Genomic DNA, 121,896 nt, shown 5'->3' on the forward strand with positions numbered 1-121,896 from the left:
CGTAACTACAGCTTTTACTATGCCACCAAGACAGATATTTGGCTGTTAAATTTTTAATAGACCAGGCAAAGATGAAGCTTGGAGTTTCTCGTAGAAGCGTCACTATGCCTAAGGTGTACTCCAGCGACACTGCTCTATTTTCCATTTCGTATCCACGCTGCAATGCAATTGCAAATACAAAAAAAAAAAAAAAAGCTTGCAAAATGTAAAAATAGCAAGCTTACGGGGCTCCATCATTGATGTATAAGTAGACCGTCCGATTTCACTATGATATTGCTACACCACAGGATATAGCAGTCAGCAAAACTATTTAGCAAATGCACCACTCAATTCAAGTTTATGATGCAGTAATAATGGACCATTTTTTCTAAATTTAGCTCCAAGATTTTGTTCAACATCCTATTAGCAGAGCTCACACGTGATATCTAAAAGTCAAAAACCATGAATTAAAACAATGGCCCACAAAAATTGGTGCCCACGTCACAAATTACTAAGCAATCACCTACCCTAAAAGTTCTATAATCCGCATCTCTTTTATGATGAAGTATGCATGTCACAAGCCATATTGAAGTCAATCCAACGTAGTTTCACCTTCGGGAAGTGCGCAGCAATGCCCGGGGCACCTGGTGGTATGTTCAGTGCCAATTTCCCCCCCATGTCAAATAAACACACCTCGCATAAGATCAGCAACCCACGTCACTGTTCTAATTCCACATAACTACATGCTTTGCATACCATTACACCCAGTTGGGTGAGCCAAGCCTACTTGCCCTTCCTAGAATACAGTGAAGTTACTAGCAATCGTAACTCAAGCAAAGCTTGTCATGTAACGAGATATTTATTTAATGAAGGTGCGCAATGTGCATTTTTACTATATTCGAGCAAGCAAGACTGCCATAGCCTATGAAATGCCACAGAAAATGCTGCATCAGTTGCCAAGAGAAGAACATCCAGCCCAGTGAAGGTTTCAAGTTTTTATTACCCAATTTACACAATGCCATAGTATGCAGAGATATAAAGTAGTACATGCGTCCTAGCACACGAGGGGCGGTGGAAACAGGAAGGCAGATGAAGGAGCAATGACTACGTCCAGTTACCTCTCAGTCAGACGGACACAGACTGTCTCCAAAACAGAGAGAAACGCAAAATATCACTCCACAGACTTTGGTGCACACACTGTTCTCATGCCAATGGTGAAGACACAAAGACACACCACAAAAAGAGAAAAGAACGCACACAAACAAGTCCTTTCCTTACAACGCAACTGTCCAAAAACAACCACACGTTGGGGAAGAACCGAGAAAGTGGGCTTTCCCCAGCCCAAGGAATGGGTTGTCCCTCCGAGAAAAACAAGAAATGTCACCTGGCAGCAACATCTTCCAAGCACGGCCAACATGACCAAACCCCGCCCCTCTCCCGGAAAAGAAAAACACATAAAGTGTGTTTCTCCTCTCGGCCCAACCCGATGAAAGCGTGCCCGGACACCAGGCCGGTGACGCAAGCCAAATTGAAGAACAGGGCGGAATGTTAGCAAACTGAGCCAAGAGACTATTTTTCCCGCACGTTTTCAAAGAAACGACTGGTGTAAATTAATTCAAAATAGCCACAAAAAAAATCTTGCGTAAAACAATTACAGTATTGACGAGAAAACAAAACGAGCTAGAATTCCCCCTCGCCGTCGGCGACCAACCTCTCCCACTTTGCTCACCGACCCAGCTTCCAGACTTCAAAAATCGGAAGACAAGACGTGACAAGGAATGATCCGTTTCCCCAAAAAAATCATACCTACAATAAAAAAAATTAAAAAAAAACATTGGGGGAAGGCATCCACAACAGTAAAAATGAAAAAGGAACACATGCACGCACACACACACACACACGTCCACACACGGCACTGACTGTTCTCAAAAACGTTTACGGGAGCAGAGAAAGATGTGCACTACCAACTCAGGATCGAGCGAATGGAGGTCAACCGCTCCCATTGAAAGGAGTCTGCTACGGCAGAGACGACGGGGGGGAGGGGGCCAGAAAAAAAAAGAGTTGTGAGGATAAAGTGGGGCGACACGTAAAACAGGAGCTTCGGGGAACAGCCTGCGGGCATGTCTAGACAGAACGCCATCGTGTGAATGTCGCACATCCTACTGGTATTACTCCTGGCTCCAGAGAAACACCGGGGGTCAGCACCCCCTCCCCCGCCCGGTGCATGTGTCCGCGTGACAAACTGCCACCGCCCTGTACAGCGGCAGTGCAGAGGGGACAGGGGTTACTACGAATATTGCTTTCCTTTCGTGCCGCTGTAATGTTTCTTTTTTATCTTCTTCCCTGGTTACAGAGGGTTGGAATGTTTGTCCGCAAATAATCGGTCCCCAAAGGAAGGTGTTGCTCGTAAGCTTGCCAAAATCTGTCCCGAGTTCTTGCAACACCGACTCAAGTTAGTCACCTCGCGTTGCCCCTAAACAATTAAAACGGAAAAAGAAATCGAGAGAAAGAAAATATTCGGTCAACACAGGTGAACGGAGATTCGTTCAAAATGCAGTTGGCGCGAAACCCCGACGACACGTGTGGCTCCGCGATGCAATGGAAGAAAAAAAAAGGCAAGCAGCAAGTTCTTCGTGGATTACCTTCATTCGTTTTAAAACAACTGGCAAGTTGGCACACACAACGCTTCCCGCTTGTTTTCATGTCTTCTCACCCAACCTTTTGAGAGGTACAGAGAGGCAAACGAGGAATTTGCGCAAACGAGAGAACGGGGCCGAGTATGCTACTGCGACAACCGGGGGCGTGCACGACAGTTGAAACTGAGCCGCCGACAGACCCGACGCCCGAGCGACCCCGGGGGCGGAGGATTGGTCGTTTCGCGTTCTTCGATCGCTCGCACGACTGCGAGCTTCCTCGTTCTCCGTCCCCCCGGGGGGCAGTAAGTAAAACGCCGGGTGCAGAAAGTCCTTGCAGAGAGCAGAGCCGTGCAGGGAAGGGAGGTTGCGCAGCACAGTTGCTGGGGGAGAGGGCGGGGGGGGGACCACTGAAAAGTCTTTGTCCAAGGTGTGTGTGCTTTTTTTTTTTCCTGGTTTCCCTTTCAAAAAAGATTGCTGGAATTTAGATTACTAACAGACACTTACTAGCCGCAAGACAGATCGTCGTTCGGCCATTTCTTTCTTTCCCCGTCTTCTTGGAGCCTATGCGCGTCCTTACGAGACGTCTTGATCTTCCACGTCTTGCACTTGCTCTTTCTGCTCCCCCTCGCCTGAAAGGGAAAGGACGCAAGGGTGCAGTCAGCGCTCCGAGGTGGGAAAATTGCTTTCGTTTTGTAATTAAATTACATTACTCATTACTTTGCCTGGAATAGCTCAAATGTAAATTACATAACAATTACTTCTAAAAAGTAATGACATTATTTCAAATTACCTTTTTTATCTCACTATACAAAAATCAATTATTTTCTTGCTACAGATAATTTTAGTCACATATTAATTTTTCATCCACAAGCCACCGTATAAAGCCTGCCACACCAGGCTCAAGGCGTAGCAAAGCCCCCCCCCTTCCAATGCAGCAAAGTGCTTGGCGCACCGCTTACCCCACCCCCCGGGGTGGTGCTACGCTAAATGGTCACGCTGAGCCACGACATCAAACCAACAGCTCCAAACCATTGCCGAAACTTTCTCACACGGCCCTGCTACAGTGCTACCAGCATTAACGTTAGCAAGCGAAACACGCACGGGGTTACCGCTACAGCGCCAAGGATGTGTCTCCAACTGGTGCGTTTCGCGTCCCACTCCGCCCGTACAATGAAAGAGGTGTATGGGCGGCATAGAAATCTCCGACCGGCAGGAGACGCGTCCCGGGCAGGCGACTGAGCGAGAGACGCACCCTCTCCGTCGTGCTGCATGTCGGAGGTCCAGAGGGTGAGGTTGTCCCTGAGCAGCTGCATGATGAGGGTGGAGTCCTTGTAGCTCTCCTCGCTCAGGGTGTCCAACTCGGCGATGGCGTCGTCGAAGGCCGCCTTGGCCAGCCGACAGGCCCGGTCGGGTGAGTTGAGGATCTCGTAGTAGAACACCGAGAAGTTGAGGGCCAGGCCCAGCCGGATCGGGTGCGTCGGGGGCAGCTCCGTCATGGCAATGTCGCTGGCCGCCTTGTAGGCCACCAGGCTGTTCTCCGCCGCCTCCTTGCGGTCGTTGCCCGTGGCAAACTCCGCCAGGTAGCGGTGGTAGTCGCCCTTCCTGCAACGGAACACACCCGCGGGCGGGTGGGGCTCAAGAAAATGCCGTAGGGACCGCCCGCATCAGTAGCAACTCGAAAGGCTGAATGGAATTTGCGCCTCCGTGGTCGCCAACGAGACAAGAATGGCGGGTCAGCCCTCTCGCATGCCTGGCCTCCAGCACACACTCGTTCCTTTCTGCCGTGCTTTCGCCGTGCGCGCTGGCTCAAGGCTCAATGGTAGACGCCAAAGAATTGTCAAACGCAAGATGCTCGATGTGGAGCAACTGAAAGACCTCTCTCCCTGCAATTCTTATCCTGTCGGTGACTGTAGAAAAAACTTGCATGGCCTTGTTTTTTTATTTTTCCAGTTCAAAAACACTGGAGGTTTTAGGGTATCCCTCAATGTTCCAGACACTTTCTACACAAATAACTTCTTAGCATTGAGAGAAACTCTAAGTATCTCCGAGCGAACTACTGCGATTGCTGCGACCTTCGAAAGGTTGTGCCGAGAGCTTGTTGCACAAACCCTCCATCTGCAACACCTAATTTTGAAGCTGCTTGTGCCACGTGAAAACTCCCTCTTTACATACAAGATCGGCTCAACTCCATCCAGGTTAGGTAATATTGTGAACAGTTCAGCAATGCTTTGCAGACTATACTTACATGGCTCAGGTGTACCTAAGGCAAACAATTAAGGAAGAAAAAAAGCTCAGATAAGAATGTAGCCGATGCCACTTTGTGTAAAAAAAGGCAACAGAAGTAGAAAGAGAAAAGCATACCCAAGTGCTTTGGACTACTGCACTTTGTTCAAACTAATGTTGGCACGCCAGAGTAACGGGACAAGACACTTCCTTTAATACAAACCTCAAATTTGGGGGTTTCGCGTGCCAAACCAACAGAGGACATCTGGCACGCCCCAGCAAAGGTCCGTGAATTAATTTCAGTTCTGATCCCCTGGGGATCTTTAGACTAACAACCTGAATCTCGGTTACACGGAACTTTCTCCCCAATAAGTCTCAGCCGGAATGCGATCACCTCGGCCGGGATTCAAACCAGCCAATTGGAGATCTCTAGGCCAGCGCTTTGACTCGAAGTCACCGAGGCGGCTACACCAGAAGGTCATGTTACGGGGTCAGCACTCACATCTTGTAGTAGAAGACCTTTGACTCGCCAGTGGAGGCCGTTGGGATGAGGTGCTTGTCCAGAACGTCCAGGATGTCCTGACAGATCTCCCTGAGCTCAGCCTCCACCTGGTGGGAGCAAGACAACAGTCCACCTATTAAGCAATCGGATATCTCCTAGCAGTGCAGCTGATAGGAATCTGAACTTCATTCTTAATTGAGACGGGGGGCTCCCATCTTCCTCGGCTGTGTTTGTGCTTGCGCAATGAAGATTTGTGACGAGCACACTCTTTCACTATTCGATAAGGAAAAAGGATTTGCCCCCCAACAGTGCAGACACTCGCTGGGCTGCAAGTTGCGTATCAATGCATTGTGTGATCTGTGACAAGCAAGCACAACCCCTAAAAAAGCTCAAGTAACCAAGTCACGTTAGGTTGTCCCCTTTTTCAACTTTTTTTCAACATAATTTGGACGCTTTCTTTCTGAAATTCAGTAAACAGGCATACTTCAAGCACTGCAGCCATCCCATTCCCTTTCAAAGTTCTAATGTGAAGCACTCTAGAGGAGAGAAATAAGACTGCATGTTCAAAGGCAGAGAGAGGAGGGTACCTGTATCCGGTACTGGCGTATCATCTCGAGCCTGCCCTCCGAGCCCTTGTTCTCCTCCTTCTGCTCGATGGAGCTGATGATGCGCCACGAGGCACGCCGGGCCCCGATCACATTCTTGTAGGCCACAGAGAGCAGGTTGCGCTCCTCCACCGTCAGCTCCACGTCCAGGGACGCCACCCGCTTCATCGCCTCCACCATTTCTGAAATGCGCACGACGGTTCCCTTGGCACTCCGTCTTACACCGGTGGGCTTATTCCATTTACCTGCATCAGCTTACACCGGTGCACAGAAGTGCACGGCAGCGTGCTTCCAGTACATGTTTTAATATGGGCTGCACTGGTAAATCAACTACGACGGCAGGCATCCGGTGAAACTGAATCTGATGCACAAACTGTTGGCAGGCAAATCTAATGTGGCAGCAAGAGCTTAAAACCAAGCAAAAGGCATCTTCAGGCACAATTAAATAGGGTCTAACGCAACCTCCAGTTTAACTAGGTTCCAATACTGACAGTCTCAAGTAGAAAACACTCTGCTGAGTGCCTGTTGCTAACAGTAGCCATTACTAAACAAATTGTCACTTCGAGAACCGTAGTAAAGATAGTATGGCACCCTGCGAAGCGTAGCAAATCCCCCCTTTATGCGGTGAATAAAGACAATGTTTATGCGGTGAATAAAGAGGATGTTTCCAAAACTGTGTGAAGTAACAAATTCAGCAGGGAAGTGCAAAATGGCTCACTCTTGAAGAAAAAAAAATGAAAACTTGTTCTTTCTGCGGTATAATTGTTCAACACAAAGTACAGGGCACAGTTCAACATTAAGCCGGAACCGGGAGTTTTAAGTGTCCAAACTCTGCCTCAGTCTTGACAAACTCTGCTCTAACAAACAAGCTTACTCTAGTCATTAAAAAATCATTCCAACAAACCTGCTTTTTTTTTTTTCTTTGCAATGGTTTAGCTAGAGGTTGGCATTTTTGGTTGACCTTAGTCACCCTCACTGCCCCACTCACCAAGTTCTCACTCATGAACTCAAACTCTTCGAACTGATGAACAAACCGAACTCACTGAACTCACTCCCTCATCGAACTCACTCAGTAGTTCTCGCCCTCACCGTAGTTGCAGTACTGGCGCTCGTGTTACGTCACTTTTACATCTATGCCACAATCGCTGCAGTCTTCCATCGCCTGCAGTTACGTCACGAAGTGAAGAAATGTTTTGTCTTTTTGTATATTTTCCTTCGACTCCTTCCACGCGCCTTCCAAGGGCGTATCATTGCAAATTTCGTGAAGCAGTATTCTTCATGCTGTGCGCTGTTTGTTTCAAACATTCGCGACAACTTTGCGGAAGTATGAAGTGAGCGTGTGCATCGTTGTTTATACAGGTGTGAATTGATATTATTCCAACACATACCACCGTGGGTGTGTTTCTTTTTTTTCTTCTGCATAGTATATTGCAAACTTTGCGTTAATGTTAGGACGGTTTGCTCAGCAATTCATTGGAGAGCATAACTATTTCGAAACGGTCTCTTTGTAACTATCGTCGTTCCCACAAATTATTTCACCTAAAAAAACTTTGTGGTGGACGTTTTTTTTTTTGTTTGTTTTCTGAAAGAAGGAATAAGTGAACAATTTTATATGTACCATATTATTGTATATTAATTTTTTTTTTATTGCGTCTTGTTTTCAATTGCATTGCACATATCAATTAAAACTGGAACAAAGTAATCTACCGATTCTGTGCCTAGCAAAATTCTATACTTCATGGATCCTGACACAAAATCGTCACCGGTGTCAGATGTCTTCGGTATTCTTGTGGCTTAATGTGTGCCAGTGTTCAAACTTGTCAATATGTTGAATACAAAAACTACATGTAAGAAGTTGTGTTTTCTATTAAAATCATTTATTAGTTTTGGATGGATGGTAATTTTTAATTTGTCTTCACTAATTTGAATGAATACACGGCCTACTGATGTAAGTGCAAGTTCTTTTAGCTTTGATTTTTAAATCACCCAATTCCTAATTTACCTCATTCAAATTACCTAATTCAAATATCCACACTATATATTAGGAGAGGGAAAGGTGCGGTCATGGAACTTCATTAAACGGTCTACAATACTTCAATATTGTGCTAGATACGAAAAATTGGGACACTTAATTTCTTAGTGCGGGGAAGACTGCTTCCGTGTACATGCATATGTGCATGTGCACATATATATACTTGCACATGCACGTATATACATTATTTTTTTTTAAATACATAGGTTCGGATTATGCACACTTCCCTCTGCTATTTACTCGTATAAGTATAAACCACGTTGCTAAAAAGACAAATAGCGCTCCTTATAAACGACTGAGCAAGCTATACGTGTTGCTAAATAATATATAGGAATCATATTTAAATACTATTGGAGCTAGTAAGAAAACCCTTTCTCCAGCACGCAAAGCATTTCTGGGTGCAGCCAGTATTCCTACTATGCTCAATGGCCCCCACTTGAGCAACTAATGGGGTGGCTGATAGCAGGTTAGGTACATAGATTTGTTATCACCAACATTAAGTGAAAGCAAAAAGATTGTTTGATATCTTTTTGAATGTAATCTAGAAAATTATTGTCTGCAAGTGTTTTATGACAATCCACAATCAAATAAACTTTTATGCTACCAAATAGATGTAGCAGCCTTTAAAACCAATTGCAAACAAGTCCAGCGTTCCGGCCATACCTGAGCTGTTGTCTGCATATTTTTTTTTTTCTTCAGAATTCCAGGCTACAACTTGAACAAACAAGTATACAGGCGAATCGCAACAGTTCCCAGCCGGCTTTTATTTTAATATTGGCTTCAGAATCAGCAGCCGTGCATAAGAGGAGCGCACTGGGAATAGCAAAGTCTGCCTTCAGGCGTACCGGTGTAGCGCCCAGTTTTTCTCCTCCACTAAACAAAAATATGCCGCGTGTATATTGATGCTTCGCATGAGGGCAGCCGAGGCAAGCAGGAGACCTCTGCCCTCACTCGGTTCACCCTGTAACAAAGCAGCGACCAGCGGCAAATGACCACGCCAACCCCCGCGAAGCGAGCAAGAGCCAAAGAGCGCAGATATATCAGTGGGCACTTTTCCTTCTTTCTCATCACTCGTAGAGAACCAGCAATACGAGCTAACAGCACCATTGAGAAGAGAGCATCGACTCAATTTCCTTGGAAATGTATGGAGAAGTCACATGACTTGCCCTTCCTCGATGTTGCCCCACAAACCCTCACCAAACCAAGCAAAAGGCCATTCGGGTACCTTATGCCTCGCCAGAGTCATGAACTCATGCCCCCTCACCGAACTCACCAAATTCATGAGCTCACTGAAGTCACGCCCCTCACTCAACCTCAAAATCACGAGTTTTCGAGGCTTATGAATGCACTCAACCTCACCTCACGTCTGATCGGTGAGGACGAGTGTGGTGAGGGAATGCACTCATGAGTGAGTTTTGCCAAGGTATGGGCTTAGCTGGTTCACCTTGACTACATTACCTGCCATTTCAACATCAATTCTGTGCATTACTGTTTATGCACTAAAATAAAAAAATAAAAAATAAACTTCTGGAATTGTGAAAAGCTTGAAACGGTGATGCTATATTTGATACTTTGGTGTAACAGTTTGGGACACACTGAATTAAGATATTTGCTTTTGCATTTAAGGTAATTTATTTGTTATTGTTACAGAATGTCCATATTTTAACCCCCAGAACCCCTACTTTATCTTTCTGACATCCCTCTTGCAAGAACTACTGGGTGCAGCATAGTAACTGGGAACAAAATGTGTTTATTGTTTTTAGTGGTGACATGAATAGCATCATGTTAGGAAGCATAAGGTAACAAGCAGCACAGAAACAACATGAACTGCAAAGAATGCAATATTGGGTGCAGCATAATAACTATGCACAAAACTTGTTTATTTTTAAGTGGCGACACAAATATCTTCCCTATGGTTTGTAAGGCATCGCCTTAAAAAGCTTGAGGTAACAAGCAGCACAGAGACAACATGAACTGCAAAGAATGCTATATTTCACCAAGTGCCTTAAAGAATCGCAAATTGCCTAATTTCCGAGAATTAAGGTTAAGTATTGGAAAATTCAAGACAATGCCATAATAATCAAGCTGTAAATCTTCCCTTGGTCAGAAATTTTAAAATTTCTCAAAAATCTCAAATTTTTGAGATTTTTCTTTCAAAAATACAAAGAAAAACTTGGTTACAGATTTTGTTGTCTGGTGGCATAGATGCCTACAAAAACTGTTGTCTTTCCCACTTTGTAGAAAGACAAACTACAATAACACTAACAATTCAACATCTTGGTCAAGTGGTGTCGGTCCACTCCAGTGTGCACCAAGGCTCTGTACTTGGACTTCTTTTTACCTACATTAATGATCTACCATCTTGTGTCTTCTCATATTCGTTTGTTCACTGACAACTGTAGTTTTCTAGGAAGTAACTTCGGATAGCAACAACTCTCCAATCTGATCTTAACGACATCTCTGCATGGTGCAAAGTTTGGTGCATAGAACTCAACATTATCAAATGTAAATTTATGCACATGTCCAGATTAACTCACAAGCTACCCTTTTACTGTTTTAAATGGACCCTAGAAGCCATTCGTTGGTCATCACCAAACTTGGCAATAAAACACGACAGACTTTGCGAAGAGAAGGAAAAAGATAATAAATTATGTTATGAATGCAAAGTCAGCCAAAAAGAACAAATACTTTGGAAACATATAATTGACTGAGTAAGACATTCCTATAAGAAAACCTTGCTAAAAACAGTACATTTGTTATATACCAAGTAACAGGTGCCTCTGAAGAAAGTTAACACCTCAAAAAATACAACTACAGGTTATAAGATTTTTTTTTTTTTCAGGCCTCTACCTGTATTTTACGGTCAATTTTTTTTTTTTTTTTGTCTACAGAGCTGTATTCACATTTTCTAAGGTTTAGTACAGCACACAACTTGAAGGCTTCACTTGGCATGTGGAGGAATAAAGTAAAACGCGGGTATTTCCTAGGACACAGAGACAACTGACCAAGGGATGATTGTTTTCACATCATGAACAGATGGTGCAATCCTGGCTGATCAATGCATTCATTACTCTAAGTTTGGTCCGACATTTGAAGTGGGTACCGGCACGTCCTAGTAGATGTGTATGAAATCATGATTACTGTTACACATAAAAAGTATTAATTCTTATACACACACTGACTCAAGGCTCCGGAAACCGCAAAAATCTATCCACGAAAATTTTTTTTACATGTGTTCAGTAACTGCCTTTGGTAGTAGGCTTCTGTAGAACGCAAATCCCCCTTGAAAAAAAAAAAAATTCAAACTGAACACGTCACGAGACGTATACGCGCACCAATTTACTGCAGAGCGTGACACAGAAAGAATAAAACAAACTCGGAACAAGGGACATCGTACAAATCTTTCATTGAGAGCTACGTTCGTCGTCCCTTTTCCCGAGTTTGTTTTATTCTTTCTATGTCAAGTCAACGTCTACGACGCTAGCGTGATGAATGCACCCACGCAGTAGTCACACCTGCTTTCCCCCGGTCGCGCAACAGTCACACCCGCGACTGCCAACTGAAAGCTCTAGAATTCTTTCGAATGGAAAAGTACGGCTATTTCCTTTCGAGTTGGCGCGCTGGCGTTAACGACCCAAGAAGCGCGTGCGAACGTTTCAGCAGGCGCACGCGCGCCGGCGCAAGCAAGCGGTAGCTTCTGGTACACTGTAGAATAGCCGCGTACGCGAAGAGTAATGACCGCACAGCAGCCAATCGACCAAACTCTCGAGAAACGCTCGTGTCATCGGTGAGCTTATCCTTTCGGGTGACATTCCGTTATGGGCCTGATGGGGCTGAGGGAGCGACGACAAAGCAGTGCACGGCTGAACACCCCCCTTCCCCGCACTGCCGTTTTCCTCCATGCCTTTCGGGGTCAGTGCTACCCTGATGCGTACACAACCGCTTAGTCAAGGAAACAACACTGTCTGGCGCCCGTAAGACTTCAAAACCAAGGGGCTGACGGCACACAAACCATCACGTGTGCAGCCATTACCAACCCTCCTTTGCTACGGTTCAAACAATTTACTCGAGGCCAGTTAGACCGTGAATGGGAAGGAATGCACCGAGGCATTCAAGGTCACCGTGCGAGCAAACAAACCAAAAAGTGAGGACCTCAGTATTGTGCACTATCTGTCTGCATAACTGAACTTTACTTCCCCGGCACTGATTCTGCCTTATCTCATAAAATAAAGCGATCCAGCTTCTTCTCGGCAATTAAAACGACGCCATAACAGCGGCACTAGTAAAACTTTCGAACAGCTTCCTATAGCGACAAGGTTTTGACACCCGCATGTAGTTTCCAAGGGTGCCTTTTACACCACTAAAGAACAGGCTCCCAACTACAAGCATAGGACTTCCAATTGCTTTCCATCTACAACTTCCATTTACAAATACTTCAAGAGAGGTATAACACATAGATACAAAACCCCAGTTAGTCATTTCTGGCGCGTTAAAATAACACAATACTCCGCGATAAGCTGCGCTGCTTGCTCTGGTTAAGCTATGTCTGATAAGCGTGAAAGACGTTGCGGGAATCAGAGCAGCTGTCAAAATGTTTGCCTCGCCTAAGAACAAGGGTTCAGCTCGTCTGCTATTTCGATACATACGCGAATCTATGTACCACCATTTTTACCCTCCTGCATTGTTTCCTGTGAATTTATAATTTGATAATCAAAGCCGCCCGATATTGGCACCAGTGAGGCCCAGTCACAAGAGAAATTCCACGCACGAAAAAAATCGCACATCGAACTGAAGTCTGGGAAGGAAATTGCAAGGAACATATCAAATACTACGAAAGTCAGCTGATCGAAAACATGACGCAGAAGAAGTGATTGTGAGCAAATGCGACTTGTAGAAAAAGCAATGAAAAAAAAAACAAAAACCGTTTACGCCATTCACTTAAAAAATAAAACAAATCAAAGTTACGTTAACCTGCTCGAGACGTCGCACTGCGCTCATTCCCCGTCGAAAAATGCCTCAGCTAAACCAAGCAAGCGCACAATTCCCAGTTTAGCATCGCAGCAATTTCGGCGATGGGCGAAGCAGCAAAACGACTCGCTGGCACCAAGTGTCAAAATAGGGGACCCCCCCCCCACTCCCAAATGCCATACATGTTGGTCGCCATCCGCCAAATGCCTCCGCAACCGCGATTACTGCAACGCTCAAAGAATAAACGAATGGGACGTTTCAGAGCCGTTCGAAGGACACGGGAATGCGACAAAAAATGCCCTAGAGATTTCTTTCCTCCGCAAAACTGGACATTGCAAGCGTGGGTAGGGCCCGCACGAGATTGCACGGAGATTATCGCCGCACTGCAGTCAGCGATCGTCCCGAATTTTCAAGCCCGGAACCACCGCAACGTGGAGGCTACGAGTGCGTCGCTCCTCCTCGTCAATTACGGGCCAAACTCTGGGCAAAGGATTTGGCGAAACAGCAGGGATAAAAAAGACGTAGGCCTAACTGCGGTGCCAAAAAAGAATGAGCCGAAAGGGGAGCTTACCATCGTAACGTTCAGCCTGTTCCGCTAGCTTCGCCTTGTAAACGTTATCTTCTCTCTCGGCCATGGTGAACTAGGAAGGGACAAACTATACCGGCGTGAAAAAGTAATAACTTAGTTGTTTCTTTCACAAATAAAGCCGCTGCAAAAGTCTGATCCACCTCCCGGTCACAACCAGGCCTAACACTTTGCCGCCACGGAACGGTGGATCACTCCGCGCCGCCGAACAAGCCGAAGGACCGAAGGGCGCCGATGCTTTACCGGACCTCCGAGATTAAAGTAGTTCCCGCACCGCACGATTCACCCCCCTTGCGGCTGTCACTCAAATTATTAGTTATGGTTGGAGGAGCGCTATTTTGTCTTTGTGAATTGGTTGACAATGTCTCTACCAAGGTCTTTGCGAACAATTGCGCAAAGTCGTTTCCGAAGAAGTCGTCAAAACACGCCAGTAAATGCCAGTAAAACAGACGGGCCTATGAGCTTACACCCACGATTGCCTCCGTTTCCTCTTCTACATCGACAACAAACACACACGCGTTGAGGACTTCAACGGACGTTGTAGGAAACTGCCGCTCCTGCGGATCACAGACTTCCCGTCTGCAGCCTTAACGGCGTGCGATATGCATTTACGAAAACAAGGGGGAGATTAAAGGCTCTTTAAATCTAACTTTGCCGGCGCTTCTTACCACGTGGTGAGCAACGTGGTAATCATGCCACCACAGAAAGGGGTGTGGTCAAAGGCGATGACCGCAGGCGCTCGTAGTCTGTTCATACTGGTAACTTTGCCAAACAGTAATTAAACATGACGAAGATACATAGAAAGGGGGGACGGACTTTGTAAGTGTCTTCATGTTTAATTACTGTTATCAATACGTTTGTTTCGTACTTACTTTGCCAAACAGGTTTATTTTTATTTTCATATAGAAGAGATGATCTGTCTGTTGTTTTTGGGGCACGTGATCAAAACCGCATTGTTCACACCAAGGCCCACATTTTTTCTTCCCCCCCCCCCCCCCCCCCCCTTCTGGTTGATACTACCAACCCAAGCAGCTGGTTAGAGTAGCTGTTAACCTTTATTACTAGGACCTAGTTTCACTTGAGAGCAAACAGGCCCACAAAAGACAACGGCAATTTCTTCTAGGACCACTTGTTCACAAACATGCCCCATCATGGCCAGCTATGCTGTTTGTTTGCTTAGAAAATGGCCCTTGACTCCGGTGTGTTGAGACAGCCAGTTGGATGCTGGGAAAGGAATTTTACGTGATGGTTCACGCCCCCGAGAACATAAGGTGGTCAACGGGGCATGCAAAAGAGCACACGTCAAAAACCAGCAACGAAACAATATTTATGAAAGGTGTGGTGTACAATGTGTCTCAAAGACGGCGGTTTTATTCACAAGCCAATATATGTCTGCATAAATATGTATTCCAATACTTCCATATCTTGCTGTACATGGTTTGCATCTGACAACATTGCACTATCCTGGTGGTCATCCGTACCTGCTCTTGACAGGAACAAATTCGGTGGTATAAAATGTATGCTGCAGAAAGACCACCAAAAAGGCAACTGATGCAACATGAATGTAAGCCATGTATTAGTGTTTGGATTGAAGTATAACACCCAATTTATTTGACCATTAATTTTGTTCAGTCATTGCTGGCAACAAATTGAGTGGTGGCAATTTGAAACCACTTACATGTCTGAACTTTAAACGGCCACTAGTAGTGGCCAGGACTGTACAACGGGGTTCATAAAGGCTAATTTATTGGAGGATTCAGACATTCCAGGTGAACTATTGACTAGCAACTCTTAATGCAACTTTTACTCTGTGTTCAGTTCTCAAAGTCTACAAGCCAATTTCATGTTGAGCAAAACTAAAAATGCCAATGATAAGTAGGTATAAGTGTGGAAAATGCAGCATGATGAAAGAGAACCTGAGGTAAATGGTGTTGAAGTTCTAAAAGTTGTAATGAAACTGGAATTTTTCAATCAAATAAAAACAAAGCTGTTGCTTGATTATGGACAATTTCATTTGATAAGCACTCATAAAACGTCATGAAAACAAAAATCGGCACTTCAACGGCCTGAAAGCAATCTGGTCATAAAATTCAGCGTTATTCCCAAGCTAATTGATAGTGTCATCAAAACGGTGAAGCCTGTATAAGGGTGATAAAAAAAAACAAGTTGACATAAAAATAAGCCTATAGAGCAGTCCAGGTAAATAATCTCAAAATCTAAGTACTTATCCTTACTAAATCTCAAATTTTAAAACCACATCATCAGAATACCGCAGCCCATCATGAATTTTTACTGCAACGTAGTTGTAAAATCAGCGCTCACAAAGTTTCCTTTTTGTTTTTAATAGACCCGACGCTTGTGTGTATAACGTCCCCCTCTGGAGGAGTGTTTTCTCTTTCATACGAGGGTGCACTGTGGTGAAGCACGATACAAAAACTTGCAGTTTGCAGTTGTGGCTTCATTGCAGTGCACCAGTGTGCAGTGACAAGTACACTCAACGAAGTTAACTAACACACAAGATCAGACCACAAGCATTACGGGCAATTCACACACTTACGTTGAGTCCAACTCAGTGCGACTGACATCGGTTTTTAAGCCCCTTACGACCACGCCGCACAGCAGCAATGGTGGTCGTAAGCCCCTTCAAACCCCATTGCCACAGCAAACCATAAAAGGATTAACGTCTCAAGCCGTTGCCGTTGTACTCGGCCGAACGCATGCAAGTGTGTAAATCAGCCTTAAGACTTCTGAGTACTGTCAGAGTTTGATACAGACATCAATTCAAGTAGTACACCATTTGACAAACAATAATCAGAAGTTCTGAAAATTACCACCAACCTACAGTAACGATCCGGCCTGAGCAATTATATTTTCAGCATAAATAAAGTGAAATTAAGTTTTAAAACAATGTTGCCACAAATTTATCCATTTCGGTGAAATGTAGCAGGATATAGCATAGCAAGTCCTTTGGCACAAACTGTGCAGCAATCACCTGACTACATGTGCTGTTTTGACTGCTGTTTTGTCGTGAGCTCTTCTCCCTAATGGCTGTCGCCATGGCTGCCGCACATAATGCATACAGCAGCATGAGGCACCAACGTCGAAGAAAGAAGGTAGCAAGCGGCAAAAGTACTAGTTCCAGACTTCTTTTTTATTTCCTCGCTTATCCAAATGCGACATATTTACAAATATGACTGCAAAACCGCAGGCGGAGCGGGAGAGGCATGCTTACACACTAGTTCATGCACACGGGGTCTTGCGTTTCTGGCCTGCGACATACACAGTCTCCTAATCGCTTCACTTACGGACTCGCACTTAGGCTAGGGGTCCTTTAACCGTGGTCAAGCGAAGTGTTGCGAGCTACGGACGTCTTCAGGGTCTCCCTGCTGTGGCCCTGCTTGGAGCTCACCGATGCCAGTAGGATTGTGATGTCGTCTGGCTTCCCACCTGCAACCATCAAAGCATGCCACAATAATTTATTTATTTCAATGAAACCCCAGGCAGTTCTTAGTACTGCCATCCTTCATTCACCCCTCTACAACAGCTAATGTAGCATGCAGGTCAGTGCAGCTTGCACAAAGTAGAAAGGTTTGCATATTAATATGACTTACTTCTCCATGTGCAGTGATTAGGAATATTTTAAATAATTCTTACTGCAGGACACAACTTTACTGAATATTTTCAAAATCTTTCTGAGGGAAAAAATTAATGTTGATAGTTACAATTTGACACCTACTGCACAAATCCATGGGGTATGCAAAAAATGACGACGACCCTCTATTCAATTTTCTCATGCCCATGGGGATAAAGTAAACCTCTGGACGAGGCATGATAAAGAGTAAATATAATTATTGTGGCGACAGACTACTGTAATAACAAATACGCCCTGCATCATTACCAATATAAGCAAGTTCAGCCGTAACTTGCATGTAAGGAAAATAAAAAGAGCTCATTGAAATATATCCACTGCGACATATTAGGTACCAGTCAACAACCAAGACATGTTTCTCTATATCCTATACATATTTTAGTTTAAAGGTCACCCACGAGAAAAATAACTTGGTGGAACAAATGTCGCACACCTGCGGTTTGACGGAGAGATGCTACAAAACTGATTTTAGAAACAGCTGCGACACTGTGACACCTGCTCGCATGCCGCAAAATGGGATGCAGCAAGTCTTCCTTCCCACGGAGCCTAAGGGCATGAAAAGAGCCCACCCCAAGTTTCTCTATGAAGATAACTTGCACTCCCGTTTCGATAACACCATCCCATGCAGGGTTCCCAGTTGGACGTGACAACTTTGACCCTTTTTCTCTCTTACAGAACAGCCATTACCGGTGAGGCTTCGCGGCGGATCCCTGTGCGCATGGTGTAGCCCACTAAGTTTAGCGAGGAAACGCTTCCCACTAAACTCACTAGCGAATCGCAATGTCACGTGGTGCATTTCATCGATTTAGTGGAGAAACCGTTACGCCAAATTCAGCCCGAAAATTCCGACGTCTCGCGACGGCGTGACGTCACGTGACCGTGCAACGTCCCGGCGTCACGTGTCCCGGTTTCACGTGACAATACAATCTTAGCACCTATGGCAATTTTTTAACAACGGAAGAGAATGTGCAGCGTCCCGAATGCCACCTCAGTTCACTTGCGGAAAAACAATAAAGAACCATTTTTTTTTTGGCAAGTTTGGAAAAAGTGGGTGAAGGGGTCAAACGGTCGCTTGCCGATGGTGTCGATGCCGTTGTCGCGCGCCCTGAGGCTGAAGGGGGACAGGTGAGACTCGTCAAAGGCCAGCCTCCTTGCCTGCAGCGCCAGCGAATTCACCGTCTGCTGGATGCTGTCCAGGCAGGGCTCCTGCACAAGCAAAAACGCTCGGAACATCCTAATCACGCAACGGCAGCTCGCCGTGCCTGTTCATGCGAAGACGAACGGGACGCCATTCTTTTTCTTCTACGACGGCGGGTGAGAAATTGCATAGAGACAAACACGTTGACCATAACCACGAAATGCCGAGCATGCGCCCGTGTCAAGATAAGTGACCACCCCTACTTTCGAAACATTTGAAATATGGACAAAGGCCACATCAGCTCACCTTACTAAACTTCCGAGCCCGCCGAGCGATCCGGGCTGCTCGTTCGTGTCGGCCGGTTCTACGAGAAGCCAATGCAAGGCAGCGAAGATTTGTGCACGTGCACTGGTGCGAAGCAGTGAAGCTCAAGGCGAAAGCGCTGGTGCAAAGCGGGCTAGACAAGAGCGGCATGGCTGCTCTATAAATGAGGGGCTCCGCCAGACTCCTATACCGCCCCTACACCCTTCCATCAGATCGAACGGGGACCTACCCTACAACGTGCCCCCACCGCTTTACTGCTCTCAGACCTAAGAGGCACCCATTTTTTCGCGATTAACTCAAACGTTTTTGTGGATGCTCGCTCGGTATCTTATGACAATGTTACGCAAGATTTAGTCGGAAGTTGCAGTGAGATTCCGGATCAACTATTCCTTCGTGAAAACTTTGTCGTACGGCACTTGGAGCATATTAGGATTGCCGTTAGGATTGCGTGCTTTGCTCGCAAGCAATGCGTCTCAAGTTGGCATTTTTTGCTGCTTGAAGTTATGGTCGCGTTATTAGGGTCCCTTTTTTTAATGCAGTAGAAATATAGTGGCAGAGAAGCACCACTCAACCAGTTCTTTTAATGAAAGACCATTGCTGCTGACAAGACTACTAGTCAACGAAACATCACTCGGAGGAATATGTGTTATCGCATAAGATCTCAGCGTGCTTGGTAATAAAAGGCACACCAAAGCTCATACAGAAAGGATGTAAATACTTTAACCACTATAATTTCCACATTTGTGTTAGCCGTGATTTCTTGACCTAAACAAGATTATTCGTTTTAATACAGTCGAACCTCGATATAACGAACTTCAATGTAAAGAAATCCTCGATTTAACGAAGTATTTTATTTTTCATAATTTCTTGCCCATAGACCCCATGTATATTTAATCTCTATATAATGAAGTCTATTTTGCTTGCTATTTCAAAAAAACGAAGTGCCATTGCCATAGAAGGCAATAAATAAATAAACTCTAAAGAACAACTTCGCAAAAAAATTGTGGGTAAAAAAAAAAAAAATATATTATGCGCAAACGCGAGCGCTTGATAGGTTACTTCACGGGGACAGGCCTTCCAACGTTCCTAGGCTGCCCGAGGATGCGGCGCCGGTAGCGCCGGCGAAGCATGCGGCAAAGCGCATTCCGCGGGGCTGGCCAGAAAATGCCAAGCAAAAAGTTAACACGGCATAACAGCATCACCACTGACATTCACTGATCATCATAGTCCACTGTACCGCGGTTAGCGCGGGAGCCAACTTCAGCAGGGGAGCGACGTGATGGCGCGACCGCACGGGCAGTGCCATCTAGGAGAAGACCGATTATCGTCTTGCAAGCGTGATGTAAAGCAAAGGCGCAAGCACACTGTGGGCGCAAGGGGGCAAGTAAACTGTGCGGGCAAGAGTGCTGTGAAGGTTGGAAACATTGGCACCGCCTAAACAGCTTTATTTTTCAACCGGGCGGTTCACTCACGTGCTTGCTGCCATAGGGTAACGTAAAGTTCTTTCTTTGGATGAGAAAGCAAAGGTTTGGATGCCATCCTTAAGAAACTGCCGAGATCACGAGCACTCGGGAAGTGCTCGACGCAATGGACGTACTGAGGAGGTACACGGCGTCGCATGGGCAGCAAGACGGCGTGCAAGCGCTCTGGGCGCTCGAACGCCGTTTGACGCCGCTGCTACTGTTGGACAAGGCGCAAGCAAAACTCGCGGACTACTTTGCCCCTAAATAAATGTCGTTTTCGGTGAGTTTTCATACCCGTAAAATGTTTCGGAATTTTTTTTTGCATGCTAAGGCCATATTCCGATTTAGGGAAATCTCAATGTAACGAAGTAAATTGCGAATTTTACCGACTTCGTTACATCGAGGTTTAACTGTATATACAAATTTTTTCAACAGTGTCATATACAAGCCTAACAAGCAAAGAAAAGGAGATGCGAGTTACAGGGATGCCGTTTTCACCGCCTGCTTATTGGGCTTGGCAAATTTTAGACGGAAGAATAACCGTTTAAATTAGTTGGCTAATTAACAAACATATGATGATAAACTTTTCAAGTAACAGCTTTATTAAACCACGATGCAATTATGGAGCACCTCCATATCTAGTTGCAAACCAATTTACGCAATTAGCAACGAGGAAACTGGTTCCAGATATTCATTTATATTCTTATTTTAATGCTTTTCTGTCACGAATTTAACGATCAGATGCCGGAGGAGGACCACAACGGGGAAAACGACAGGGAAAACGAAGGCAATCTCCTCGGAACAAAAGCATCCCGCTATCCACGACGAAGTGCACATAAACATAAAGAATGCCGTCCACCACCAGCGCCCTTCATGGCACCCGTCGACACATTCCGTAAGGCAGCTTACGGGACCTTCTTTCGACCGGAGCTTCTCTCAGTTGGCAAGAAGCGGCTCCGATCTAGCAGAGGGCACGTGCAGGGGAGCCTTGACCACTTTCTGCAGGCACAATAAATATGTGCCTGTGACAACATGTGTTATTTTTCTTCTTCTTCTTCTTTTTTTGCATTACTTTTATTGTGTATAGATATAACAAAGAAGCGGACACAGCTAGCGATTTCAGATTCCCACTGACTTTGTTATAACCGGTCTCAGCAGTAGTGCCAGACGAGCTTTGGGGAATTGAGAAAAAAACATCTAAAAATACATCGCCCTGTGTGGGAGTCGCCGATTTTCCTCTGGACAAACTTCCTCGGCGTCGCACCAACAGCGTGCCTACTGTGAAACGAGGTTGAGACTTTGGGTCGGAGCCAAGAGGAAGGGAGTCCCGTTTTTTTTCCTCTGTCTCGCCTGTCCCAAGCTGTGCTAATTATTCATATATCTTTCGATTCTCCCCAGATAATTTCCACCAGTCTTTTAATGTCCTCTTTGTTATTAAAGTGGACTTACCATCATGTAGTCTTTCAATCTCATCTGCCAACCCCAGCGCTCCGGCCAAATCTGTCGCCCCGTCAGGGGGGTGGGAGTAAGCCCCGTGGCACTTCAATACCATCGTGTTCTATTGCCTCGTCTTCCCCGTGGCATACGGTACATCTCCTATTCATTTCTTCATTTTTTACCCCATATGTCCTAGTTCTCAATACTCCCGTTCTAGCCTCAAACAACAACTCCCTCGTGAAACATTGTACCAATGTTCTTTCCTTATTTCCTGTTTTTCTACATTTGTGCATTCCTTCCTTCAACAGTCTCCTCTCGGCCTCCCACTTCCTTTTCTATGGCAGTAGTCTGCTCAGCCTCAGCACTCGACTGTTGGTATTTGAATTTCAGCTTTTGGGTTCGGTTTGTCCATTTAGTGTTCAGACTCCTCATATATAAATGTTTATATACCTTTCTCGCCCATCGTGTATCCTCCATTGTGTCTAGTCTTTTGTTGAAATTTTGATGATCCACTGATAATAATAATAATCATTTTTATTCTTTTTTACAATACCAGTGATGGAAGTGGCGTTTGACCCTTTGGAGCGGGTTCTGTAGCAGGCAAAATATTCGTTTGGAGCAGCCACTGACGCTTTTGGAGCAGATGCCAACGTCTGTTAACATATCACTTGAAAATTAAAAAAAAAAAAAAATTGATTGCATCGCTAAATGAGTTTTTATTTGATAATGACTGAGGGTTTGTCTTTGATACTGGAGCATATTACTTATTACCTTTTGTAATAAGAAACAATAGAGAACAAAAGGTACACAGCTTTCTTTTTAGAAATAAGGCTCTGTCCAGAGTAGGTTCCATTTACAATGGGTACTAATCAAATTGATGAGAAATGGATTGCACTTCAGTTAGGATAAAGCTTCCCTCCCTTTCCACTTTTACACCCGGTAGTTTAATTAGCCAGTATGTATTGTTTCTGTAAAATGCCACCGACAACCGACATAATTGCTAACACGTCTATCAATAAAAATGCGCCTCCCAAATTTTATCGTTGCCAAACTTGACTTAAATATTATAAACTAAAAAGAAAAAAAAGAAAGAAAAAAAAAACAGCCACTCAGAAGTATTATGAAACCCTACTCTTGCGCATACATTCATTCAAATAAAGCACGACATATTGTTTTTTTTCTTTCTCGACGCAGCATTTTAAAACAAGATCATATAATTGAGATCAAAGGATGTGGACCTGCAATGGTACTGAGCATAATTTACATGTACATCGTGTTGAACCAGACGCTCACCCATGACAGCAGCTACTCCGAACACTCCGGTGCAAGGCGGTGAAGCTCGACACGCGTGGGCTGGTGAGAGGCGCCATGGAGGCATGCGGCAGACATAATAATCAACTCATCTCACCAGGGACCCTGAACTCGTCACGCACAAAGTTGGAGCCGAAAGTTCGCGGTGCGCGCCGAATGGACGTCGGCGAAAAAAGCGCGAAGTCATCGTCGTGATAGGCCAATCGGGGCGCTCCTTCGACTTCGGCCTCAACTTTGTGTTTGACGAGTTTAGAGGCCCAGGAGTATAGGAGCCTGGTTCTGACTTATCGCAGTAGCCACCATCCTACTGTGTATTTTGCAATGTTTTGTCGCCACTCTTGGCTCCTGACATCGCCGACATCGTCTGAAATTTTAGAGGTAAAGCGCAGCCGACGCTACGAGCCAATCGGTTTAACTAAACAAGGTCAAAGTGTGACATCGAGTACCATCTTACCGTACGTGTTCGTTCATCAATTAAACCAACCAAATGCAGCGAATGCCCGTGACTTGCGCTTTTACTGTGCGTTCACGGTGTATATGTTCCAGCCTTTGACTGTGCTCTGAGCTTAGATGAAACACCGTATACGGTGAGTAGAGATGCTGTAAAATACATATTTCTATCGTTTTTCTTTCTTTCTACTCCTTTGAATATTAAAATAAACCACTAAAAAAATATATCACGTTTTTTGCCCATCTCGGCGCAGGTGTGGCGCGATTTTTAGCTAAAATGGCACTTTGCCGTAAGATGTAGCAGACTTCCGCTCAAGGCGCAATTGGGCGCAGCACTTCCATCACTGCAATACAGAAAATCGGGTTCGTCAGAGCCTAGAGGCTTGTACGACGTGGCCCGGCAACCACGAATAGTTATTTATACAACGCTGCCCTTTGCGTTGAAAAAGAAACAAAAAAACAATACATCGATGACAAGTTCACTCAACTGGGAAATATACATAAAAATAAAGCAAGAAAAAAAAAAAAAGATGTCTTGTTTTATCATTATCAGAACCAAATAGTTGACATACAAAATATCACGCCCCCCGAAAAAACGGGAACATTCTCTTTTCATCAGAACCAAACAATAAAATGACAACGATTGCTTATCTAACTTCGAAAGATGTCTAGTCCATGTCTCCCTGCACTCCATTTGGTGCATCATCATGTGCCCAAAGTGCTGGTCTGCCCAAGCTACACTGTCGGGTGTCTAAACTCGACTGGATTTCGGATTTCATACTTAGTCCCGCATTGCTGAAAGACAAACCTGGTACCGTGACTCCTTTTCACATTCCCCTGACTACTGTAAAATACTGGGAAAGCGCCCAGGCAAAATTTGGAGATAATCGCGAAAAAATGGGGGATGGGTGCTTGTCCGGTCATCAATTTTACATATATATGTAGCGTGCATATTTTCTCAGATGTTACAAATTTGGGAACGGGCACTTAGTGTGGAGTAAACAAACGCGCGGTATTCTATGGTACATCATATTGATTGTAATTTATAATATTGTAGGTGCTGCCTACCTATATGGATGAAATGTATGGGCACGGATATTGGGGCTCCCAATGTGGCAGAGTTTGTGCACAGGTAAACACAGGGCGATGATGACACATGGAAGTATACTAGGTCAGTCATCCTGTTTCATCGGCGCAGTTGTGGATCATCAATAGTTTTGCGATTGCAACGCGTGTCGCGAGGGAAGAAACAAGATGTTAGTTGTAAAAAGCTAGATCGAGAGGACGACACCGTCGGACAGACCTTCAGCATATATGCTCTAAATATCCCGCAGTTTTTAAGTGTTTTGTTTTGAGAACGATTCCGCAATTTATAAACAGGCTCCTCAATGCCCTACGCTTCTTAAATTACCCGTGAGCCAGGAGTGTCACGATGCAATCTGGACTGGTATCCAGGCCGCCAGACAGGTATTGGATGTGGCAGACCATACTCCTATTCTTCGCCAGGTCTAGGCGGGCCCTTACGGCCGCCGGAAATCCGTGTTCAAACGGGGGGGCTCTTACGAAGATGAATGAGTGCAATGCAAGCAGGCGCCGACTTTATTTTCATGTAGTGCCGAAATGCGCTACTTCGTCGACAGGGCGAGTGAAATCGAAATCATGGCAGTCATCTCCATGGCCAACCAGGTCCCATTCTGCAATGCACGCAGTGTTGCGTGCAGGGATTTTTTAAAGTAGTCTACTGCTTCTTAGAGGGAGAGTGTGAATATTTCTCGGTGCAATCTCTAGCTTCAACACAAAGGAAAGAGTCGGTATGTGGTGTCTTTCCCTCGCAAAATGAAAGCCACTGATTATGCAGCTCGATTCAAACCACCATTAGCGCACTTCTGCGCTAATTCTGGTTTGGTCATTATCGACATTAAGTAATAATGCAGAATTTTAACCTTTTTTTGCTTCTTATTGGGCGGGCCCCGTCGCTTGTGTGGCATGAATTGAGGTGAACCCATAACATTGCAACCCACAAAAACCGTTCAGATAAGTGGAACGCAGTTCGTTTTTACCCTAGCTCAGTCAGCAAAGCATCACCACTTGCCCTCGCTGCGAGGATAAAATATATAGACCTCCACAAGGACAAATTTCATTACCGACGAAGAAATACACCTGGCATTTTCAGTTGACACGACAGATGGACGACCGAAATCAGGCTCGCTCGATTTACCCACACCTCCTGCTACGGGTACACTAAGCACACACTGCCATATTCCATTTAGGAGTGCGGCTTATCCTAAAACCCACACAAGTGCAGTGACGCCGGGCTTCCACTTTCCCTCCCTCGTCTACTCACCCCAAGCTGAGCCAGCTCGTTGACGATCATGTTCTCGGGCAGGTTGTCGAACAGCCCGTCCGTGGCCATTAGGATCAGGTCACCCTCTTGCACGGCAAAGCAGGATGTGTCGGCAGACTCTGGGCTGAGGGGACGCACAAATAACTACTCAAAACACTCTCCGCATAAAATGCTGTTTCACCTCTAGCCTTATGGCTAGAGTCGGAGCCTTTTGGAATGAATAGAAATGCACAGGCAAAAAACATCCTCATTTTATAAAACTTTTTTTTTTTTTCGTGCATTACTATACAGTAAATAGATGTAAGTGGAGTGACATTCCCATTAAAAAAATAAAGTAAAAGGTTTACAGAAAAAGTGTCCCTGTGACAGAGCTATTACAACGAGGGCTGTTAAAAGTCTGTTGCACTGTAATCGTAACGGAACCCTCGAGAGTAGTGTGAGGAATGTGCAAGTTCTTAGGAACCCAGTCCCAGAACTCGTGCAGGAGAAACCTGCCCAAGGGCCCACTGACACAAGCAGTATGGTGCACATACCGATGTGCATTTGACCGTGGCACTTCAAGCTTAGAAAAAAAGTATACTATGTTCTGGAGCATCATTTGCATGTTGCCCGAACACAAGATTTACCATGTTTCTCTATCGCGTTGCCCCGCTCGACCAGGAATCCTCAGAGAGCATAACGACTCATTTCAAGGTCAACCCCTCCAAAAACTAAAAGAAAATACACAAACACTACTCCCAATGAAATAAAGCAACCGTGATACCCAAATTTTTGCTAGTTTCAAAGGGGGGCCACAATGACAACAGCAATGGCACCGAGGAAGCCTTCTCTCAAATTCTTGTCCCCGTGGACAAGCTCATCCACCTCGGGAAGCGTGCTAACTGTGGCGAAGGCAGAAGAGGCGGTTACCTGTCGCTGAGCACGAACTGGCTGACGCCGGGCGGAGGCAGACACAGTTGGAACGGGGTGTTGAAGTAGTGCTGTTGCTCCTGCGACCGGTGCACCACCTGACCCCTCCTGACCACCAGGAACCCACTGTCGCCGATGTTGGCCGTGTACAGGAGGCGCTCCACACAGTTCAGCACCAGCACACATGCCGTGCTGCTTCCTGCAGACGTGTGTCAACAACCGCTGTCAGGTCTTAAGTAGCAGTAACGATAAAAACAAATCGGGGTGCAACCACTCATATATTAACACGCAAGTTCCGACACCAAATTGTCTCTTACATCGTGAGAATCTTTATTCCCTGTCTTCATCACGATTGCACTAACTTTGCACTGTCGCGTGCGAGGGCTGCGAGAGCGAATGACTCGTGCCGACAATCTCCCTCAACAGCTACTTTTTTTTTCATTCTGTCTGGGAAGGCCGTTTTCTACTCCCTAGAGAAACCAGTCGGCACAACCAGGCTGAAAGGAGTTGGCCCTTGGACTCGATAGATGAAGGCTGCGTACCGTCCATCATCTCCTGACGACGACAAGTGGCTTCTTTGGCTCTGGTCGACGGTGGTTTGGGGGCCTATGACCCACCGCTCGCTCAGTCACAGTGTGTTCAGGAAACCAGTGTTACAATAAACGCTGCTTGGGCCGGTATCATTGTCAGGTACAGCATTATCACTGGTACTCGATGCAGCCAGCGAACGACATTAGGTCTTTACATCGTAGGCATCGGGCCTTTATTGGCTCGGTCCTTTACACGTATAACTTAAACCCCACAACTTCCAAGGGATATATATGTCTTCAGAGCTGGTTCAGAACATACAGTGCAGGTTCATAAAATGCATTGCTAGGAGGACTCTGAGCACCTACAATCTGTCAATTAGGAACCCTGCTCGTTCCCACAAGCAAAAGACCCAGACACACGAGGAGCCCAAGTGTTTCTCCAGATAGAAGAGCTTTAGGGACAAACTGAGCCACCAGGGCCCGTTTTCTCGAACGCGAACCGTGGGTTAAAGTTAACTATTGTCCCTAGAAGAGGGAATTCTAGGTCACATGACTGGGAGAGCAGGGGCACTGAGGGAGGAGCAGTACCTATAAGCAAAATGGCCACGACGTCGCTTAATGTGGGATAATAGTTCTTCTTGGTCCTGCTGAACATTCATTTCGATCCGGCTGTTATATTAATGACGCACCATCAACCTATTAGCACGTCAAGCAAAGCGTAGTTCAGAGGGACTACTAAACTAACCGACGGCAGCATTCCGCAAACGCATCATTCTTCAGCAGTCTGGGATCCAAGACATATGCAGGGGTGGAACTCATGAAATGTACTTGGGTGCAGCCACGGGAGCAGCTGAAACTGCTGTTTTGGAGCAGGCTGGGAGCAGCTAAAACTACATTCTGGAGCAGGCTAGGAGCAGCTCAGATCAGTTTTCATTGCACTTCAGCTTGTGTCTTAGACAAGCACGGGAGCAGTTTAGGAGCAGCTCAGATCAGTTTTCATTGCACTTCAGCTTGTGTCTTAGACAAGCACGGGAGCAGTTTCAATTGTGCTTAGCAGCACAGATGAGTATGAGTGGTTAGGAATTTATGTAGATGGGATAACAGAGTAACAGGTGCAAAAACGTGGCCTTAGTGAAAACCAAAAACCAAAAGTACCATATGTTTCCGAAGACAGTGTCCTTGATATTTTCTGAGTGGCTTTCAGCTGCTCAAAATGCAAACCAGCACTGTTTATAGCACGACCCACACCTGCTCGACATAGTAATTATATGTGCAAACCACGTGACGTGCGTAAGCAATGGACATGCAGTTGCACGGAGGAACAGGGCAACAAATTTTGAGTCTATCCTGTTGTACAACTCAATATCGAAGCATCATACTACGATTAACGGAGTTATCATACTCGAAGCGATGAGCCAGAGCAAGATTAAAGTACGCCGAGGAAATCTACCGCTCGCGTGAGAGCTCCTGGCCGGCAATGATTCGGATCGGACAGCGTTTCAGTTCAATCAAATCCGGATTTATCTTGTAGGAATGTGGTTATAACTTCAAACGATGAAGCACTAAAATGAATCTTTTAGTGCTTCATCGTTAGGGCTGCAGACCCTCAGGCTATCTGACGCTTAACGACTCGACCTCACCTTGGCCGACTTGCTTAACCACTTATGGTTGAAGAATAACAATCCAATCGCAGGTGGTGTAGCGCTTGGAATCCGACCCCCGAGTTTTTTCGCGTGATTTTGACTCGGGATACACAGGGAAAATAAACGGAGCAAAAAATTGCAAGGCCGACCAAGCTAAACGCGCTCATTGTTGTCATTCGAGTCGACAAAAACCGAAACCAAGACAAAATAGAACTATTTTGGCGCACGTTGTGCGATTTGGAGCACAATGGCGCGAAGTATTGGCTGTGGCGCAGTTTCCGCAAAATGGTGCAGGATGGCGCAGACAAATGTGTCTGGCGCAAAATGGCGCAGATGGCGCAGCCGTTCCACCTCTGCATATGACGGTACATAAGCCTTCCAAGTGTTTTTATGGTGAGTAAAAAAATGTTTTGCGAACGAGTGTTAGTATATATTTATACTAACACATTTAACTTGTTATACTATGCATGCCAACTCGTGAGCAGCGATTACTTTGCGAACAAAGGGGGTTATCCTCGATAAAGTCTTCGTTCCGGGTGAACAGGTGCTACATTGTACTGTTGTTTTTTTTTGTTCGCAGTGCGCCGACAGTATGTTGACAGCATCGAGGTTTCCACATATCCCCGGTGGCCAGCAATTCAACGGTGACGAGAAGCTTAGCTCTTCGTCACCGGTGGATCAGTTGGGCAAAAGGAAAATGGGGCAAACAGTTGAGATCAGCAGGAATCGCAGAAACGTGCGTCACAAGGAACAAAACGAGACTACAGCACCGGCGTTGCCAGACTGGAAGGCACATGGGAAAGTTATGCGTTGTTTATGGCGAAACATATTGAAGGAAATGTTTCTTACATTTTCAAATATTCGTCGGCAAACTCTAGCATAGTAGCTAAAATTTCTTCGTACCATCTGAAGCAAATAAATTGGTCTTCAAGTACAACATTACTATATTTTGACTTAAAATACCATACTAGATCGATAACAACCAGCGGATGAAGAGGATAAACAAAATGACTGGCTTGTTTCACCGATAGATGGCGCATCTTACTGCCCAATCAAAAATGATTATTGTTGTTCTATATCCAGCCGTTTATTACAGTACCTAGGTACTTTTTCCTTCCTAGGCACCGTGGTTTACCAAAATGGGTTTACCACTGCTTCGAGAAAACCGGCCCTGAAGTGCTCTCTCAGCTGCACCAGTGGACTAAGTGCATTGGTCGAGAAGCCTCATAGAGAAGCCCAGAAAGATGCCCACACTAAACTCAAATTTGATCAAATGCTTGTAAAGGCTTGGCAGGTTTTCCAGCATTTGAACATACAGCATTGATGGCAAGCACTATCTTACTGACAAAAGTTTCTCTCTGGGTGTTGGAGCCACATCGCCCGGCTTCCAAGTCATTTTCTTCATCCGCATCACAAGATGTGGTTCTTCGTGCTAGTGCCAGAATTCTTTGTGTCAGCATTCTTAAGAACCCAGCAAGATTAATCTCTTCAATAAAAAATCTGAATGTGACGACAGTGGTTACTATGTCTGCTTTATTACTGATAGATAGTGGAAGGCCCCTGAGAAGACAATCCGGGACCCAAGGGGTAGTGAACTCTGCAGTTTCAAATACATTGTTTGGAAGGAATAAGGTTCAATCGTGAAAGATTCTGCTAGTAGTAAGCCCAGGACCAAAGACGTCACATATCGCGCGCTTTCGGTACCGCGGGTCGCCTTTGACGGTGGAGGTTTCCGTAAAATATGACGCACTGATATTTAGTTACTCTCTTCGTGCTCGCTGGCTTGCCCGAACCCCAAGAGACGTGGAAACGGAAAAAAAGGTAGATGCTTAAATATGATTGCAGGGCCCCTTTAAGATAAACTTTTTATGAATTCCCCCCCTAAACTAGGGGCATCTCAACAATGGCATCGATACCACTCCATCCTTGCGAGGAGATAGGCTCTATTCACACCTCCAAAGCGGTGTGAATAGAGAAAGAGGAAAAACAATACTATCGCAGTTCTACCCATATGAAAGAGCTCCGCATTATCACATAACCTCCACTCACTAAGTAGATAACACCGAGACGACAAAAAAGAGGGTCGCTGCCACTAGAGAGGGCAATTAAAAGACGCCTGTCAAAAGAGGCCGCATGGGAAACGTGGTCAGCGAACGAGGATTAATACAAACTTACTCGCTTCAACTGGCTGCTACGGTCTGTGTATGGTGATAGGTTCGTCTACTTTTCTAGATGTGTAAAATGGCTTATTTTGACTGTAATTTGACATGTCAAAACAAATATTGTAAAGAAACAAGTAAAAAGAAATAGCAATAAAATGCATGGAAAAAAGTATCATGGAGTGGATGGGGAAAATGTGACACTCAACCCGATATTCTGGACCTGTCTACAAGTCTCCAATAACAATGGTATAGGCTGAAAAGCTTTAGCGGACTAAAGTCACCCCTAAAAGCAGTCGGAACAAGCAAGAATAAAAATCTTAAATTAGTCACAAAAAAAAAAGGATATAATGCATTATGATTATAAAATGGGCCAGTCGACAGGAGCTCAGGTCAAAGAGTTTGCACCAATCCGCAAAGAGCATTGTTGAGCAATCTATTAGCTCACTCTACCAGGTGTATACACGTGTCTATACATTGGCAATCAGTTTTATGTGGTGTTAGTTTTTTTGGAAACGAAAGAACTTAACTTTTAACAACAAATGTACACAGAGCTATTGACTGGGTCATCCTTAGGGTACCAAACAAGAATAAACAAACAAGACAAGAGATAACCTGTGCCCCTCTTTCATGAATGAGGTGCCTGTGTCCTCCTGTGCCATTTACATCCCCTTCAGTTCGTCTGACATCTTTAGATAAATTTATGTTTCTGCCATGTAACATAATTATCTCTTATATTGTGTGCATAATTTATAAAATACTCATAAGACAGCTCGTAGCCTTTATGGTATTTAATTTTTGTTTAGTCAAGTCTACATTACCTAGATGGTGCCACCGACCATCATGTCCACCCCTGCCCCAGGGTGCAAGGCCCCCGGCTGTGGCCCTTTCAATAAACAGTGTGGCTCTAACTTTCAAGAGACTCGAACGTCTCTTGATCTCAGGCATTGGCGCATTGATCCCGACCCTCTCCCGGCTGCGGCAGTCTTCGGCATGAGATCTTCTTTGCCTTTCTGTCCAGACTTTGAAGCTTGCACATTATTGCGCAGACTTGTGGCAAGCTCCAATTATCTTGTTTACTAGTAACCTTGCGTGACCTGAGCCTTTCGACAGCCACTCTTCGGTTTTTATTAGGTATTTATTAATACATTTTACAAAAAAATATAAAAACATGTTTTTTTCCCGAAGCCCATACTTCTTTTCATTCCCAAAGCCCACAAGCTCTTTGGTAACCTTCATTTGATTAACTAAATAGCGTCTTTTGTTGTCACTACCTAGTTCGATGCGAACAGATGGTACTGCCGAACGAGTACTGTAAAGGTTCGCGGCCCGGTAGCGTCATAAAGACACGCGCTAGCGCACTTCCGCTCTCAAGCAACGTTGCACCAAGTGACGAAAATAAACAAAAACGCGGATTTCGTCGCTCGCTCACCGATGATATGGCGCTTGTTTTCTAGCAGCTCGTAGTAACTGGACGCGATGATGTTCGCCGGCGAGTTTGGCTTGAACCTCCCCGAGTTGACGACTCGCTCGCAGTTCCGCATCAGCGCCGTCGAAAACAACGACGGGTCCACGCCGTACGTTCTCCATCCACCGACGCCATCCGCAACCCCTGCACCGAAGAAGCAACGCGGTGTGAAGACGGTCGCGCTTCGCGACAGAACCTCAGCACGATTTGCATTTCTCGCCGTGACCCGAACCATTTGCAGCATCGGTTACTATGCGGAGAAGTAGGGGCACTTCAACCCGTCGACTCTGACACACTTTGAAGTTGGAAACGTCATAGACGCGGAGACGTCCTAGGAGGTGCGAAGATGTCCTAGAAGTGATAGAAACAGCGCTGAGACGTCCCCAAGACAGCGCGGAGATTCTGGTTTAAGATAGAGAGTTTAGGCCTAGGCTGCTTACCTAGGACGTCGAAGGACTTGTATTTAGCGGCGAAGCAGGCGTCATCGCCGAAGCGTCCCCGGCCGAGTCCGATCGAGAAGCGATTCCGTTCTTTGGGAAAACCACAGGTAGCCGTCTGAAGGCCCAGGTCGCCCTTGGTCCACGCATACCTGGCGTCGCTCGTCGAGGTGCATGTTGTGTAACTAAAGACGCTGTTGGCGAGGGCGCGCGTCAACAGACGTCCATACATGAGTACGGACTGCATGGCAGTGCTTGAGACTGGTCCGCACTACATGATCGGCAATCGGGGCTCGTAAAACTGCCGCGGATCTCGAATTTAAAGATAAACAGCGACCTTATACAAACACTAAACCATGCTCGATAAAAACAGCGCCCCTGGGCGACCTTCACTTTCTATGGTTACACAGTGGTCAGACTGAACGACGTGGGGGAGCAAACGCGCGTCAAAACAAGCCGTCGTGGCACAGCACGGCGTTTGTTTGAAACCTTTCAAACCCTAAAGAAAATAGTGCTTTGCTAATTTATAATAAAAAATATCATATTTACGCAAAAGATACCGTTTATCAACGTCCTCAAACAAAATAAAAAAATGATTCCGGATTTCGCCCACATTTCAATCCAATCCAATCTCATCCGATCGGAATAACTTCTTTTCATCTTTATTTTTGTATTTTTATCATTCGGCTTCGTGTTCTTCGCACGCGAGCGATGCTGTGAACACAGCAGCAGGGGCCAGCTCGCGGCGTTCTTTTTTTCCTCGTGTAGTACTCTACCTGCGTGTCCCCTTTCCCGTGGCACTCCTCGTCCCGGGCTTGTCTAATGTTCGAAAGGTGCAAACCCGTGTTAGGCGACGACAGCCCCTGCTTTCCGGCCTTTTAAAACAAGATCCCCGAACGCCACAACCGTCCATCCCCGCTTGCGCTCCAGACCAGCCCCCCACATCACAACCACCCCATTATGTTTGCCTCCTCGGCCGTGCCCCTCTTCCTCGCGCTATGTATCCTTCACCTGTGCGACTCTACCCACAGCCTAGGCGACGTGATTTACGCAATTAATGCGGGCGGCGAAGAGCATGTGGATGTGCACGGGATCCACTACAAGCGGGACCCCCTGTTCGGCAAGACCGGCACGGCGTCGGACTACGGCAAGCTTCTAGTCATTGGCCGAGTGCCGAAGAGTGACCACATTCTCTACCAAACGGAACGCTACCACACGGCCACCTTCGGCTACGACATTCCCGTGAACAAGGACGGAAACTACGTGCTCGTTCTCAAATTTAGCGAAGTGTACTTCGACTCGCCCGGCAGAAAGGTGAGATCACAGTGGGTGAGATCGCCATCGAACGCAGAAAGCCTCCCCAAAAGAATTCATTGCAGACGTACAGTATACCTCTCTCGGTGCTTCATTTTCAAAAATTTTTTTAATGTCGAAGTACATAACGTTGGTAAGAAAAAAAAAAAATTATAAATGTCCGGCGTTTCGGCCTTTCATGCGTGATCCCGCTATCATATAGCAGAGGAATGCTATTCTGTTTTACCTCGTATTCCTCGCTCGCAAAATGAGGCTACGGCGCTCTAATTCTGATTCCTTGTTTTAGTCCAGCCGGTTTTCTCTTAACGCAATTATACGCAATCGTGGCAAATGGAGAGCGCTGAAACTACGCTCAATTTTTTATTGTTTCGCCGGCAGTGTTACTGCTTCGACCACCTGCCGTATTCGTGGTTATATTCTGGCCTTTACCCTTCTCAATCAAAGACGTGGCAAAAAAAAAAGAATTCGAGTATTGCGTGACGTGGAAACTCTTCCGGTTTTTTAACTTCAGAGCCGGCAACAGCTGGCGTGTCAAGGGTCGTGCTGTGGAAACCGCCGATTGTTTGCCTTCATGTTTCGGCGTTTCTTAATTTTTATGCTGTTTCTAGCAGGAATGCTTCTAACACGCATATATAAGTATATACTATATATGTGTGTGTGTGTTTTATTCTATTAGTACATATTTACAGAAGCCATCTGTTCCCTTACATAGCTAGAGCAGGAGTTCTCAAACTGTGTTCCTGGCTACTGGGGATTTCACAGAATAATTAAACCTCAGTGGTTCCTCGAACTCCCAGATTTGCAGTCCTTACCCCCCAAGAAGTGTTCTTTTGGATGAAGCGCTATTTAGATGATCTCAGTCTGCTATACTGGTGCATAACTATTTGCTGAACGCTCCCTTGTATGTGCACCACTGTTTATAAGGTCTGCAGCCTTCCGTGCCACATTATTCAAAGCGCAAGTTTGTCTACTTCTTGCGCAGGGGAGGGTTGTGGGGACGTTAGAACGCCGCACTCTGATTGGCTCTGACTGGAAGGACAGTGGGTAGACCTCAATGCTAGCTGCCTTGAGGTCTACCTACTATCCTTCAATTGGAGCTCAGCGTTCTGACATCACCACAACCCCTGCACATGAAACAGACAAACTTGCGCTTGGCATTTCATCAATGCCAAGACCAGGAGAGATTTCTCTGCTATCAATCCGGAGAGACTGGCGTTCCTCGAGATCGAAAAGTTTGACGACCCCTGACATAGAACATGCTGTTTCCACAACACGAGAAAACCTAACACTTGAAATTATAGTAGTGGGCAGATTAAAAACCCGAGACAAAGGATGACACGAAGTACAGCCCCCGCCATTTTGACGTGTTACAATGGCAACGTGGGCAGAGGGGTTGAAAAGTAAATAAGGTAGAGGGTGGGGAGAGGACGTGGCAATTTGAGGCAATTATGAGCTGAATTGAACAAAACAGTTTCTTTTCTGGTACTGCCGGAGTAGAAATGATGACACCGAGCTCTGGACAGCTACCGCCATCTATGAGCGACGGCGGCAACCAGTTGTCTGGTTGCTGCCTTCGCTTGTAGATGGCAGCAACCTTTCTTCGGAGGAAGAAGAGCGGAACGAGCGGGGATGTGCGCAGCAGCGCAATTGCTTCCGCTACCGCCGCGAAGCTGCTATTGCCTAAAGTTTCACTGCGTCGAGCACTTCAGATTCCCTTGTGAAAGAAGAGCAGATTGCACGCCTGGAAAGCCACCGCCGAGAACAGAAGCTACAGCTCCACTGCTTTTCCTTCTTCACCAAAAAAAAAGACTGCAAGTTTTTTTTTATTTTTTTTTTATATTTTATATTATAGCTATTTACATGTTCGACATAAAAAAATGAAGTGATTTTGGCTCTTTCGTCAGAAAGACAGTCAAAATTCATTGCACAGTGGACACTACAGGACTCACAGAAGGAGCGCACGTGATGAAAAAGACAGCCAGTTTAGCATATGTTTGCACCCAACCCGTTCTCTCTCTGAAAAAAATTGATTGTCCCTCATTCCCAGCACAGGAAAACTAATGCAGCGCTGCATGCGGCAAATTTTCCTTGTGGTCACTTGCTCGGCCGTTGTTGCAATTCAAGAGCGCCCTCACTGTACCTTGATTTTTCTTGTTTACTGCAGTATTGTGCGTGACTAGCTGTGTCCCCGCACTTTTACAACGAGCGTTACGGCTTTGTAATCTGTTACTGCGCATTAACTCCACTTTGTGGTGTTACACCGGCTATGCCGCTGGCTAGGATAAAGGAGGCACCCTGTTGATTGGATGAATCGATTCGAATTGGGTGGTGGCTTGCTTCTTGTATAGCTAGTATTTTTAATTTCAATACCAAGATTTGTTTAACAACAATTTAAAATCGAGCTTCTTACTGGTTCTATTTCATATAGAAGGTTTGCTACAAGGATCTATATTAATCATAGAAGGTGCGCTATGTTAATACTGACTTGTATTATTTGTACCAGCCACCTTGCAACGACTCTCATCTAGTTTGAGCGTGCCTTGCTGTTTAAGACGGGTCGAGGATCCACTAAAGACGACTTTATTCGCAGGCCTTGGCTTCTAGGTGGTATTGGCTTGACAAAAAACACGCATTCGGTGATGCCGTGCATTTTTAACAATTTCACGTCATTTTCATAAGAGCAGAGCGTGATTATGCGCATATGACGAGCTAGCACATTCTCACTGAGCGCATTCCCGCACCTCGTAACAACACGAATCACTCAAAGCCGATATGCAGTGCCCCATGTCGTCTCGGCCACACTCTCGGAGTCCGGTTTTCTGGAATTCTCGCATTCGTAAAGCACCTTCAAAGCTATGTGGCACTTTGGCTACACTACTGTGCAAGCCTGTGACCAGATGAGGAAAAAATACAGCTTTCAGAAAGGTTCTTGTGCAGGCTAGACCACGTGTTGGTAATACCCACCCATTCTAAAGTCCCCAGTTACGTCAGTCTGATATGCGAAACACTCTGCCTAGATGGGAGACCCCTTGGTAATAGGGCCGAGTTTACCTCATACGCATCTCCCTGACCAAAGCAAAAGGCCGTGAGCATGGGCTCATAGTTCTCCAAGGAGCTCCCACCTCCCCAGGCACGCTCTTGGGTGAACCTCCCAAAACTCTCGGCTCGTGCTCGCATCACTTGCGAATAGTGAGCGAGCCAGAGGTGACCCGGATGTGTGGCGTGGAGCGTGGAACACGAGTAAAAGAATGCAGTGTGAAATTTCTCCCCTTTTCTCTCCGCCGACAACAGGTGTTTGACGTCACCCTCAATGGACAACATGCAGTAATCACTGGTCTGGACATTTACAACAGAGTTGGCAGGGGAGTGGCGCATGACGAAAGAATTCCGTTTGTCATCAAGGGAAACAAGCTGTTTGTTGGCAACGACGAGTCCACGCACGACGGCAAGATCAAGGTGGAGTTCATCAAGGTACGTTCTCGGGCCTAAACGTCTCTCGGTATCTCCTGCTTTTTGCATTGATGCCTCCTTGAGGAACCCACTCTGCCAATAGCTCGTATGCCCCGGCTAAAGTACCTTACTATGGCGTGCCTTATTATTGCGTGTCATATTATAGTGTATCATACTATAGCATTATCATATCATACTATAGCACGGTGGTTCTCAACCATTGATGTTTTGTGGACCCCTTGTGGGTCGGTGGGGGTGGTGGAGGGCCCCGTCTGTGGTAAGGGGAATTGTATGATTATTCATGATAACGATTTAATATTAAAATAGCGCAAAAGAGACGGGACAAAAAGACGAAGAAGCACACAGGAAAAACGCTAGCGTTTGTCCTGTGTGCTTCTTCGTCTTTTTGTCCCGTCTCTTTTGCGCTATTTTAATATGAATGTCCACTACCAACTTGCCCAGCAGACCAAGCTTTTACAACGATTTAATAAATGAATATAACTAAGGGCTAGTGCAAAATTGACTTCTCTCATCGACGTACGCATGACGAAACTCACCCGAAAATTGGAATGTTTCTTCTTAATCTAAAAAAAAAAAAAAGAACTTTTATTTTCGGATTTGACTGATGTGACAGGGCTTCGCGGACCCCTAGAATATGCCTTTGCGAACCCCAAAGGGTCCGCAGACCCCCATTTGATAACCACTGCTATAGCATATCATACTATAGTGTGTCATTGCTTGCAGTTTGAATGTTAACTGACAGAGATTCTACCACAGTGGCGGTCAATGCTTCGTGTTTTAGAAGCTATCAAAAGAATATTTGTAACTTGTCGAAAGAAAGCCTTGCCGTTGTTGGTGCTGACTTTTTAATTAAGATGTTTTGAATACATCTGAATTGCTGTAAAGCAATTTTCTTAAAAATTACTGTCTTGTTTGTATGATTTATATGTATGGATCGATATTGCTAAATTTAATAGAACACAAATGCCCAGACCCAGGAGCTCTTTTGCTGAAGTAACACTGGCACTTACAATGTTTCTATTCCAGGGCTACAGGGACAACCCCAAAATCAATGCCATCTATGTGATCAGGGGAACAGAAAAGGGTAAGTCTTAATCAGGACCTTTCTTTGCATAGCCCTTCTGTTCCTGCTGTGTGGTAGTTCCCAAACTTCCCAACCTCGGGGAGCCTCGAGCTAAACAACTTCTCGACATTTCAACAGTAATTTGATTCTGAAGCTTGCAAACTTTGGTAATGGTGAACATATTTTGAGAGGAAGGTGGGAGTCTGGCTGGTAATGAAGAGTTCAGCTGTTCCCAAGTTGTATTCACACTGAAAAAATACTTGAAGGAGTAAAGACAGCCAAGGAGATCCAAGTTCTTAAAGCAGCCCTATAGGGTGCTTTGGAGATAACAGTTTGTATGGAAAGGGATGACGTAGGTCTTGAGCACAGACCTTGCACTTCCCATACAGGCAAACATTTGCTGTAGGTGCAATGAATGAAACAAACATACAATGCCACTAGTAATTTTCAGCAGCAGAAAACAATTAAAATTGTTAATGGAGAGTTTGGCTGCAGCTGTGTGAAAACTGGCAGCACTTGTGGAAACAACATGAGGTATGAGTCTGCATTTGTAATTCTCTATGCAGTCGTTAACTACAAGTGGCAATGCTCCGAGTTTTAGATTTTTCACTTTCGTGGATGACTTTTACCATTTTTTTCGGTCAGCAAGTAGGCACATCATTTTTATAACTCTGGCTATAACGTGTCTTGGTCAAGGGCAACAGAACAGCAAGTTCAGTTGTTTTATTCTAACAATTACAATTTGAAATTCTGCATTAACTCCGATTTGGCCTTGAGAAAAGTGAGTGAAGTGTTATCTGCTGCCAAACAATTGTAAAAAATGAAAAAAAAAAAAATCCAGCAACAAAGAAACAACAAAAAGAAAATGGAAGAAACGGGGCATGATTCCAAGATTCTCGGAGAAGGCTCCACCAGCTACATAAATTTCAAAAACAAAATGAAGAATGATAGAAAAATGTTTGTGCACAGTGTCACGTGTCTGGAAGTCTGAGTCTAGAGTTAGCATCCACTGCATTCCTCTTAAAATGCATTTGGGCATATGACAGTTTGATCGATCGATCGAAATAAAGTTGCAAATATTTGATATCCACTTTAATAAAAAAAAAACTGCCGTGCAAAACTTTTTTTTTTTTCATTGGTACATGAGATTTATTTGTCCAACACGTGTTGCTCCACCAAAACCAAATAATCTAATCCGAATAATTTTACCGCCTGAACAATAAGACAATAAACGGGGCATTCTTCGGAACGGGCATCGGTTACGTACAGAGTGTATAAGAGGTGTATTTATGGAAAATTACTAGCACCAGGTGAATCCGCTTTGCATTGTGGAAGCTGAAACTCTGCTCAAAGGTAGTACGGCACTTTAAATGAGATCTGAAAGTTCTGGAATGTGATATTACCCGAGTGAGAGTCTGAAATTATCTGAGCATCTGCCGTGTCAAGCAGATTGCCCACTTGACTTTGCCCCCCCCCCCCCCCCCCCCCCTCCCCCCCACCCAAGAGTTCCACAAATGTAATCCTCTTGTCAATGTACTTTTGAATAATTTTAACCTCAAACTTTTGATGTAGGTCACAGCCTCTTATTACCTTTGCCATAGTCACTGATAGGATGAGAACAGCAGGGAGGAGCTTCAGTTGTCCCGCTTCCAGTATGAGCTTCTCACTTTTAATATTGTTTTGGCGTCTCAAAAACCTCAGGCATGCACGCACAGCCAAAGCACGGTAAAAGGCAACAAGTGTGGGCTGGAGGCTGGATGTTGGAAAGAAACACCCTGTCATTCTTATCCTGTCAGTGACTGTAGGATGCCACCTTCAGGCAGAGTTTTGACTCTGCATTGCCCAATTCATCACAATCGGCACAAACAAACACTGTGTTGACAGATCTCCCGCCAGACCTGCCACCGATTGAGGAGGCGGAGGAGGAGCAGGAGGAGGAGCTGGAGACGGACGTCCCTGTGGAGGCCCCCAGGACCCCGCAGCAGCCGAGGAGGCCTTCGGGACCCCGCTCTCCGAACCCCTACACGAGCGACGACAGCAGTGCCCTGCTGCCCATCTTCGTGGCCATTGGCGCTTTCATCCCCCTGCTCTTCTGCCTCTGCAAACTCTGAACTGTAAACTCTGGAACTTCACGGGCTGCCCACAAAGTGCCGGGGCTGCATCCATGGACTGTGGCATAAACCTAGCTTGGCTGGTGTTGCGCTTGTTGAGCCTAACTAGGCCTAGTTGGTCTTGGTTAGGCTTAATTATACCTAGCTGTGCTTGATTAGGCTTAATGAAACCTAGCTGCTGTTGGTTAGGCCTAATTAGGCATAGCTGGGCTTGGTTAAGCCTATGTAAACCCAACTGGGCTTAGTTAGGCTGGGTTAGACCCAACTTTGATGGGTTGAACCTCTGGGGCGTACATTCATACCTGGTTCAGATATAGTTGCGTTGGTTGGGTTCAGAGTGACATAAACGGCAGCAATGACAGAATCAACAGGGCAAATGTTTCCTGCACAGAATGTGACAAGCAATGCAAGCAGTAGCTTTGTAAAGCTATCACGGTTGTCTTGGTGTCTCTGCCGTTGCTCGTTTTGGTTGGTGTGGACGCAACCGACAACAATGTCTGAACAGCCTTCAGAAAAGCGTGGGGTTTCTGGCATGCGACGAAAATTGCCATATGCAACATTGGGAGCGAGAATTCACTTAAGGAGTATCTCTGATTGTGAACATACTTATATTTTATTGATTTGTTTAAAAATGCTGAATATATAACAGTTTTTGAGGACCATTGCTTGGATTAGTGTCAATAGTTTGACGTTACAGCGCGAGGAACTATTATCTAATGGATGTAATGAGGTAGGATTGGCTAACACATCACGCAGATTTTTCAGCCAATCATTATCGAGACAGGTTTCTTGGTCCCCTTTTTCCATCTTTAAAAACCATGTTTTTAAAGAACATTTCAGCTTTATACCGCAATCAGAGAAATGTTCCGGTGACTGAAATTGTGGTACTCTTATGGAAGCAATTGTTGTGTGACCCCACACTTTTCCGAATACGACATTCTGTTACACTTTGTCAGTTTTGACTCATTTTGGCCTGATTTAGGTGAGCTGGGCAGTCTTGTGTGCCGGCCTTATGCCAATATGATGCGCAAATGAGTGTGTGGGAGAAGCAAGAAGGCCTGTGTTTTGAGTAGCGCTTAATTGTATGGTGCACTCTTTGAATGTCTAGCTGTCACGATGCCACATTGTGTACAAGTTTGGGGTGTTCACTTGTTCCATCAGGCTTTTCTTTTTCGAGGGGGAGGGGGCGAAGGTTTGTCTCGACATAGTTGGTTTAGGTTGATGCATGCATGTGTGTGTGTCTGGTGTGTGTTAGAAGACAACTCTGACATTGTTCTTGTTTTTTTTTCTTATATTTTGGGTTGTTTGTATTTGGTGAGCACATTTTTCATTACTATTTTTCTGCTTCGTTCACATGTAGGTAGGTTGGTTTACACAACCATGTTGCTGGGTAGCTTTTTTTTTTAATACCTAATCTATCCAGATTTTTTTTTTTTCATTCATGGAAGTGTTTTTTGGGTATTAACGGGTTAAAGCACTTGTCCCTATTTCTGTATGTTTAATTCTTGGTTGTAAATAGAAAGAAACTAGGGATGCAGAAGAAACTGCACTTTGCAAATAGTACTACACATTTCTTCTTTGCTACAGGCCATCACTCTGACACTCTTCCCTGGCTGTGCTTGGAAAGGGAGTGGTTTCTGAAATTCGTCTAAAGGCATTCATTTCACCCTTATCTTTGAGATGAGACTGGTATGGGTTAACATTTTATATAGTCACTGCTTCAGTCCAGTTTCTGTTAAAACAGAAACTAACCTCAGTCTGCAAGCACCAGAGTCTCCTGATCTTATTAGTACTAATCAAGTATTATTTACCTACACTCTTTCATTGTGACATTGCCACCCTTGATGCGGTAATCATACCTTACTGCCCACGTAATTGCTTTTCTCCTGGTGAATGTCTAGCTCCTACAAATTTGTTTCAATCTGCTTGGCAGAAAATCATTTTTTTTTAATGTATAAAAAAGTTGACACTAACATTTTTATTTTACCCCATTTTTCATGGTTGTGTGTGTTCAAAACATGCATTACATTATCTGGAGTGAAAGGGATACTTTCTGAACGCTGTTCCTCGTACAAATGTTGCTGGGCTCCCCTGTGCATACAAAACGCTGCATTTCCATTCTCCATGCTACCTTCAATTCGTCAATATGCTTTCCTAAACGACACGCTCGCTCGGACATCACGTAAGTCATCGTTGTGATTGCCCCATCTGTTTGAGTTCAGCTCAGCAGATGCCGACCATTGCTACTGCATGTTGTCAGTGGCATATAATATATGAGATAGTGACTTGCATTTTATCTTTTAAATGCAATAACCAAGTTTCCAGGCCATGTGAAGACAGTGTGCTATATAATAGTACCATCTAGATTGCTTTTGCAGTTTATTTATTTCAGTACAATTTCCAGGGGTTGCAAAAAAATTGATGCAGCATACAGTCAGGATTAAATATGTTTTTTTTTATGAAATCGGTATGTGATATGTGTACTTCAGTACGGAGTGGCTCAACAGTATCTGCATTTTTAGAAATAAAAAAAAAAAAAATCTGAACATGAATTGATTTGCTTGCGTCGAAATCTTTGTCCCATTTTTAAGGTACAAAACCTCATGTGTTCTGCTGTACTTATGGAATGCTTCAGTTCTTTATGTTAAGCAGGTTTAGAAAAAGGGGAAGAATATGTTTATTCAAACAAAATGTTTATACTTCTACTTTAGTGCGAGTGCAGCAGAAGCTACCAGTGCAAGCTCAAGGGCTTTCCTTGTCCCTGCCAAGTATGTGTGCTTGTTCAGTGCCAGCATTGTTCAGAGCAACATGCTTGTGCTTGTAGCATCGACTTTGCTCGCATATAAAAACTATAGTCGGAGCCTTTGGCTTTTGAGGGCACCAAGCTCAATTGGCCACTTGATCAAACCAAGTCCTTATTATCTTAAAATTGGCTTGAAAGATGCAGAAATTTTTTTCTAATTCCTAGTTTACTACTGCTAGAATGCCAAAAGCCCTAGCTATAATCAAAATCGGGTTAAGAATGCAGTGGGTGCTCTGCCTCAAGTGCAGGCTATCTAACTTTGATAGCACTTTGTCGCGTGTGCAGCCAAAGCCTTACAGAAGCCATGTGCCGGACATTGACCAGTGTTGGATAAAGTACATATGTAAAGAGTACTTGAAGTAAAGCACAAAGTAAAATAGAGCTCATGTAATTCAAGTTAAGTACTACACTGAGTGCAATGTACTTGAAGTAAAGTACTATGAATACAACATACTTTCAATTAGTACAAGTACTTTTTAACAATCTTTCATGATGCCCTTCTATTCCTCTTTAGTGTTGTTTCGTTTTTTTTAAAACGGGAATGCATTGCCTTATGGGCGCTTGGGGGTGCATCAGTTATTCGTGGAAATGGTGGCGAATGTATTGGGTAAAGTCAGGTGGCCACAAAGTAGTTGTTTTACTCTCGCTGACAAACTATTTAACACAATCAACTTATAAGGCACCTATTTGTATCGGTCTTATAGCCGCCATTACTTCATTCGAGAGAAATGACCAGATGACGTCTTGAAAGACGATAGCACATATTCGCATAGCGATATGCCATTTTTTTATTTAAAATTTGGAGAATGTACTTAAAGTCGGAAGCTATACTTTCCTCGGAAAGTATAAAAAAAAAGTACTTTAAGTAAAGTATGAGTACATACTCGGAGAGTGTACTTCAAGTGAAGTACAAGTTTTCTAAACCTAGTTGGAAGTAGTACTTTAAGGTACTGGTGCTGGGGTGGACCATATACCGAGTTCTTGACATGTTGCTGACTAGAGCTGTAAAGTCCTTCTGATAAAACATTGTCTCAATGTTCTCACACTTCATTAGCAAAGCAGTTAAGCAAAAAAAAAAGTAGCGTGCATTTGTCTCGTGCGTCTTTTTTCTTGTAGTCGTTTTTTGCACACTTCTATCATATTCAATGCAATACCATCTCGCCAAACTTTTTACCTTTTGCAACTAATATGAACTTGCTCTTGTATGTTTGTGTCACTTCTTGTCAATTGATAAAGTGTGTTTTGACTCAACAAATCAGAATGTGGGGCAAAATGAATGATCCCAAGTGCGTTTATTGATACTTTAGCTAGATTACTGCTTTAAAATATAAGTGAGCTAACTTTCAATAACATTTTTAGTATACTAATCAAACTTTCTCATTATGTATATGTTAGCTAACAACAAACATAGAACCCTCCTACCTAAAACTGCGATATCTCCACTATACTTTGCTTCACCTCAATAGAGCAAGAGCAGGGCAATGCTGTGTGGTGAGCAAGTCGTCTGCTTCTTGCGCAGGAGTTCCAATGATGTCAGAATGACACCAAGCTCTGATTGGCTTTGATTGAATGGATAGTGGGTACACCTCAATGCTATATGCTTTGAGGTCTACCCATTATCTTTAATCAGCCAATAAGAGCTCGGCGTTCTGACGTCATTGCAGCCCCTGTGCATGAAGCAGACGAACTTGAGCTCCGCATTGTGTAAGAATGTTCCCTAATAGTGCAGGAGCTTCTTTGTCGCAGTGTCATGTGAAGAATAAAAGCGCTCTAGTACTTCTTTCATGCCCTCCTTTGCAAAACTTGATGACGTCACCAAGAAGTGACTAGTCTAATGCGGCTTGCGTGAAGACTTCACTTGGGCACGTGACAACCAACGCCTCGGCGAACAATCTGGCTCGTGTATAATCGCTGCGGGGATGAGAGGAGCCAAACTTGAAGTATGCTTGAGCGATCAGCACATGTTCTGTGCTTTGCCAACCACTGGTGGCATATAATCAGCACCAGATCACGTGGACACTTGTTCTGGCTGCCAGTTGGAAAGGGTGGATGTTGCTAGTCTCCTCCAGTTTTTTCTACAATTTACCATTGCACGAAGAGAAAAACTAATAAAATGGCTAAGTGGGCTAGTTGGTAGTTGTTTATGTAAAAAAGCGCCTAAAAAATATGTGGACACGAGAAAGAAGGAACAGGATTCTTACAACTGAACGTTTATTGAAAGCATGCTCACTATTTATACACACAGTCAGGCCCCCGACAGAAAGAACAAACTCTCAGTTAAGTGCACCAATGGTGCACTTATGCAGTTATTCTCGCCCTTTACTCTTATGCGGTAGTCTTCAAATAATTCTGATGAAATTGGGAGGTGTAAAATGTTAAGGCACGTGAGCATGCCCTATCTGTCAGGAGCTCCCCATCGGGCAATCTTGCCATTTATTGTGATAGGTGCCCCTTTGCGCCTAATCTTGAAGATACGAGAATTGTTGGAAAATTAAAAAATAATGCCTGATGCGTACGAGTGAAGGGCAAGGATAGCTGTGTAAGTGCACCGTCTGTGTGCCTAACTGAGAAGGAGTTAGCTTTTTTGTGTAAGAGTGTGACTGCATGTATAAATAGCGAGTTTGTTTTCTATAAAGGTGCAGTTGTAAGTAGCGCTTGGTCCTGTTCCTTCTTTCTCGTGACCACATATTTTTTACACGCTTTTTCACATTAAGAAAAACGAATGACATGTTTCATGCATTATGAATGTCAAGGATGAATTCTAAGCTTACTAAAAATACAGGAATCGGCGCACTTCTTCTTTAACATATTTACTAAGCTAATACTAAAAGCAGGAGCTCCTTGTGCTTATCCCACCTTGGCTGCACAAACACTTGTGCAGTATGAGCACGAGTCAAGGGTACCCACCTGTGCTTGAATTGCCTTTGTGGTTAGTCTATTGTAGTGGTCTGTGAAAAACGAAGACTGCCTAACCACCCCCTGTCTGGACAGGTGTTCTCCGACGGCCTCGACACTCCCACACGGGCTGAGCCGTTCCTGGCCTGGACCATCAGCGGTCGCCTCCGCCCCGGATTGCCAGTGACACCGCGAGTGCCGGGTCTCTATCATTTTGTCGAAACTCGTTTCGTGGAATTACATTTCGTGGACAACTTTTCATGGACACACGTTTCATGAAAGCACGTTTTGTCGACACTATCGCTTCATCAACACGCGTTACGCGAATTGCACGCTGTAGGGACTAGGCACGTAGCCAGGATTTTGATTTGGGGGGGCGGGGGGCCTTCTCCCCCCTGGATACATGCCTGGTAGGGACATTTTGTCATGTGCATCTGTATCACTAGGGTGCGCGTTAACCCACCGTTCTCGTTATACCACTGCCTGCGTTCACGCCGCTGAGTTGCCGCAGAGACAGACTGCGGCAGCTCAGTACAAAAATGTCAACCCACCTGACCGACCCAAACACGCCGCTTCACCGCGACAGTCTCATGTAGCTTACTACAGAAAAAAAGCTAATCTGAGCTGTCAATGAAACAATTTGTCGATGAAACAATCTGTCAATGAAACATTGCGTGTCGATGAAACAATCTGTCGATGAAACATTGCGTGTCGATGAAACAATCTGTCGTTCGATAGCTGATTGCCACCGGTGAGTGCCCCCTACGGCCGCAATACAACATGGTGACGAGGATGGGATTTTTGCAAAGACGATTGGGTAGGTGGTCACGGTAGAGATCTCCGCACCCCAGTTATGTGGTGGTACGTACCAGTGCGCATTTCCGGTAGGCATTTTGATTTGTGATTTTGGCTTTCTCTTTAGTTTCTGCCAGTCATATTTTCTCTTGACTGGTGACGTGACATTCTGAGAGAGGTTCATCTGGTTTCTCCTAGCATTACAAGCTGTTTTTACTTGGATTTGGCTCGTACGTCGAGATGTCTCAACAAGCACCATTTGTAAATGCGACGGCGATACCTCCACCTCCTGTATTTCTTGCTGTTCCTGGCGCTCTGGTTCAGACTTGGTCATCGTTGAAGGAAGCATTCATGTCGTTTCTCGAGGGTCCCTACCATTTCGTTGAAACTCGTTTTGTGGATTTACGTTTCTTGGACAACTTTTCATCAACACGATTGTTTCATCAACATCATTACGCGAATTGCGTGCCGTAGGGACATTTCGTCACGCGTGTATCACTAAGATGCGCGTTAACCTACCCCCCCGCCCACGTTCGCGGCGGACAGTCTGCGGCGGCTCATTACAAAAATGTTAGCCCACCTGACCAACCCGTACACGCCACTTCACGGCAACAGTCTTATGCAGCTTATTACAGAAAAAAAGCAAATTCGAGCTGTCGATGAAACAATTTGTTGATAAAACAATCTGTTGGTGAAACACCGCGTGTCGTCGTTCAATGAACTGATTGCCACTGGTTTCTTGATGCTACTGGACTCGACGCAGTTGAGCCGCGACGCAAGAAACAGGTCTTGTTTTTGATATTAGGAGTTGAGGGCCAACGCATGGCTTCCGCGTTTTTGTCTAAATGAAGTGTCGGGAAGCAAGATGGTTGATGAGTTCTCCGCGTTTCTGAAAGCGTTGAAGAAACATTTAGAGTTTTCTGGTTCCATAGTGCTGAAACGTAAGAAGTTGCACCCCAGAACACAGTTGCCTGGCAAAACGGTAGCAGAGTTCTTGACTGCCCTGAGGCATCAGGGAGCATTTTGTGTGTATGGCACAACACTTGAAGAATGTTTATGCGAGGTATTCGTGGAAGGCCTGAACTCCAAAAGTGTCCAGGATCATTTTCTTTGCGAGTGTATCGGCTCCGATGTGCCAACGCTGGATCGGGCTGTTCAGTTAGCTTTACGGTTCGTAAAACTTGCTTGAACGACTGAGCAGTTTCACTTATCAGCGGCCGTCAGTTTTGATACAATGGCAGTTTCAGTTCAGCAAGTTACGGCGCGAGCGACATTTCATTCTCAGGCGCCCTTTTGGCACATCAAGATGACGGTCCATGGTCACCAGAGTTCTCAAGGCATCAAGAGGGTCCTCCCGGATCCGCACCTTGGCTCCACCATCACTACACCCTGCCACAGGCTGTTCTGAGGATGTCCCGGGGCCAGCCGGCCTCCAGTCACGTGCCGCGGTTTACGACGCGGACAAATTGTCCACAAGGCCGCAACCCATCCCCTTCACGGATGGGGACCCGAGGAGACGGTACAAAGTCGCTATGCTGGTTTTGTGCCAGACGCAACAATGCATGAGAGCTGTAGACTGAGCTGCACGTGCAGTGCTTCGCATGCGACAAGATAGGACATTTTGGATTGACCTGTCGCAGTCGTAGTCTCCTGGCAACAGCTTTTGTGTTTCACCAGCGCCAAGCATCTTTCCCTGTAAGGGGTCGAGGTCAGGGCCAAGGGTGCCAGTACGCCAACCAGTCATGGAAAAGACGTTTCGCTCCAGAAGAGACATTCGCCGCACCGGAAGGTGACTGCAGCTTTTAGTACAGCGTGGCCGGCTGCAGTTGACGATTCCTTCCCTGTCCAAGCCACACAGCGCAGCTCATTGGACCCAATTCGACTGAATGCATTCATTGCAGACGTAAAGGTAAATGGCGCACCACTGCATCTTTTAATTGACATGGGCTGGCATTTCAAAAAGTCGATCAGAAGGGAAATATTATGTTGCATCCGCCAGCAAGGAGGCTTGTATGTGCAAGGTACAATTCCGATAACTGTATGTTTCACGGGCCAGGTTACATTCAAGAACAGGTTTACACCTCTGAAGTTTTATGACATTCCTTCTGGGCACCCCTTGCTTGACATTGATACAGTGTAAGAGAATTGAAAATGAAATTGTCAGGTGCTGACTATGAATGTGCCTATATCAATGCAGCCGACTGACGTTCCCCTGCATCGCTCCTTCACCGTTTCCTCTCGTGGACAGAGCGGTTAGCAGCCACAATCGGATGTGCCTATGGCATCGATTTTTCTTCGTCTTCTTTGGGTGGCAATGTGTCCTAGCCACAACTGTCATCGACCTGGAATCAAACTATTCCTAAAGTGTTTGAAGAGCCTGTCCACATGTTTTCGGCAAGTTCAGGTGTCAATGTTTCCAAAACAAACGATAATGACACGAATAACCGTATCCATGATGAAAAGTGTCTTGAGCGCACTTCAACTTCATCAAGTTCATCTGTACGGGACACGTCTAAGCTCCCTCCTGGCTTTGAAGAGTTTGAACATATTTGTTTAGTTCGGGGTTGGGTTTGGTCTGGAACCAAACACATATACAGTCTAGGTGCGGCTCAATGTACCACCTAGTCAGTCAAGGCTTCATCGTCTTCCCATTACTTTACGTGACGCAGTATCAGAAGAAATCTTCAAGTTAGAACAGCAAGGCATTATCGAGCATATCGATGCCTCGGAGTGGGCCTCTCCCGTTGTAGTCGTAAAGAAACCAGATAGACATATCTGTATGTGTGTCAATTTTCAGGCATCAAACCAGGCTGTGGTGATCGAGTCATTTCGAGAGTAGCGTCTCACTTTTCAAAGTTAGACCTGGCGTCTGCCTACCACCTAGTTCGGCTTGAACCTGCGAGTTGCGACTTGACTGCGTTTCCCAGGCGAAAATCAGCCCACCTCCAGCTGGATTATGGAACTGGTCCCAGATAGAAATGAGGCATTCCAGCTGGATTCCAGCTGGGACCAGTTCCATAATCCAGCTGGAAGTGGACCGATTTTCGCCTGGAAAAAGTCCTTCATGGCCGGGTGATAATTATCACCCATGAAAGACTTTTTCGGCTTAAAGGGGTCTGTTTCGGATTGACGACTGGACCTGCAGCGTTTCAGAAGATTATAACCAGGGTTTGGAAGGGTGTACAGGTGTCAAGTTTTACCTATAGACTCAATATATGGGAAACCTCAGAAAGACAACGAAAATCTCCGTGGTGTCTCGTATATCCCAGGCGGGAATTAAGTTGAACCGCAAGGCAGTGTTCAATGTCCAGGAGCTCTCGTTTTTGGGGCATCGACTGTCCATGAAAAGAATACTCCAACAGATTCATCATAGCTAGCTAAAAGTATTCCTGGGACTCATAGAATATTATAGTAAGTTCATCCCCCACTGCTCTACAGTTGTGAGCCCCTTCGGCGACTACTTGTCGGTAAGGAAGTTTCGTTTGTCTGGTCGCCGGAGGCTAGTTTCAGGAAAATCAAGCAATGCATTAACAATGCCCCTATTCTGACACTGTTCGATTCAGTCCTGCCGATTTTCATAATGACAGATGCCTCTAACTACGGTTTAGGCGCTGTCTTACAGCAACAACATGGTAATAAGCTTCGTTCTGTAGTGTTCACTTCAGACTCACTCACAGATGCCGAGTGCCAGTGCTTTAGGGGAGAGAAAGAGGAATTAGCACGCCTCTGGGTGTGCAAAAAATGGCATATTTTTCTTTGGGGCCGTCTTTTTGTTATATGGACGTATCACCAAGCACTGATTACCCTCCTCTCCAACAAGGGTTCTGGAATCCGACCGTTGCTTATCATGCATTGGACTTTATGCTTGTTAAACTACAATTTTAAAATGGAATATCTCAGAGGAAGCAATACTCTGGTAGCCGACGCATTTTCAAGGCTTCCTGTGCAAGACACAGAGGACGGCACAACGTCTGAAGATGACGTGGTCCCTCTTATTACGGTTCTTTCAACCCAAGTGAATTTTCAAGTGGCTATATGGCAAACGACATGCAGTAATTCATCATACAATGTCGTCCTGGCTCGAAGGTATCTAACCGGAGCTGAGGCCATACTTCCTTGTCTAAGAACAACTATCTGTATTCGCGACTCCAGCGACCTATAGGGGGCGCCACCACTAAACAAACATGGCGGCTGAGTCCAGGTCGCGTCGGCTCGGCCGGGCCGCCTGAGTAGGTGGCGCTTTCAATTTAACAGATTTTCTTTTGTTTAATGCCCAATTTTATAGGTATTTTAACTGATACGGTTAAGTGTAGCCGGTGCACATAAACTTGCAGAGCATAGTTTTGTTTTCCAAGTGTGTTTCTTGTTCTTTTCATGTCAAACTTTCGTTTCGGAGATTTCGTTCGAAACCAAAACTATGGGCTCTGGAGAGACGGTAATATACTAATCAGTTTTGACCATGTAAGGAAAGCGGCAATGACTGCAGAATTCTCCCACCAACAGTAATTTTCAGCCAACTCGCACGCCTCGACCATGCGACTTATCTGTCCGCGAACTCGAGCTTTTGTGCGTATCCGCGTTTAAGAAACAGCTTCAGTCGTCTGCTCGGTCAACAACACAGGCCGTAGGAAAATTACGAAAATTAAGCAAGCGCTTCTTGAGCCAAGGAGCATGTTAACCCGCTGGCGCCCCACTAAGCAGCTGATACTCGTATTTCAATTCACGTTTTAGTAGCAATCGAGAAGTCATTTTGTTGAGCGGGTTATGTATTATATTACGTACTATGTCCCACTAAAGCGATATTAGTATATTCTTCGGTTTGAAATATGAGCTTAGTTAATTAGCTATTAGGTGAACTGCTCAATAAAAGTATATTTGACAGACAGAGATACTAAGTTAAACGTAGCGAAATGGTTCTAGCCGGTAGCACGGAGACGAATGCGGACAAACTGAAGAGAGTCTTCATTGGAGATTCACGCAAAACCTCTCTGCATTGAACTTGACTTTGAGTCCTGGATGGAGAAAATTAGTATTTTTTGTGGCCGGTCAACCTGAGCCATGTAGACGTATACTGCAGCTGGCTTAATTCGACGGGGGTATAATATAAATATTGGAGGCGCGATAGATCATAATGCTGTGACAGCTTCTAACGTTGCGAGACACGCCTCCGCCTTTGGAAAACAGATAATTTCCCTCATTCATCATTTGCAGCGAGCAGGTTTTCCTGAATCAAGTACTTGCGAAATAAGCCCAACTCCTTTACCGCTCATTCACACTGGAAGCGGATCCGCGTTCGCAAAGCGGTTGCAAACGCGGTTGTATAAAGATCCAGAGCAATTGCACGCGCACTTGATGTCATCGAGTGCGCGTGCAATTGTACTGGATCTTTATACAACCGCGTTCGCAACCGCTTTGCGAACGCGGATCCGCTTCCAGTGTGAATGAGCGGTTAGAGTGGTCCAGATGCTTTTTCGGCGAAAAGCAGCCAAGATGAATAGCCAATGCACCGACCGGCGTGTGTGGCTCAAACTTGAAGCTAATCGAACACAACCAAACTCAAGAAAAGCAGCTGTCTAACCTTCCCATTCACTTGGCTGCAACATTGGTGTTCCCTCCAGCGAAATGCCTCGTCTGTCGTCCTCCCACTGTTCTACGTCCTTATAAAGAAACGCCTTATCAGTTACCAAGTAGTCGTCACTTTGAATGTGATTCGAGACAGACAACAAATCAAAACGTTTTTCCGCGATTCCTCCCCATCCAAGAAATCGAAAACACGTGATGGAAGGAAATAATCTACCGAGGCTTCGCCACACTAATGAACACTCAGGCAAACTTAAGAAATTTTCGGACCTTCGTGAAATTACACTGTTCGCCATCGCGCCGACAACACGTGTCCGCGAAAGCCACCAGAGACGCGGAGGGGCGCGGAGCGACCTGGACCGGCTGGTTTCCGGTTTTCCCGCTTGGTGGCGTCCGTTTTGCTAAAGTCGTGAATATGCTGACCTGCTTTTAGAGCGCAGCTTTTAGGTGCCCGTTTGCAGCTTGAGCGGCGGCGGCGCCGTCGGCATAACCGCGCACTGCATTCTGGGAAACATCCCATAATGCACCGCGCGTGTCTTACACGTGACCCGCGCATTGCGTTATGGGATGGTTCCCCTAATGGGCACTGCATGGGAAGGAGGAGGAGGAAGGAGGAGGAGCAGGAGGATGGTGGGGAGGAGGATGAGGAAAAGAGGCGAGAGGGAGGAGACGGTACAGATAAGGAGGAGGGGCATACCCTCCCCTCTGTACCCTCCCTTCCTCCTCCTCAAGAGCTGCGCTCTAATTCGGCGTTACTGGGAGTTGTAAACGTCTTTCATCTTTCAAGGAGAAAAGATTGTGGTGGCGGAGACATTACGTGAGCATGTCGTTCAATTAGCTCATGAGACACATCAAGGGGTGACAAGAACAACGAGTGTCATCAGGGATTAGTATACCGGTGGCCTCGCATGAACCAACTAGTAAAGTTCAAGGTAGAGCATTGTACGGTCTTCCATTCAACGGACAAGCCCGTGAAGGCATCCCTGCTCCCCTGCAACGCAGCAGACGACAGAGGTGGTGCGGTACAAAGGAGTGGGATGAGAAAAGGGGCAGATCCTCTTCCCCGTGTGCTCGTCGATCGTCCGACGATTCGACAACTACTCGGCTCTGGGGTGCTTGAATGTTGTCATGGTAACTTAGCTGCGCCTGCTTGCGTATGCAACGTGGTAGCAAGAGGAAAGACGATGGGAGGGGCGTACCAAGTACTCCCATTATTCGTCGCGTGATGCGCGTGGGCTTTTAGGATTTTTGCAAAGGGTCTATTTCTGCCAGGACAAGCTGTTTGGATATTACAATTCCGCGCAAGTCACATAAGCAGATATTCAAGACCACAAATCATCCAAGCTCATATTGGACCATCCACCTACCAGTTTGCGGATGGTCAACGGTGGAATGGCGAAGTTAACCAAAACTTCAGTTCCGTACCTGAAGAAGAATGCGTTGCTTTTGACTCCGATGAGGACTTCCCTGTTCTTCAGCCGTCGAACGGAGCGAATCATCCTGTGGCACAGCACTACTTAAATGTACCAGCGTGTACTCCAACTATTCCTTCTCCGTTCCTGCCCCTGCGATGGCAAGGCCATATCACTTGCAGTTTTCAACTCTCTTCCTGACTGTGGGTCAGCTCCTGATCTCTTATTCCTGCCGCCAAATCTGTTCCTGGTCCTGTCGACACCACCGCCCGTGGACCGTTTTCTGAATCTGGAAGTGCACCTGGTCTTGCCGATGTTTTTGATGATGAACCGCTTCCTGATCGTTCGTGTTCTCCAGCTGTCCAGGATCCAGTTCGGTCTCCCCCTCCATGGGCTGAGAGCAACCTTCTGGGCACATAAACTTCTATGCCACAGCTTGAAGACAGCGATGGTGTGAGTTAGTATCAGTGCAAATAGTGCGCATCAGACGTTGAAGCAGATGTGCAACCTCCATGTCGACCTCTCCGCCAGCGGCGACCACCGGAACGCTTTAGAGACTATGTATTAACAATTGTTGACATAGGGTAAAATTTTAATCAATGCAGGTTTAACAAACTGGATGTCACAAATGATATAACAAAGAATACTATATAACAAACTAACCTGCTACTCATTACACCTGCCACCTAACCAACTGTTTTTGCAGTTTTGACTTTTTTTTTTTGTTGTCAAAGGGAGAAAAGATAGATATTTAGAAGTGCTTACTGAGAACGTGGTTGAAAAGATGAGGACATTTTGGCATTCACTTTGTCAAGTCAGATATTTCTAAATGACTTTCTTGAATTCTGAGTTGTGCATTGTCAGAACCGCGTAGTGTTTTGTCACTGCATCTCCATGTGTGCTTATTTTTTATTAATCGAAGGGAGAATGTTGTGGTCTGTAAAAGGCGAAGTGGTTAAGATAAATGCACGTGAATACGATGGTTCTTGGCACGCGTGGATAAACGCGCCAGCGCGTGGCGCCAGACTCTGCATCCCGTCAACCCCGTCTGGACAGGTGTTCTATCCTCGACAGGACAGTCCCACACGGGCTCAACCGTTCCTGGCCTGGACCACCGGCGGACGCATCCGCCCCGTACTGCCAGTGACACCGTGAGTGCACCCTACGGCCCCAATTTCTCTAAACTGAAGCCTCCGCTTTTTCTAAACCAAGCTTTGATCAAATGCACCTCTAGGTTGGTGAGAGCCGTCATCCCCAAGTACTACAGACGCTCCAGGCGCGCTCTCCTGTGGCTCTACAAAATGTTTTTCTTGTCAATTATTTAACTTTTAACTTCAATTAATTTCAGGCAAAAAGAAAAAAAAAATACAATAAAGTTCGCGCCGAATTTGAATGTAAAATGCAAAAAAAAGAAAGAAAAGAAAAAGTCAAGAAGCGACACAATTATAAAGCAAATAAGTTCAACCATTAATTTTTTTTTATTCAAGAACACAAATACATTTATTAGTTTATGCAGATAAGATGGCAAAACGGTATAAAATGCAAAATTTCTCTTCGTATTATTTTGTGTCGCGGAAGTCTTCTGGAGGTTCTCGGGGAAAAAGTGCGCCAAGAGGCTCCAGATCAATGCGCTGCGCTCAGTCGCTCAGTGGCAAAGAGGCTTGTGCTTGTGCGGTTGAATTTGTTTTCTGTTGTTTTGGACCGTCGAAGAACTTGCTGTAGGTCTTTGTGCAGTCGAGCGGTCGAGCCGCGGTTCGCGCAAGTCGTGCCTGAACCTGTTGATGAACTGCCAGGATTTGTGACTACCGCTGACATTACCAGCTTGCATTTCCGATTTCGGTGAGAATGATTCTACCGGTCTGTTTCCCATCTTGATAAGATATTAGGCGAAACTACGTGTTTGTTTTTGAGAACGCGCGTCTCTTGGAACAGGGTGATGTATTGTGTTCTTTACGCATAATTCGGCCCGAGTCACCCACACACGAACATCTGTTTGTGAAGATCATCGCGTAGTTGGAAGAGGGTATTGTCCTTCGCGGTTGCGCCACGATATCGCATTTGTGGTTCCCGCTAGTCTTCTTTGATCAACCTAGGCCTAGCGGTTTGCATGCCCCCAGTTGCTTTAATTCTCCTAATGAGCCTGCTACGGCGGAATTCGGAATTAGTTTCACTACCGCGTGTGCTGCCGCCTTCTTAGTTTCACCCGGAGTCGGTGTTCTGTTTTATTTTTAATTTTAATTCGGAACTGCATGGGAGTTGTGCCAAGACTTCGACGCACATGGCTTCGCAGGTTGACAAACAAGTGCATGCTTGTTTTTGGGCTTACGTCGGCGTTCGCATAGTGCCACGTGATTGTGCCACGCATTTTACAAAAACTTGAACAGTTCGAGGTCTACTTTCAATAAGGCGCTAAACACCTTTGCGGCTTTTCCTCGTTCTGGTGAAAACCCACTCCGTTCGGAGCTTGACACTCAGTCCAACCAAAAGCATGTTTTCTCACAAGGGTAGCGACTATCGGCGAACGTTCCCAACCCCCCTTAAACGGTCCATATTTTAATTTGACGGGTGTGGTAATCATTCAGAGATGTCCCGTGTTTGGCTGAGTGGAGTACTAAAACGAAATACCAAGAAACTCATTACTGACAAAATGTTCTCAAATTACATTTTGTCCTATAATCATTGTGCTCTCCTGTAGATTGCTAATCCTGTACCACTCGAGCTAGAGTACAGGCAGAACCCCTCTCACAATCACACACTTGGCTTTCATTGCATTGCCAAAACCGTTCATTGCATTGCCAAAACCGTTAAAAAGTTACTGCTACAGTATCATTGCTATTTTCTGGCAACTTAGATGCTTACAAATGCAAGTACAAGTTCTACGCATGAACAGTATAACTGCATTTCACCTTCTCTCGAGGATAGCAATCGCGGCAGGCATGAGCAGCTCATGCAGTTTAACTGCAGATATTGACGAAGGTTTGTACTTAAGCATTGCAGTCGTGGGGAGTAAATAACTAGGAATCATGTTCTTCTCACCCTTGAGAGCGTTTGCAAATGATTTCATTAACTAGAAAGAAATGGAGATTGCAGGTATAGAATGGAGTCTATTGGCCAACATGGGGTTCTTGAGCAACGCATAAGCACTAGTGATAAACAGTCTCGCAGTCTTTTTTTGCTGAGTATCTTCAACAATGATTTATATGCTGAGTGTACAGAAATTAGGACCTTAGTTGTTGAGGTGTTAGTGGAATGTTTGCACATGTATTTTGTATATGCTACCAAAAAATTTAGACTGCTCTTTCATGTTGAACCAGCAATTTGCATTTCTGAGCTGTGTTGCAGAGCTTCTGAAGAGAACCACTATAATTTGGTGCTTGGTTTACAAACGCCTGCCACCAGTGGTTTCTAGCACAAAAAAAAAGCTTAAAGGGGTAATATAAAGAACTTCAAAGATGTGTTTTACCAGTTCTCTGCAATTATTGATATGCAACGCCAGTAGTGGTGGCCGCAGTGCCCCATTGTTATGAGGCAGCCAATCTGTTCTTTTTGATGAACTCTGACACACACGAGGGATTGGGGAATCATTCATAGATAAATCTTTTGCTTTGAAACTAAACCAGAGGAGTGCAACTTCCTATACCGCCCATGGAACGCAAATTGGGAAACCCTGGGAGGCCGCAGCGCCATTTGAATCCCCTGGTGGCTGTACTAAAATCAACATGGCGGCACAGCGAAACCAAAACCGAAACTGCACGGCAGCGCCATTGTGCTTGGATGGATGGGCGGTAGCTTGCGCCACCTAGATTTAAAAAAATATATATATTGTAGATTTTTTTTTTTTTTTTTTTGCTTGGTTTGCACGTTGCTTTGCTAGGCTTCTGCTGCTTTGCGGCTGGTTTTCACATTTCAGTGCTGGGTAATGTGCGTTGAAACGCACACAAGCCAGCACTGAAAAGCGAGACCAGCAGCAAAGCAACGAAAGTGACACATACACAAAAAATATGCAATGCTTGTCCTTTTGCGTTTATTTTTATTCAAAAGACAGTAGAAAATACAGACGAAATTTCTCACTATTTTGCACACAAGAATCAAAGAAATGAACAACAAAACAGGATAAAACGTTAAGGTTACGTGTGACGAAGGTGATATGCGCCCATGCAAAACCACTTCGCTAAATTTACATAAAATCTCTAGGTTCGTGATCCTTTTCGAGCTTTTTGGCGTGTACTCACAAGCCTTACGCCATCCAGCCACAGGCGTGGAGCCTAGAAAAAAAAGTTGAATTGCTTAAATGGCCATTACGTGCCTGATAGGGTCATATGAAAACAGCGAGCATTTCCTGCGCCTCCCTTCGAAAAACGGTACTTGGAGTTCTACACTGCGACACTAAAAACTCTTGTCTCCTCTATTTTTCTTCTCCTTGACTTAAATGCCTCCACGCTAAATTGACAATCATTTCGAATTTGATTATATAAGTAAGCATATAAGTAAAGACCGACGACGGTGTCTTGCAACTAAAGGAAACTAATGGTGAATTCCACTCGTAGATCTGGAGCGCTTTCCAAAATCCGCGAGGGAGGCAAAATTCCGCTCCGTGGGACCCGCTCCGAATCGACGAGGGGAAGATAAACTTGCATTTTTGGAGAGACCTCCCCCACACCCCTTCTCCCTCCGCCGTGCAAAATGGCCGCTGCTTGAACTTGACCAGCCCACCAACGTCTCAGCCGGCTGATCTTTCCAACGACCAGTGACGATTGTCACTGCTTAGCTGCAGAAGTAACACGCGACACAGGCCGGGCGAAATTATACGTACCGCGGCGCCCATGTCACAAATAACGAAGACGTCCGCGTTCGGCACCGTCACATACCTTTCGGCCGCCTCGAAGCGGCGGGGCACGGACAGCGATTGCCAGCGTGGAGTTCAGATTTGTAGTACGACTTTAATAAACACAGAGGTAACAAACCATCACTTGCGCGGTCGTTGCCTAACCACTTCTTGCTTTATTTCACGGGAAAACGCCGACGGAATGCAGTGTAAAAAGGTAAACAATCACTGACTGCAGAATGAATAGGCCTAACCTTGCGTCTGCCTCCGGCTTTTCTGTCGTTCTTTTTCTCGTTCTTCCTCTCACGATCACAGACGTCAGCGCTTACGATTTGCCACGCTCCACATTCCCGGCCTTTTATCCCTGATCTACGCGAGGTAGAAGCGTTCGAGCCGTCACAATCCAGAGTAAACAACGACGCACCCGAACAGATCCAACTCCACGACCGGCCCGCCCGGCCCGCCGATCTCTCCAACCTCGCCGCGCATGCGCGCCGCCGATTTAGACGAAAGTCACGTGGGCCGCTCTGTCAGCTTTTGGAGAGATCCGTGAAATCCCGCAGAGCAAGTTCGGCGGAGTTTGGGGCGCTCCGTGGAGCGGGCGCTGCCAGAGATCTACGAGCGGAAGATGACCAACTTGAGCCAGATCTGCGAGCGGAATATGCGCGCTCCAAATGGAGCGCTTTTGGAGCGCTCGAGATCTGCGAGCGGAATTCACCATAAGCAATGAGGTCAAGAAAAACAGCTCAGCTCTTTGGTATTGAGTCTTCATCGAGAACCTGCATTCGTTTTTAATATTATCACTTAAATTTAGGAGTGCGTCACTGCTAAACGAAACTGGAAACCAGAGCGGATCGCTCCATCGCTCAGTTAATCGAAAAATATGTAGGCTCATTTTCACTCCTCGCGAACAGACGCGTGATTCGCTGACAATGCCAATAAACAGCTCACAGCAAAAAGATTCCCATCTTTTAAAGTGAGCATATGTGCTCGATCTTGATATGACAGAGAAGTCTCCAGTAATTTGACAATGACATATTTCTCGCTGCGAGTGACGAGCAACCCTGAACAATGATAGGATTTGGTTTTGTGATTGGAAACCATCGTAGCTATTGCCAAAATCGAACAATTAATACTCACTACCACTGGCGACAGTTAGGTTTTGTTGCAAACATCTAATCAGAAACTTAAGCAAGAGAAGACCAAAAGAGCGTACCGCACGTCCATTGGAAATCGAAAACATTGATATCCCGGCTTTCGACAGTCATTGTTTCCCCACTTGGCACATCAGGTGGTGTGGTGATGACGAAAATCCATGCTTGACCACATTACAAAAACGAGTTCCCACAAAGAAGAAAAGAAAGCCGCGCGCGCACGAACGCGGCACGAATCTTGCGCCGCGACGCACTCCCAGAAGCGAAACAGCTCACCAGCTCGCGTCCCTCGCGCGTTCTAACGGTCCACCGACTTCCCGGCGCCAGCGGCCAGCGCATCTCGAGGCGCGAGGCGCGGGTTCGGGGAGAGAGAAAGCGCGCCCAGACATGTTGAAAGAGTGAAAGAGAAAGTTACGATAACAAGCTTCAAAGCCATTCACACCTTCAAAACAACTTCCCCTTTATTTCGCTTCATTAAATATATGAATCATATTTATTTAAAATAAAATAATAAGTGCCAACACCCGCTGGGAGCGCGGCAATCGGAAGCAGTTTGCCGGACCGGACGAACGTCATAAGTATACGCGGCCGGACGGAAGTAACCGAGAACTTCACCCCACTGACTAAACTACAATTGCTTCTTTGGGGACCGCCTTGAGCAGGATGAGTGGTTGCACCGCTCATCGAGCTCCATCTGCCATGTTCAAATATCATATTCTTGTGCAGTTTGAGCAGCATTGGGCAAAGTACATCTACAATATGAAGATTAGTACAGAGTGTGTGGGAGGTCATGTACTTCAAGCAAAGTTGTAAGTACACGGGGCACAATGTAGTTAAAGTACTGTAAATACAATGTATTTTCAAAGTAAGGTACAAGGACTTTTTGCCACAATATTTCATGATTCCCTTTCATTCCCTTAGACTCTTTTTTCAACTGGTATGCATTATAGGGGTGGGGTAATCTGGGGTTTATTAGTTGTTATTGAAAATTACTGCATTACTGCACATATTGAATAAATTCAAGTGGTAGTTATTTTCGGAAATGGCGCCAAAATTGGAAGTCCCTCCGACTTACGAATTTTGTGCCGCTTGAGCTTGCACCTAAGGATTAACCATTCTAGGAGAGAACATGACATCAGCCCTGTAGCTTCCACAAGCAATCCTCTTGTGAAGGGGTGTTCACTCCTAATATTAATGTGAAAGCATTAACTGGTCCCATGGAGCGAACCGGCGTTGCCAGCTTTTGAAGCCACAAGAAACTGCACCTAAATTCTCCTGTCCCATGGAGCGAAGCCTGTAGTCTAGCAGCAAAACACGGAAATCGTGTTATACAGTCAAACCTGTTTATAACGAACAACGCTATGATCAGTTCGACAAAGCAAGTAATTCGATATAGCAGACACCATTTTAAACAAACTTCCGCGATATGTTTGTTGTAAGGCGAGAGCTTCTCTTTATTTCTCATCTTTTCGCTTTCACCTTAAAAAAACGCGCTAAAAAGATTTTTTTTTTTTTTTGAATGCGTGCAGGGTTTGTTATTTTGGATTATCTCCCCTTCTGAATCGCTTCTGTTCGTGGGCAACGGTTTTGGGATGAAATTTTCTTTTTCTTTGCGTGCTTGCAGAGTATATTTTTTTAGCTTTCTCTTCTTCTGAATCGCTTCTCTTCGCTCAATTTTGTTCGCAACTTGAGCTTTTAAAATTTTTATCTTTTCTAATTTTCTTCTTTATTTGGGGGGGGGGGGGGGGGGGTGATGGGTTAGAAGGTGACTGTTTGCGCGTTTTTGAAAGCCTTGCCGGGGAAAAAAGGTTCGATATAGCCAATATGTTGTTCGGTATAAAAAGTACTTTTTACATGCATTTTTATTTTAATTTTCCGTGAGTTCGATATCGGCACCAATTCGCTGTAGGTGGGTTCGTTCTGAACGGGTTTCATTGTAGTTACAAGGATTTCCACCCCACAGAGAAGCCCTCTCCATGGTGCTGCGACCTGCGCGCTGACAAAAGGGAGAGGGTGGCGCGTGTGCGGCCGCCCCTCTCCCCCTCCTCGGGTCACATGTTGTCGGGCATGGTCTAAGGCCTGGAGAGGGGTGGTGGAGGGGGAGTGAATTCCCACTCGTAACGTGTTCTATGCTCTGCTTTCAGCCATGTTGCGCCGTGGAGGAGCGGGGTGCATTTCTTGTAGGAATGTGTCGCTTCTGAGTGCTTTCACATTCCTACATGTAGTGCATTATTCATTGACGCAAAAAGTTGCAGGACACTTAAGACTGCTTATGTGTAGAAATGCTTTTGCATTCTTACATGTAAGCAGTCTTAAGTGTCCTGTAATTTTTTAAATCTCGTTTGCACTGACATGGCGAGAAGTAGCGAGATATTGAAATGCTGCAGGAAAGCCACTCCCAGAACAAATGGAGTGATGTGTCGTGTGCTCCCGTTTCTGGTGAAAGTAGAATATCCCTCCCAGTATTTCTTTGGGGTTGACAAAGCATCATTTGTGATACAAACTTAACAAGACCATATTTTGAGAATGTAATTTGAGGTCAGGAGTTGTACTTTCTTTAAAGGGATGGTGAACCGAAATTTGAATTTAAAAAAAACAATGCAGGAGACGTAGGCAGGACGCTACAATCCCTACAATACTACTTGCAAGGCGATATCTCGAATGGACGGCCGTATTTTTGGAAAAAGAGATCGAGATTGAACCAGGCCGACGAGGCGCGTGACGTCAATATACCGTGTTTCCTCCTTTCTTCGCTTCACTCCCTCAAGGTCGCGGGACGGTGAAAACGCGAGGCCGTTCCCTCTCCTTCTCGGAGAAGCATGACGTCAACATTCCTACCAATTGCGTCTCCTTTTTTGAAAAATATGGTCATCCGTTCGAGATATCGCTGTATGAGTGATGTTTTGGTGTTTGTAGCATCCCGTTGCACGCTTTTTCTGCGTGTTTTGGGAAATTCAAATTTTGGTTCAGCATCCCTTTAAAGTATGTACTTCGAGTAAAGTACAAGTTTTCTAAATCTATTTGAAGTAGTACTTGAAGTACTTCCAAAAACAAAATTTTAGCATGATGTGCATATGCAATGGCATTGGTGAATCATTCTGGTACAATTTGTTTTCCTTCAATGCATCTAATTAAAATTCCCAGTTTTCCTTTACTCGGACAAATGAGCCCATTAATCTTATATCGTATCTACAGTCAGATGAGCAACGATAAAGTGTATGCTTGTGCTTCAAAAGTAGTATTGGCTGCCTTAAAGGGGCACTGACACATCAAAATCATATTTTTTTTTATTATCCGAAACGATTGAAAACGATGCCGGGACATTACCTGCAAAATTTGAAATTTGGGAATTCAGTATTTGTGAAGTAAGAAAACAATTTCCAAATGCCGAATTCGAAGTTCCCGCGCGATCGGCGCCGGTGCCTTGACGTCAAAAATTGCGGAGACCTGAGAGTCCCCTTTCTTTCACCACTCCCTGCTGTTGCCACGGCGACCCAAAGCGAGGAGGAAAGGAGTGAGCGGCGGCGTTGCGGCGGACCGGTTTTGAGCGGTGTCGCCTGTTTTCCGTTGGAGGATACAAATCCAGGAGACGGCACCACAACGAACTCCCGATTTTTGGTATTTCAAAAAGAAGGGCCGTAGTGCGTTCGCAATTGCGTTAAAAAACATGTTTTAGGATTGCCGTAATTAAATGTTATAGAGATGTCGCCTACAAAGCTTCTAAATTTCCTGATTTTTGACGTCACCGATCAAAAGAAGCGAGGAGGCGAGAGGCGGGAAAATCAAACGGCAAAAATAAAAAGGCGCGCGCGCGCGCGCGGGAATATTTTTTTTTGCGATGCGTTTTTTTTTGCGTGTCTATGACTGCAACTTGCATCGTTTTAGACAATAAAAATAAATATGACCTTTGGGGTGTCAGTGCCCCTTTAAAGGAAACCCATTCCACAGGAATAACACAGTGATGTGATTGCTGCGCCAATTGCGCCAAGGGGCTAATCCTGCTGCATCCTGCTACATTTTACCAAAATATGGGTGTAGGGATGGCCGAAGGGGCTTAGCCGAAAGAGCTCGGGGAATTGGCGGCGCGGTCACCCGAAGCGTCCTTGGGAGGCGCCCGATGTCTTGTCTTTCCCTTTGGCGGCAAGCGGAGGCCAGCTCCCGAAAGTGGAAGCAGATTTCCCCGCGTGGGAAGTAAACAAACCTCTGTTCGCGGGTGGTCGCCCTTGCCGCCGAGGTAATTGGGGAGGCGACCTTGTCGGGGCCATGTCGGCGACTTCGGAGGAGAGAGGGAGGTCTGGCCTCCCTTCGGAATGTCGGTGCGCCTTTTTGGAAAAGTTGAGTTTCAACGAGCCCGTGCGCGGAGCAAGTCGTGATCTCCCGCGGTCCCGAGGGCTCCGCGTACTTTGTCCTGCGGGGCAGAGAACTTGCCGTGCGCGGCAAGGGATTTGGCGCCGAGGCGCTATTGTTGGCGCTGGGTTGCCGCGGCATCAGCAGCGTGACAATTGTTTTGTGTTGTAAAAAGTTGTTCATAATCTGTAAATATATATTTATTTACTGAACCAACGAGTCGTGAGCGTCACTGAAGCCACCGGAAAGAAGCCACCCTCCAGCCAGCGCAGCACCCCACGATCGACGAAGAACATTACTGGCGCAGTCGACAGGATCGTGGACGTCGTCGGCCACCTCGACAACAACGTGTGCCAGGAAGACGACGAGGCCAGTGCTGGCGCGGAGTGTGGCGGTGTCCATCGGCAGGAGCCCAGGGCCAGTCGAGACGACCAGCAGCCTGGCACAACGAGGCACGGCTATGAGTACGCCTGTGGCCGACAGCGGCGAAAGCCGAGAAGCGGACGTCGCGTGGGGCGATTGGCGCCGGTGACCTGCGGGTTCGACACCATCGACAACTGCCGTGGGCCTGGGGCCTTCGACGGCGACAACATATCCAGGCAAGCGAACGTCACCGGCTGCAATCGACGCCAGTGACCTGCGGGTTTGGCGACACCCGACGCTTGCAGCGGTGACAGCCTGGTCACACAGAACGGACTCTGCGTGCTGTGATCGACGCCGGGAACTCGCGAGTTCGACGGCTTCAACGACTTTCGTGGGCTCCACAGCACCGCCAGGTAAGTGGTCGTTTTCCCTTCCGTCGCCGGCTGACACCCGCGCACTTAGCTGCATGGCGAGGTATAACTGGCCCATTGGGGAGAGCCTCAGTGACGGAGACGACGAATGGTCGGATGGGGAAGCGGTTCCGCTGAGTGTTCAGATAGCCCTCGTGAGGAAAAGAACAAAGGAGCTAGACCTGCAGATACAACTCGCAGAGCTCCGGGCGGAGGAGCGGAGAGCAAGAGCTCGGCTCCTGGAGGAGCGCCGAGAAGGGTCGCTGATTAATGCAGCGGCGGGCGCGGAGCCCGAGGCTCACCGCGTGAGCGAAACGGAACCGGACGCACTGGGCGACCCGGAGGCTGCCATGGGGTCCGAGGCCGATTGTGCCGCACAAAAGCCGGAGATTGCCATGGAGTCCGAGGGTGATCGCGCTGTCCAGGAGCCGGAGACTGCGGTAGGCTCCGAGGCCAATCGAACCGTACAGGGACCGGAGACTGCGGTGGGGTCTGAGGCCGACCGCGGTGTCGAGGAACAGGACACTGCCGGAGGGTCCGAGGCTGACCGCGCTGTCCAGGAACCGAGCCCTGACGGGGGTTCCGAGGCTTATCGCGCTGTCCAGGAACCGGAGACTGCGGTGGGGTCTGGGGCCGACCGCACTGTCCAGGAACAGGACACTGCAGGGGGGTCCGAAGCCGGTAGCGCTGTCAGGGAGCCAAAAACGGTCCTGGGGTCCGGGGCCGATCGTGTCGTTCAGGAACCGGACACTGCGGTGGGGTTCAACGCCGATCGCGATCTCCAAGAAGTAGGGTTTGAGGCCGATCGAGCCGTACCGGGACCGCTGACTGCCGTGGGGTCCGAGGCCGACCGTCCCGTGCTAGGACTGGAGACTGCCGGGGGGCCCGACGCCGATCGCGCTCTCCAGGAACCAGACACGGTCATAGGGTTCGAGGCCGATCGTGCCGTACTGGGACCGCAGACTGCCGTGGGGTCCGACGCCGATCGCGCTCTCCAGGAACCGGACACTGTCGTAGGGTTCGAGGCCGATCGTGCCGTATTGGGACTGGAGACTGCCGGGGGGTCTGAGGGCCATCGGGCCACTTGCCAACCAGGGTCTTCCTACGTCCGGGCAGCTGGAAGGGAGGAGCTCCCGGAGAGCCAGGGGTCGGTCCCGGCACTGGGGAGGCTGGTGGATGCCGATGTCGCGAGGGGGGCCACTGCCGCTGTTCAGATTGGACTTCGGGGTCACCACGACGGGCCTTGTGTTGAGGGTGTGACACAGCGGGTGCCACCAAGCGGGCGGCGCGAGGAGGTACAGGTGCGGGAGCACGAATCGCCGTGGGGCAACAATCTTGGAAGGGGGACGGCGATGGCGCGCCATGGGCGCAAAGTTGATCCTTTCTCTGATGTCTGCGAAGCGATTGCCGAAAGCGCTTCCGTGGAGAGGCCGAGCCGAGCACGCCTTCGTGGGCCTAATGAAGCTCTGGCGAGCTACACTGTTCTCGCGACACTCGACACGGGTGCCCGAGTAAGGGTTGATTGTAGGGTGGCAAGGGAGCGCTTTGTCGCACTCATGCACGTGGTGTCAGCGGGCGTGCATGTGGGGAAGCGATCACTGCCGCGGCCCTTGTGAGGTGCCATTGAACTCTAACTTGTTGAGTAGCGTTTGCCACACTTTTTGAGTTTTGTTGTGTTTTTGTTTACGGCAACTCTCGCGGCGCTTTTGATGTCGTTGGTGCGACCAAGACAGGTCCGCGGAGTCTACAGTTAAGTGGCTGATCAAGGTTTCTGTCTCCACGAGCAGAAAGAAGTGTTCCTGTTTTTAATTTTCATTTAGCAGGTCGTAGTAGAGGAGCGTGGCTGTGTTTTATTTTGTGTAATCGAACATTTCAGCGTTGTTCAGTGTTCACCAGGCGTTTTCAGTTTACCCTTGACTGTTGGTTCGCCGTGATTTATTGATGTTTTGGTCTTTTGTTTGCGGAAGCTCTTGCGGCACCAATGGTGTCATGGTTGCGATCGATCCAGGTCCTCGAGAGGCCTGCTGAGAACTTGAGTAAAGTGAGAAGTGTTAGTCATTTTTTTTTCCTCATTTTTTATGTAGCATTCGGTGCTAAGGGGGCCTGGCTTGGTAATTTCTAGCCATGCGTTTTGTAGTTTTATTTTTCGCTTCAGTTTAAGCGGGTTGTTTTTGTGTTCTTGTTGGGTTTTCGGCCATCCTGTTTTTGTAACTGCTGGCTAGTCCAGAAGTCCTAGCGCAGTTTTCGGGGGGACGTGTAGGGATGGCCGAAGGGGCTTAGCCGAAAGAGCTCGGGGAATTGGCGGCGCGGTCACCCGAAGCGTCCTTGGGAGGCGCCCGATGTCTTGTCTTTCCCTTTGGCGGCAAGCGGAGGCCAGCTCCCGAAAGTGAAAGCAGATTTCCCCGCGTGGGAAGTAAACAAACCTCTGTTCGCGGGTGGTCGCCCTTGCCGCCGAGGTAATTGGGGAGGCGACCTTGTCGGGGCCATGTCGGCGACTTCGGAGGAGAGAGGGAGGTCTGGCCTCCCTTCGGAATGTCGGTGCGCCTTTTTGGAAAAGTTGAGTTTCAACGAGCCCGTGCGCGGAGCAAGTCGTGATCTCCCGCGGTCCCGAGGGCTCCGCGTACTTTGTCCTGCGGGGCAGAGAACTTGCCGTGCGCGGCAAGGGATTTGGCGCCGAGGCGCTATTGTTGGCGCTGGGTTGCCGCGGCATCAGCAGCGTGACAATTGTTTTGTGTTGTAAAAAGTTGTTCATAATCTGTAAATATATATTTATTTACTGAACCAACGAGTCCTGAGCATCCCTGTGAGCACCGGAAAGAAGCCACCCTCCAGCCAGCGCAGCACTCCACGATCGACGAGAAACATTACTATGGGCAATCTGCGCCAAGCCTGCGCCAAAATACCAATATCGGTCGCCTTTCAAAACCGAAACTAAGCTGAGTACCGTAATTGAGCATGCCTGTGTTATGTGGCGCAAGCGGCCGTCCGACACAAAGTACCCCGCATCAATTGGCCATCCAGTTTTGCATGGTTTTCCCTCTGTCTCGCGTTTCGCGCTCTCGTCGTTCCGTGGGTCTCGACTCGCGTCTTTTTAAAATTGGGGATTGTGATCCCTCAACATTCTGTCGCGTCAGCGTTTTGGCACGCCGTGGCGGCCGCGCCGACGTAGCGAGAGGTGGCGCTGCTTACCACTGTGAGTGGCTTCCTCCTCTCCCCCTTGGGGCGATTTCCGTGACGAACCCCCGCACAAAGGAGATCGACGTGTCGCTCCTTGATTGGCCACTTCGCCCCCGCTGTTATCTTAAAACCAGCGGACAGCAGTCTCGCTGGTCTCTTCTTCCTGGGATTCGGCGGCGGCGACAACGGGGACCCTTCCGGCGCACCGGTGAGCGTTTACCCCATACTTTGTACCTTTGTGAACGACCGTTCGGCCGTGGGCGATCTCCACACCGACGGCGTTCACCAGCTTATAGCCGCTGTGTTGTTGTTATTTTGTTTCATTGTAAATAAACAGTTTATCACCGTTACCAACGTGACTGGTGTCTGTTTGCGCACAACGAGCAGCATGCCACGCGAGTACGAACCCGCTTCGCGGTAGAGCGTCTCGCCGCGAACGTGGTACTACCAAAGGCAGTGGCCCTAAGAAGAACCACAATTTGGCGCCCAACAAAAGGGCTGACGACCAGAACCCTGGTACGTCTGTGTGTGGCGACTGCTGCCGAGTGACGAGTCCTCGCGCAACCAGCGCTTACCGTGACAATGCAGACCGACTTCTCGGATTTGCTCACGCTGGCGACCGCGGCCGACGCATTCGCGCGGCCCCCACTTCAACGGGAAGCCGAAATGCCAACCCTCCAACGAGAAGCGCCCTACGGCGCACCCCTGGAGCCGAGCGTGGTTCCGACGCCATTGCGGACGGGCGCCATCGCTCCCGGATCTTCCCTGAACGCACGTGCTCCGCTGCCGGCACAAAGCGAAGCCTACCGGTCTCCCCACGGAGGAACCGCTGCGGCGCCTCATCACACCTTGCTCGAAAACGCGGCACGTGTGATTGAGAGTCTGACAGGTGCGTTGCGAACGACAACACTCGCACCACAGGCCCAACGACCTCCGGTCCGAATTCCCGTCCCGACTTATCGGGGTTACGCAGACAGAGCGAGCGCTACGGACTTCCTTGACGATTTACGGAAGTACCAACGCGCGATGGGAATGTCCGATCGTGAAATACTTGAGCGCATTCTGCCAATCGCGCTCGTCGACGAAGCCGCCCGCTGGTTCCGACTTGTCGGTGACCAACCCGGAACGCTCGATCAGTTCCGAGAGGCGTTCCGCCGCGAATTCCTTTCCGCCGACTACGAGAGAAGGATGCGGCGGGAGCTCGAACAGCGAACCCAGCATCCGGACGAGTCCCCGCTGGAGTTCGTACGAGCCATGCAAGAGCTCTTCGAGCTCGCGGAACCCTCAGCTCCCAATGCAGAGCGAGTGGAACGCGTCATACGCCAAAGCCATCCGACTTTCGCTGCGTATCTTCGAGGCAGCCGTTTCCGCGACCTGAACGAGCTCGCCTCCGAGGCCCGGCGCCTTCAGGGAGACATTCTCGCTGCCCGTGCGTACCGGCCTCCGCCTCCAGCGTCAGCGGCCCTCGAACCGCGCTGCGCGTGGAGCGGGGACACGCCATCTCGAACACCGAGGCGCTACGATTCCGCAAACTTTGCGGAAGATCAGGGCCGAGACACGTACGCAATCTCAGATCGTGCGCTCGACCCGTACTCCTACGGTAGACGAACAAGCCGGCCGACGCCGCAGTTCAGAACCACCGACTCGCGCCCCAACGAGGCAGCGAGGCAGGAGGAAACGAGGATCCCTCAATCTCAGCGAGCCGATGCACGCTACGACAGAGCCGGCGAAAACCAAAACGCACGGCGGAAACCCCAGCGAGGCGACGACAGAAGATGTTTTCGGTGCAATCGCCCCGGTCATCTCGTTCGCCAGTGCCCGGAGCGGCCGAACACGGAATCGCACCGTGCGGGAAACGAGCAAAGCCACCGGTAAACGGCCCTTGGACGGACAGACCGGTGGCTAACAAAGAATCAGAGGGTCCCATGGCCACTCTTTTGCCGACCGCCTACAGAATAGGCTTCCCTACCGGCACGCCGGCCCCGTTCATTTCTGTAACGATCGCCGGCAAGCCATTCAAGGCACTCCTCGACACCGGAGCAAGCGCTTCGATGTTCGGCGACGACGTGTTGACTCACCTCCGACAGAATTCTGTCCGACTCCGAGAATGCAACACTGCCTTTCGCCTAGCCTGCGGAACCGCCCTTTCGGCTGGTACCGCGCGGCTGGTCGCGAGATGGGAGAATCGAGTAAGACGACAACGCTTCGTTCATCTCCCTGGCCTATCGGTGCCCATTATTTTGGGCAGAGACTTCCTTGCCAAAACAGGCATTGTAATCGACGTCAGCAGCGCAGGCTATCGGGAGGGCACTTTTGCACTCCTGAAACCCTTCTGCGAACCCCCGGCCGTACCGCCAACGCCACCATTGGCGCACGCGACGAGCCGTCGAGAGGAAGCGAGGGACTCCCTAAACCGGGTCATTGACCCCAAGACACCGAGTCCAGCGCCGATGGCAGCGAGCGCCGCCCCCATCGGGGAAATGACGCACCCACTGCTCACGCAATCATGCAGCGTGTCAGGGCGAGAAAAAGCCCGACTGTCGTCGTTGTTGCGCCGCTATGACGCAATGTTCACGGACCGACCTGGCTGCACAAATGAAGTGCGACATCGCATTGACACGGGCGACGAACTGCCAAGAAGGCAGAACGCTCGACCCGTAAGCTTGGCTAAACGAAAAGCCATCGACCGTGCCCTGGACGAAATGATCGACACCGGAGTCGTCCGGCGATCTAACAGCCCCTGGGCATTCCCCGTGGTGTTGGTCCCGAAGAAAGACGGCAGCTCACGTCTTTGCGTGGACTACCGCCGTCTGAATGACGTCACACGAAAGGACGCCTACCCGCTACCGAGTATCGACTTGATTCTGTCCAATTTGGGCAGTGCGCGGTACTTCACCACCCTGGACGCTAGCCGAGGCTACCTCCAGGTTCGGATGGAGCCAGGTGACGAGGCAAAAACAGCCTTCTGTTGTCACCGCGGGCTTTTCGAATTCACACGAATGCCCTTCGGTCTGTGCGGAGCGCCAATGACGTTCCAGCGATTGATCGACCGAGTACTGGGAGAAGCCAAATGGAAACACGCAATGGCCTATCTCGACGACATTGTCGTCTACTCCAACACCTTCGAAGATCACCTACGTCATCTTGAGGACGTACTCGACCGGCTAAAAGCCGCAGGAATGACCCTGAACCCCGAAAAGGCTCAAATAGCCGAAACCCGCATCGCCTTGCTCGGGTTCGAACTGGATCGCGGGCGCCTTGCGCCACATCCCGACAAACTACAGGCAATCCTGGAGTTTCCAGCGCCAACCGACGTGAGCTCCCTCCGTCGCTACCTGGGAATGGTGAACTTCTATCGCCAATTCATCCCAAACTGCACGACGCTTCAAGCACCACTGACACACCTATTGCGAAAGTCCGTGTGTTGGAGCTGGGGTCCTGAGCAGGAAGCGGCCTTTCGCCGCACCTCCCGAGCGCTCGCGGACACAGCTGAACTCAAGCTACCCGACTTGAACAAGCCCTTTCTGATCCAAACAGATGCCAGCAATCTTGGCTTGGGTGCGGTCCTGCTCCAACAGCACGAAGGTGTACTCCGACCGGTGGCCTTCGCCAGCCGCTCGTTGACGCCAGCTGAAAGGAACTACAGTACATGCGAACAAGAGTGCTTGGCCATCGTCTTTGCACTCCGGCGCTTCGACATTTATGTCGACGGGACCACTTTCGTGATCGAAACAGATCACCAAAGCCTAATATGGCTCTCCCGACTTCGCGAACCCGCTGGTCGCTTGGCAAGTTGGGCTTTGATGCTGCAAAAATACGACTACGTCGTGCGGTACCGGAAAGGCAGCACAAACGTGGTGGCGGACGCATTGTCACGAGCCCCCGTAGACTGCACACAGATTTCCGCAAAGACCCAGGCCGAGCCAATGACACTCACAGTGCCAGGCAAAGCCGTGACTCAGTCCCAAAGGGAGGCAGCAGATCTGACCACCCCGGACGAGACGATCAACCACCTAGACGCAGTGAGCGCAGTGGGAATCGTGTTCAGCAAAGAAGAGCTTCTGAAAGCTCAGCAGAATGATCCGTTTTGTCGAAAGGTGATAGACGGACTCGCGGAAGAGTCGGACGCCGTGGAGGCGGGCGGTGCAACCGCCGGGCGCAACACTACTGGTATTGTAGTAGGCGCCGAGTGCCGGGACGTATCTGGTATTGGTGCGGGCACGGAGGATTCATATCTGCTGAGCAATGACGGGCTCTTGCTGAGGTACATACCCTCCGAGAACGACTCCGACGAGGCGTTCAAGGTAGTGGTACCCCGCAGTCTGAAAAACGCAGTTTTGCGCTACTATCACGACTCGCACTTGGCCGGACACGCGAGCGGCTCCAAGACTTACTCTAAGTTATGTCGCAACGCCACCTGGCCGGGCATGAAACGGGACGTTTTCCGTTATGCCCGCACCTGCCACTCTTGCCAAAGCTTCAAACCAAGAGGCGGCAAACCCCCGGGCCTAATGCAACCGATTCCGAGCCAGCAATCATGGTCTCTGGCAGCCTGCGACGTGGTCGGCCCCCTACTGAGGAGCCCTAAAGGACACCAGTATTTGCTGGTTGTAACTGACCACTTCAGCAAATGGACGGAACTTTTTCCACTCCGTAAGCTGACAGCCCGAGCGATCACGGAGAAGCTCATGGAGGTTTTCACCCGTTTTGGATTCCCCGAAGCTCTTTTGACTGATCGAGCGAGCTACTTCGTCGGGAAGGTATTCGTGGACGCGTGCAAGGCCCTTGGCATAAAGCACAGAACAACCACGCCGTACCACCCGCAGTCGAACATCACGGAGCGATGTAACAGAAACATCAAACCAATGCTGGCCGCCTTCGCGGAAAGGCACCGTGACTGGGACGCATATATCCCCGAGATCGGGTTCGCACTTCGGACCACTCTCAACCGTTCGACGGGCTTCACCCCCGCTTTCCTCACATTCGGGAGAGAGCTTCCGAACCCCATGGACCGTGTCCTAGGGACGAGTGCCGGGGTGGACAACGCGCAGCCGACGCAAACGGACCACGCGCGGCAGCTACAAACTCGGATGACGGAAGCCTTCTCGGAGGCGCGTCGCAATCTCGGGGTAGCGCGAGCGAAACAAAAAGCTCAGTACGACCGCTCGCATCGAGACCTCCGCTACAAAGTGGGCGATCTCGTCCTCAGACGCAACCATGTTCTGAGTGATGCCAGCAAAGGCTTCTCGGCCGCTTTGGCTCCGAAGTGGTGTGGCCCGTACCGAGTGCAGGAACTTCTCTCCCCACTCGTGTACAAGCTGACAAACTTGCAATCAAGAAAAGTCGGTGGGCCTGTACATGTGTGCGATCTGAAACCCTACCATGAGAGGGAAAACGGGGCCAACGAGCAAACTCAGCCCCCGCAGAAACATGCACACACAGCGCGAGACGACGCCAGCAGCGAACAACAGTCGTCTCGCTACAATCTGCGGAGACGGAGGAACTATTATCCGAAGTTTTCGTAGAGGCAGCCCCTGTAAGTGGCGAAATGTCACATTAAGGGAAGTGCTACACACAATGCACCTGCTGCCTTCGCGAACGCGCCAGACACCATTGGGCGCGTTCAGTAGCGGCCCCGGAGTCAAGGAGTCACTGACTCCTTCCACTGGACGGCCAAAAGTCACTTCCGGTGCACGTAACTCCGGGGCTTCGGAGTCAAGCTCCGAAGCACCGAGTCCGGAGACGGTGCACGTAGAGTCAAAGGAGCTAAAATGACGTCAGTTCCTGACTGGTGACGATTTCCGGTGCTAAAAGAGTAAAAAACAAACAATATGGCGGGATAAGCTGCTTCGGTTCTGTCGCGGGTGCGCGGTTTGCTCGCTTTTGTTAATGAAAAGTGCTCAAGGTAAGACGAATAACGCGTTCGAATATCTTTTTCAGGTAAGGCTCTTTCGGAAAATGCATTGGACCGTATTTGGTTTGGTTTGAATGTGCTAATAAACAACGCAAACGTTCATTTGACGCGCCGTCTCTTGATCGCCGTTGCACGGAAACTCGGTAATATTGACGATAGTCCTGTCCGCGCTCAACAGAGAAAAACAGGGTATGAACGCGACTTTGGAAGCCGGTTGGACACTCACGCAGAGCATGATACCGATTAATGTTTTGTTTGCGTAGCTAAATCTGGGTGCACGTTGGCTGAGCCTCGCTTCGGCCGACAAAACCTTGATCGTCGAGCGCGGCCGAACTTCCCGTCTGTATACAAATACATTTTATAGGAAGTTCGTTACGAAGGGCAGAACAAACTTATGGCCGTATAAAAGTATCGCAACCGGCGGGGTAGATTCGCTGAGCTCGGTATTCCGCGTGTACTGACGACGATTTTTGTCGGCTTTTATAACAGTAGCTGCCTTTGCACCGCCAAGCGAAGGGCTCGATCGCGTTGCATCGCTTCGAACAGCAGCGCTGATGTGTACAATCACCCGCTTTTTCTTCAACGACCTTGTAAAGACTTCTTCAATACCGGCGTCAAATAAAAGCGATCGTGCTCGCCATCGTCTGCTTCCAGTTTATTTGGAGACCGTCTGGCACAGGGGAGGAAGCGGAAGTTGCGTAGAAGCAGGTTTGGAGCCGCGGGTTTTTTTGCCGTTCAGTAGGCGCTCCGATGACTCCGACTCGAGGCACTCCGTTCGGAGGCAAGGGAGGCGCTACTGAACGCGCCCATTGTTAACTGGCAAGCAGTGACCTAGATACGTCACCTCAGCGTTCGCTCCCGGATGAACCCGTAGGGGAATCCCCCAAACACGGCTTCCGAGGGAAAGGGTACGCGTAACTGCCATTGGTCAGTTATTGCCACCTACGCTGACGTGTGCCACATGTCAACGCAAGAGCGCGGTGCGAGCGTCGTTACAAGCGGTCGGAGACCAAGTGGTCATTCTACCGCAGTACGTTCCGCACCTACGAAGAGGACCTCCAGGCTTTGCTTCGCGCCGTTCGTGAGCTGCTGTCTCCTGGCTGCGGCAGTTCAGCTGCGTCCAGGGACCAGAGCTGGACGTGACTCGTCAGGCGGCTCGCTACCCCAGCCGGCCGCGGGCCAAACTAGCAGCCCGTCGTTTTCGTGTGCCGTCGGGATCGACATCCGGCCAGGGACTGCCGGCTCATCATCTTCGGGACCCCTGCCGCGGTCGGAAAGCTCGCCAACCAGGGACCAGCTGTTCCCGTTCGTCCCGTAACAAGTCCCAAGGGCCCAGGGACCTGGCGCAGTTCGCCCAGCAGGGCTCGTAAGGCACGCGCTACATCGGCAACCGAGGGATAATCCACCGGGACTTGGCCACCCGGAACGTGCTCGTCGACGAACACGGCTGCTACAAGGTCGCCGATTTCGGCCTCTCCAGGAGCACTGGGACCCCAAGAGGGACGTCTACCACCAAAAGGCCAAGGGCGCCCTTCAAGTCCGACGTCTGCGCGTTCGGCGGTATACTGCTGTGGGACTTCGTCACTTTGGGCTCGACGCCCTACCCCGGCCTGGGCGCTCAGGAGGTGACCCGCCACGTGCGCGGCGGTCACGGGATGACGCAGCCGACCGACTGCCGCTGGGAGCTGTGCCGCTGGTGAGCTACCGCTGGACGAACTTCTTGGACCTTGGACGTATGAGCCGGGCTGTTGTTTCCCGTGTAGTTGCAGCCGCTGGTGGCCTTTTTCTTTTTTTTTATTATTTTAGTCTTGTGTGTTTGTGTTGGTCCACCCGTTTGCGGGTGACTATTGGCTAAGGAGGGGGGAGTGTGGGGATTGTGATCCCTCAACATTCTGTCGCGTCAGCGTTTTGGCACGCCGTGGCGGCCGCGCCGACGTAGCGAGAGGTGGCGCTGCTTACCACTGTGAGTGGCTTCCTCCTCTCCCCCTTGGGGCGATTTCCGTGACGAACCCCCGCACAAAGGAGATCGACGTGTCGCTCCTTGATTGGCCACTTCGCCCCCGCCGTTATCTTAAAACCAGCGGACAGCAGTCTCGCTGGTCTCTTCTTCCTGGGATTCGGCGGCGGCGACAACGGGGACCCTTCCGGCGCACCGGTGAGCGTTTACCCCGTACTTTGTACCTTTGTGAGCGACCGTTCGGCCGTGGGCGATCTCCACACCGACGGCGTTCACCAGCTTATAGCCGCTGTGTTGTTATTTTGTTTCATTGTAAATAAACAGTTTATCACCGTTACCAACGTGACTGGTGTCTGTTTGCGCACAACGAGCAGCATGCCACGCGAGTACGAACCCGCTTCGCGGTAGAGCGTCTCGCTGCGAACGTGGTACTACCAAAGGCAGTGGCCCTAAGGAGAACCACAAAATCTATTTTCAACGATAGACGTGGGTGTGCGCGGGCGCTCCGACGCTAGCGTGCCGGGTACCAGCCATGCCGTCATGCTGTGAAACGAAACCACGTTTTTGCGCGGCGGGAGTTACTTTGTGAACTGAAGCACTCGCTCCTGAAAGCAATGGCCATGGGAAAACTATATTTGGTCCTTGCCTTCCAGTCAGTGCGTTCGCGCGACGTCGGGTGCTGCCGTCCCAACGTCCCTGCAGATATGGCACTATCTAAAATGAAACTAAGTACCGCAGTGTGTGTGTGTGTGTGTGTGTGTGTGTGTGTGTGTGTGTGTGTGTGTGTGTGTGTGTGTGTGTGTGTGTGTGTGTGTGTGTGTGTGTGTGTGTGTGTGTGTGTGTGTGTGTGTGTGTGTGTGTGTGTGTGTGTGTGTGTGTGTGTGTGTGTGTGTGTGTGTGTGTGTGTGTGTGTGTTTTTTAGCTTGCATTTTGTTTGCCAGCCTGGCAAGCACGCGCCGCTGGACTGTTTTTTGGCATATGTTCGACAGTTACATTTTGCATACAATTTTTGGAATCAGTTGGCGACGGAGCGGAGTGGCATGGTTTCGGTTTCGATCGAAGTGCCGTTGTCTCCGCTCGCGCGACAAAGCACGCGCAACTGCAAGCCTGCAGAAGTTGCCCTCACGTGCATGCGAACATGATTGCACGACAGAGGCACCAGCCAGTACGCTTGCAATCCATTGTTACACGTTTGCTTACTTTTGACGAAAATCTGTCACGTCGGAAACCAGTAAAACGGTGACAAGCGGTTTTTCGGAATTGCTCGGCACAGCCTACAGCACTGTACACTTGTGGGATGTCTCATCAAAACCACAAGTAGCGAGTTCAGTCACAACAAGTCACATGAGAACACAATACAGCACAACACAACACAACACAAAGTGCCCTTCGTTTATACAGCACTGAAAAGGAATATTTTTATTTTTATTAGAACATCTGCTCCAAAAGCGACTTTTTCCGCTCCGAAACATTGTCTTGGCTGCTCCAAAAGCCACTTTTGCTGCTCCAAAACACTGTTTTGGCTGCTCCGAAAGGTGCTCCAAAATGGCTTAAGCCAATCACATCACTGAATAACAATACATAGAGGATTAAGTAGGAGGTATAAAATAAGAAACCTGTACTGGCTGAGCCATGGGCAGCAATGTCTTAAGTCACCAGTTTGCTGCTAATGAAGAATAGCACTTTGAGAAAAATGATTTCATAAAAGCCAGAAGTGAAGAGTTGTCCAGTACGAATATCACACCTGCCAAGCATACCGCTGGTATACAAATAGCATGTCTTTATCAGTTGCATCCTTTCAAGACTCTTTTTCAGCAATTAGTGTCTCCATGTTTGCTGCTTTCAGCAAAACAAGTTAGATGGAGGACCAGTCTACCGGACGAGCTCGTGGCCGGTCCCGCGGCAGGTCGCGTGGATCAGTCCCTCCATCGGAGGCCGTGCGTCGTCCCGGGGCTGGTGTTCCCACTCCCGCACAACCGGTGAGCTCACAGGTTTCTGTTTCATTGATTGGCACCAGTGTCTTCTGTTCAAATTCTGTTTCGCCATGAAGAGCAAGGTTGTAGGATGCGGCGTTTGCGTGGCACAAATGCTACAGTGACGTATTTGGTATCAAGTGTTGGCTGCTTAAAGCCAGGAAGGAAAGCATGGGAGTAGTGGGTGGCAACATTGAACTAAACACTATGCACAGGGTGTTTACCAACCGGGCAGTGCCAGGAAATTTTAAGACATCTGGAAATGTCGAGGAATTGTCGGGGAAATTTCCAGAAAAAAATTGCCGAGTCATGGAATTTATCTCATGCTCGCCTGCTCATGCTAGAAGCGGCATGCACAGGCAGGTGTAGCCACGAGTGCAGTCATGTGCAGCGGCGCAACGTCTGCGCATGGTTTGCCTTTTGTTGGAGTCGACTATAGTAAGTTATAGGTCAAGAAGGTAGCGTCAAATGCCCCTCAAAGGGAATCATATCCCTCCGCATCCAATAGCGTCCCACCGTTTCCGTGACGTCACGGCGAATGTGCGAGGAGGGTCTTACCTTCCTGTACATATTTGCTTTATGCTTTATCTTTCGACTTTGACCTAGCATTGTGGAAGCCACAAGAGGGAGATTAGTTTTCCTCCTTCGATGGAAACAAATACGACTTTCGGGGATTAGGTTCCCCCTCCGATGAATACAGAGGCTGCTTTCAGGGGCTCTGTTCCGCCTTCGATGAATACAAAGGTCGCTTTCTTAAAAAATGGGATCGGAGACAAGTTTGAGTCCATTGAAGCAGAACAAGGAGTGTTTCCAGTGAACTCTTCTTTCGACTGTGGAGGGATTTCAAACGGGCGCCTCATGCTTGTGGGAGGAGCTTCTCCTACCTTCTTGACTTGTAACCGGCTATAGAAACGTCTGAGTGGGACGAGCCGCCGGGTCCGGTTTAAGTGCCAAATACCGAGTGTCGAAGGTTGGCTTGGCGGCACTGCAATCGAACTAGCTTTGGTCGCGATGCAGTGACGCGGAGTATGGCTATCGCAAACGCTGATGAACACCGCTACATGCAGCTGCGCGCACCGTGAGCCAGCTGCTGTGTGAACGCTGGAGGATGCTGCTAACGCCGCGAACCAGGTGCAACTCATGAAGGCACCCTAGGCGCGACACGACACGCCCTAGCTGACGGGCGGGCACGGCCGCAGCGCCACTACGCCAACTTTCCATGTGCTGCGCATCGCACGAGAGCTTGTGCAAAGCTGGCAGCTCGTCATTCTTCTAGTACACTCTAGAACCACTAAATAAGCTACACTTAAGAGTAGCAGTGGCCTTTTTGCTTAGTTAGCGACTCTAGTCAGGTGGTGTTGCTCTAGTACGCTTCGGCGTTATTGCGACGCAGGACAAACAGTTACTCTTAGCCGATACTAGGTGGCGCGAGTCTCCACTCACTCAGAAGAGGACAGCCATTGTTATTCTACCCTCTGAGAGACGTGTGCCTAGCGATCCATTAGTTTGTCAGATATGGTGTTTTCATGCTTCCCCGTAAACGCTACTGGACGCCTACACTCTACGAGCTCTGCCACGTGTGTTTATGGCTTTGGGTAGGGCTTTCTATTGTGTCATTTTCCTGAAGTGGAGATATTGCTGTCAAAGAAGTGATCCTTCAACCTCGACTGGACAAACCGGGAAATATCCACGAATGCGAGTTGAATTCGGCCTGTTCTTAAAGGGGCACTGACACATCAAAATCATATTTTATTATCCGAAACGATTGAAAATGATGCCTGGACATTACTCTCAAAATTCAAAACTTGGGAATTCAGTATTTCTGAATTTAAAAAACAATTTCCAAATGCCGAATTTGAAGTTCCCATGCGATCCGCGCCTGTGCAGTGAGTCAAATTTTGCGGTCTCCTGCGACTCGACTTTCTTTTGGACCTCCGCTCCACGCTGTGAAGCACACGCCGTTGCTACCCCGACCCTAAGCGAGGAGGAGGTGAGCAGGCGGGATAGAAAGGCGCCGGCGCGGGGAAAAACCGGTTTCTTCCCCGACTCTGCGATAAGCCTCTACTCGAGCGCCGCCAAGTTTTCCGAGGGAGCATACAAAACCAGGAAGCGACATCACACCAAAATCTGATTTTTGGTATTTCAAGAAGAAAGTCCGTGGTGTGTGCGCAATTGCGTTAAAAAACATGCTTTGCGATTGCCGTTATTAAATGTTATAGAAATGTCGCCTACAAAGCTTCTAAATTTCCTGATTTTTGACGTCACCGATCAAAAGAAGCAAGGAGGTGAGCGCGGGAAATATAAACGCTAAAAAGAAAAAGGCGCGCGCGCGAGCAGGAAAATATTTTGTCGCGATGCGTTTTTTTTTGCGTGTCTATTTTTGCGTGTCTTGCATCGTTTTAGACAATAAAAAAGAATACGACCTTTGGGGTGTCAGTGCCCCTTTAATGATCCAAATAGTGTTCACTGCACAAGGTGCTGCAAGAAATTTTCCCTGGGCAACATGGGGGAAAAGGGCGATTGATTACTAGACATGTTGAAGGTAAGAAACGTCAAGCTGCTATTAAATGTCTGCAAAGCGTTTCCCAGACCCCAATCGCATCATTTTTCACGACTGCGACAAATGTGGACTTGCCTTCCGTGGCAGCAATGGGCGTTTTGTCCGGAGGTAGCGCTAGTGCTTGTAGCGCTCCAGCAATGTGTCTTGCCACCTCCACGGAAGGCAAGCCCCTCTGTGAAAACGTTGGTGGGTGGCTTTTTATCGGAAGAATGAAGTCACAAAGGCCAAGATCATGTGGTCCTTGAACACAAAAATGACTCTTGGATTTTTCCGTTTAGCGGCAGCGTCTGCCTCGCTTTTTTCGTTGATTTTCCCCTTGTGTGAGACCGCCAGAAAAATGCAGCTTGGAAAAGACAAAGTGGGATACACCATATGTCATGGTATCAATCCATACAATCCATATCAATTCAAGGGAAGTTGCTAGCAAGCCTATCTCTAGCGTGACGTATATGGTGGTTGCATTTGATGATTCACTGAACAAAGTTACCCAGAGAGAACAAATGGATGCCTACTTAACTTCCTGCTTCCTGGGCACACCTGCGCAGCATATCTCGCTTTTGCTTTTAGCAAGGGCACAGAAGTCATTAACCAGACAAAGATACTAAAAGTGTTAATAGATAAACCCAACGTAAATTTGAAGTTCCTGAGGACCCTCAAAGACTCTTAGAGCCTCCGACACCAATCACCAGATCCTGGACATTGGAAGCTGTGGATTCCACGTCGTCAGTGGTGCATTCAAAACAGGCCATGCTGCAACGCACTGGGATTAGTGGGAGCTATAACCTGTTCAAGTGTTTGTCAGCACGTTGTGCAGACAACGTCCATTTCACGAGAAGTGCTCTGTTTCCATTGGGAAGTTCTGCTCAGTAAGGTAGCTGGAGAATAGCAAGGTAATTTCAAGAGCCCTTGGATGTTATTCCAAACTTGGTTAAATTTGTGAAATGCTCAAAGGAAGCAAAAAGAAAAAGCCAGCATGTGCTAGCTACAGCCCTTTTGAAAAGCCGGTAGGTGACCAGATGCTGCCAGTGGAATTGGTCTTTATGCTCTCGATTTTTGAAGAACTTGAGCCATTTCTGGCTGAATTCCAGACAGACAAGCCCATGCTTTCCCTTTTTGCCCTTGCGCTGGATCACCTCTTAGTCATTGCTGGGTAGAGTCGTCAAGAAAGATGTCTTACAAGCTGCCAGCACATCTGTCAAGCTGAAAGATATCTTACAAGCTGCCAACACCTCTTTCAAGCTGCTTAGGATCGACTTGGAGAAGCCTCACAACGTCGTTGCAGCTGCTGCATTAGACATTGGGTTTGCTGCTAAGAATGAGCTTTGCAAGATTTGGAAACCATCGCAACTGACTGTGCTCAGCTTCAAAAAAGACTTTCCTTCGTGAAGAAATGTTCACAAAAAGTGATAGAAAGGTCACCTTTGAAATACAAGTTGACAAGAGACGCAAGCTGCTTGGATCTGGCTAGTGCGTTGTCTCCGGAGGTTGGTGAGAAACAACTGTGCATTGCACTGGAGGTGCTAACGGAGCACCAGTGGATGCCTGACTTAAAAGCAGAGCGAACCCACCGTTCCTATGTAGGTATATGCTCACTCAGCTCTGTACAGGTGGCGTTAAAGGACTTTGACAGGAAAGAGCAGTGGCTGGACGCCCTCTGGTTTGAGTTGTGTTCACGGGACCACAAAGGAGCTATTTTCGTTTGTCAAGCTCATTCTCTGCTTGTCTCATGGCAACACAGCTGTGGAACGGGGATTCTAAGTGAACAAGAGTGCCTTGTCGAAAATCTCAAGGAAGAGTCACTGATAGCCCAAAGATAGTGTAGGATGGAGTCTCAGCAATGGGAGGGGTGGCCGAAGTTGATCTTACAAACAGGATAGTGCAAGTGGTTCGTGGTGCCAATGTCCAATGGAAGGAGGAGCCACAAAGAAAGGCTAGAGAGATTGGATGCAAATGGGGCCAAAAGAAAGAAGAGGGTGGCCACTCTAGTCAAGGAGCTTCAACAAAAGAAGCAAAGGGTCATAAACGAAGCACAGTTGCAGGCTTCTCGTTTTAATGGAGAAATCCACTCCCTGAAACAGTAAGCTCTGGTCAATGCTGTATTCTAAACATGTTCAAGAGTGAAGTTAGTTGCTTTATCTAACTTAAAGGGACCATGAAATGATTTTAAAATCGAATTTCATCCACCGCACGTCGTAAAAGGTGTGAAAAGAAACACAAAAACACAAAACTAGGGAGCCAAAAAAAAATTATTTGCTATAGAACTTTTAAAAGAAAACTGGACTCTTTTGCGCCTTCCTTCCTTCGCCTGTTCACTACGATGCATCCGCGGAAATGGAGCACGTCAGCCAAATCCAGGTCGCCTATTGGGTAAGAGCCTACCTCACCAGCACCGCGATCGTAAACAATAAATAGCCGGCGAATGTTTCCTAAAAGTTTTGTTAAATAATATTCAGATCCACATTTTGTAGCATAATTAGAGATGTGTGGCGAAAATTGCCAAATTTGATAATGCTGAGAGCCAAGCGCCATCTATCGTGTGGTAAACGAAGCAACCACTGCGCGTGCGCAGTAGGGCAGGGCCGAGTTCAGAACGGTGATTTCTTTTGGTTTCCTTCCTCTCAGAACTCTGACTGACTGAACGTTTATTTTTCTACGTCTTCATCTCGCGCGTGCCGACCTCAAGCAGCAAGAAAAAAATGTACTTAAAACAGACCACGACGAACAAGAACGCTGGATCCACAAACACCCGAGAAGAGCGACAACAGCCGCGAATCCCGCTCCTACGAAGCTCTCAGGATATAGGCCTAGCAGGCACTCCGACTCGGCGCAGCGTTGCTTCGTCGCAAGACCGTCTGTCTGCCTACGACCGGCTGGCGTGCTGAATGGAATATGCCCGCGGTACCCTTGTGGACCCTTCCCGTATTATAGTTTGATCGCTGACCTCAATTTTAGGTTAAGAGGTGAGGTCAATCTCTTCCCCTTGTTTTCCGAGGCAGGGTTGACGAACACTCGTCGAGAAGGGACCCTCGTCAATTCTCTCTTCTTGTTTTGTGTGATATAGAGCTGAAATAAACGCTGTATGGATTACCTTCGTAACACGGTATGTACACTTTGTTATTGGTATGCCATTTTCATTCTGACAGACTGCACGTCACTGTCGAGCTGTAACAGTTCGTGGGAGGTATACGCGCAATACCGGTCCAACCTTTCTTTGCCGAGTGTCGCGTCAGTATCGAGTTGCAATCGTAAAAGATCGGTCCCGAAGCGCTTACCAACAGCGCGAATACAGCACTTCCATCAAACGCGCACGTCCGCTCCGAGTGTGAACAGGTATTTACGTGGCTCTTGCTGACACTCGTAGTTCAAACGTATCTTTTTTAACGTCGGCTCGCTCCTGCATCTCCGAGACCGCGAAAAACGCCGCGGCAATTTGTTTCCATCTACGTCGCTTTGCAAACGACTGACACTGGCCGCCTTTTACCAACAATGACAGTTGGGTTAACTTCTGGAGTCTTCACCGGAAGACTCGCTGCACTTCCCAACAGGCATAACGGCGTATGCTGTCGCTGTAGCGCAACGTATCTCATTGAATTTCGCTCAGCTGCGATGCGGCGATGAGAGGCGCCGATTCAGAAAATACGTCGGTGACATCGGCGCAGTAAAACCTACCGGCACACCCCAACTCGTCGCCGCTAACGCTCCCATCTCCAACTGCCGAGAGAACTTCCGGTTCCGGAAGCAGCGTACGTCATGGCTTGTTTTGCGGTCAAGAAAAAGTTGATATTTCATTTTTTTGTGTAGAAGTTAATAAACTGAGACGAAAACGGATGCCTGTTCGGCATTCAGTGAACATTGACGGTTTAATGTAAAAGTTATCTGGAAAAAGTAAAAAAGTCATTTCATGGTCCCTTTAAATAAAATATTTTACATTGTGGATAGTGCCCATCTATAATATATTGCGTTTTGGTGTCAATAGTTTCTGGGTGTGGGTCAGGGAATTTAATTAAAACAGTCAAGGGAAACCTAAAAAAAACAAAATGGAAAACAAAACAAGAAAATAACAATTTGGTAGACATTTTGATACAGTGGGCTCGTTCGATTCACCTGCACCGGTGCAGAAAAGTGCAAGGCATTCTACTTCTGGGGTGCTTTGAGATAGGTTACATTCACAAATCGAATACGGCGGTGTGCAGCAGGTGCAGGTAAAGAGAATTAAGCAAATATGCGCTCGTTACAACTGCTCACAGTGGTGCGACCATCTTCAATGCCAAAAATAAAGGAGCTAACAAAGTCTGTTATATCTATCAAGGTCAAGGACTATTTTAGAACACTGCACCTAGCCTTGTGAAGGGTCTGATCGCACTTGGTTTTCCAACCATTAGCCTGGCCCTGCTTGATCAATTTTATATTTGCATCTCCAGTGTCTGCTTATGCCACACACCCCAGTAGGGCCGCAGCCCATTTGTCAGATGTCCGTTTCTCGTAGGACGATTGGTAACAAGGAAGTTTCTTGCATCAGAATATCAGAATAGTATGGGTTGATGTGAACAGACAGAAACTGAATCATTCAAGAAGAAAGGCTACACACTGCTTATCCACTCACAAATACAAGGAAGAAGTTGGATGAGTTACCACTGGCAGAGTCACAGCTCTTCTAGGTTCACAATCGGCAGAAATATAAAGAAGCAAAGGAAGTGAACTGAACGTTCGTGAGCAAAACAAGGGCCTTTGCAATCTCAAACAGCCCTATTCCTTTCCAAAAGAGTGTACTCAGTCCTCATTTTTTTCCCTCCCATTCGTAAAGTTGGGAAAGGTGACATCCTTTTCATTTTGTTTTTAACCATTAGGCTAATAGGTTGGTATTTCTGTCTTTCCAAGTGTGATTTCATGCAACACATTTATGCTAGTTCACGCCTGGACCGGGCTCGAGAAAAAGTTCTGGCAGAAGAACAATCATCGGACAGGAAAAATACGTGCCACCTGAAACTTTACCGCTTGAGTCTAGAGGACACTTTTTTTTCTTAATCTGGCTGTTTTTTTTTTCCTTTTTATTTTTCTATCCGTCTCTTTTTTTTTTCAATTTAATTTTGTGAAAATTTTTATCAAATAAATTTTAAACATTTTACGTGCAAATACAATTTGCATTTTAATTTAATAATTCTCATTTTCGTCTTTCTCTTATCACGCATTAAACAATTGTTTGTTAGTAAGCACTTGTCCTGTTCATTCTTTGTTCTGTCCTTGTATTTTGCACTTTTGTAATTAAGAGGACATTTTACACTACCCTCCCCAAGTAGAGGCCTGACCCAAAGTTACAAGCTAGGGTCTGAAAGTTTGTGCTGAAAGCTATTTGCGGGCCCAGGAAAGGGAGGGAATAGGAATCGGATTGCCCGTTGTAACGAATTTGTGCCTTTAACTCGAGGAGACAAAATGGTGGAGCTCGTTGGTGTTCTTGCACCGATACAGAAACTTTGCTCATCCCAAATGGCATTGCTCTCTTTATGTGAACAGAAGTGAGGTTTCACAGTAGCTCCCTGGGTGTTTCATCTAAGGTGTTCATGGCACCTGGTGTCATGTGGTGTCACAGTGCCATGCAGCATGGCGTTGCGTGACTCTGTCATGTTCGGTGGGGAAGGGCCTCTGTGCTGCGCGAATACATATAGCCCATGTGGAGTAGCGTGCACAGCACCTTTGTGGTCGCCGCAGTTCATTTTGCAGGACATGGCAAGAAACCGGGAAGAATTTAAAGAGGAACCGTGCCCCGACGCGCTTTTTTCTGTTTCAGGCCCCGTCGTTCCAGCCGCCCATGGCCGGTGCGGCCGCTCCTGCTGCGGCGTACCCTCCCCCACCCCACGTAGGGGCAGGCAGGGCCGGGCGCCCCGCCATGGGGGGTGGGGCTCTGCCCCGGCCAGGGGAGGTGGCCCCGCCCGTGCAGCAGATGGGGGCCATGAGCCTGGCTGCAGGGGACACAGCGGGCAGGGGGGCCCGCAGGGGTCGTAGGGACGAGGTGGCCATCCTGGCCACCAGGCCCCAGCGCATCACTGACAAGAAGGGTGCGTACACCCTCGCCATCTTTGTTTTTGACTTTTAAGCTTGGGGTGTCAGGGTTGATCACCTGCCTCGAATGACGACGGGGGAACCCTTGCCCCCTTTGCAGTGCTGCACTTGAATGAGACCAATTTTATTAGCCAACGATGCATGTACTATAATGTGTTTGGCTTATAGCTGTGCATCAGGGCATGGCTCAGACATACTAAAATTCTGCTTAAAGTTTACAAACACTCCCCTTTAGAGGAGGGACGATTGAGAGAATTTGGGGGCTCGGGCAAACCTAGAGCAGTCTCAACCATTGATTTTTCGCGGACGCCTTGTGGATCGGCAGATGTGATGGAGGACCCTGTTTGTGGTGAGAGGAAGGTATAGGTTAATTATGATAATGATTTAATAAATGCATATAACTAAGGGCGAGCGTGAAGTAGTCTTCTCTCTTTGACATACACATGAGAAAACTCTCCCGAAAATTGGAACGGTTCTTCTCAGTCTGAAAGAAACACTTCTATACTGCTGCCCTAGAGGATGTTCAGTTGGCTGGTTCCTGGAAAATTAGGCTCTATTTACTTTAGATTACTTTTAATTAGAGACATCAATTTTTGAGCTTGTTCACTAAGAGCGGATTGCGAAAGGGTCCCGATCCAATATTTTTTTGTTGGGATACTGCTCCAAGAAACTGCTCCCCCAGCTTGAGGGTAAGGTGGTTTTTATCTACACCAGGTGTGGGCACGACACGGGTGCAGAAACCGGACGCTCTTGAGGTGACTCATTTGTGCATGCGCTGCACCAATAACAGTGCCACCGCGGCGGCGTGATGTCAGCCCCGTGTGTTGATGTACAGAACTTACAAGGCAGCCTAGTGGCTCTGAGGCGATAGGGAGCCTATGGACCACCAGTTGACTGCTTGATATGTTGGTCAAAGTGCCTGCTTGCACTCTTATGAACGTTAATTGCGGTGTAGGCAATGCATAGCTTTTCTCGGTTGCACGTGAAAGGTCTGAAAGTTTGGGTTGGCTCGCAAACTGTTGAATTTTTTGTTTTGCCTAGGAAGGCGGTGGTATGACGGGTACCTGGATTGAGCTTTACCCCTTCTCATTGCAGGTGATTCGGGTCAGCAGGTGAAGCTCCTGTCCAACTATTTCAAGCTGCTCACGATGCCCAACTGGGCCATCCAGCAGTACCACCTGGAGTTTGCCCCAAACATTGAGTCGTCCCGCCTTCGTGGTGGCCTCCTGAGGGACCACCGGGACCGCTTTGGCGGCAGCTACATCTTCGACGGGATGTCAGACCTCAAGAGCCCCACCCGGCTCGAGCACAAGGTCGGTTCTTTCCCCTCTTGATCCTGCCTTTTTAAAAGAACTACAGTCGAGCCGGGTTATATCACACGGGTATTTTGAATTATTGTTTATATCAAACAGTTTAAACATCCCCTTGAAAATCATACTGTGTACTAGACCCAAGGCTATTTTGTCTTTTGTATCGAACTCCCATGGCGGGGACACTGAATATAACGAACGAAGCCCGGCCGCCGGTTGCTTGTCTCTCGATTCGATTGCGCTGGTGGCTAGCACATCGCTTGTGTTGCAGGGCTGGCAGACCACCAAGCCAGCATGCACGCAATAAAAAAGAAACAGTGGACTGTAAAAAAAAAAAAAAAGTGGAGGATGGCAAAAGCAAAAACACGTGCACGTTTATAGGGAAAGCAGGGAGTGCCCGCTGTCGGAACGGTAGCCTGCGCTCTTTCCCCGAACACTGCGATGCTGTGAAACTCCCTGGCCCCGTTATTGCTTTTCCGGTTTTTTTTCCCCCCTTTTTTTTTAAACGATTTTTGTGTTTTGTCATTTATGCTGTGTGGAGGTCCCAGCTAGGTGTGCGTGTAAGCGTGGCGGTGTTTACGGTCTCCGCCAACTACGCTCTACGGTATTTAGCGGCTCTTGGATGCTCTATTGGTAAGCTCTGGTTTGTTGCGACCTTCGGTGTTAGCAGACATGCCAGGAAATTTCAACTCGAGCTTAATTTAACATATTTTTCTATATCAAATTTTTGATATATCGAATTTTTTATGATCCCCTTTGAATTCGTTATATCCGTGTTCGACTGTAACACATGCTTTGGAGGAACTTGGATGATGCAAACTAGCGGAAATTGAAGCTGGGGCGTGCGACTGCGAGAGGCTCCAGCTTTGCGTTCTACTCTAGCTGGAGCGCTGGCTTTGGCAAGGCCATGCACTACAATGTTTGCGCCGTCAAATCACGAAATGTGTACCGAATGCACCTGCGACGTTGCGGCGAAAAAACGCTTAATACATTCTTTGTTATCAATTTCTTTGCCACAGTAGTGTGGGAAAGTAGCAAATCTTGTTGCATCATTGTGCAACGATGGTGTTTCTTTGGCCGTCTTCTCGTTAGGTGACGGAGCTGTACTCCCAGCGTCGGTCGGACGGGTCCCAGATCCGCATCACCGTCAAGCACGTTCAGGAGTTGGCACCCAACAACCCCGAGCTCCTCCGCATCTTCAACACCCAGATGCGCCGGTGAGTGACCTCTTGACCGTCGCCCGTTTGAAGCATCGCTCGAGTTCCGTTCCTTTGCTTGAACAATTGATTTGAATAAATTGCCACCTGATGTTGCAAATACTGTCAAGCTTCTAGACTTTCATTTTATGTTATTGTGGCAAGTGTAGCCTTTGTGATATTGTTTTTGATTCCACTCCTGTGACAGTCAAAAAAAGATTAACAGTTATAATACAGGAAGAAAAAGAGGAAGTGAGTGTGATAGAATCATATGGGGCTGCATTGCGTACCTGCTGGCCATAGGTCGGCATTTTAGAGCCCCTTCATTCACCATCACATCATGAACAAAATCACGTCTCCAAATTCATTCGCATTCACGTCACAAGGTACTCGGACCTCCCAAAGTCACGGCCCATCACATCCCGGCAATCAACCGTGCCAAAACTTCCTCCCCTTCACATCACGGCTTTCAAACTCCGCCGAGAATTCATCCCCTTCACATCACGGCGTTCAACCGCGCCAAGAATTGATCCCCATCACATCACCGCCGCCTCCGAATTCACGGAGTCATTCACCATCACAGCACCAATTCACGAAGTAATTCACCATCACCACGAATTCATCGGAATTCATCATCGTGAATTTATCGGAATTCACGATCACATCATGAATTCATTCGAATTCATCATCACTTCACGAATTCATCCGAATTCACCATCACACCATGAATTCATCCGAATTCACCATCACTTCACGAAGTTATTCACCATCACGGTACACGAATTCACCGGAATTCGCCATCACATCATGAATTACGCATAAATTTACGAACTCATTCAGGTTCATTCTGACTAAATTTGACTTCACGGCTGGCAGCCCTTCACGAGTTCGCAGTTCTTGCGGGATAGGACTGTGGCGACTTTTTATGTCAGCCACTTGAAACCAGGACCTGACTTCGTTGGGGAAGTGGGGTATTTCGAGTGTGCGAAACTCAAAGCACATTGATAGAGCGCCAACGCAGCCAATGCCGCGCTGCGATCGTGTCACGTGAACTTGTTCTATGCGCCGCCAGGCGGAACCGGCAGGTCACGTGATATGGTCTCGGCGCCGGATTAGGTGCGCCTGCTCGTGACGTCAGCTTAGGGTGACCACCCGTCCCGCGACTCGCGGGACTGTCCCGCATTGAGGACTCGTGTCCTGCGTCCCGCAAGAAATTCCCAAATCTTCAAAAAGTCCCGCATTTCACATTGCCGTAACATTCACTGCGCAAATTATGGCACTTCCGAACAACGGGCAACGGGAAACCGCGGTGGTCGCTGATAAATGTGTGAATCTCGATGGCGAGACTGATGCCCCAACCGCTAAAGTAAAATCGGTTCCTGTCGTTTGCGGTGAAGGATGAAAACAACCAGCAAGCAAACAAGCACCTGCGTAACATGTTTTCCACCTATTCTGACTTAATAACCGTATTCACTATCACGTCGAGAATTAAGTTCACGGTATTACTTCCCATCACCATACCTGCCAACTCTTCCGAATTTTTCGTAAAATGTACGAATTGGGACTAATTTTACGATTTTACGAATCTTGCTTCAAATCTTACGAAAAATATATTTTTTTTAATTTTCTTCATTTATTTTTTTTTGTTTTGTTCTTGTAACTCCCTTGTTGGCGGTATCTTGCACCGCCACAAGAGGACGAAAGGTACCGTCCACAGCAGCGTCGTGGTTTTTACCATCCGTCTATCCGGTGGCCACGGATCGAAAACCAATCCAAAGCTCAAAGCCTTTGTTCGTGTGTTTGGCGGTGCACGGGTGCACGTTGGTTCGTCGTGTTTAGACGTTGTTGGGCCTCGTTGCTTTGGCCAGTTTCGAGGCGAGAAGTACGGCGTCTGTGTTTGTTGCACGTGCAACTGTAGCATTCTCCTGGTCACTGTGGCTTCGCGGCGCAATGCCGAATTTCAAACCTCGAAAGAGGTACTTTCAGGCGTTCCTAAAGTCCTACACGTCGAAATTTCCGTGCTTCGTGCCGCCCAAAAAGCGAGAGAAGTTTAGAATCTGTAGCACGTGCACGTGTGATGTAAGCGTTTCGCGCGCTAACCAGGCTAACATTATTCTGCACATCGCTTCGCGTACCCCCCCCCCCCCCCCCCCCCCCCGCCGCGGCTGCGGGACTTCTACCAATTTAAAAGCCCACAGGTTGGCAGGTATGCATCACAAACTTATCAACTTCACGAGCCACTCACATCACAAATCAATTGTGTTCACGAGCCATTCACCATCACATCACAGATTCATTCAAAATCACGAAGTCATTCATCATCACATCACGACTTCACGACTTCATTCACCATCACATCACGAATTCGTTCAAATTCACGAATTCATTCACCATCACGTCACGAATTCATTGACATTCACGAAGTCATTCACCATCACATCACGAATTCATTTAAATTCACAAAGACATTCACCATCATATCATGATATTTTTCAATTTCAAGAATTCATTCAGAGCCATTCAGATTCACGCCGTGAATGTGAATGAAGGTGAATGAGCGAGTTCATGAATGAATTTGCCGAGGTATGCTGCTGGCTCTCCCAAGTTTTCTGTAACATTTACGAATTGAAACTCGTTCTACAATTTTACAAATCTTAACCTCAAGGTTTGCATCAAATCTTGATGCAAAAATTGAGGAAGAAAAACTTTAAAACATGCTGCTGTTTGTGGTGCCTTCCGTCACAAGCGGGTGGAAGGCAGTATCTGTAGAGACGGCATAGTGTCAGCTATCTGCCTGTCCGCCGATCGCGGATCCGTATGTAAACCACTGATCTCTTTTTTTTGCTGGATCGCAATTGCCCGCTCCGCGAATGCGGCCTCTGGCACCCATCTTTTTGGTGGAGTTATATTACCTCTAGCCAAAGTACAGCTGGTGTAGCCACTATCATCCATACAGAGAATGTCGTGGCAGTTGTGGCTGGCTGGCTGCCATAAAAATAGCCGTGGGTGATATTTCGTTCTTGATTGAAATTGTTCGACGAAACATATTGTTGAAACCCGGCGTGAATGGTAGCCCAATCTTTGAGGACCCGGTGAGAGTTTCACGGAATCGCAGCACCGGTGTTGAGCTTTCGTGGAACTCTCAAGAATCTGCTCCGTCGGACAGCTTCAATCAAGCACGAAATATCATCCACGGTACAGTGTACTAGACCCAAGGCTATTTTTATGGCAGCCTGCCACCACAGTGCTGTTCGCCATATTACTATGATGGCTAGATATAACTCTACCAAAAAGATGGCCGACTGTGGCCGCATTCCCGTCCATAGGCGGAACTGGTCAAACACGATCCAGCAAATAGACATAGAGATCAGTAATCTGAACCAAAGCCCGTCGCGTTTCCTGGTCCACTCTAGTCGCATAGTTGTGGATCCCATGGATCTTGTTGAACTTACTTCGTAACAAGTTGCAGTGTCTGACGTAGTGGGGCGCCTGTGCTTGTCTGATGTCTGTCCTCTGGTTGCAGCAGCTTCGCAGCGTGATTGCATGCTCTAATCCTCGAAAGAAATACTTTAGAGTGCTTTTGAACTTGTGGATGTCGGAATTACCGTGCTTCGTGCCGTCCAAGAAAGGGGAGAAGTTTGGATTTTGCACCACATTTACCAGTGATTTAAACGTTTAGCACGATGGAAAGACTGACATTAAGGTTCACGTTGCTTCGCGTAAACATCTATGCTTTGTGCGGGCCGTGGATAACCAGTCGGACATGATAGGTTTTGAAAATAAAGCTTACCAGTTCCCCCCTCTCGGCTGCGAAAGTTTTACGAATTTAGAAGTTGGCAGGTATGGCATTGTCATAGAAAGAAACTATGTCGGGACGGGAACTTTAGTCACCTTATGAAACGAGCGGCTAGAGCGCTGGCTGTGTGGGATATGATTAAAGGGGCCATGAAACGAATTTTGGGTTGGGATGAATGATTTTAAATTGGGACTTTACTAATCGCATATCGTTTAGTTGGTCAAAAGAAAGAGGCTAGAAAGTCAAAAGCCAGCTTTTCGGTACGAACTTTTGAAAATATAGCGGACTATTTTGTACCTTCTTGCCTTCGAAAGCTCTCCGCCTTTTCACTATAATACATCCGCGGTTCCAAAAGCGCGTCACCGGCGCCAAACTGACGTCATCAGGGCCCAGTTCACGCATTGGACACGAGAACTGCGTCACTTGGACGTATGCGCTCGTCAACAATCAATCTGTCGACAAATATTCGGATTCGCGTTCGTGGCCAATGAGTGCCCCGACGGAACTTATTGTCACTGTGGAATGACAAGTTCTATGGTGTGCATAAAAAGCACGGTGGAATCTAGGAGTCATCGCACCTGTGCCGAAGGAATGTTACGACCACGTGATTTCACAATTCGCATTTGAGTTGAGGATTAAAGCTAAGGAGGAAGAAGTAGGAAAATCGTTTCATGACCCCTTTAAGGTGTGTGGTTTGCATTGTAGCAGTGTGGAAGATCATTATCTTGGCTGCAACACTGACAGCTCCTGGTACGTTGTGCAGGAACCTCGAGAGTATGAAGTTTGTCCAGATCCGCCGCCAGTTCTTCAATGCTGCTGGCCCCAAGCCCATCAGTCGCCACGGGTGAGTGCTGCACATAGTTTACCATGCGATCTCTTGGGAAGAGAATGTTCATCTTAGAATTGCGAAAAGGTGTTTTGGAAAAATAGCCTTTAGCTTTTCATCGGATGACAATTAAAGAAATCTTTTACAAAGCTCTGCTTCACGAGAAGTAGCGCTTCAACCAATGCTGCGCCATTTAGCGGCGCCAATTTCAAAACTATGCACGACCGCTGGGCTTGGTCACGTGGGACTCCGCAGCAAAGTATTGGTTGGGCAGCCTTCCGACACTATAATAAATCGCCTGGCAGAAAATACATTTTTCAGCTGTGTCAATTTAAAAGGGATGCAGCGGTTCAGGCCAGTATGCTGTAGTGCCTTCATCACGCCTTTTATGTTGTTATTGCTGTGAGGCACTGCCCAAGTAGAAGAGCGGGAGGGATAACCCCCGAAACAAGATGAGGTTTTCTGTTTTGCTGCAAAAATATAACTGTTTACAAAAATTTGCTATAAACAATGTTCGGTTAAAGGGCAACTCCACTTGATTTCAAAAATTTTGAGATAGTGGCCGAATTTGCTTTTTGAAGCACTCAAAAACAATCCCCAATCCTTTGTTTCGCGTAAAATAAAATATTTTTCGTGTAATTTTACTCTAGCCATGATTACAAACCGAAACCGAAATGGTGGCAAAGCCGGACAACATTGTATATTCGGCATCACTAAGCATGTACAACCACGTGATATACAAGGGGAAGAAGGAGCTCCTCTATTATCAGGATCCTCCTTTGTGCCTCCTGGATTAGCACAGGCGTCGCTATTCTCCTCCCAGAAGATTATAGAAGATTAACCTGTCACTCAAAATTCTTACAAAAGTAGCTTCCCTCTCCCCCTTTTACTTGGTGTTCAAAAGTATGGGATGTAACACAAGCCGCGCTCAAAAGGCGATCGGCTTATCAGTAGTATCAATAGTCGAGCGCCGGGCCGGCCGAGTGCGTCACTCACGTCTTTCACGGCGCTGGCGCCACCCGTGCTCTCCCCGGGAAAAAAAAAGAAGCTGTACATGTTTGATGATGCGCGGACATGCCGGGAGAAGGAATTTGGAGGAAGCGGAAATGCAGTTGGGCAGCGTTGTCTGGCCCGCACGTCTCATCCAAAACCGGCGGATTCGTGCTTGTCAAACTTTGACAGCGATTTTAATCAACTTCTAGGCGGAATTCCGTCGTAATATTTGCCATGGGGGTTTTGCAGATGATAACAAAGAGAACTGTATAGTTTTGCACTACTGGAAAAGAAGCGGAGTTGCCCTTTAAGGGGAGGCAATGAAAATCACACGGCATGTTAGTCAAAAAACTGGTAGGCCAAATTTCAGCTCAAAAGGTCATGTTTACTCAAAGTTGCATCACAGTTTGTCACCAAAGAATTATAATCATTAGTACAAAAGAAAAAAGCCTATCTTTTTATATACAAAGGAACTCAGAAGCTCATCTTCTCGGGACATTGCCGCCTCATGGACAGGCTGTGCCTCACTCTCCATCACTTTACTGGCAGCCTTAATGGCCTTAATGGCAACGGCCGTATTTTTGGAAAAAAAGGTCGAGATCGAACCAGGCCGATGAGGCGCGTGACGTGAAGATATCTCGTTTCCTCCTCTCTTCGCTTCGCCCCCTCGAGGCGGAGAAGACGCGAGGCCGTTCCCTCTCCTCGGAGAAACAAGACGTGAACGTACCTGTCAAATGTGCCTCCCTTTTTGAGAAAATACGATCATCCGTTTGAGATATCGCTGTATGAGTGATGTTTTAGTGTTTGTAGCATCCCAGTGCACGCTTTTGCCGCCACATAAACTCAAATACTGTTTTTTAGATTTCCATTCTTTGTCCAAAATTTTAATTTTTGAGCATGAAAAATTACAAAAATTTAAAATACAAGCTCCTAATTATCTTCCTCTTTAAATTTCACTCTAGAACAACTCATATAAATGAATTCAAGTTACGTAATAACAAAACTACAGTTTTCCTAAAGTGAAATTTATGCCAAAAAGTGGAACGGAGAAAAATGTTTTCAAAGTGTTCCAACCCCTGCCTTTTTTTAGCATCGGAGCACCGAAAATAATTTATAAAAAATTAACTATGCAGTGTAAACTAATGAAACTTTCTGGGTATTCTCTCTAGCTGTTGGTGGATGTAAATATGACATTTTTTTTAAATTGAATTTTTTTGCCGAAATTGTTTTTTCTGGGAAAATCCATGAAAAAAAATTGTTTTTAAGCACACGGACACGAGTGGTTCTGATTTTCCATTGCTCTTGCACATTTACGCTGGAATTTGAGCTCACCTTGAAGCAGTCTATTAGTTTAGAGCTTCTGCAGATTTAGCTTTGACTTGGCATCAGAACTGAGCGAAGTGGCTTCTCCATTCCATTGCGGATTGTCAAAGCATGAACCGAGTTGTATGCAACCTCCGACTTGGACGACCCTGCTCCCCTTGCAAACTGTGTGTTGTCCATGCCGTGCAGCCTGGAGATCTGGGAAGGTCTGACGACCGCTGTGGGACAGCATGATGGTGGCATCCTCATGGTGGTGGACACTGTCCACAAGGTGCTCCGGACAGAGAACGTACTCCACCTTCTGGGCTCCCTGCAGCAGAGCGCCAGGGGCTCGTACAAGGACGAGGCCATCAAGGCCGTTGTGGGTTCCATAGTCATGACAAGGTGAGCTCAACTTCGCCTTTAACGATGTCCGCGGGACCGGCAAACTTTTTAGTGGTGCAGGTAACTTGTTGTAGTAGTTTAGCGCAAAAAAGTCAATCGCAGAGAACTGAATTTGCGCTATCGCATATTGAAAGATCTGCGCGCATCTCCGATCGCTCGGCGCAGCGCGCCGAGCAATATGAGCAATGCAAGCACATCTTATCGGGGACGTCGGCTACCCAGCGGTAGTTCGATCTGCTTGAGGTCAACGCATCATGCCAGACAAGCAATGCTGGGACCCAGTTTGTCATAGTCGTCATGAAAGTCCTGAACAACCTCTTCGCGCACACGAGGTGTGGAAGCTGTGTTGCTGGAGCCCTCGTGCTGAGCAAGGCCACAGACAAGGAATATGGCTTGGCTGGCAAACTTGTGCTCTTCTGCAGCGCTTGTGACTTCCAGAAGCAGTTCTCGTCTCTCAGGGTTGCTGGAACAGCCAAGATTACTCCCTTTGAAGTCAACATGAGGGCCATGAAGGGGATCCAGTCGATTGGCAAAGGAGTGACAGCCCTGGCAGACTTCTGTGCCCGCATGAACCTATCTCATCAGGGCCTGCCACACAAGATGTACCAGGGACACCTGAAAAAGTTTGTGTGGGCTTGTGAGAATGCAGCAACCGACAGTGAAGCCTCCAGTGTTGCTGTGGTCAAGGAGCTGTACACAGGCTTCATAAACCCCATTGGCAAGATTGATGTCGTCGTCGTCTACACCAATGTGGGAGCTGTACGCAGCTCCCACATTGGTGTATGCTGCATTGTGGAGCTGTACTCTGGCTTCGTCATTGATCATGTGGTATACTTGCAACTTTTGCCTTGGATGTGCCTTGGGACCCGAGCCCGAAAATGATGGCTACAGCGGCTAGTATGAAACCCACGACTGCCAGAGGAACATTGAGTGCAATGCTGGCCGTTTAGAGGTGGAGGCTGCGCTCACAATGCTTCAGAGGTCTCTGACCAAGCATGATCTCTGCTACACCACCTTTTCTTTCGGAAGATGTCAGCCGGACATTCCATGCCTTGTGTGAAGCGAAGGTTTAGAGCTTCATCAAGATAGAGAAGGACTGTGTGAACCATGTCTGAGCGGATAGGAGCTGCCTTGTGCAACTTTGTTGAGAAGAAGGCACAAGGCGAATCACTGTGTGGGAGAGGCAAGCTGACGCAGGAAAATATCAAGACAATCACTAACTATTATAGCTAGGCTTTCAGGAGCAACAGCCATATGTTCCAGGGATGAAGAGGGCAGTGGAAGCCACACTCTCTCTCATGACCTCCACAGACAGCGGCCCAGACCACAGCAAGCGCCCTGATAGAGCTGAGTCCTGGTGCAAGTTCAGCAAGGCTTTGGCAAACAGTGAAGCTCTGCCGCCCCACAAGAATCCTCCTCCGGTTTGTGTTCGGGCTGCACTTGAGCCAGTGTTTAATAGGCTCAGCAGTGAAGACCTGCATTCAATGATCTGGACGCAGACTTCAAAGAATGCGAATGCCTCCCTAGACAGCATGAAGAGGGCTGCGGCTGAAGCTGTTGCTGTCTACAACCAGGGAACGAGGGCGACCAATGAGTCCATTGCTGCAGGCCTGGGCTACGCCACCGGTGACTACCTTGTCCCCCGAAGCGTCGAAAAGGACAGTCCCCGTTTACGTAAAGCAAACGCGGTGCACCGGAGGAGCAGTAGCATGAAGGAAAGGTTCTTCAAGCAGCACAAGGCAGGAGCATCTCGAGATTACAGCCCTGGACAGCTGTAATGGCATTTTCCAGTGCCATGTTAAAGAAGGGCCCTTTTTAAGGCCAAACAAAATTGTATTTGGAGCTTGAAACTCTCGCTTGCCCCTCCCGTTGTTCAAAGTTGTTGGCTCGTTACTTTACAAGCAATTTTTTGCACATATCGGTCATTCTTTACCATTTTTGCAATGTTCTCGAAAACAAATTATTGTAATGTTTAAATTAGTTTGTTTAGAATGCACTACATTACATCTTGATAACTGTTATTGCATAAGGGTTTTCACATAATTTACTGTAGTCAGTGCCAAACAGGAAAATGTGATTTTAACAATATTTCACCCATTCTTTCAAATTTGTTTTTTTCTAATGTGCCCATGTATGGATTACATCATTTTTTATGTTAGATGTTCATGAAGCACTACACCTTGGTGGCAATTATTATTTATCATTCTTCACACATTTTTCTATGTTCAATGTATGAACTTGAAATTTCTCAGCTTCGTGTTTTTTGTCAACATGCTTAGCCTTATGGGGGTTTTCATGAGGTTGTTATCATAGCATTCTGAAAATTATGATACCGTTTTATTCAGAAAGGACTGGTCTACGGAGTGAAGCTATTTTTTTACAGTTTATAATGACAAAGAACATTTTATGATAAATAATGTGACCTATTAGTGTCACAATTAGCACATTTTTAAACAATGCAATTTTGTGAAAATATAAATAGCTTTATAATGCATGGCAGACCTTTAGCTATGCATCTACATCAATCAAAGAAATATTTTTTTGTTGGAAATGGCCTTAACGACCCGTAAGAAATTACCAAATTAGGCAATGCTGTTTGTTATAACTTGAAAACAAATTAAGGTATTTTAAAACTGATATCATATTTCAAATGAGGAAGAAGAAACATGTATGCACAGTAATTTTCATTAGAACGGCTGCAAAAATAAAATAGTCCATTTTAGAACAAGTGACGACGGGGAATTTAACACCAATTGCAATTGCCACATGTATAGGAGCTTGGCAGCGTGCAAGTGGCAGTTTCCTGAAAGTTTGGTATGCCGTTTGCAGATACAACAACAAGACGTACCGGGTGGATGACATTGATTGGTCGAAAAATCCTCAGCAGACCTTCGAAACCCGGAACGGGCCGATCACATACATGAAGTACTACAAGGATGTGAGTCTGGTTCTATCGTTGGCTAGTTGTGAGGGCAAGCATTCTGCAATATGTTTTGCATGAGGCATTGATCTTCTATGTTTGAAAATAGTATTGATAGGAAGTTGCTTGAGTTCGTTGATGTGTTTGGCAACACATTTGAGTTGCAAAATGTATTTCTACGTTTAATTAAAGACGTATTAAAATGAAACTACTCTCAACAAATGTTGCAATGCTACGAAGCTGTTCCATGTAGTGCACTCACAGGGATGTGTCTGTGTTTTCCTGCGCAGCACTATGACAAGGACATCCGCGACGTGAACCAGCCGCTGCTGGTGTGCCGTCCCAGGGAGAAGGACACTCGTGTGGGACGCACGGAGAACACCTACCTTATCCCCGAGCTGTGCTTCCTCACTGGTGCGTAACTCTGGATGCTCGTCGTATTGATGCGTTGAACAAAGTTGAGCAAGTAAATTGGAAGCTAGGCCAGTGGGAGAGGGTGTGTATAATCGTAAATCAATGCCGCTTAACACACAATTTTTTTTAGTTTTATTGGTGGGACATGCTGGCAGCGTTATACAAGCTAAGGTTATAGATAAAGTTCGAGCCCTGGCGGGGCTCGAACTCCGGACGGTGCGGTGGTGGTCAGATGCCATAGTCGTCAAGTTCCTAGTACTACGGCTGGTTTGGAAGGTTATATTATTTTATTTGAATGCAAGCATGCCGGCAAGAGCAGCAGGTTTTGGGTGAAGATGATTAAATAAAATAAACAATAAGAATAGAACAATAGTATGAAATTGATAAAAAATGTAATAAAACAATAGAAGACAATAAAAACCAAATGTAATAAATAAGTGAAGAGATTAAAAATATAATAGAAAGATTGAAAAAGAATCTTGCACAAACTGCACGTGATATGTGTGGGACACATTCTGTGCTCACTGGTCTTTGTAAGCAAGTTTAAACCTGAACAATAATTTTTTTTTTTTGTTTGTGTAGTAAGGCTTTTATTTACACTGCCAAACCTTGCCACTGGACCCAAAATCTGCGGAAAGACTGTGCTATGCTCTACGTCTTCAGCACTGACGGGAGACTAGGGGCACCGGAGTCCCGTCCCAACAGGGGAAGACCTATCCCAAACTAGGAAACTTTCACTCAATCTGGCAGATTCTCACAAGTTGGGTGACCATGGGCACGGCTGCTTGAGAGGGGATTGACCGTACCCTGTCCCAACGATGAAACCAACAAAGTTCTTTTCGGGAAGGTGCGGGACAACAGGCGCGTTGTGTGGTGTTTACGGCTCTTAAACAACAGGCATAGAGAAATTTGGATTTACCGCCGAGCTGCCGCTCGAACAGTTGAGACCAGATCGCTTCCTTGGCAATAGGCGTAAATGTGATATTGCGGAAAAACAGCCAAAAAAAAAAAAAATACGGTGGTCGATCATCGGGGAAGAAATCTGGCATAAGGAGGTCACCCTAGAGGTCAGTTTAGACGACCTCCTTGAGGTCGTCTAATACTACCTGTGGAGAGGTGGAAATGATGGAGGGCCTTGTTCGTGGTGAGGGGAAAGGAAAGGTGTAGGTTAATTATGATAATGATTTAATAAATGAATTTAAGGTCAAGAGACTTCTCTTCTCTCGTTGACATGCACATAAGAGAACTCTCCCAAAACTTGAAACGCTTTTCAATCTAAAAAAAAACAAAAAAAACTTTTACTGTTGGATTTGACTGAGGCAGGGCTCCACGGACCCCCAGAATGCCTTCGTCGACCCCCACTTGAAAACCACTGTCCTAGTTAAATGCTATTGCAATTCATAGGCAAACAACAGTAGTGGTTTCTGCAGCAGTCTTTGGGGGCGTGCTCCATTGCAAGGTTGGTTTTGTCGAGAGCAACGCCGGCACGTGATATGTGCAGGTCTGACGGACGACATCCGTTCTAACTTCACTATCATGAAGGACCTGGCCAGCGAGATGAAACTTGAACCGTCCAAGAGGGTGTCCAACCTCCGCGAGTTCATGCAGCAGATGAACAGGTGATGTCTTGTACATGTGCTCCTATCCTTGACTACATTGTACATTTGTTTCTTTTGTGTAATCTTTGGGCTTACGGCATTAGAGAGTGGAGTGGTTGCAAACTATATTGGTGGAGTATCAAAGTGCGTTATTATTAGTGGAGTAAAGTGGCTCCTAGTTGTATATTTATTAGCTATGGCGTTCTTGAACTGTTGGGGATCTTCCCATTGGTGCGAGATGGCACCAATGGCTTTCCCACACCAAAAGACTGCCATCCAAAAGCTGATGATACAGCTCGCGCACGCAGCAGATTCGCATTCCGCAGTGCGATCAGTTTGCGAGAATTCGCTGCAAACTCCCCTGAAGTTCGCAGGATACCATCGGATGCATACCTATTTGCGCTTTGCATTGCGATGAACATGCGAGAACCTGCTACAAACTTCGGTGTCGCGGGAACCGATATCCCATGCGCAGATTGTGGACAAAAGCGTGGGAACCCGCTATGAACCCGCATGTCACGGGAACGGATACCGCGCGTCACGGATGCAGTAGATTTGAGTATCATGGTGCGACAAACATAGGAAGTAGCTACAAACTTGTATTAGAGAAACCAATATAGCGCTTGTAAATCGTGGATAAAAACAACAACCAAAGAAGAGGGAACAAGCTGCGAACTTTCATGTCATGAGAATGGACTTGCAGATTGAGGATGCAACAGATTCACCTTTCACGGTGCTATAAACACAAGGGAAACTGCGGCGAGCACGCTTGTCACAAGTATGGATACCGCAGATCGCACGGCCGATGCGATTCCCGTCGGACATCGCATCATTGATATCTGGCGGGAATGGGAAGGTAAACGCTGTTACGGATATTACCCCAAAAGGCGGGATGAGTGATCTTTCTGGGGGTGGGCATTCGGTGGAAAATTTACAATTCTTTTTTTTGTAAAAAAAAAAGATCAGTTTTAAACAATGGAATTTCAACATGATCTAATTGAGGTGAATGTATTGGTGAGGGTTGCTAACAATAAATTTGGATGGAAGGTGAGGGTGAAGAAGTACCTTGATATTCTTCTCACAGGAATGAGCAGGTGGTCAAGGAGATGAACCAGTGGGGCCTCAAGTTCACCGAGAGCCTGGTGGAGGTGGATGCCCGTCAAGTGCAGCCAGAAAAGGTGGTGCATGGAAACGGACTGAAGGTGAGGGCTGACTGTCTTCTGAAGGGTCAGACTTCTCGCTGCTCTTCCATTGAAGCTGGTCTCCAAGTTGGCCCTTTTATCTTTGCTCGCCTCTGTTTTTCTTCCCAGTGGGATGTCTTAGTGGGCCTAGCTAACTAGCGTAATTGCGCAGGCTTGTGTTTTGCTATAGTTTGTCTCGCCTTATGAAAGGCTACAACCAAAGCATTGGGTCGCCGGGTCAAGCTTTGACATCTGTATCTGTGCTCCCGAGATGCGTGCGCCGATACGCATGTCGGAGCAGCATGCAGCGCGGTTTCTCTGGATCGCGGTTGAATTTGGTGACCCGTAACTTTGGCCGTAGTCCCTCGCATGGGAGACGGCTATAGTTTTCTGCGTGTCTCCGTTTAGAATGTGAGCGTGTTGCACTGACCTAGTGGGTTCGTAAACATTTTGGGCAATTCTGCCCCAGCCTATACTTCGTTTGCCTCAGTCTACGCTTGGTTCTCTTTTATGCTTGCCTCGGACCTGTGTACCTTTTAAGGGGAAACACTATTTCGGAAGGCTAACTTTTGAACCGTCTGTCTTGTTTGCGTGAAATGTGCAGGGTGTACTCATAGCACTGGACAAGGATGCTGTGGAAATTTTCAACCCTATAAATTTATCCCACGATGAGTTACGTAAAATATATAATAAAAAAAGTGTATCTGCTATCGTTTAGAAAGGGTAGTGAAAATGGCCAGTTTTTTTGCTGGAACATACAGCAGAATACTTGCTTCAGACAACTATGAAAAGAAATTTCAAAAATTATAAAATTTATCCACAAAAAAAAATATGGAAAAAGTTTTTTTTGGTGTACATTTAATTTAAAAGAAATATAAACTTTTCATAACAAAAGAGCATAAAAATGCAGAAAGTACACAATCGTGTTCTCCAGAAAATTTCAATATAGTGCACATTGACAAGACTTTGTGAGTGTGTTCTTCGTTATCCATACATGCCAAAACTTTGCAGTTCTGAATATGCGTTTTTTTTTTTTTTTTTAGAAAAAGGTGCAATTCAAAGTAGTGTCCCCCCTTAAAGGGGCACTAAAGTGGTTTCTTTAATTGGACGCTTATCACTCTAATCTTGGGTTTTTATTACCATAAATAGGCAATCTCAGGAACCACTTTAGTGACCCTGTTATGTTAGCTGAAGTTTAGGGATGTCCCTTCTTTTAGGCAAAGAGGGTTAATTGACATGGAGCTGCGACCTGCGGCCTCGGCTCATCATTTCTGTGGTTGTCTCGTTGGCCATGACCTTGTGTGCCAACATCCGTGCTCCTTCCGCAGTCGCAAGTGAACCAGATGACCGCGGACTTCTCGAGGGAGATGCGTGACAAGACCATGTTCAAGGCGGTCCGGCTGGACTCGTGGACGGTCATGTGCCCCCGCCGAGACATGCCCAATGCCCATGACTTTGTGAGGGACCTGCTGTCGGTCAGCAGCCCCATGGGAGTGGCCATGCAGCAGCCGCAGATGTAAGTTCCCTTTCCCTGGTCATTTGCCCCGGAACCAAAGAGATAGAAAAACTGTCAATGGACAGCTTTGGTAGATAAATATGATTCAATGCATGCACAAAATTGTCGGCAGAGTATTTGGTATAGCGTTCGGGATTATCGGAATGATGTACTAGAACTCCCCAACTTTTGTATTTTAGTTTGTTTATAACTTAAGTTACCTTCTCTAGGGTCTGTACAGCTCTTTGAATGTCGGTGATTCCGATAAAAGCCTTTCAAGTGCCCTTAATTCTCCTTGTATTTCTCGTAAGTCTGCAAATTAACATGTTTTTGTGAATCACGGTGGCTTGAGAAGATCGTGAGTTTGCGGGAGCACGGATTCTGAAAAGTAGTAATCAAATAACATTACAAAAAAAAAAAAAAAAAAAGCCAAATGTATTGTTGGAAACATTGATTTAAAAAGAAAAAAAAAAGGGGGGGGGGGGGGCGGGGGGGATACTCATCCAAGCTCTGGCGATGCGTATGGTGACGCTCACCAGTATCGCGAAAGAAAAGTGCGCATAGCGGCATACTTCTTCTCTTTTTTTTTCTCTTATAACTACTTTTGTACAAGAACAACCTATCTGACAATTTAATCAGGCTAGAATTGTATCTCACAGTTTTCGTTGCGAAGCCACCAACGCTTGCAGTGATGATTGCTGTGCCAAGGGGCTAACCCTGCTACATCCTGCTACATTTCGCCAAAATATAGATAATCTGCACCAGAGGACCAATTAGGTTGCCTTTCAAAACCGAAACTAAACTGAGTACTGTACTTGAGCAGGCTTGTGTTTTGTGGTGCAAGCAGCCACCTGACACAAAGTACCGCACATCAATTGTCCACCCGGTCTTGCATGGTTTTCCCGGCGTATTGCGTTTCGCACTCTCTCTTGTGGGTCTCGTCTCTTCTTTTTTTTTTTTTTTAAATATATTTTCAGCGATAGACGCGGATGTGTGCAGACACTCCGATGCTATGCGTGCCGGGTACCAGCTATGCCGTCATGCTGTGAAACAAAACCACGTTTTTGCGCGGCAGGAGTCACTCACTGCCTTCCAGTCACTAGTCACTGCCTTTCAGTCACCGTGGTCGCGCGACGTCGAATGTTGCCGTCCCCACATCACTGCAGATATGGTACTTTCTAAAATGAAACTAACTACCGCCGCATGTTCATCAACATTCCTGCTCTTGTTTAAATCATACGTTACTACAAAAATCCCTCTTTAAGGGGGGACACTGCCACCAACATCTAGAGAGTATTCCCAGATATTTTCATTAGTTTACACTGCATAGTTAATTTTTTATAAATTATTTTCTGCCCACCGAAGCTAAAGAAAAGGTAGGGTTTGGAGCACTTTAAATGCATTTTTCTCCGTTCCACTTTTCTCCGTTCCATTTTAGTCAATCTATCGTTTGATAGTGGCAATGCAGGGAAGGCTCATTCTTCACTTTTCCAGACTGAAATTTAATAAGGAGTGCGGCTATGGAATTTTTTTTGTCACTTTCCGGATGTCTTTTATAAAAAAATGTTGACATTGTGTCGAAGACATAGAAGACCAAAAAGTTGACCAATTTCACAGAAGAGAAAATTAATAGAAATAAATTACTTTTACAAAAAACTTTCCATAGCCGCACCTCCAAGGCATTCTGCTACATATCTAGCAAACAAAAATCTTGAATATTGCGATAGTTTTCCAACAATAGATTAACTAAACAATGTAGGCGTGTTGCTGACAGAAGCTGCTCTAATTTCTTTCTGATGTAACCGACAGACCTGAAATTTTGTTATGCACCCTCTAGCATGACCACCAGCCTACCCTGTAAATTTCATTAATTTTAAGACAAGGGTTCAAAAGTTGACCCTCCCAGGGGGTGTCTCCCCTTAATGCAAAGACAGCTCTGTCAAATTATTGATTATCTAGATTCCTCTTTCTTTCGAGAGGGTCCTCGGTATACGTGAAAAATCTGCTGTGAAAGAAAGTTGGCGAAGAGAAGTAAGCTAAAGCAGAGAAGGCAATGTCTGCACGCTGAACCCGCACAGCGTGCTTGTTTGTCTCAAGTTCAGTCGTTGCACAAAGCGCTCCAAGAACGTTTTGAGGCAGGCTCGCAATGTCTTGCATCGATGCACTCAGGATCTTTATTTTTGGTGTGTTTAGCTTGTACCTTGTTTGCCGGCCTGGCAAGCACGCGCCACTGACTGTTTTTGTCGCATGCTCGAAAGTTACATTTTGTGTACAATTTTGGGGATAAGTTAGCGACGGAGCTGAGGGGCGTGGTTTCGGTTTCGGTCGGACAGCCGTTGTCTCCGCTCGCGCGACGAAGCATGTCCAACAGCAAGCCTGCCGAAGTTGGCCTCACATGCATGTGAACATGATTGCGTGACTGAGGCACCACCTGGGACGCTTGCAATTCATTGTTTTACGTTTACTTACTTTTGACGAAAATCTGGCACGTCGGGAACCAGTAAAACGGGGGCAAGCGGTTTTTCGGAGGTGCTCGGCAATGCCTACAGCACTCTACACATGTGGGATGTCTGAGCAGAAAAAAACAAAACCAGATAGTTCCGTCACAACACGTCACATCAGAACACAACACAAACACAAAGTGCCCTTCGTTTGTACAGCACTTAAAACAAATATTTTTATTTTCCTAAGAATATCTGCTCCAAAAGCCGCTTTTGCTGCTCCAAAACACTGTTTTGGTTGCTCCAAAGGCTACATTTGCAGTGATGGAAGTGCTGCGCCAAATTGCGCCAAGGACGCGATCCTGGTACATGTAGCGCCAAATTGTCATTTTACCGAAGAATTGCGCCATGCCTGTGCCGAGATGCGATGTAGCAATAAAAAAATAAAAATTGGAAGTCTTATCAGAGAGCGTGGCGGTACCGCAGTATTTTCCGCGCCGCAACTGTTACGCAAACCGAAACTGCGAGGGCACATTATCATCATCATCATTGAAAGGGACAACGTTGGCAACATCTGAGACCAAAGCCGCAGAGGCTAAGCGAAGAACCATCCCACTGAGCAGACTTAAAAAAAAAAAAAAAGAAGGCCGAGCTTGTGGATGTTTTCAATGTTGGCCCGCCCTGTTCCCGTGCGCTGGCTACCAGCGAAGTGAAAGGTAGCGCGAGCCCAATGCTCTGTGTATTACTGACCCGCGCGTGGGCTCGTGCAGTGTGGGCACCGTGTCCCGTGTCATCGCCGGTTTTGCTTTGGGTTGCCTCGATTTGTGTCTTCTGAGTCCTGACACCCTTGAAATCCTTAAGGGGGGATATGGCCTGGGAGGGTCAACTTTTGAACCCTTCACCCAATTTGGTTCAAATTTTGAGGGTTATTTCAGCACTATGAGGAAGGATAATCTGCAAAGTTTTAGCATTATTGGTCAACTTTAAAGCATGCTACGGTTCTCGCACTTCAGAAAAAAGACACTTCATTAGGAAGTCTATCGTAGAAAAATAAAATTAGCTGGTGGCAAACTTTTTGCCTTAATGTTAAGAACAATACCCACAGTGCAACCTAGATAAAAAATAAATTGCAAAATATTCAGTTATAACAAATATAAGAACATCCCAAGATTAAAAAAAAAAATGTAAAATTTTTGTTTCAAAAAAATATTTTTTTTTTTCATGAAGGAGTAGATTTTTTGAACTGTGAAGTAGTCTATCTTGTTCCCCAGAAAATTTTAGTCCCAGAAAACCTTGAATGATGTCCCTCTGTATTCAGAATGTCAAATGATAGCTTTCCTAAAACAAGAATTCCTGCCAAAAAGTGAAACTGAGAAAAATGCGTTTGAAGTTTCAACTTGTTTTTTTTTTATATTCGGACATGCTAGAAACTCGAAATTTACCCGAGTCATTGGTGGCACCTTCAACTACATGAGCATGAGGAGGGCAGTGCGTTGAGGCCCCCAAAGAGATTCGTGAGCTTTGTGAAACTGATGCCACAGTCTCTTCCAACGACGCCTAGACGTACCGCGAGTTCGTTCTCTCGAAACTTGCCGATTGATGGTGAGTGCGGTGTCGCGACGATGTCTCCGCAAGTCGAGCAGCTAACAACAAACTAAAGGTTGATGTCAACTTCTTGCAAGCTCAGTAGTTTTCCGTGGCACTTGAGGCAGAGTAAAATTGCAACAAGAGTCTGCATGGCGGACACATTGAGGAGCCGTTCAGGGGCTTTTCAACGGGAGCGTCTGTCAGCTCCGGGTCGTCCGTAATCCCCGCGTCGAAATCACGCAGGCTGAGCTTCCTCTCGAACGTGGTCAGCACATCCGATTCGGAGATGAAGCTGTAGGTTCCGATGTCCGCCAAGCACCAGTTGAGCATGGAGATCGTGACGACGGTGGCGGAGACGGCGACGATGGTGCCGGCGGAGACGGGTCCCCGTCTCCGCCGGCCCTTTGTTTCCGCCGTTGAGAACGCCGGCCAAAGCTACTGCAAGTGCTAACTTTGGAAGCAGGCATTTCTCGGCAGAAAAACTACCGGGAACAAAGAGGGAAAACGAATCTAAACAGCGGCAAACTAGCGATACGATCAGAAGCGAAAGAAGCTGCCGATAGCGCGCGCAGGCGGCCAATCGTGAGTCCTGTTTCGGGTCACAACCAATGGGATTGCTGGTATCATAGTTCCCACGTTTTTTCTGCTTGTATGTACGGGGTTCTCCCGGGACACAGATAGCCTCAAACGTAGCAAGCTTCTATGGGCAGAAACTAGAAGAAACGGCGCTTCCAACGAGGGTAAAATATCTCGGCTGCGTCAAACGAGCGCGGAGTAGGCCTAATTTGAAAATGCCGAACTTCGCCGTCTGCTTGCTCGGCGGGTCGCCGCGCGCGGCCGCGAGCTTGCCGAAAATAATTTTTTGCGAAATAAATACTGCGCATTTATAAATAAAACTTTCTGAAACTATGCTTCAGAACATAGTGAACCCAAATATAATATTTTTTGAAAATGCATTTTTTCGGAAAAAAATGGAATTTCGTGGCCGTATCCCCCCTTAAAACATCATTGAATTTTGCATCAAAAATTTTGTTTAAACCCTTTAACTTGTGCATCTACTTGTGCATCTACCTGCTTTATCGAGCAGGTAGATGCACAAGTTTAATTTTTTTTTTTTACAAGTCTCTGTTTGACGTCACGCCACAGCATTCTCAGGGCCGCCGCTTGCAGCTACAGGTCAATAAATATTAAATTTTTGCCTCACGATTACGCAGCGGAATCTGAACATTTTGAAGGAAGGTGATGTGTTCCCGGTCTTTTTGACAAATTAAACAGTTTCGAAAGTAGAAGATGCAAGCTCATTCAATGTTATAATCGTTCCACAAGCCCCTTTAAGTGCCGGAAATATGGCACGCCCGCTCACGTTCCGTCTCTCCGGTGCCTCCAGGGTGACGCTGGATGACGACCGCGTGAGCTCCTACATCAACGCGCTCAAGAACATTCCGAGGGAGACCCAGCTGCTGATGACCATCTTCCCGAACAACCGCAAGGACCGCTACGACAGCTTGAAGAAGGTGGCCTGCGTGGACATGGGACGTAAGTGGCGGCCCTCTCCGTTATATAAAAGGCCGGCGGGGCTCTCTCTCTCACGTTCCTCTTGTCGTCCCCAGTTCACACGCAGGTGATGCTCGGCCGCACCATCTCCAACAAGAAGAACCTCAAGTCCGTGGCCACCAAAGTGGCCATCCAAATGAACTGCAAGCTCGGCGGCGAAGCCTGGGCCCTCGACATTCCGGTCAGCCTCCCTTCCTTGTGTCACAATGTCTGGAAAGCGTCTTGCGACCAGTGTGTTTAGCGTTCCCTTCCACCCGTGCGTCGAAAGTGGTCCTCGGGTGGCAACAGGTTGTGTCGCAAAGTCGGGTGTCGCAATTCTGGCGGTTAGTCGCAGAAGTCTTGGCAAAGAGAGGATGCAAGTGTCGTCGTTGCGGTGTCCCACTTTCTGGCTGCCAAAGCTTTCGTGGACTGTTAGGCTCGAGAGCAACCCGCAACAAAATGGGTGTCTGCCGTGCCACCTCCACTGCAGTACTACCGCCAGGATTGCGGCAGGCAACAGCATGACACTGGCACGACGTCTTGGGGCGGAAATCAAGGGACGGTTTTTGAGGGCGCGGGAAACGCATCGGTCGGAAACGCGTTCTAAGTACTGTAATTAGGCTGCACGTGTCTGCCCGCGGGCATTGTGGATCGGTGTGCGAGCTCGTGCTGTCCCCTCTGCAGCTAACCAAGATGATGTGCGTCGGGTACGACACCTACCACGACTCAAGGCAGAAGGGCCTGTCCGCGGGCGGCTTTGTGGCCAGCCTGAACCGCACCTTGACCCGCTGGTACTCCCGGGTGAGCTTCCACCAGACACACCAAGAGCTGGGCAGCGCTCTCAAGACCCACATGGCGCGTGAGTACACCTCTGCCTCTGTGCGTCCGCGGTCGTTTCGCCGGGTCTTCTCCAACTTGCTTCCAACGGCCGTTGTCTCGATGAAAGGGATGGCTGAGAGACGCTAAAAAGTCACGTTCAGATATGTTTGTTTGTATCATGCGAGATTGGTCTACGCGCCAGCGGCTTGTGTTCCGCGGAACCCAGTTTGAAAACCCCTACTCTAAAGTGTAGCTTTTTAGTGGCTCGCAGACAAACTGAAAAGGAGACCATCTGTGCTAGTACAAGGAATAGCTGTGCAGAGACGTGTCCCGTGGGTTGCCCGCAGTGTCCATGAAGCAGTACCAGGAGGAGAATGACGGGGCCGTGCCCGAGCGCCTGCTGTTCTTCAGGGACGGCGTCTCGGACGGCCAGCTGCTGCAGGTGCAGGAGTGGGAGGTGGGCCAGATCCAGAGCCTCCTCACCGAGATGTTCCCGGGCAGAGAGTGAGTGTCCACCTTTCGTTTGGGAGGACGCCCCCTTCACCACTCGGTTAACTGGCGTAAATCATTTGTCAAAATTATTAGTTTTTTTTTTTTTTTTTTTTGTGTGTGTGTGTATGTATGTGTGATGTCTCGGCAGTCCGTACACCTTGCGAGCATTGTGTACTATACTCTGTTTATCCTTAAGGGGGGACGCGGGTTCTAAAAATGCAAAAAATCGCGAAAAAGTTCATTTTTCAGAAATCCTGTATTTGGTGCAATACATATCCAAGCACCTCTCTTCAAATTATTATAGCGTAATTCAAACTCAAAGTATAAAAAAAACGATAATTAGGTCGCGCGGAACGCGCTAAAAATCTTTCCGAAAGAGGAAACTGATGTCAAAACGCGCGCCCTCCGCGCGCCGCCGGTGCGCGCCCGTTTGCGGCCATTTTGGTCTCGTTCGAAAGCTTGCTTCTTTGTCTACATTTTTGGCGCCATTAAAAATGGCGTCCGCCCGGGGAAAGCACAGAATACCGCGTTTCCCCAGAGAAAGAAACCGAGCTACCGATTGGCTAAGAAGCACGGGCCGCAGCGAGCGCTGTCGCTATTGGCCGATGCGCATGCCCCCTCTCCTGAAATATGTCATTCTCCTCCCTCCTCTCCTTCCTCGCGGCGCGGAAGCAGTCGAGAGCAGCCGATATCGTTGTTTGTCGTCTGCTAGCGGTTGCGTTTTGAAACTTCAAGCACGTTATTTTTCGGCGTTCGCCTGCTTTGTTTAGCTCGACGTCTTTAGGAGACATCGGTAGTGATCGCGATGCCTAGCGTGAAGCTTTCAACGCAGCGTGCGTACGGCAAGCGGAAGCGTCGGGCGTAGAACAAGGACTTTGCTCGCATCGCCAGTTGCGTTGCTTGCGGCGGACATGCGGCAAGGTGTCAGCAGCTGCATCGTCTTCCGAGGTGCCCGCCCCTGATGTGAGCAACGAAGAAGACGACGGCTTTGACCCTGGTGCGTCACGACTCGACTTGCATTTCTACACGGCAAGCGAAACTGCTCAACGTGCGGCGCGGGCTGACGAGATGAAGCAGGATTTGACCGCGAAGAAGTCTGCCACACAACGGAAGTTTGACCTCCTCAATGTCGCTGTCGAGGATAAAGAGACAGATTTCTGCACGCAATTCGTGATCGTGGATTTGAACGGGCTGAACGTGTTCTTCGCGACCGCCAAATGTGAGCAGTGCGGAATGGCCGCGCCCGTTCACAAGCCGGTGCTTTGAAAATGTCCCCACGTCCCCTAAAAAAGCCCTTCTGAGGGCTAACCAATTGTTGCATATGGGTCTGCTTTCCCTACCCGTGTCTCTCCCTTAGTATGAAGTTCAAACCAAAGGCATTCCACCCATCTAAAGCTTCAATGTTGTTAGTTATGCATACCCAAATTTCAAAGTCGATTTTCTCAGCTTCGATTTTTTCAGCCTCTTCTCCGGCCAGGAAGGCTTTTTCATTCACTTGCGCTCAACCGATTTTCATAAACTTGGTACCATATTCTTTGGAATGAACTAGACTGCAAGCTAAAGCTATTTTTATTATGATATTTTGTGGTATGTAAAACTGGCATTTCATTATTAGACATTGTTATAGCCCCTATTGTATGTCTTCTATTCACTTTAATTTTTTTACATGTTTATATGGTGCTAAAGAAATAAAAATAGCTTTAGCTTGTATGGCATTTCTTTAGGAAGCAATTGATACCTTTTTTTCATTAAAATTTTAATAAGAAGGTTTTTTAAAACTTTTCCTGAAATTAGCTAATTAATATTTTATTTTGTTGATAACTTTTGACAAAGAAGAGATATCTGAAATCTGATTGCAGTTATGAAATCAGCACAATAAACTACATGCCTGCACAAAAAATCATTGAGATAGACCAATAAACAAAAAATAGTTTTTAAGAACCCACTTCCTCCCTTAAACTGAGATTCGGCCAAAGCAACAAGCGCGAGCTAGCCCGCCTTTCGGACTTCGATCCATGCACTTTTGGCGCGAGCGCTCGTTCTGTGGAAGAATGTTTCAAAGCAGCAAGGTCTCTCTTGCTTGTGCCATTGGCTCCTAAGGAAGAATGTAGTACAAGTATGGGAAATGGGGTGGGACTTCTTCTGCCACCTTTCTTCTATCTCAATGGTTCTCAAATGGGGTTCCACTGACCCGCTAAGGTCCGCGAAGCCCTCTCCTGAACCCCCGCCTCCTTTTCTTGAAAAAAAAGAAAAAAGAAAGGTTTGTGCTTAGTTGAGCTTGGGTAGGGGGTGCCATCTACTGCCCACTATAAAGGGTACAGCCATTACAATCTGTTCATCCTTTTACTTAATGCCTTTCACTTCTCTTGTCTATAACTGCAATTAGTTATCTTATTTTATATCCCCTCCCCATTCCCCTTTCACTGCTGGCATTAAGACCCCATCACTTTGGCGAGTGCCCCAAAGGGTCCTCGACATCCATGCTTGAGAACCACTGCTCTATCTCATAATCTCAAGCTTGGTTGAATTGCTGCCATCTTAGTGCAGCTGAACTTTATACAACTTTATTTCTTGCATTCTCCACTGACACATTGCTCCGTTTGCCCTCTCAAGGCCCCAGCTTGCATTTATCGTGGTCACCAAGAGGATCGCTGCACGCTTCTTCGGTACCGGTCGTGGAGCGTTCCAGAACCCGCTGCCAGGGACCGTGATTGACACCAACGTGACAAGGCCCGAGAGGTACGCTGTGCTGCCCCTTCCCTCTGAGATGGAGTTGCTGCACGCATTTGTTTTGTTTTTTGGCAGTTTCTGATTGCACCTTTGTTCTGTTTCTCACTTCCAGGTACGATTTCTACCTGGTCTCGCAGAGCGTCCGCCAGGGAACTGTAGCCCCGACTCACTTCAACGTAATCCACGACACGACGACGCTGAAGCCGGAACACATGCAGAGGCTGTCGTACAAGCTCACTCACCTCTACTTCAACTGGCCTGTGAGTTGCATAGCCGACCTCTTTTCCACAAAGAAAAGCCCCCACGTTTGTTCTAGACCAGGAGTGGCCAAACCGCGGCTCGCGGATTCCTTGTAAGGGGACCCCCCTCCCCCCTTCCCGCATTTCCCCAGGAAAAAAAAGGAGGGATTTCAGGCAGAATGAAGTACGGCTCGCGGTTTGGCAGCCTTGTACCTCCATACGTACTGTCGTACAGCCTTGTGCACTCATACGTACAGTCAGACTCTGAACAAAATTTAAACTTGCCCCCCCCCCCCCCCCCCCCTGGCTCTTAGAAGTTTCGTAATTCTATTTGCAGCTCCTAGGCCTGGTAGGCCTGGCCACCCCTGTTCTAGACGCTGCTTTCGTACACTAAAAGGGTAAAAACACGGGCAAGCTGGTGAAGAACTTGCATAGTATAAACGGAGGAACGGAACGATAAAAATACAGACAAAGCAAGTCTTGTTGGTAGAGACAAATTTTTCAGTGTTTTCGGGAAACGGGGCTTTGGACGAATAGAGGAAAATTGTGCACTGCGCTTTACTGTGCAGATCTTGGGGGATAGGAAATACGCAAAACACATTTGCCGCTGATAAGGCCCGTTCCCTTAGGCATCGCTTTAAATAAAAAAAGAGAAATAATTTTTTTTTAAACAATTCGGTTGGGACATGCGTGTCAAAAAAATAATATTATGCGAAGCGAAAAATTTTTAGAGCAATATTGTTGGTGCAAGACGCAATTTAGTCGGTAGTCACCTGCATTCCGCTTGTTTTCTCTCAACATTTTGGGTTCAGTTCAGAAACATCCACTGCGAAGAATAGATTCGGTAATTCCTTGAAATTATAGCCCCCGAGCTACAGTGACAACAGGAATGACAATGGGAGCAGTGCGTTTCGGCACCGCTTGATCTTTGACGCGTGCCACGAGACATGGAGATTTGGGGCGATACGGTGCGTCGACGTTCTGCGCTGTCCGGCTCCTACCTCGGAACTAATAACCATTTGTAAATTTGGTAAATATAAATGTAGTTACTTACACCAAGCTCATTACATTTCTGGTGACTCGGACATGCGTCGCCATGGCTATAGGAGCTGACCAAGATGCCCCCCTCGCAATCAGAGCTACCGCCGTCCCGACCCGTCCTAAGTTTTGGGCAGAGGGTCCAACGTTCTGGTTTGTGGAGGTGAATAAGTTCCGCCTGCGCCGAATAACCTCCCAGATAATGCAATAACCTTAACCTTAACGCTATTGCTACTAGGGATGCCGCGAACTTTTTTCGAATCGAAGTTTCGATGATCGAATCAAGCGGTTCGAAAGGTTCGAAAGATTTCGATTTTTCGAATTGTCTATATCGTAAAATTCGACGGAGGTCGAATTTTCGAACTTGTTAAGCTAAGAACTTTGACGCTTTTCGAACCGTCGAACTTATTACGCTAAAAAATTCTATCTTTTTCGAACTTATTGCGCTGCAAGGTTCGATGCTTGTCGAACTTTCGAACTTGACTGACCAAAAAACTCGATGAATTTCGAATTTTCGAACTTATTTATCAAGAGAATTCGAAAAGTTTCGAACTTTCGAATTCTGAAATGTCAGAAGTTCGACGAACTTCGAACTTTTAGGGTAAAAGTTCGACGTTCGTCGAACTTCGAAAGACCGGCGGACGGTTTCATTTGATTTCAAGTAGTCGGGTACATTCGTAATTTTTCTTTTCTCGAATTAGTACACGCGGTGCTGCGTTCCTTACGAAAGACAATGTCGTTTATTTCAATGTTCTGGCATGCTTAGGTTTAAGGGGAGACAGGGGTCTTCGGAGCAAAAAACTGCCTAAAACTGCAGTCTTTTGAAAATGGCAATGGCTGTTGTTCTTCTGAACCTACCAGACTTCTAATTTCATAGAAGAATATTTGAGCTATAAATCAATTTATAATGTCTATGCGGGCTGATTGTGCGCTGAAGCTGACTCTAAAACATAGTTTTCACAAAACACAATTTTTGGACTTGTTGAAAATTTGCAGGAGGGATATCCCAGCATCTAGAGCAGATAGAAATATAACCTCTCCTGAAATGTGTAGCTAAATGTGTGAAGCATACAATGTTGAGAGAAGATTTTTTAATATAAGTCTAGAAAATTTTTTATTTAATCTTCTGTTTTATTACTTGTTCGCCATGCATTGAGCACTGAGCTTCAATGTGTGGTAAAATTACTAATATTGGGTTTATCTTAAAAGTACTTCCAACATTGTATTCTCTACACTTCATAGTATCTAGCCATTTGTTAAAAAGGATATTTTATTGAGCTGTTTTTTCCCTATCGTTCCTCCAAACAAAGGCAGGCAAGTTTTAATTATCTTGAGGACAATTCTTCTGACTGAGAAAATTACCAGATATATGAAATCAGCACAAAAAACTGAACAAGCTTGTGCAATTTCATTTGGTTTGGTCGTAAAATAAGAAAAAAAGCTCCAAGACCAGTGTTCCCCCTTAAAGAAATAAATCCCCGAAGGGGCGAGGAAGGACAACGGGTTTTTGACGATTATCATTTGTGCCAGATTTGAAGCACGCTGCAGCCGGAGCTATTTATGGTATACTTTTTTAAGAATGATCTATGTATAGCCTAGGTAAGTGCCGTCCTAAGATGTGATGATTGTTATTCAACGTGAGTTTCGAAGAAATGTCCCAATATGTATCTGCTTGCAATTCTGACCTAAACTTGATATTTATTTTCGTCTAAGTTGTTTGAGGTATCGCATTTAAATTAACACCACAGACAGTACATATCTAATAGTGTTTAAGTTCAGCACGTCATTAAAAGAAAACTTTTTTTTTTTTTTCGCTTCACGTTCCTGGGACGTATTTCTTTTAGCCTGTACACATTTTGGTAAAAGAAACTTGTTTCGAAGTTCTGAACCTCTGAATATGCGATAGAACACTTCCGACGAATTCTTGATAGCTTTTTTTTTTTTCTCCTGCTTTTTATTCTTGCATTTATTCTTTTTTTTTTTTTTATTGGCACAGGTATTTAGGTCGAAAAGACAGCTTTAAACTTCCGAACCACTAAGCATGTGACGAGTAGTGCCTTCTGACAACGAGTTTCTAACAATGACCATCTACGCAACCTTTTATGCAGTGAAGAGCGACAGTAGCTACACATATGCATAAATAATTTCAGATTAAAATAAGCTCGACCACGCCCTCTTTCCCCGTATTGTTTTCTTTAACAGTCCGAAATACCTGCAAGGGAGAAAAAAAAGCTGAAACCCAGCCCCCCCCCCCCCCCCCCCCGCTACCCTCTTTCCCCCCGTTTTTCCTCTTCCGACGCCACTTGTATGGTAGAACGCTCCTCGACCTCGAGTTGTGTCGGCTTTTGTGCTTTTTGCGAGGCGATTCCTCCGTCCCAGAAAATAAACCTCCAGGACAATTATAAACTTGACCGGATCGGATTACTTCCAGCGTGCAAGGGGTGGCGAGCTAGTTTGCCAAGTCGCTTCAAGGTTCTTCCGAGCCTCAACCTCCTGCTCGCCCCTGGCCGTTTCGAACTGGATGAGTCTCGTAAAACAGTGTGTTCGTGTAATCACTACTGCGTGATAAAGACCCGACCCCCCCCCCCCCCCCCCCCCCCCCCCCGGGGGGCTGGCGGTCACAATTCTGCACTGGCAAATATTCTAACACGCCCGGGGCACTCATCGTCTCATTTAATTGCCTGACCAACTTCGCAGAATCTAGATATCACACCCTAACTTTTCTAAACTTGATTTTGTGAAAAATCAAGCACTCGTCGTCTCATTTAATTGCCTGACCAACTTCGCAGAATCTAGATATAACACCCTAACTTTTCTAAACTTGATTTTGTGAAAACCAGTGAGTCGTGAAAACGTTATTTGAAACTGAAACTGTGGAAAAACTTGAAAATCGGACTTCGAACTTTGAAAACTTGGATTAAAAAGAAATTCAAAATCTTCAATTTTTTTTTTTTTTTTAATTTAGCGTTCAAAGAAAATCGAAACCTTCGAACTTTTCGAACTTTATGCAGAAAGAAATTCGAAATCTTCGAAGTGTTCGAACTTCATGTCTGTAAAAATTTGAAGCATTCGAAGTTTTCGAATTTTTTTCCAAAGAATTTCGAAATCTTCGAATTTATCGAACCTGAAGTAAAAAAATATTCGAAATATTCGAATTCGAAATTTTAGAAACCGTGAAAGCTTCGAAATTTTCGAATTTGAAACTCCCCTGTGGTCAAAAGTTGCGAATTTTTCGAATTCGAACCTCGGTCGGTACGAAAATATCGAAATTTTTCGAAATCGAACCTCAGTTCGCTTCGCAAATATCGAAACCTTTCGAAATCGAACCTAGGGTGGTTCGCGACATCCCTAATTGCTACGGAGAAGATTCAGTTTACATATTCTGAGCTTGCACAGGCCCAAATAAATGACGACGAGCTTCCATCCGTCCGGGAAGTTGGCACTTCACCGATATTTGAGGACTTATATTTCCCAGATCACGGTGTGATCCTTGTCTGCGACAAGTCCACTGGAACCCCACGACCTTAAGTTCCAAAGAACTTACGTTGTGCTGTGTTCACGTTGCTGTACGTTGCAAAGTACAGCGACGCACGCGGACACTGCTCAGAGCGTTTCCCCTTCCATCACTACACTTCGAGCAAGTGCACGTGGACATCGTCGAACTCTTGCCCCCATCACGTGATTTTACCTAAGTAGTGACCTGCATCGCTTGTTTCTCCCGTTGGCCTGAAGTTCACCCGCTTGAGAACACAACAGCCGAGACGGTGGCCAGAGCTTTTTTATTCCCCGGGTTAAGCTGTTTCGGAGTACCTTCCACGTTTGGAGTGCCTTCCATGCCTCAAGGCAACGGATGCCTTAAAGGGATACTTCAACGAAATTTGAAATATACCCGTCGTGTCCACAAATATGCCGAATATGATGCACAATATCCGTAAATGACAATCGGACGTGTGTATTTTGAGCCTAATGGCTGTATTTTTCGTTGTAAACGGCCCACTCTGGCAAGCGCTCGGAGAACAGCCAGTGGAGACCACGTGACATCCAACGCAATCGTGACGTAGTCAGTCTCGGGACGAGCAAAGCTATGGCGAGGCTGACGTCGAGAGGATGGCCTAGTCATTTTTAATTTTAATTTAACCAATTAGTTTTCTTCTCTCCTTCAGTTGGATTTTATTTTTCACAAATCAAATTTGATGTTCTTGCCACCCTGTTTTCTTATTTCAAATTGGCTTTAAATCAGTTGTGCCTTCCCAGGTGGTACCGCTAGAGGCATATTATTTTATAATTATTTTCCTCCCTCACCTTAATTTACCTGTCCTTGGAAGTCCTCGAGTCTCTCAGTCATGCAGGTGCCTCGTTTCATTAGAATTGACTATATTAGAAACCCTTGAAAGATAAACTCGCAATTGACTTTACTCCTTTATTTTAAGCATTCTTACTAGGCCAGATGCAAAGAATGGTGTCACCTCTGGAATCAGTACAATGTGTTTATGAAGACTGGAGTGCCTTGGAGTTGACTTTAAAACATCACTTGAGAAGTCTGTCATGGTTGTGCAATAAAATGGCCTTTGCCAAAGCACTTTTATGAAAGTGATGCTAAAAAAAAAAAATGTGCTTTATTTTTTAACACATTTAGTTCCTTTCTTTTATCTTCTTTTTAATTTTTGCGATGGAATTTTAAGTGGATGAAGCTACTTCACATAAAATTATTGTTACAGCAGCTAACATGGTCAGTGCTTGAGTTGACTGATGTCTCTTTCTCTTGCAGGGGACCATCAGGGTGCCGGCACCCTGCCAATATGCCCACAAGCTGGCCTTCCTGGCTGGTCAGTCACTTCATGCTGAGCCTCACAAGAACCTCAGCACAACCCTCTTCTACCTCTAGGAGGTTGTTTTTGTTTTGTTTTTTCTACATCTAGAAAGCAGTGGTGGACAAAGCTTTCTTTCAGAGTTCCAAGTGTTGACGAGCATCTTTTTTTTTATAATGTTGTTTGTGTTGAAAGTTTCTAGTTGGATTAAAGTTTTCGTTCAGTTCTATGTGTAACTTTGCTCATGCTCATTTTCTGCCTCGGAAGTTAAGCTGTTTGAACAATACAGCTTTCTCTCTTTTATGTTTTTTCATCTTTCTGAAGTGCCTTGAAAGTGACATGTTTCATCGATAGTACTGAGTAGCTTTTCTTTCACATTGTGTTTATTTGCTTAACTGCCATTCTCGTTCCTTAGCTGCTGGAGTATGTAACATAAGTCTGTTTCGTGTACGGGCCAGCTTGTCCTTTTTTCAGTGTTGTGTTTTTTTTAAGGCCAACCCCTGCCCTCGCGTTCATGTCAACTCAACTGGATGTCGTATGTTAATGGGTTGTTGAGGACACCAAGACAGTGGTGGACTGCAAATGTTTTTTTCCTGATATAGTCAACCTAAGTGACTGGTTGTTTTTCTTCCACGTTCGTCAGTGCCTTGGAGTTCTATATTTCATTTCGTCTAATAAAGTGTTTTGCATAACCTTTGTCCACTCATTTGGTAGGAGCTACAAAATATTTAAATTTTATATCTTCAGTGAGTGGCACTGGAAGTCGAAAAATTTCAATTGCCAAATTGTATAGTTTCGGCTCAGTGTTTTTGAGTTGTATCTTTTTAATTCAGTTTTCTTTTTGTCCCCTGATTTGAATAAATAATCTGGGTTTATCGGCCAAAATTCTGGAGAATGTGCAGGTAACTCGAATGCTATACTAGGAAAATGCCCATTTGGCGATGGAGGGAAGGATGTGGTCCCTAACGAAAGGAGCGGCCTCGCAGTGCGGTTGCTTCCTGTAAAATAAACCTGTACATATTTATTTACTTTTGTAAAGCTTGAGTTTCGAAAAATGGCTATTTTTTTTCCTCCACTTTGTCAAAATTTATTTGAGGTACTGAAAATGTGAAACCCTATTTGTAGTGTAGAGCATTGGCTGGGTCTTGAATGAAGGAAGAATAGTGCAGTATTGCTGTTTTGTACCACCTCTGCACAACATTCCGGTATTTAAGTAATTCAATAACTGGATTAAAGTAGGCTTTAAGAAACTGCCATAACTAATTTTGAAATTTATAACACTAATCTAGGTAAGAGCAGTTCTGCCAAATAGCTGTGTTTACCTTGCCAGTGGAAAATGAGTTTCGGCAGAATGTATTTTATGTTTCAAGTGGAGTTCAAGAAGTATAGACGTGAAATCGAACGCGGTGGAAATTTCTAAAACTCTCAACATTACGCATAGCGACTGGACACTGCCAAAGTTGGATTTCTTATGATGTGAGCAATGTTTGAAATGCCCGTTTTGAAGTTGTTGGCAGGCGATGGGGAAAACGCCCCGCTGACGTTTCGTCTTGCCATAATTGGTGGGTCGTTGGGGCACTCGTCCCTTTCCGCCTGTCACGGCTAATGGAAACATTGGACTTCTCTCTCCTCGTGCTATGAGGGGAGAAAGCGTGTTTTTCGTCTCCGCTGCAACAACAGACGACAACAAATGCCGACACTGAAATCCCTGCAAAGTGTCCGTAAAGCTGTGCGGAGAGCAAGTCGTCTGTTTCCCGTGCAGGATTTGCAGCGACGTCAAAATGACTCCGAGCTTTGAA

At 46.9% G+C, this 121,896-nt stretch overlaps 4 protein-coding genes across 5 annotated transcripts; 2 read left to right on the forward strand and 2 right to left on the reverse strand.

The window, feature by feature from the left end:
• Positions 1–959: 959 nt before the first annotated feature.
• Positions 960–14,021, reverse strand: LOC8036204 (14-3-3 protein epsilon). Its single transcript, XM_029991962.3, has 5 exons — positions 13,517–14,021; positions 5,928–6,127; positions 5,341–5,447; positions 3,868–4,217; positions 960–3,244 (listed from the first exon to the last, which is right to left on the reverse strand). Exons 1-5 carry the CDS (start codon positions 13,578–13,580, stop codon positions 3,189–3,191), a joined length of 777 nt encoding a protein of 258 aa, XP_029847822.1. The 5' UTR covers positions 13,581–14,021; the 3' UTR covers positions 960–3,188.
• Positions 14,022–16,661: 2,640 nt separating this feature from the next.
• LOC8036203 (protein phosphatase PTC7 homolog) lies at positions 16,662–33,393 on the reverse strand. The gene is made up of 6 exons (XM_002411727.4): positions 32,797–33,393; positions 32,321–32,500; positions 26,557–26,755; positions 25,648–25,771; positions 18,257–18,386; positions 16,662–16,978 (listed from the first exon to the last, which is right to left on the reverse strand). Exons 1-6 carry the CDS (start codon positions 33,038–33,040, stop codon positions 16,863–16,865), a joined length of 993 nt encoding a protein of 330 aa, XP_002411772.1. The 5' UTR covers positions 33,041–33,393; the 3' UTR covers positions 16,662–16,862.
• A 21-nt stretch (positions 33,394–33,414) lies between these two features.
• On the forward strand, positions 33,415–43,298 carry LOC8036202 (malectin). The gene is made up of 4 exons (XM_002411726.5): positions 33,415–34,107; positions 37,399–37,578; positions 38,605–38,662; positions 40,526–43,298. Exons 1-4 carry the CDS (start codon positions 33,754–33,756, stop codon positions 40,750–40,752), a joined length of 819 nt encoding a protein of 272 aa, XP_002411771.3. The 5' UTR covers positions 33,415–33,753; the 3' UTR covers positions 40,753–43,298.
• An 11,689-nt stretch (positions 43,299–54,987) lies between these two features.
• On the forward strand, positions 54,988–120,789 carry LOC8036201 (piwi-like protein 1). Of its 2 annotated transcripts, none has more exons than XM_029991960.4 (19): positions 54,988–55,388; positions 78,231–78,363; positions 86,703–86,970; positions 88,070–88,287; positions 89,377–89,501; positions 94,040–94,120; positions 96,608–96,802; positions 99,632–99,740; positions 100,013–100,136; positions 101,638–101,755; positions 102,819–102,936; positions 104,244–104,431; positions 109,826–109,974; positions 110,049–110,173; positions 110,656–110,830; positions 111,138–111,294; positions 113,896–114,021; positions 114,125–114,272; positions 120,058–120,789. In XM_029991960.4, the coding sequence occupies exons 2-19, from the start codon at positions 78,244–78,246 to the stop codon at positions 120,172–120,174; spliced, it is 2,661 nt and encodes an 886-aa protein (XP_029847820.1). In that variant the 5' UTR covers positions 54,988–55,388; positions 78,231–78,243; the 3' UTR covers positions 120,175–120,789. The 2 variants fall into 2 exon arrangements, with proteins under 2 accessions (XP_029847820.1, XP_029847819.1); XM_029991959.4 differs by lacking the exon at positions 54,988–55,388 and adding an exon at positions 55,822–56,076.
• The last annotated feature ends 1,107 nt before the right edge of the window (positions 120,790–121,896 follow it).

This window comes from Ixodes scapularis, unplaced genomic scaffold (assembly GCF_016920785.2).
Source record: "Ixodes scapularis isolate PalLabHiFi unplaced genomic scaffold, ASM1692078v2 PGA_scaffold1__304_contigs__length_218370807, whole genome shotgun sequence".
Classification (NCBI taxonomy): domain Eukaryota; kingdom Metazoa; phylum Arthropoda; class Arachnida; order Ixodida; family Ixodidae; genus Ixodes; species Ixodes scapularis.

What these genes read in the sequence shown, in the direction of transcription:
- LOC8036202 (XM_002411726.5), top strand. Translation starts at nt 33,754, where the DNA reads ATGTTTGCCTCCTCGGCCGTGCCCCTCTTCCTCGCGCTATGTATCCTT. An exon ending in TCAAGGTGGAGTTCATCAAG is followed by an intron (nt 37,579 to 38,604) that starts GTACGTTCTCGG and finishes TTTCTATTCCAG; the next exon opens with GGCTACAGGGACAACCCCAA. An exon ending in GATCAGGGGAACAGAAAAGG is followed by an intron (nt 38,663 to 40,525) that starts GTAAGTCTTAAT and finishes CTGTGTTGACAG; the next exon opens with ATCTCCCGCCAGACCTGCCA.
- LOC8036201 (XM_029991960.4), top strand. Translation starts at nt 78,244, where the DNA reads ATGGAGGACCAGTCTACCGGACGAGCTCGTGGCCGGTCCCGCGGCAGG. An exon ending in GCGCATCACTGACAAGAAGG is followed by an intron (nt 86,971 to 88,069) that starts GTGCGTACACCC and finishes TTCTCATTGCAG; the next exon opens with GTGATTCGGGTCAGCAGGTG. An exon ending in GGTTCCATAGTCATGACAAG is followed by an intron (nt 96,803 to 99,631) that starts GTGAGCTCAACT and finishes TGCCGTTTGCAG; the next exon opens with ATACAACAACAAGACGTACC.
- LOC8036203 (XM_002411727.4), bottom strand. Translation starts at nt 33,040, where the DNA reads ATGCAGTCCGTACTCATGTATGGACGTCTGTTGACGCGCGCCCTCGCC. An exon ending in AAACAAGCGCCATATCATCG is followed by an intron (nt 26,756 to 32,320) that starts GTGAGCGAGCGA and finishes ACACGTCTGCAG; the next exon opens with GAAGCAGCACGGCATGTGTG. An exon ending in CAACGGCATCGACACCATCG is followed by an intron (nt 16,979 to 18,256) that starts GCAAGCGACCGT and finishes TGATGGTTGCAG; the next exon opens with GTGGGAAGCCAGACGACATC.
- LOC8036204 (XM_029991962.3), bottom strand. Translation starts at nt 13,580, where the DNA reads ATGGCCGAGAGAGAAGATAACGTTTACAAGGCGAAGCTAGCGGAACAG. An exon ending in ACAGGCTGAACGTTACGATG is followed by an intron (nt 6,128 to 13,516) that starts GTAAGCTCCCCT and finishes TGCGCATTTCAG; the next exon opens with AAATGGTGGAGGCGATGAAG. An exon ending in AAGGTCTTCTACTACAAGAT is followed by an intron (nt 4,218 to 5,340) that starts GTGAGTGCTGAC and finishes GTTCCGTTGCAG; the next exon opens with GAAGGGCGACTACCACCGCT.